Source organism: Orbicella franksi, chromosome 1, assembly GCF_964199315.1.
Source record: "Orbicella franksi chromosome 1, jaOrbFran1.1, whole genome shotgun sequence".
NCBI classification, from domain to species: Eukaryota; Metazoa; Cnidaria; class Anthozoa; order Scleractinia; family Merulinidae; genus Orbicella; species Orbicella franksi.
The window spans coordinates 5,374,858-5,489,979 of NC_138145.1; the positions used below are offsets into that span (position 1 = coordinate 5,374,858).

A 115,122-nucleotide genomic window follows, 5' to 3' on the forward strand; every position below is an offset into this window, starting at 1 on the left:
TCGCATTTTTATTGTGTTTAATATTTTATTCTATCCTGCTATTTTTCATTAGTATTGAAAAGTGCCATGGACAATTAGTGGAGTAAGGCGCTCTATGAATGAATTTTATTTTTTAATTTTTTAAATTTCAATTTTAATTGAATTTTAAAGGTGAAATTTAATTGTAATTTTATTGATTGGTCAACGGTCGTCCAAAGAAATATTACGTTGCATTCTTTCCTTAGGGATTAGTTACCTGGGAACAATTCAGTAAGAATTACTACTGGGCGTTCTTCCTCGGGAGAGAGGCCATACCAACTAAAAGAAACTAAAATTCATTCATGACGAAATTTAGATAACTATAGAATAAGAATGAATTTTCATTTACATCACTACGATACAATCAAGCACATTTTATGATTCTGAACTGATTCCGTATTTACTATTGGTCAAAGTTCATCTCCCTCTAAATGACATGCAAGTTGAGTTTCTCATCTTCCTCGACTTGATGAATTTAAAGCAAGTGCTGCACTGAAATTCTTCAGATCCCACAACAATTTCCACATTCCGTGCAGTTTTGCTTTTGGTTAATCCCTCCTTTCTTTGATCTTGTGTGGTAAAACTTTCAGATTGAACCGTTAAGGTAACAATTCTTGGTGTTTTTCTTTCTTTAATTTTCTCCATTATGCAGTAGTTTTTACCTCCTCGAACAGTGTTTGCCACCTGCGGGTAGTTAAGTTGTTGTAACTTAGTTTGCTAATAACAATAACACGTTTCAGCAAAGAAATGTCGCAATTTGCAAGTCAGCAAATGACACACAATTTCGATGTGAAAACTTGGAATTTTGTAAGTTAGTAAATCCCAAGAAAGGATAAACGGTGTCGTTCATAAGCTTGGTCGACGTTTTTGTACTTACTATGGCGTTCTCTTTATAAGGTCATTACATAACTTGGTGATTACTGGGCCCACTGAGCATGGGAACTACTCACCGGTCAATCACGTCAGTGACAGGTTGAAGAAAGGTCAGAAAGAGAACCAAGTTTTATAAATAGCTTAATCGTGGCAAGATGTTAGTACAAAAACAAAAACTCATCAGCCTACATTTTTGAAGCCCCTTGAACTTTCCACGTTTAACGAGCCTTGCGTGACTTGTCACACAACAGTGAACCTCTGTCAGTTTTGTGATGAGATTTATCTCGTTATGGCGTTTTAAACATTGTAGGAATGTTCATACGTAACACCAGTTATAACGAGAAAGGTGGATATAAACAGTGCACAAACTTTGTGATAAGTTTAGGGTCAATTTCCAAAAAAATTGCTGTCATGGGTGATGGATTGAAACTGCAATGAACACGTACAGCGGGTGCTGACATTCCCCCGTGCTCCGTGGGCGCTCGTTTAATTTATTCCGTTTTTTTTCGCGGGTCGAGCTTAGACTTGAATCAACTTGAAAGTATAATTGAGTTTGCAAGTCTATACTGGAAGGTAGGGTTATTCTTGTCTATTGTCGGATGTCTTTTGTCATCGTGCATTTAGGTTAAATATGTTGGGTTTTGGTCCGTTTGTGGTGTGCGATTTTTGAAAATGGCTTCTCTGCCGTGCATCGTCAGATCGTGGATTGTTTATGTGCTGTGATTTTCACAAATGCTTTTGTTTTCGTGGATTCCTTAAAATCAATTTCCTCTCTAGCCATAAGAATTGCTTATCCGCTGTCCAAAGTTGTAGTCAAACCCTCAAGGCCATTTACCACTTTGATGTCGGTCCCTCTTGCTCTCGTGTCGGAGCCTTCTTGAGATCGGCTGGTGGTTGAAGTCGTGACTGCTAGTGATCGTTTTGCATAGAAGTAAAGACCAGTGAAGCGTGGTGAAGAGACACAAGATTTTAATCTTCCATTTTTGGTATCAAATTTCGTTGTTCTTTGTGTTAGATGGTGAAAGTCGTTTTGCGAAACAGAAGATCAGAGTTTAACGCGTGTTTTATAATCCACAGACTGCAAGATGTTCATGATTTCTTTAAGACATCATGGATCATGTTCTAAGCAAACACACCCAAATTGTAAGGGAGGAACTCAAAAATCAGAGTGCCAGTGGCATGTGTCGTGCAGACGGTTTTTGTGTGTGATGAAATTTTTATGCAGATCAAACAACAAAACATGGTTCAGAGTGGTTTGAGTACACTATGAGATATTTCAGATTTGCCTTTTGGGAAATGCAAATTAAAAGAAAAAATGAATTAAATTTAGATAAATTTGTGAAATATGATATTTGCATTTTAATAGAACACAGGAAATTACTGCATTGTGATTGGTTGAGAGCAGGCAATTTTTGCATTAATTTTTTCTTTGCACTGTAGAACAAATTATGCATGTACAATCATAATTTATTTGGTCAGGTAATTAATGAGTAAAGCTGTGGGATGCTCCAGCAAATAAGGGTTTACACCTCTCATGACATTTGAAAATTCTTTCATGTTTTACATGGCTAAAGGCCTGTTTAATTTTTAGATTATGTTCAAATATAGCCCCCAATGTAAATCCCTACTGTTACTTGGATTTAAAAAATTGCCAGTTTAAATTATCATTGATGAGGTTTTCACATATGGGAAACAAATTTGAGAACCAAGCTTTTCACAGTGGTTACTAGCTGGCTAAGGTTCAGGCTATGATTTTAGCTGCCTACTGTTGTTTTTTGATGAGTTCTATAGTGCTATATATTTTCTGTGATTACCTCCAACATTGCCTGACAAAGAATTTCAAGGTATTTGTTTGAAATACGAGGAACCCCGAATAATGACAAAAGTGTGATTTAAATTTGCTGTATATTACCAGGGGTACCCATATTTCAAAAGATTTTTTTTTTCATGTTTTTGCATGGTGTACCTTCTGGGCAGATGAGAAAATATTAAAATAAATGGTAAAAGAAAACACTTAAATTTAATTAAGATATGGTATAAGCAACTTCACTGGAATTTGACCCCTCCCTTCTCAGAGTTGATGTGTCAGTTTAAAAGGAAAAGTGTCACTATTGCAAGTTTAATTCCATGTACAAAGGCTTCAAGCTGTTTTAATAGCAATATATATATTGACATCAATAGTAGAACTAGATGATTTAATAAATTAAATAAAGGAATACATGTTAATAAAGTACAGTTTGCACAGGCCTTGAAAAATATCCTTGAAAATTTACCATCTCCTTGAAAACTGGAAATTCAGATTTCTTTGAATTCTTACCAGCCATCGTTGAATTTTGTTGGCAAGTTTTGGAATATTTGAGACTAGAGGATAAAGAAAGCTATATTGGCAGTCAGGCCACATTAAAGAACCACTTTATTTTTCATGCAAAGAATTGATGGTTGCAATTTCTTACAGAAAACTAATGCTGGTGTGAAACTCTTGTAGTAGTTGTGCTGGCAAATCCATAGGTTTGACTTCTTTTGGTTTGAGAGTTTTCTGAATATCTTGTGCCACTGACTTTTACAAAACCTTTCCATTATTCGTACTAAATTCATTAACTTATGGTGCAAGAAGTAAAGATGTTACAAATATAGAGCATTTTTACCAGAGGACTTATACATATGATCTATGTCTTGATATACTACCACATTGTGTTGAGCTAACTTGAACAGAAATGTTCCACTACTGCTAATGAGCCTTTTACAACAGTTGGACCTGTAGCTTATAATTCCTAGAGTTTTAGCTACAGCTCTGTGAATTCAGAACTGGAAATAGCATGTTTTAAGTAGTGAGAACACAAGTTTTCAGGGCAATGACATGTAAGGTTGAGACTGAAACAATGATTTGAATATTTCAAAAATTAGATGGTTTTGTAAGGAAGCAAGGAAGCTTTGCCCTCCAGGAACCTTTTCTGTTATTAGTCACATACAAAAGGAAGCTGCCGACGTATAACTATTGGAGATCGAAAGAGGGGTGAAATATCAGGAAGAAGGGAAAATTCTACACTCTTAAACTGAAAGGCAAAGGCTTAGAACAGTTTGAAAACTTGCAAAATTACAAGGATTTGTATGGAAAACCACTGGAATGTGAATGGTGGGAAAAGTATTTTCTTCCCACACAAATTCTTCTTATTTCCAACGTCTATAAAAAAAACTCCATCATAAAGGATATCAGCATTTGCATGTAAGCTTATTTGTAAATGTTCTTTCCATTTCTGCATTACCAATGGCTATATCAGTGTGTTCTTGAGAAACATATTACATGGTCAACTGTTGCAAAAGACCTATTAAAACTGCATATCAAGTAGAACTAACACATGTTTGGAGTAAAACAGTTGATGCAATGACTTACCGTTAGTAAAAGATGAATTTACAGTTTGGTATCTCTTCATTTTGACATTTTTTATTGACCTTTGGTAATTTATGTTAATTTATTCAGAAACATATAATGGGCCTATCATCCCCCTTGTTAATAAACTGACAAAGTGTGGGTGGACTGTTGGTATTTTGTGCAATTTTTGTTCCCAAGATATACACTATAATAAACAATTTGATGAAATATGGGCTGCACATGTACATTCAAGGAGCCTGCCTCCCGAACACTTATGTGATAAATTACTCAGAACTTATCTCCTTTACATTTACTTTGTAAATTAAATCCCCTGCATCATATCTTTCCTTTCGTAATCAAATATAATATCTTATTTATTACTTTTTGTCAATTTTTCTCATTATCACTTGTACATTATATATAGTGTAGTTTTGCTTTTTGAATCCTTTTATGCAATGACCCAAGATTGAGAAACCTACAAAAACCATCCAACAATTTGGTGGGGTGTGCAAATAGTGCACCAGATGCAATGAACAAATGAACACTTTTATGGTAATTTTTCAGGGGCTGCAACCTAATGGATTGTCAAGACAACCATCGCTACCACCCTTACTCCCCTCCTGGAGATGCTCGGCAGGAGAGATATATTGGTAGGGAATGGCAAAGGCAAACTCATAGTCCTCCATATGCTGCTGCACGCAGGGGAGGAAGGAGAAGCAGGTACCCAACTGGTCGAAGAGGAACTGGAAATTTTCCACGATCTATCAACAGAGAAGAGGTGTATCGTAGTCATCCATCCCACAGACCAGTAAGATCTAGCGATGGACACATAGATCCAAGATATGATGGGCCACATCGAAGACCATCTCCACATTGGTACCAAGGTAGATCAATGCATTATGGCCCACCTCGCCCACCAACCCACTATTACTATCAAAGGAACATCAGGTTACGTTATAGAGAAGCTGGATATGGCCCCCCTGGGTCACTCAGGTTGCATCCGAAGAGTACAAGACCAACTGGTACACATCCTACAGGTCTTGTGGTCTTGTAGTATCTTTTCAAAAGAATACAGTGGCAGGGCTGAAAGTCACAGGCTCATTAATGTTCGTTTTACTCATTCAAGATTATTGATTTTTTTTATATTTTGGCACTCACAGAAAACAACAGAAAAGTTCTTAAATTATAACCAACTGGAGTCAAAGATTTTCTTTGCAACTGGTTGAGTAGCTGTATTACATGTACATGTATCTCCCAACAAGTTTATATCATTATAGTAATTGATCCATTTGTGGTAATTATTCCATCTGTGGTTCTCCTGTATCATTATTTTCATGTTTGTCTTGTTATATGTCCTTTAAATTGTTAACGCTCATTTGTTACATTGTAAGAACTGTTTTTGTGATAGAATTTAAGTGGTTTTGTTGTATCTCCAGTTCTTAAGTTACATGGCTAAGTACAGTCTGTGTAGAAAAGAAAAAGAAATAGTAGCAAGTATGTTTGTTAAGTTGTTCATTTGGTAGTCATAGATTGAGTGTGGTACAACATGTTTTTTCTTAATTTCAAATTTCTATTTTATTGTTTTTTTGTTACATTATTTTGGTTGTATTGGGTCTGTGCCTGTTTTCTGCCCTGTCATTGTGTTAACATTACACATCATGAAAAAACATGATGCATTCAGGTAGACCAGGATTAAAGGTAAAAATAATATTCTTGCAACCCTCCAACTATGAAGCAAAACGTAAATCCTCTAAAGCTCTTCTTTAACTGCTTTCCTGTTGTAAGTACACCTGTACATACATGGTAAATAGAGTAATGTAAGTGCTCTATACTTAGTTATGTATTGTGTAATCATATCAGTAATAAAACTCTTGTGTCTGTTTCATTCTTTGTGCTGCTGAATTCCTTAATTGGCAAATATTCTTATAGTTTTTAGTAAAGGTGTTTGATTAGTACACTGGAAAAATCTGTTTTGGATCAACATTTTACAACAACAAATTAAAACAAGCCAAGCAACGCAAATAATTTTGTGATTGTCTTTAACTTTATTAACTGAGTTTTTCTTTTATGGATCACGCAAGGAAGACTTTTGTTACAGCATATCCAAATTTGCTAACCAAATCGTGTTTCAGTGGCCACATAAGTTTTAAAGTCTTTCTCGTGCTTTCTTGTCAAATTCTTGACAAAAAGCCACAAACACATAGTGATGTTCTTCACCCAGCAACACTTTGAATGTGACTCTTTTCTTCCCAGAAATCACTTGATCTTGTGTCCTTTCGTGATTCAGTTACCAAATTTGAATATATGCTGTGAAAATAACTTTCCATGTACAGAATTTGATAATGTTTAAGAAAGTCACAATTATTTGTGTCACTTGGCTTTCTTGAAATTTTTGTTGTAAGATATCGATCCAGAACAGATTTGTCCAGTGTACTGAGTAAAATTCTGTTTCTGTTTAACAATTTGCAAAAGTGTCTGGAAATGAAATTGAAGCATTCCTGTCATTGAATCTTTAGGCTCGTCATTTTCAAATCCAAAATCTTTATCATCAAGCACGCCATCAGGAAGTCCTCACTTTACCAAGAACTCAATAACAAAGGTGTCAGATTCTTCACGCTCATCTCCAACAAGTACTAGTGTAACATGCAAACACGTGCATCCAAACTCAGCTGGCACTAGTGGTCAGCCTTCAGGGGACAAACAAATTACTTCTGATGTCAAGAATCCGTCAATCGTCAAAGTTGCACCATTTAGTCATCAGCCATCACCTAACTTTACAAAATCCTCTGTGACCTCAAGCTTATTGTCTGTGCCACTGAACAGCACTACTATCGAAACAAATTCTCAGGTCAAACCTGAAGGTCAAATGGTCTTGAACTTGCCCAGTAAAACAACTGGTTATCAAGAAAGCACTGGAAGTGATACTTGCCTGGCTCCAGAGGGTGGCTTAATGACAGTTTTTGCTCCCACTGCAGATGGTCAGATGCGACCCATTTGCACAACAATTTGTAGTTGTGAACTAAGGAAACGCTCTCTGAAATATGCTGACAAAGGAAAAACAAAGGGTGACTCTATTGTTATAGACTCTGATGAGGAAGAAGAGAAAAAGAATAATGTCGTTGTTGACTCTGTCAATAAACAAGGTATTGTGTGGCAGGGTAATATCCTTATTTGGTTGCAATTTGGGCCTAATGCTAACTTTGGTTTGAACAATAAAATCTGGTCTGTTGTTTAGATGTTTTACCAAATGGTAACAGTGATATACTATTTGTTCCGTGAAGATGTCTTCTGTTCAATAAAAGCAAGCTGTGACCTCTTTTGTTTTGTTTTTGTTTGATATCATGATAAAACAATCTTTGTTTTGTTTGTTATAGGTGATGAAAAACTTTCAGAAGGCAGTATTCCTGTTACAGATCAATCAAGTGTCAAGGACGAATCAGTACGTTCAACAGTCATAGAGTTCTAGGACGTTTGTTGACCCCTTTTCTGCAAGTTCTTTTCCAGTCTTTATGAGAAGAGAACATTTATTGATGAGTCCTTCTAACAGCAGTGAATTTTAAGAAAGGAAAAACATGGTACAGACAGCAACTGGAAAGCCAAAGTCAAGATTTGTTTTTGTTTCTTGTAGTTTTGGCTGTGGTTTTTTGAATGTTTATTAATAAGACGTAGCAGGTTTTTCCTTTCTCAATTAGCATACCTTTCATTTTGTCACAATCATTTTGTGGGATAGTATTCATTTGCCTTGTAACTCTTAAGTTTGAAGTCAATATCAATTAAATCAACTGTTTTTTTTCTTTTTCCTTTTTCAAATCAGTTATTGTATGTTGTAATGTGTTTTTTTTTTCCAGAGTTGCCAGGAATCACCAAGAAAAAGTATGAACAGAATTTGTGGTTTAATTTTACATTTTATTTCGCAATTCATTAAACTCTTTGGCTGTTTTTAGCTAATCTTTCAGTATTTTAACGTGAGTTTTAAGTTTTTAAGTCTTTTCTTACCACTGAAAAGATGAATCTTTATAGCTGGATTTCTCTTTGTTAGGAGCAAAAATGAGTACAGAAAATGTCTCGTTAACAAGGTAAGTCTCTCTAGATATGCTGTATGTAAAGTAATGTACAACACTAAGTGCTGAAAAAAAAAAGAGATTTAAAAAACATGTTCATTGTTTCTACCTATATAATAGTCACATCTAACCTTTTGTTATTACTGTGATGTCTGACATATACAGTGCAAGTGACTAAAAGATTGTCCTAAAACAAACAGTTGGTAAATAAAAGGTACATGCTGTAGATAACCTGTGTACATCTGGTATCTTTCAATGGTAGAACCACACTGTATAATACAAGATTCACTGTGGGAAATTAAATTTGTTTAGAAACACTGCTATTTCACAGTAACTACTCACTTATGTTTAATTCATGAATGGGCAAATTTACACTCAGCGGAGCCTTTCTCTTTTGCCATTGGTGTTTTCTTCTCCAATCAGCTTAGGGAAGAAAGAATATAGCTGAAATCACATGTCTGCTATTCAGTTAAACTGCATGTATTATTGTTGCACAAAGAACAATGTTGCCATGTTTTCAAATGGCTGAGTATTTTTCCTGTCATCAACAGCTCATCTCTAGGAGACCAATCTGCACCAGTTGTAGCTGCTGAAGCATCAAGTACATGTACTATTACAGAATCTGTTGCCGACACAGTTTCAAGGGTTGTGGATGGGTTGCGGCAGAGTCTTGGTGAGGGATGCAGCAGCAGTACGTCGTCGGACTCATTGTCCATAGTTAGTGCACATATTACAGGTATAATTAAACAATAACAGTCTGAGTGTGTTATGTCATTCCAACTGGCATGCATATATGTATATGGCTGTGTGGGTTTTGTGGTGAACAATACTTCAATTTTCCTTCTTGAGTTGTTACTTCTTTGGTTAATTAAAAGCTGTGTTATACCAGATACACATAAGTTAAATTTGTTATGAGAATTGTCTCAGCAAACTTAAGAACAGTCTTAAACTGGAAATTATTCAGCCATGACCTATACCTTCTGGAATGTTCCATTTTTCATGTGATTTAGAAACCTTGTAATAATACTAGACCATACTACATTTAATTCTTTCCGAACGTTTCTGGAATCTCGAGTTGTACTTGATTAAGAGCTTGAGTTTTGTCCATAGGAGAGCTCTGGAAACGTAATGAAGCTTAGTGCTGCGTAGTAATGTAATCTGAGTACTTACCGTGTGAATAAACCAGTTTGTCATTGTTACTGGCAATCCTGAGTTCTGTCAGGAGACAACCCTGCTCTGTGTCGAAACTTGTATCAGTTATACACAAACTTAGGCTGGTGGTGAGAATTTTTATCTCTGATACAACAAAGACAGGAACAGGCTAATTGCAATATATTGAAATTGTCACACGAGAACAAACGAATAAAGAATTTTTTTTTGTTGCAGTCTCTTAAAGCCTTGGCACCATGTTAGAATTTTAATATGTGGAAAATTGGCCTATTCTGAATATCAGTTACATTGCTAAATTGACTGCATTGTCTGAGATATGTAGAGTCAAGTTTGGTGGTGGTGGTTTTTTTTAATGAACCCCATTTGAACAGTACATTGGTTTATTGAGTACAGTGAAACCTGTATTTAGTGGACACCCTTGGGACCCTCACCAGTGTCCGCTTAATACAGGGTGTCCATTCGAAACAGGTTCTAGTACGTGTATGTTGTGCAATGATTGTGAATTATTAACTCTTTTGTAACACACTGTAAGATCAAACAAAGGAGAATGTCCAGTCAGTCATTGCATCAATCTGGAATAATCACTTAGCTTTAAAACGACATCGCTGAACAATGTTAAAGGAGTCTCGGGTAGACCTTTAGAAGTAAAAAGCTCTTGAAGTGTCCGCTTATTGCAGGTTTTGTGTACAAAATCGCTTAATATTGGTGTTGGCGTCCGCTTAACAGAGGTGTCCACTGAATGCAGGTTTATTTTACTGTAAATATGGGAGGAACATTTTGGAACTTAAGCTGGTGTCCACTTAATAGAGGGTGTCCACTTAATATGGGGTCGGCTTAATACAGGTTTCACTGTAATGTTGTACTAACTTCTTACTTGCAGATGAAGGCACAATCCTAAGAGATCCACAAATCCTGCATGGAATATTGAGTATATGTAAAGAAACATCTAGGTAAGTTACTAAGAAATTATTCCTGTTGTCTTGTGTTAAAAAGATTCTCTGGTTGGTTTGATGTACTGTTTTTGTATTTGTTCATTCATTTCTCCATTCATTGATTTATTCATTTCTAACATCATCATGTCTGTTCTAAATAACACATTTATTTAAGGTACATATTGTTAAAACTGGCCCTGACCCTGGGGGAAAGGAACTAGCCCTTCGCGGTTTCCCAAATATAATTAACAATAATTATTATTATTTGAGCCCACATTGGATACGAGGCCATAAGTAACAAATGAGGCGCATTTCTTAAGTAAATACATTTTTTTAAAATGCAACTGTTGGTTGGGGGTGGGGGTGGGGGGGGGGGGGGAAGACAGTGCACTGTTTACGTATTTGCGTATGCTCTCAGGTGGGTGGCTTGATGCTGTTATTGCCACGCTCTCTGAGTTTTTCAAATCAAAGCAGGATTTCTGACTCTTTGTCTGTTATGTCTGATTATCTTTAAATTCTTTTTTTCAGTCCGTGGAAGAAGTTTAAGACGTCTCCCAGGAATTTGTTTACAGCAGCAAAGGACTGCAATATTCAAAAAGTTCTTTCTCTGCTTGGTGAGTTCTATTTTCCAAGTAAACCACGTGAACATTTTGTAGTGATCCCAGCCAGAAGTCGATAAGCCCCCAACACGAAGTCAAAAACACTGTCTATTTCTCAGCGTGAACGGGGGCTAATCGACTTGGGGACTAAACGATTGGTAACCTCTTATTTCATTTCGTCTGTAATAACATTTTTTGGCTTAAACCACTTATCTTTTTCGCTGCCACGGAGGCATATATCTCGATGGATAAATGGTAAATAACGTCAATTTTCATAATTATTGACGCTCCAAAAGTATGCCAAAATGCAATGTGTTTTGGCAATTGCCAAAGTTAACGACTCTCCAATACCATGTTCCTAAATAACTACATTGACTTGTCATTAAAAAAAAGACCAAAATAGCGATTGGAAAAGTCTTCTAGATCCGTTTGTTTGTTTTAAAATGATTTTTTTTTGTCACTTTAAGTAATTGTTTTCTTGTCTGTTCTTTTTTTGCAGCTGAGGGATGTGATCCAAACCAGCAATTGTTGAAAGCGAAAGGAAAGACAGCTATGCATGCAGCTGCTGCAGGAGGCTATGTCGATATAATGGCTTGCTTGAGACTGGTAAATCAGTAGAATATTACAATTTAACTCCGATATAACAGGCAAATCAAGTTTGTAAAACCAGCTGTTTCTGAGGAATCGAATGGCAATAATTGCACACATGTGCGGTTATAACGACTTTTGATAACGACATCAGGACAAACAGGGACACAGATTTAAATTCCACGTACTTTCTTACACTAGACCCCTTACGAAAGAACATTGTCGCATTTTGTCAGAATTTCATTTTTGACACAAATTTGTTTTTCTTGTGATCGCTACAATCACTTCGTTCACGGAAAAAAAGTTCAGGTTTCCATATCTGATATGGTGCGATCATTGTGATCGCTACAGAAAAAGTTGAACGATCCTTACGATCTGGAGTTTCCATACGATCGCCTCGCTTCCCTTTACAGCGCTGTATTGAAGAATCTGTGCAAAGCATTCCTTGTGCAAAAACTGCACAGGCCACGTGGCGTGACAAGTAGCGGCGTCGATCACTCAGACATCGTATTTTTAAAGAAGGTCGTACGCCGCCCTCAGCTACGAGGTGAAAGACATTTTTTCTTCAACTAATTCAACTTTCTTTCGAAAAAATGCTCTCTCTTTTATGTGGATCTTCTGCTACGATTTTAGGACTTCTTACATCGTATTTTTTGACGGAGTCAAAGTTTTTTCTGTTTTTTCACGGATTAACCTGCGTAGCAAGCGTTTCCGTGGGGTTTGGAAGCAAAGAAAGACCGAGGAACGGTATTTTCGCTGTGCTCCCGAACCCCACAGAAACGCTTGCTACGCAGGCTATTCACGGATATACTGTTTTGATTTTCAGGCGGGATGTGACTTAAACCTTGTGGACTATGAAAATAGAACACCACTTGTAAGTATATGTAGATTCCGACATGTATTTGTTTGACGAGAAAGCGTGAAATATTTGTGATTGATCACTTAACTGAGTGATTAATTAATTCATTAATTAGATCTAATTGAGTAAGTAATTAATTTGTTACTTTCTCTGTTCTTCTATGTAACAATCCCTTGGCCTTTTGGATGATAGTTTGATGCAGTGAATAATCACAAAGTGAAAGCTGTAGAATACCTCATAGATTGCGGAGCAGCCCTTGGAATCAAGGTACAAGTTCAATGATGTTGTGACATTGAGTTACATGATGTTTGCGCTGGTCATTTGCTGCCCTGCCCTCCCCCCCCACCCCCCCCCCCCCCCCCAGTGAGCATAATGATAAGTGAGTGCAGGAATAATAAAAGTTTGTCCATTTTATTTAGTAATACTTTTCCATTCTTGTCGTCACAGGTCAATCTTGTTTCCCAACGGATTCTTGTCGTTTTGTCAACTGCTTTTGTTAAACCATTAGCACTGGTTTTCTGATAATTTTTCAGATATGTTTTTATTGTTTTGTTTCCTCATAAGCGAAAAGGTATTGTTTTGGCATCAATGTTGTGTTTTACGTACAATCAGAGTAACGTTCCTAAATAACTATGCAAAAATGTTTAACGCGGGCAAAAAACTGGTGAACACATACCGCTAAAATGATCGTCACGGACACAAAAGGAAATTAAAATGTAAAATATCAAGTTTTGATGACTGAACTGCTTCTAAACTGCTTCTAAACTGCAGGACATTAAAACAACGCAGTGTGGACAAATGCGAAGTGATTCCTTTCGGTGTAATATTGCAATGTAAACTTGTCATAGCATAGAAAATCCGCCAAAATTCAACTTCTGCCTCTTACGAAAATAGAATGACCTTGAATTGCTCGTTTATCGGTAATATTTTGCACAGCAAACCTGCGGTAAGGAGTTCTATGTATAACTGTAGTTATTATATGAGTGAGAAAATTTTTTTATTGTTACTGGCTTAGAACAGGCCAAATCATCCTTGATTTTTATCTTGCACTAACGCGCGCGCAGTCGTAATTTTTTTCAGTCATATGATAAATGATTGGTCGGATGGAAGCTCGAACAATTTAGGATTTACACTACTCGTGACATTTGAAAATTCATTCGAAATATCACTCACAGTGTAACTGCTTAATTGCACTCGCATTCATACCTACGGTTACCTAAAATCCAGGTTCAAATTTCTCAGCACGCCAATCATTGAGGAAACGAAACTCTATTTCGCCTTGTTGAACCTGCTACTGACGAGATACGTGCAATACATTTTTGCAGGACACTGGAGGTATGACTTGTTTTCATCTGGCCACCCGCCATGGGCACACTGATCTGATCAAACTGTTGCTCAAAACAGGAAAGTTCGGTATCGACCAAAAGGTATGTTAAGAGTTAAACCAAAAGGTATGTTACAAGTTTAATGATATACATGAAAAATTACTCGATTCTGATTGGCTGAGAACAATGCAGTTCAAGTTTAACACCAGTGCAAAAAGTGTAACACCGGTGCAAAAGGTGTAACACCAGTGCAAATTACACATCGCAGTTCTGAATTATGATTGGCTGAAAGGCAATAGGAAATTTTCTAAGCCGATGATATTACATAAAATGATAATGAAAATTTTGTGCTGAAACTTTGAAAAACGTTTTCTCGATTGACAAAAAAATGGTTCAAGAAAGATCTTCAGGCACTTCCTCCACGCGAATTTTCTCATGTTTATATTATTAATAAGTAATCATACGATTTTTCTCGCTCAATTTGGATTTAATTTGCACTTGTAAATTTTTCAAAAAGCTGAAATTAATTCCAAATTGAACTCGAAACCGTATGATTACCTATACAAACCAAAAGGTATATTAAAAGTTAAACCAAAAGGTAGTTAAAAGTTAAACCAAAAGGTGTGTTAAAAGTTAAACCAAAAGGTAGTTACAAGTTAAACCAAAAGGGGAAAAATAAGCGTCGATATAAAAAACCCTTTACTTCACAAAAATTGCAACTAAGCTAAGATTCCGTTAGGGGGATTGTTAGGCTCGATTACCAGCCGCTGTGCGGGAAAGGAGCCGGCACTCCTCCCCCAAACTCTTCTCGGGGAGGAACGTAGACCGGACACGAGGGAGCTGCGGAAATCGAGCCTAGGGGATTGTAAGCTAACACCAGACACAGCTGCAAACTATTTACGCAAATTTAGAAACTACACATTTTCATCATTTAGTGATCTTAATCCGGTCAACCGTTGTGACCACCAGCCCTCAAGTGGTTGGTCAGATGAAGTTCAGGGAATGGATTGATGGCAGTGGTGTGACTAGTATGCAGACCATATGCCTACATCTCCAATTGTTCGTTACAAAATAGAGAGGTGCCATTCACTTGAAAGTGAAAATAAACCTAGCCTATATATAACGTAACTGTGAGTACAGGTTTTTGTCATAGACAGTAATCTCAAAATGTGTACCACATTTTTGTTATCAGGACGATGGAGGCTGGACCCCCATCATGTGGGCAGCTGAGGATAAACAGTATGACGCCACTCAATTGTTGATTGAACAAGGAGCCAATGTTCATATTAGAGACGAAGTACGACTGGAGTGTTTTGTCCTTTTTTGTATAAATTCTGTTTTCTTAGATTCCGTAATGTCTTACTTACTATGGTTAACCGTTTGACTTTTCACGACACTTAGGAGCTTAACGTTGCCCTTCACTGGGCAGCCCTATCTGGTAATTTTGAAGTCTGCAAACTCCTCCTAGATGAGCATACTGACATCAACAGTCAAAATAAACGAATGGATACAGCACTGTAAGTAATCTACAGTCACAAGGATTTCTTTCGTCTCGTTTATGAAACATGTAACCATCTTCATCGTATATTTGTGTTTTTATCACTGTTTGTTTGAGAGGAACACATTAATAACGCAAAATGTGATGCGGAACCAAAGTGACGTGGCATACATTTTGACACAATTAGTGAACGCGAAATGAGCGCTTTAACAACTGATTGGACTACGGCACAAGTTTGTGAACCAGTTATACAGCTCAGCCGATATCTCAGTGAAAACTTTAGGAAGGAGCAAAGGCTGGTGAAGCTGTAAACTATGTTCAGCTTCTTTTGCGAGAGTCATAACCAGCCAACCTACTGCCATCGTAAGAAATTTGATTTCAATTCAGTTTTCGTCCTGGTTTTTAATGCTCGAGTTTGACAGTTTATTTTTGCCATTTCAGACACATTGCTGCAAGAGAAGATCGTTACGAATGTGTCCAGTGAGTACCGCGTTTTTTGTCGTGGTCACCAAACCCGTAGAGACTTACCCAGAGAACTAAAAACCTCTAATCTTGCTTTCTAATGAGAATCGTTAAATGCTAATGCGAAGAATATTGAAAAATACACGCGCCAAAGAGGGATTGTGGGTAAAAATCTTTTAGACATTACAAACCAGCATGTGCACAAAATGAAATCTGAAACGATGTTATACTTGGGTGGGTGTGCTCTTTACTGTTCCTCGCACTAGCTATTAATGATTATCATATTAGGTCATCATTTTTAGAGCGGTTTTCAGTTGTGTCGTAAAACCAAAACCAAAGTAATTACTCTAGCCAATCACAAAGGACGCACGCAATGCAGTGAACCAATCAAAACTCGAAGTAATTACATGTAGTTGACGCAAAGCGCGGGAAAACGCGTGCGAACGAGTCATGATTGGTTTTGGTTTTGGTTTTGCTTCTGATTGGATGAACAGTAGCGCGAATTTTTTAAGCCAATCGTGTTGCATAGTAGATGCGAAACCAATTACTTTACGACACTCAAATGAAAACCGCTCTAACAACTTTATTGTGAGCTCGGATTTCTTTTAGGTGATAGTTAATGAGGTCGAAGGCGGAATCAACTATAAACTCAGAAATCTCGAGCGAATAATCTAATTGTTTTAGTAAGATTCTAGCTAAATTTCCTTCAAATAACGATTTCCAATCCTTTCTCAACGAAGTATTAAACTTCATTCTTCATCAAAATCATGAAACTTGCAGTTGTGCACGCGCGCTCATCAGTTCGCTGAAACATTTTGAGCTTTTTAAGTCGCATGACGGTCAATGTCCTTTCCTTAGTGTTCTTGAGGACTGATTCGAGATATTTGTCTTTGTTTTTTTCCGGAAGATTTGAAAGTACAAGAGATTTCTTATATTGGGGTGAGGGAGGAAGATGCTCGCTAGTTATATCGGGAGACTTTCTGTATGAACAGAATGTTTCGTGATTATCTTTGGATTCTAGAGAGATTGCGAGACTGTGGTATCGTTGTTGTACTGTAGAGCAGACGCTATCATTAGTAAATGTTTCCTTTGCTCATCACTTACTCGTGCTCTCAAGCCTGGGTGCCTTATCTGTTACGGAGCTGTACTTATTGAGCCGCACAAAATGTTTGCAGGTTGTTCTTGGGTCGTGGAGCCAACATTCACATCAGAAACGAAGACGGTCAAACGCCTTTCGAGGTAGTACTGCTGTTTGTGTTTGATAAACTAACATTTATCCAGGGTTGTTACAGGTTAGGGAGAAGGTGAAAATAAACCGGCTGTTAATTTCATTTTTTTTCCCAACAAATCTGAAACTCTATTCATTGCGGAATTTGGCGCTTTTGCTCCCCCAAATGGTATGAAATTTTCGAGTGAAGCTGGTTTCATGGGTGATTCAATCTCTACATTTTTTCACATATCCATTGTGAATAACGTTTTTGTTATTCGCTAGGTCGCTGAACCAGATTCAAGAGGTAAACATTTGTTGAAGTCAAAGCTCGATCTGGAATTATGTCAGGAATCCATTAGGCCGCGCATTCTACATAGGTACAAAGAAATGTGTGAATTTGCTCTAAAATAGCCTTCCATCATTTTGGTTCTGTAATGGACCCTTTGTATGGTCACATGATACAGTCTCCTCCATGCTGGATTGAATAGTGCGACAAAGTCAAGCTTTACCTTTCTTCGTGTTTGATGTCTCAGAGCACTGGTTTTCATCACTGCGGATTTTGTACCATGTGAGCGGTTGATAGAAAGGGTCCATTTTATTATTAAATGTATATAATTTGTACTTTACCTCATTCTCTTGCTTGTTGCTTAGTAGTTTATTTACTTGTGTGTTTGCCATTGATTCAAAATTGTTATTGACGTATTATCGAGGTGTTTTCGTCTTTGAGCTCTATTTCCTCATGTAACGGTATTTATTTTGGCCACACAGTGATATTTCCCGTGGGCAGGAAAACGTTTCAATATCTTGCATAAACGAGGTGTGTATACTTAGAAATTATCTATTTATTTATTTATTTATTTATTTATTTACTTGGTAAATCTCAGTGTATTTTTAGCAACTGTAGAACCACCAGTAAAGAGTTATGGCCTGGAATAAGAGTACAGAGTGCGCAAACATTTTATGAGGCTATTCTGAGTACAGGAGGTGGTGGATGGAACATGGGAGGGAATATGTTTAACCAGATACTTTGAATTTCCGAATAAAATGCTTACGAAAACTTCACTAGTCTTTCTGCTCAATAGAATTGGTAAAACCTGTATTTTGCGGACACTCACGGACACCCCCAAATGTTGTCATGAGGAGCCTAATTCAGATTATCTCGAAAATTTTTATACAGACGAGGTCCGCAGGCTACAGCTAACTTTTATAGCTACATTTTTGTCACGTAAAGCAAGTCACCAACGCTTTTTTTTCGGTGTTGTAGTTTATCAAACTTCATTTCCACTGATATCTGATTTTAAAAATACTGTAGTTGTAGTCAGGCATAGTAATAAAATCTTAAAAGTTGTTGTCACTGACTCAAAAATCTTAAAAGAGACGTTTCGGCTAAAATACTATAACCTTCTTCAGTGATGAAATGAATGTTAATGGCGTCTAAATGTAAATGAGATGTTTATAAGAATGTGAGGAACTCGCTAGGGATTAATTTAGTATTTTGTAAATGTCTGGAATATGCGCGTGGTCATTAATTGAGTTCGGTTCCATCAAGACCTGTCAACTGGTGTCGTGTATAAAATCAATTGTAAAAACTGTGAAAAACTTTACATCGGTCAAACATCCAGAGCACTGAGATCCAGAACAAAAGAACATAAAAGAGCCGTCCTCACATGTGACAAGAACTCTCTTTTGGCGCAACACTGTATGAAAAACAACCACGAATTTGATTTTAATAATGTCAAGGTCATAGACCGCTGTCCCTTGTGGTCGCGTAGATTGTTCTTGGAAGCGTGGCATTCCATTCGCGAACCGAACTCAATTAATGACCACGCGCACATTCCAGGCATTTACAAAATGCTAAATTAATCCCTAGCGAGTTCCTCACATTCTTATAAACATCTCATTTACATTTAGACGCCATTAACATTCATTTCATCAGTGAAGAAGGTTATAGTATTTTAGCCGAAACGTCTATTTTAAGATTTTTAAGTCAGTGACAACAACTTTTAAGATTTTTTGATATCTGATTTACTCCTCTCCAACTCCTTGTTACCTTCGGCAAGTGATTTTGTCGCTCTTTTGAAAAAGCTTCTTTGTTGGCGTGAACGCTCACGTGAGCTTAGTTTCGACCAAGTCTCTAGTCTTCTCATGGCCGTGAACCATTCACGATAGAGCTTAAAAAAACTGTTTGTCTAAAGGTCTTTCTGATTGCACTTTGGTTTTGTGTTCACGCAGGTTGATGACGAGTCTTTCCCGGAATTTGTATTCATAAAGGAATGCTGCGAAATATATAACGGGACAATAAACTGGAGTGTTTCAAAATTTGAGGTAGTTTGAGATGAGAAAAATAAAAAGGGAAGATAGAAAAACAGTTTCTTTTGTTCCCTTAGATATCTTGAGCTGTAAACATCGTTTTTTTGCAGGGTTGTCAGTGTCAAAAAGACTGTCGCAGTGGCACAGCTTGCAGCTGTGCTCAAAGCAGTGAACGGCATAGTATTTGGTACAACGAGGTATGTCAACAGTCATCGAGTTCAGGTTTCACTTACTTCTTTCTCAAGTGGCTATTATTTGCATGTGTCCTTAATAGGCCAATTCCGATATATTAAAATTCTAACTTGGCTCTGAGGCTTAGGGGAATAAAACAAAAGAAATTAATTATTCATCCCTCATCCTCGATTTAATTTTTTTGTTTTATTCCCCTAAACCTCGGAGCCAAGTTAGAATTTTAATATATCGGAATTGGCCTATTAAAACTGACACAAATTAGTATTTTTTTTATTTGTTCACAGTCAAACCTCTTTGCAACGGCCACCTTGGGGACAGATGAAAGTAGCCGTTGTAGAGAGGTGGCCGTTATGGGGAGGTAGGGGTGTAATATGACGCTTGCTTTTTCGAGGGGTACAATATTTTACATTTAAAAAAATGATGACTGTGGCATATAAATACCTAACACAATAAAAATATGTCAATAAAACAGAAACCGAACAGGAACAGAGACCAACGACGCGCGGTACGGATCAAATTTCGTGACCTTTTACAATAGAACACGGGGTTTAGTAAACACCATTCGTCAGTCGTTGATTAACTGGGCGTTGTTGACAGGTTATTTTGGTAGTTTGGGACGCGCGTTAGTGGCCGTTGCTGTTGTAGAGAGGCTAAAATAAGAATGAGTGTATGGACCGTCCGCCGTTGTGGAGAGCTGGCCGTTAGTGGAGTTCAACTGTATTTCTTGTTCGGAGTGTTTCTATTGTTTTAAGGCTTTTTCATGGAAAACAAGAAGCAAAGGAATTCGCGACAAGTGTATCATGATCACTGAAGTAGTGTATACAGGTTGATTAAATACGCAGTCTTTTAACCATACGTTTTCCGTTCATTATAGGATGGTGTTTTAATGGGTGACATGCAGAAGTATGACAGACCTCTTCTTTTTGAGTGTAACAGAATGTGTAAGTGCTGGTCGTACTGCAGGAACAGAGTTGTTCAGAGAGGAATGCGGTATCCATTACAACTGTACAAAACCTACAGGAAAGGTTTGTTGATTTACTGCTCGACTGTTATCTTATCTCTGCTGTAAATTTGGCGAGCAGGGATGGCGGCGCACTGGCAGTGGTGAGAGCGCTCGCCTCCCACCACTGTGGCCCGGCTTGATTCCAACCCGGTGCCATAAGTGGGTTGAGTTTGTTGTTGGTTCTCGCCTTGCTCCGAGGGTTTTTTTACCGGGTTCTCCGGTTTTCCTCCCTCCACGAAAACCAACACTCCAAATTCCATTTCGACCAGGATAGAGAACCCACGGGAAAATCAGTTAAGGCTGAGGTGGCTTCCTCTCTAAATATTGTTTATTATTTATTTAATTATTTATTTATTTATCTTTTATTTATTTATTATTTAATCGAAATCGAACGATTTGGGGTTTGTGTTATATAGAACCAGCTTCAAAATAAGTTTTAAATACACTACGCATTTATTGTCAACAGGCAAATTCGATAATTCACTTCAGTGTGCGAAGTCATAAGTTGTTCTTGTAATATATAAAACACGAGAGACATTGTTTCATCGGGATATCCAAACACCGAGAAGAGAGTTGAAAATACGATGCGCAGCAGAGTATTTTTGACGAAATTCGAGTTGTTCGAGTGGCCCATGAAACACTGGAGTGTTTGATATATCTTCTCAATCGAAACAAAAATTGAAGAGTAAACGGAGAAGTAAGATCGTCAAAACCTATGGTAATTAAGACCGGGTATCGAAACCTCCTTCACGATTGTGATTTTCTTTGTTTTAGCTTGATGAATAAATAATGAGTTTGAGAAGTATCGTGCAAAGTTCACCTCGGTAATTGCCAGCACGTGTGTATTGTAGGTTGGGGTGTACGAAGTCTTGCAGAAATTCCAAAAGGAAGTTTTGTCTGTGAATACACGGGCGAGTTAATATCTGACACCGAAGCAGACGCTCGAGCCGATGACTCTTACCTGTTCGACTTGGACTGTAAGGTATGAACGAGGCCGCAGACAACTACCACACTGTCTTCCTGATGATGTGTCAGTATAGTATTAGCTGGAAGGGCAGGGGTGGCTGTTGTCTTTTTCCGTTCCTGCTGTTATTTGATTGGATCATGAAAAGGGTCAGTGATGGGGCAAAAATTGGCATTCGGTGGATTGCGAGATACCTGCTGCCCGATCTTCACTTTGTCGACGTTATTGGTTTGCTTTGTGCAAATGCGGGCTAAGAACAACAGAACTGGCAGGCCGAGCAACGCAGCAGCAACAAAAGCAAAACAAGGCTGGGTAAAGTTCAGTGAAAGTTATAGTAAACGGGCACCGGGCTCAATTAGTCCTAATTGGTCTCATATTTTCTGTAAAACAACCTTAATGTGGACACTTGAGTTGGTTAGTGAGTGTCCGCTAAATACAGCGGATTTTACTGTTTCTATTAGCTAGAAAGAATCGTGGAAATCGTACTTACTCTAGGAGTCCTGCAACTGTCAGTTGCATGGCTTAGTCTTTTTTTTCCGACGTCTTTATCTCTATTAATTAAAAAACAGTAACATACAAAATACAACATATAGCAGACAACGTTTGGGAACGATTCAAATTTAAGCAAGTGCTTGTCAAGTTTGAAACGTTTCTTGATTTTCCGAGGAGTCCGTTATCACAATGCAGGGACTAAGATCTCACGTTAGAGGGTGAATGATTAATCGCGTTGTTTGTTTATCTCAAGTTTTCCTTTTATTTGTAGGAAAGTGCCCAGGAGTTGTACTGCATTGATGCCAAGAATTACGGGAACATTAGCAGATTTATTAATCACTCCTGTGAACCAAACATCTTTCCCATACGCGTATTCATCCATCATAGAGTGAGTTCCGTGGCTGTGCGGTAATGTATAATAACGAGGTCGACCGCAATGTGCATCTGGGGTTAGTCAGTTAACAAATTAAACCATTGTCGATGTTTCTTTCCACCGTTCCGGGTAAAAATAGGCGGTCAATACACATTCCAAAGAAGTGCACTATGTTGTGACGTGTTGTGTACCTGGGGAACTGTTGAGGTTGAATCCTGTCTAATAGACTTTACTCACGTGACTCTTTCATAGAAGTCGTGAATACCAGAGGTACGTTTTAATTGGATAGCAACTGAGAAAAAAAGAGCCTCGATTGCTTCTACGAAGATTTGCCAAGAAGACATTTCTTCTCTTGATTGTTTAAAGTCAATTTTGAACTTTTTGTATTCCTTCGGTGTTTAAGTGTCTTGATTTTGTTTAATTGACTTTTAATATTTTAATTCAATGTTATTTGTTTTTGTAGCTTTTAGCTGTTTTCTTTTTTTTTTTTTCAGGACATTAGATTTCCGAGAATTGCTTTCTTTGCCACGAAGGAGATTAAAGTACACGACGAGGTTTGGTAAGCACAGATTAAGAAGAATGTACTCTCTTGGTCGTGTAACCACAACCAAGCATATATTGGCTACGTACTTTCAGTTTTGTTCTTTTTGAAAATTACAGTATTCGAAGTTCTCATTTCAGGAATTTTTTTTCCTGTAACTGTGTGGAAACAACTCACCCTGGGGGGTGATGTTGTAAGTACCTCCTAGGGGTTCTTTTCAAAATTTCCGACGAGCACCCCCGTCCTTTTTATGTGGGATTGCCCCTTCCCGGAACTCAGGAAAGTTATCATTTGCCAGTTTCGCTTTGAACAAATCCCAGTGTGCCTAGTATATAGGAATAGTCTAATGATCATGATTATGTTATGTCCACTATGCTGCATACAGTAATCTTGAACATTTCTTGTCTTTATAGTTTTAACTACGGAGACAGGTTCTGGTCAGTTAAAAAGAAGGAGTTTTACTGTGAATGTCGCACGCCAACCTGCAAGTATCGAAATCCTCACAGTTAACCTCTCCACAAGGCAGTGGTTCTCTTTTGTCTTTCTTTGTGTTCCTGTTTCCTCTGGTCATTCGCTACTTCAGTAACTGAAGAGAACAAACTCAAAAGTGTTTTTTTTCCACGTACGCTTTTTAACTGATATGACAATGTTGCGCTTTTGCTCCGTCGAGCATTCGCTATCTCACTGAGTGACGATGTTGTCATAGATATTCAGGTGCGAAAGTACTGGTTTCCTAAACTCCTGTACAATGTGACCTCAATATAATGAACAAACTCTGTTCGCCAAATTTCTTTTGTATTGTATATTTATATCGGTGCTTTTCCTCTTTCCGGTAATTCAACAAAGTCCCTAAGGCAATCATTCTATTTTGGAAAAGCTTAAAATGTGCACAGACACCAACCACGTTGATTTGTAAGCTGTTTGATCTGAAATATCGCCAGGTATTGGTGGAATCATTGCCACTAGGATGTTCCTTGACTTGTTTAGTCACTTGTTAGACTGACTCAGAAATTCTGACGATATAAGAGGCACTTTCTCGTGATATGTGCTGAAGGGTATATTTATACTCAATATCTTTAGAAATTAGTGCATTCCTGAGATTGTTCGTTACGACAGAGCTACTTTGTGCGAGGGTCTGTCTATAGTTAAAGGGACACAGTCAGTTGGCGTACATGCGCATTAGAAACCATTTCATAGCTAATTTGCATATCACAGCGACACGATCCATACTGTTTTTAACCAAATATGATAAAAATAATATCAATAACATGAGTAAAAGCATACTCAAAACGGTCAGCGCGGTCCCAAAGCTGACTGTGTCCCTTTAAGAGCCTTTTTAATCTCTTCCCTTTAACTTACATCTGCTATTATTGTAACGTTGGCGTTCATATGAAATTAAGGTATTATAATATATATTATGTATATTTTTAAATGATGCATATTTCATTCATCTCTTTGAATACATGTACACCTTGTATGTCAGTGTGTTGAGTAGGTTCCTGACTCTGTACTGTGCGTGACTGCATCGTTTCTAAATGAGTTCCCTGTTTCAAATACTTGCATTATCGCGCCAGGGAAACGTCAGAAACGAAGCTTGTTTTCTCGTTTTCCTGTTCTCAGAAATAATCTTACCAATCAGGTTTCTTATTTATCGCGTTTTGCGATTGAAGAAGTGTAGTTTAAAGGGAGGAACGAAAAGCTCAATTTAGATAAAAAATTCAACTTCGACAGAAACCAGAGATTGATTTTTTTATTGACTCAACTTTCAGTCTTTTAAAAGAACGCTTTCTATTTTAAGAAAAGTCTGATTCGAAAGTTTATTTATTCACTGGATTTAACCCTCATATCAGCAACAACCAACCATTTATTTTCTCAAGAGTGATCAAGAAATCAATTCTCCTTATAGTATCAGAGATAAATTAGAGAATTAAGAAGATCATTAAGCACAGGAAATGTTTTTCATGTATCATTCGCAGAACCGACTTTGAGCGAAATGTGTCTTAAGGGTCGAGTTTGAGAATAATGGGGTTAATGGTACTGTTGTGTACGAGAAGTTATATAATATGTCTATCTCAGAGATTATTTCTGTGCGTTTAGTGTACAAACGTACTTTTCTTTTGTTTTATCATCATTTAATATCATCTTTTATTTTTTTTACTTAAACCTTTCCTATCCATAATCGCAATTGGTTTAAGCTGATGGCGATGCACGAGATATTCCGCGAAAATTTTATCATCTCTATTTTGTAAACAAATTATCGCTGCTGTGTCGCGTGTTTTGTTTCTTTTTGTTGTACTTACTGTGTGCTTTTAGAATGAACATTTATACTGTAGTAGGTTGTGATTGTTATATTAGTCACTGAATTTCTTCGAAGGCTTTATTTGTACTTAGAAGACTGTTTTCTTTCAAGATCTGAGTGTGTTCAGAGTGCCTTGTCTCTTTCTGTTTATGCATATTTATAACCCCAACGCAGTACATGTTATTGAAATAAAATTCTTATTCGAGAAGTTTGAACTGGTTTTTGCTATGGTAACGGGTCGATCTACGATGTTAGACTCCGGACATTTTGTGTAAGAGGTATATGTTTAGCAGCACTAGTTTATTAAAGGCACTTGATCATTCTATAGACAATTCAAATTATTTGGTTTAAGTTCTTATTAAGATTAACTGTATTGAACAATGTCAATGGAAAACGAGTCTAAAATGCCCCATTTACACGTCAAGCTTATGCTTATCGCATGTATGAACACCCTTCTGCCTACGCCCTCCCTCGATTTACATTGTATACTTGAATGCAGCGTTTAAACTGGGTTTAACTTGTCAAGATAGATCAAGATACTGCCAAGAAAATCCTCAATCAGATATCTTTTAGTAGGACTACCTTCCAACCAGACAGTCGCGCTGTAAACCAAAGGCTATTATTTCTTCTCCCCAAAGTATTGGGTGAACACGTTTATATATAACATTTAATTTGACCAGCATTGTGAATATAATATTTCTAAATAGGAGTTTTCTTCCGAATCGAGACCCAGTCAGACTTTTTATGTGCCTTTTTTACACTTGGAGAATAAATATTTTGCGTATTTCTGACAATGACATTTTGGTTTAAAAGATTGAAACTACATTAATAATTGCTTTTTTGAACGTTGCTGCCTAAGTACTTCACATTTAAGGCAAACTTGTAACTCTACTTTTTAAATGTTTCGCGACAGACGGATATTTCATCGTGAATTTTTGTCGCAGCTTTCTCGGCTGTAATATCTTCCGTAGCCGAAATTTTCAAATGTCCTTCAAACAGTCGCGTGAAATTTAATCAAGACCCCTTTAGTAAGTCAATGGTCGTTAGAGATCGGCGTCAGTTTTGGTATGAAAGGCAAACACATCAAGTGTCAAGTCCTTAGGTTTTCTCTAAGTTGCATTAATATGCGAATAAAAGTGTAGAACAACGGAAGTCAAAAGCAATTATATTTACACCTCGAGAATATTCAGCTGCATTGAAAAACAAATATTCGGGTAAACCAAAAAACATTGGGATCTCGTTTAATTAAATTAGAGATTCATAACAGAGAACCCAGTTTTACTGTTTGAAGTCCACAGCACACGTATCACTTAAGTTGTATCTCTCAGACATCAAATTAACAACCCTAGACTTCGTCCTTTTACCAGGGTTAGCGGTTATTGTCATCATTGGATTAATACGAAACTCGCTCATCTTAATAGTTGTGAAGAAGAAGCGCTGCATGCATACTACAACAAACGTCTTCCTTGCCAATCTCGCTTTGGCCGATCTATTAACGTTGCTATGGTGCATTTCAGGCCTTGCACTAAAGGGATCCATCACACACCCGGGCGGTGTGCTGGGAGATGTCCTATGCAAATTCATAACCATGAATCACATGGCAGGAATATCACTTCTTGTCGCCGGGCTGACACTAACTCTTGTCTCTGTTGAACGGTATAATGCGCTTGTAAACCCTCTGAATGTGAACTTACGGCTCACTTTAGGAAATGTCAAGTATGCCATCGCTGTCATGTGGATATCTGGTTTCTTCTTTGTGTTGCCACTCTTCGTCGTAGAGTACTGGGACGGTACACGCCGTACCTGCGTAATGGCCTGGACGAAACCATAGTCAACCATTTATTTGTCATCTCTAACATTGGTGGTAACGGCAACGTTTATCGTCGTTTGCTTCTGTTATTTCAACATCATCAGAGGGTTATATTTTACAAAGCAAATCTGCGCAGAGAATTTATCATGTTCTTCTCGCGAGGACATCCAAGCCAAGCGTAAAATCGTCAAGCTTTTCATTACTATTACTGTTATCTTTATGGCATGCTTCTTTCCTTTTGTTATTGCTACAGTCTTAGACATTTCTACAAAAGCTGTGTTTTATAAAATTTCGCTATTTTTAGTCTACTGCAATTGTTGTGTAAATCCCATTTGCTACGTACTTCAAAGCACCAACTACAGAAGGGCATTCAAGGAAACTATCAGAAAGAGATCGACCACAAATCAAACAGACCAAGCAATATAACTATACTTTTAAAAAGGAGCTGTCAGCTAATTTAAACACAGATAACAGGACGTATAACGTGCTCAGGAGGTTTGGTAACATCAAATGGTACTCAGTCCGCTGAAGTGAACGGAACCATTAGGGAGAGAGAATAAACAGTGTGAATAATGAAAAAAGATTACAAGAGCGAACAAAATGCGAGATTAATACTTACATTTGAACAGCATTTATGGGAGGGTTAAAGGTTTCAACCCTTTATTTTGTACTTGCAGAGCGTTATTCGATAAACAATTTCTAATCAACAACGCTAGAACCATAATAGGAATGGTTGTGTAACCCGGCAAACTTCAAAGGAGAAAACAACTACGCCGATATTAATAAATGGAGGCTCTTGTTTTGTGCTCATACACTATGTACGTTAATTATTTAACCTAAACTGTTCTATCGGTTAGTTGCTTAGACAGAAGTAAACATCTGTTGTATGTTTTCCACAGTCAAAGTCAAAACAGCGAACAAAAACAAAACAAAGCACTTTGTCGGGATTCGTAACCATTCCCCTCTATCATAGGCTATGATGGAACTGAGTATTCATGTGGTCGTAGTGTAACTCTTCGCCGAGTTAGAAAAAAAATGATGACAGATAGGAAGTGGTTTACAAGATCAGATGCTCCGACTGCCAGGCTTCCTACATCGGTAAGACCTTATCTCGAGCCTTACTGAACACAAACAAACGACGAGAAATGATGATGCCAATGATTATACTTTTGAAGATCATCAACTGACAAATCATAGAATTGACTAGGCCTCTGCTCGATGCTTAACCTACAGTACAAAACATTTTCAACGACTGACTCTGGAAAGCTGGTACACTAACTTAGAACAAACTCCCCTCAACAGAGGTCGAGAACTACCGGCACCTTACAAACGACTTTTTCACGATAGAGGAGGTCAAGGCAAAACTGGAATGAAGTATATTTACTGGAAGTGTTCAGTTTAAGGTAATTCCTCTGAAATAAAAGTGACAATAGATTTTTGTTCAAACTTTGTCCACTGAATATTTATCATATGATAACTTCAATTTTGAAATAAAAAAAGGGGGTGCTCATGCTCATTAAGGAGCAGTGAGGCATTGAAAATGCCCCATTTTGGCATTATTTAATACTTATTATAAGAACGCATTCCCAGTAATTGTAACATTTTTGTGAGCCCGGGCTCATAAGAACGCGCATTAAACTAAAGTCAATATATTGTGTTGGACACAAATAAACGTTTTAAGTTTGATTCAGACAGAAAGCTAAATCCTTGGTTAAAAATTTGAACCAAATTTCTTGACGTGGTTACCGACTGCCAAATAGAAAAGACCACCGTGTATCTGCTATTTTTCTTATTTATTCAATTTTCAGCAATAGAAATTAGATCAGTCTTTTCTCACGCAAAGCTTATGATTAGTTGACTACAATGAGTGGAAAAAAAATTGGGGTGCCCGTGCTCGTTGGTGAGCTAGAGCCATTTTTCGGCTGACAGAGCACAATATCAAGGCAAATCCGTCATGTTTTCCATGTGCGCGTGCACGAGCGCGCGCTAATGACGCCATAAATTATGCGCAGTAAGGATGCGCAATGCAAATGTGAGGAATGACCTTAAACGCTAGCGAAGACATGATCCATTCAAGGGGTTTCCTATTTTAAACTGACTGCCGAGCTAACTGCACAACTGAGTTTCTGCGTTTGGTCGAACTCTCGTTGTGTTCAAGTCTGTTCAAGACTGAGAGACAAGCGAAAATTAACAAGCTTACGATTTTGTTCGAGAGTCTTCGGGGCCTTTTCAATTCCGTCCAGTCTCACTCACTTGTTGATCTACGAGCTGAGGTATTATCTTTACCGAAAGAAAAAAAATGAAAAGAATAGTTTACATTTATCATTAGGTTCAAGGTAACTTTTCATTAACTTTCACAACACGACACATTCGTACGGTTGTCAGTGAAATGCTGCTAAAAGAAATTGTGATTCATTGCCTTGATTTTCTAAAGAGGTTTCAAAATACAGTGTAGTGTCTTTTGTCATGCGTCACACATATGAAACATCATCCTCATAACCGGACACAAGGTTCTCTTTAATTTAAGTATTCCACAAGATACGACAGAAGCAAACAACCAAATGACACAACAGAGATCAAATGTAGTTAACAAGAGGATGGACATAAGTTTTGCTTATAGTTTTGATTGGCTTCACAATTTAATCTATCTCTACAATATAAGTACATTGCCAAGCAAACAGGTTATAAGAACAAAGAGGATCAACCCAATTGTTAAATGGATGACGATTGCTTTGCGGCTGATGAAGAAACGCGTACTTGTAGACACCGATGCTCAAACAGGAAATAGAAAAACATCACGTGAAAAACCTCCAGAACCTCCGACATCTATTTGCCCAAGAAATAAGACACTAATTTATTACGGCAGGAAAAATACGCAGTTTACAAAAGAGTGTTCTTTCTTCTTTGGTTTATTAAATTCACCAAGATACAAATAAATGCTAGTTTTCATGGTTAAGACGAATTTCATTGAATATTGATAACACCTAGAAATCTCAGTATTGATGAATTTTCTGCATTAACGAAATCATGCGTTTTTATGATTGTGGTATTTCAATCGACATAAACCATTTTTTTTTTTCATTTCCGTTAGGAGAAGTCATTAAGAGACAGCATTCATAAACTAGAAATAAGTGAACTTTGCAATTTAACTGTAGAGTAAACAATCAACCTAAGCGCAAGTGAAGTTTTTCGCTAATTTACCAATGGGTGTCATCAACGCTGAAACGACAGACAACTAAAACGAATGGCAATCAACCTTCCTGTGCACGACATGCTAATGAATTGAACTAAAATTGTTCGTCAGTGGTGTTTGTCGTCTGGCGATGGCAATGAAATCAGTAATCATTTCAGTTTAATTGATAGAGGCAAAATACAAGAAACCTGTTTCCAAGGTAAGTCTAAAATTGTTTTCTACTTGACCTGAGTCAAATAACATGCAATTTTTCTGAAGTCTGGGTGCCTTAAAGCAAAGAGAAATACAATGTTTGATTTAGTCGAACAGAACGAGCACTTCGTACCAGCCTCGAGGCAGGTGCCTGCAGTTTTCATATTAATAACACAATAATCGACAGCATAGAGCTAGAAGTTGAACGGAAACGGGACAGTTAGCAGTTGTCCGATGTTCTTATTACTTATTTTAGCTGTGGTTGAGGTTGAACGAGGATGGGCTAAATCAGGTTGAAATGGAAGAGGGAAGAATAAGATAAGTTTTGTTTATTCAAAAACTAGTTGTTGAGCAAGAAGTAGCTAGAAAGAAAGCAACAATAATAACAATTCTAAGTTCACAACAAGTGCATGTGATTATTTCGAGCCATGCTTGCCAAATGTCACAAAAGAGTATTTCGAATATCCCAGAAAAGGTACGGTAATTGTAACCCTAACCTTCGCATTTCATAGGGGGCGGTTTCTTGTGTCAATACTTTATCATGTTTCTTTTTTAATTTCATCCTACGTGTTGCCCTACATTTTTATTTAAATAAAATATATTTCGTAACTTTGATTAAGAGGTGCAGCTTTATTAGCGCTTTTGAAAAACTATTAATTAGAATCAAGTTTAATTTGTCACATATATTTTTTGCTGCACCTAGCTATAGATTATTATTCACTGTCGGAATATAAATACATATGAACTGATATGAAAAAGGCAATGTAAACAAGAGTTGCCAGTTGCTAGGTAAATTCTAAGTAACTCTAGTGAAATCAACATAGATACTGACAAGTTTAAGTGACGTAGATCACTCAGCCGTGAACTTGCATCAATGTGAAGTGACAGCTTCCACCGGATTTTTAATCTCGCTATACAAAGCAATGACAGATACAAAATTTCGCATTCGAAATCGTAATTTAAAAGTTCCTTGCCTTAAGTTACATATCTTTATTGCTTCACTTCGTTATCATTGATACAAAGGGTATTAAGTTATCGAAAATAGAGATCTGCCTTTTCCAACCGGATCGTCAATCTGTGAACCGTTAAGGTCCACTATTGTGCCTGTTGTGAGTATTTAAAGAGAGTTCAGTTAGGATAGGTAACTGAGAAAATCCCACGATGACTTGATAATACCCGAGAAAAAATTCAATCCTCTCGGTTAAATTTTCGGAAAATATCGGTTATTGCCGGTTTTTGGTACTCACTGAAACATCGGTCATATTCAGAGTTAGCAGCTAATGCTTTCAGCACATTGTTCGAAACATGAGCTCTCTCGATTAGCACTGGTTTGTGCCCTTAGAGCAAATGCCGAGTTGAAAATATTGTTTAAATAAATAATAATACAAAAACTACCCAGTCACGGGAGACAATTATCCACCAGCCAACTTCGGAAGCAATCGTCAGTCGGCTATTCTCGGAGGTAAAGGTCAACTTGAACTGAACGAACAATTATTGCATTCGACCTAGACCAATCAGAATTAAGCAATATCAGCACTTTGTATCACAAAACGGAAATAGAGAAAATAGGTTGTTAGACTGTAAAACGTTTTTTTCACCCACCTTGCTGGTGGGAAGACAGAAGTTAGAAACATCTGCCCGTGTAATTCCTCTAAGCCTGCTTAAAATAATCCATAATCTTAAATATTATATTTTAATTCCTCTTACCCCCACCGAAATCTATCCCAAATAATTCATAAAATGGTTTTGAAAGAAATTTAATAGGTTCACGGGGCCAGACACCTTAGTGCGCAATTTATGCTCTGACGAATGTTCTGACGTAGTTAAGGTTGGCTGTGATTGGTCAATTTCTGCGAAAATCCTTAAGGCCTCATTCTTTCAATACGAAAACTTGGCTTTCACAGCTACATGTGCATTCTATTTCCTTGAAGGATAAGAAACCAGTATTCACCAGGTGAGTGGGGTCTATGTTGAAACATATATCGTCGTGTCGAACGTTCAATCAAAGGGGTGGCGGCAGCTCAACAGTTGCTTCACACGTCGCAGTATTGTCGTGCAGAACTTAACTGCATTAAGTTCGACTCTAGCGCTAGGGTCGATAGCTGATTTAAACGTCGCACTATACCCGCGCGGAACTCAGTTCTAGTTCACTTCAATTTTGTTCGACATTTAGCTATTCTATCGAACTCAGTGGCAATTATATCTCAGCTCTATTCTCTTCCAGAAGTGGCGCTACATTCTGATTGGTGAAAAATCAAAATAAGAAGGTCATACATAGGCACTGAGTTCGACACAAATGCAGCTCGAATTTTGGAATCAAAGTCGCACCAAAGTCAATCTCCTGGGCGTTCTGGTATATATTGGGAATCAATTTGGCTATACTAAACGATCTCTTACTCAGTCTCACATTGCTATATTGTACAACTAAACGCGCACCTCAGTGTCACTTTTTATGTTATCTAAAATCGTTAATTGTTGAGCTGTAGGTGAGAGTTTTGATATCTTTGCAAAGTAGAATTTTAGTCATAACGATTTGCCTGTAAATGGCGATGTAAACACGAATAATGGAACCAATCAAAGGAATTTTCGGAGCTGTGTCAATTAATAACCCCAAAGATACTTCAATGTGAGCAATATTATGGCTCCGCATAAAATTCGTGCGCCAATGTGTTTATGGACTGTCTTGTCAGTTGAGGGCATAAAAGGATACTTCCGCCCTGAACGGAAATAAAACAAAATAAACTGTGATAACCATTAGGGAATTGAAGTTGACCCTTTCTGGCGGTATATCCTGAACAAAACAACTCGATGGCATGAACGACATCTCCTCGATCGCGCTCAATAGTTATAGGAATAGCTAGTCGTGAGGATATGTTCAGGTGCAATCTCAATGACATCAAGAGACGGATACACGTTTTTATGGTGTTTTAATAGCCTTGCTAGCTGAAAAATAATTTGATTCAGCAGAGATGCTGTGTTACTTTACTAGAAATCAATCCTTCATTTTGTTTTCGTTTCTGCTAATATTCTGCCATTTCGGCATGTAAGTCTAGATGCATTTATAAAAATTTAATGACACAATTCAAACGATAATGGTTTTTGGCAAACAGTCCACTTCAAAGACTCCAAGAAAGTTATTAACACAGCTTTATTGATATTACACAATATATTTGACCTTTCTTTACAATGCAGCTGAGATATCAGTTTGTTGTTGATATTCATTATCTTGACTGTCAACAGTGTTCCGCATTTTACTAATGAGGAAGGAGTAAGGTGGATATAAAGTATATATGTTCTTATTGCACGATTATCAGACTCTCAGGACCAGTCAGTTTATACCTCATGATTTCGCCTGCAACGATTTTCAAGTTGTAAGTGAACTAGTAAAAATAAACGCATATATTGCTTTACGAGGAAACGTGATACCTCAATAACTAAATGGCTAAAAAAAAAGAGGGCAATAAAATATGACAACTACAATATCGTAACCGTGAATGTGTTGACAAGTATTTTTGTCAGTTGTGGAAAAGGCCTCTATGCTACTTATATTCTGTGAAGTATCGTTTTGAGTCTACATAGCGAGATCATGGGATAGACTAATTGTTCTGTTTGGAATCTCAGGGACTTAAGAAGTTAAAACCAATAATGACCTCACTGATAGATCATCGTCTCTTACCAGTATGTAATTTTTGGTAGAACACATCGATCGATCAGACTGAAATTTTCTCTGGCATCCATCCAAGTACACATATCTTTGTGTCTTTTTCGAGTCTTCTAAAAATATCCCGTCCTCTTTCGAGTAAACTGGTTCCAAAAGTACCTTGGACCCCCTTGAAAGAAGCGGAAAATTTCACAGTCCTAAAGTGCGACCTCCAGTGAAGTTAAGGATTCCGAAAATAGCGAGTTGATTATCGGTATTCATGAATCGGAAGAACGCACAATCTTTGAACCACCATCTTGTGGAAACTGAGCGGGCCCCGTCCTCATTATAGCTATGCCGGAGAAGTTTTGAAAACGACGTTTTCCCTCCGAAAACGCATCCAATGTTTTCAGTCCACACTACGTATACGCCGGGGAAATTTGAAAACGCAACAATCACTGCCGGCAGAAAGGCTTGATTGGACCCTTGAGAGCTAGGGTTAATCACATGGTTATCAAGACGTCATCCGTTTTCAAAATGCTTTTTGATCAAACTAAAACGCAAAAGCCAGCGTTTTCAAATTCCTCCGGTTTTCGACCCGGATTAGATTGGACAGTAGGCCTAACAGTATAAATAAAACTGCGTTTTGACATTTTTCCTGTGTAGTGTGGACACGGCGAGAGACTGCCTCCAGATTGTAAAAGACGCACAAGGATCTCTTCAAATTTCTTTTTTAAAGCAAAAATTACGTAATAATTACCTCTGGGTGTTGATGTATGTTTGATATGTGCAAGTTTTTCTTATGTAAGCTCAGTCCATATATATTATGTGTGTTTTAACAAACCATAGAAACTAGCGACTTTCCGAAAGTGCAGCGTGATACTAGTCGCATGTTGCGGATGACTTCCGTTACTAGTATCATTACAGTGAATGACGGAAATACTGAACCATAAAACAAAATAATCAACAAAATTTCGTTACACAACGTTGGTCACTTTATCAAGCTTAGCTCATACTGTCTTGCTATATATCTGTTTCATTTTACAAAAATATCGCTGTTAGCATCCCCAAAACAAGAAAAAATATTCAGATTATACTGGGATTATAACGAACAAGTTTACTTTGTGACCGTTGCAGTGACCTCGACTCTCGTATTTACTCTGATATTCCGGTCAAACATGACCGCTGAAACGACACTCGTTATGGCCCCGAACTCATTAGTTTATTTTCCAGTAGTGAGTAATTAGTTATATACACGACAATGACTGCATAGAAAATCTAAAAAAGGGGCAGTCCTTGCACTTTCAATAACAATTTCCATTTGAAAAGACATTGTCGTTCTGGATCAAGGCGTCAAGTACACAAAAGATCTTGCAAAACTTTACCGACCCATAGTAAGAACTTCTTTTTTATTCGCCAATTTAGAGCCGGTGCTTAGCTTCCTAGTGACTAAACTCTCACCAGAAGAATTTTCTTTGTGTAAAAACTGACCGAGCCCACTTGGTTAATATTAACATAAGTATTATATCATTTTAGACTTGCACAATCCTTGGGATTTTCGCAACGTGATACCACTGGCCATGAAAATACTAGGGCTTTATTCACTGCTGCTGATGCATTGGAGTATGTACGAAACAGCGGAAACCTTTCCCTGTGGTGATGTTTGTGAGTGTTCAAGCAATCATGAAGGCATCGTAGCCAATTGTAGTCGGCGAAACCTGTCGCATCTACCGGCTCGACTGCCAGATGAGATTCAATATCTGTAAGTTTGAAGTTTGTATCTCTCTGATTAAGTTGAGCTAGTTCATCTCAGTATCAGTATTTCGTCTTGGGGTGCTGGGCTAAACAACTACATTGAACTTGTTGAAGCCTCTAGTTTATACTGCAGTGCACGTGAGAGACACCTTTATTTCTCCTTCGATTTTGCCCTTGATTATGGATTTATGAAGTGAAACATCAGAGAATGCCGTCAGGTTGTGTTACAGTTCTAGAGCGCAGTTCAGAGGTCCTGTATTACTCATGTGAACTATCATTGGAACTGCCTGCCGTTCAAAGTTTTCTTTTGAAATAATGAAAATATTTGGCTACTTCTGGAAGTAAATTTTGACGGGAATGGTTGGAGCAATCGAAATCTATCGATTCTTAAATTTGTTTAGTTGACGTTAGGTACCCACACAGACATTTAATCCTTTGTGTACTCAGTCTTTGTTCACTTCATTACTTCAATCTATTTTCTGTAGACGTCAAACTCTATAGATATATGAAATGTTAGATTGGAACAAGCGAAAAGGTTGAAGTCGAAGTTGATATGGGACATGTGGGTTACCTGCAGTAACACAGACAAATCGTCATTTCCGGAAAACACCCATGCTAACCGGAGGCTCAAGTACCGGCTTATATCAAGGACAAATTTACCTTTAAAACAATCGATCAAAGAATATCGTTACGATTCTTTTTCTGTCTACTGCTCTTGCTATGCTTTTGATATTTCCTTGGCAGGTAACAGCCATGTCAGAATCTATCGAGCCGTTTGCGAGAAGTCACGTAACGCTTCTCCAGTGGAATTATTGCGTGACAACCCCGAAGAAGCGATAAGTGCGATGTCTTGTCATGCCAAAATCCTGCACCCAGAGACGGTCCTATATTTTATTGTTTGTAGAATAAGCTACTTACGTCTTTATATATTGTTCATTATTTTCCAGAGATCTCTCGGGTAACACGATATCAACCTTATCACCTCCACAAATGTCACAAGTCGTGGATCTTCCAAGGAGTTTGTGCGTTTTGTAAGTCTACCAGCCTTGTTCAGATTTATAATTTACTGAACTGTTTAAATCCGCAGGACATCGCGGGGTGCTAGATGCCAAAATAGTTCCTTTCTCTTTCCCTTTGAGACTTGCATTCTCTGTAAGAATGGATTTCAAAAATTGTAGCAATGTTTGGTTCTTTGCTCTTTATTGAAAGATTAAAGCAATTTGCTCCTTCCAATTTATCACTGCACATATCTTAACTATACCCTCTGGAAACAGAAATATAACTATTGTTTTAATTTTTCCTTTTTTTTCCTCCAATGATTTTGAAGAGGGGAAGCATTTGATATTTTACATTACTATTTGGCTAGCTCCGTTGAGGGGGCAAGATGAATCAGATCCTACGCTGCTTTTGGCTACCAGAGATGGCAAGATAGCGCCATCTTGCCCTCTAGGGACTACCCGCTGCGTCCCGCAAGAAAAATTTCGCCGAAAGCCATACAATAAGTCCTTTATTGACCAAGCTTGTTCGGTCAAAATGGATGTTGGCCTCGTTCTTTTCCTGCTTGTTTATGGACCTCGACTCCGTCTCGGTCCATAAACACGCAAAAAAAAAAAAGAAGTTGGCCAATATCAAGCCATCTTGACCTCACTTTAGGTCAACAACCCATATTCATTTTACATTCATTTGAGTAACACAGCGTCAATACAAGAATTTATATGGGAATATAACGATCGTTCATAACAATTTGAAATGTAGAAAAGAAATTTAATATAAATGACTTACTTCGACTCTTTGGTGTGCTATTAGTCTTTTTAACAAAACGTTTGTTTCAACGTTTCTTAAAGGGGCTAGGTCACGCTATTTTAGGTAATTTTGTTAATTATGAGCTCTGAACGTCAAATTGGCAGAGCAACAGTCTTTCATTTGCAAAATCACGGCCACATAACTAATAATGATTTTCCAGCTGTGTACATGAAATTTTGATATAAACTGATATAAATTTGAAAAAAGGTGGATCGACGTTTTTCAAATTTACACAAATGCAATGCATTTTCGACCATTTTAATCTTCTCCAGTTTTGTCCATCCATGTGCCTTCTTGGCTTTCCTGTGTTTTGTTTGAGATCTTCTATAGTTTTGAGCCGTTTCTGTGATATGTTAGTTAATTCTATGACCATTTGATCAGTGCTGAAATTGTCTAAAATTGCGTGACCTAGCTCCTTTAAACCAATGTCAAACCCACATGAATCCTGGCTGTGATTTAGTATTTTCGTCTAAGTTGTTTATATTAATTTTTTGCCATATTTCGAATTGTTATAATTGATAGTTACATTCCCATACAAATTCTGTGTTATGCAACTGAGATTCATGGCTCCATGGAACTTGGCAGACTTATGATGTGGCTGACAAAATCTAGAGGATAACAAATTCGTCTTTAAAAAACTAAGCCCTTTATCACCGCCGAGTAGATTTTCAAACTTTTCAAGACAGTGATAAGTTTCTGTAATTACATTTAATGTTTTAGAGATTTGTCTGACAATCCATTGGAATGCGATGACAGTATTCTTAGGAACATGGCGGCGTCCATTACTGTGAAGTCGAGCTGCCGAGAGTTCAGTATTGAAGGAGGTGAGTGAAGGTTGAGTCCAAAAACTAGTACCCACGCCGTCCCCTCCGCCGGCTTATGACGTCACGACCATTAACAAAATGCCTTTTGGCGGGAACGTGCATTCTCACCGGTTGAATAGGGAGTTAAAGTAACCACGACGGCGACGCCGAGGACAACTTCGATTAAAAAATGACTTTATACTTTACCTCCGAATCTCGCGATACTCTAAAGTCATTTACTTTATCACTGACAAAACTTTCACGAAACTGAATCTGGGACATAGCGATAAACTTGAAATAAAATTTTAAAAAATTAGCCGTCGTACTTCACGTTCTCCAGACAATGCAGAATTTGGTCATTTCACGTTGTTGTTTTGCCGAGGACGGTAAAGAAATGTACCAAGAATTATAACGCACCTGCACAACCATTGTTCTCCTAATGAAATCTTTTGTTTAGCGACGTTGCCGTTGCCGCTGCCGTCGTGGTTTTCTTAAACTCCCTATTTTCCCGTTAGCATCCGAAGCTGAGGACAAAAATACACGTTTTTGAAATCAATAGGAAGTACTTGGTGCTTTCAATTTAACACAACTGTGTCATGGCAAACAAGACAGCAACGCCTAAGATGATGCCTGCTTTAAGTTTATTTACATTTTTAATTTAATGATTTGATCTAAAGCCATCTTCCGAAAATTCCCCTTTGTTATTATACTTTCCCTGGATCCATCCCTGTTAGTATGACATCCCTTCCTATTACTTTACATTTGTTGTAAAACGGAGTCGGGAAAGTTTTAGATAAACGCGAGATCAGAACGAGTCGGAAGTTTCCCAGCAAACACACACATGTTTGCTTTGTTTGTTTGCTGTTTTAGTTTCATCATCGTTATTATCTCGTCCATAGGAACAAGGATAAGACACCGTTCAAAAAGAGAACTGACAAGTAAGTTTATAGTTTAGCTGCATGGAAAAAAATAACACAAGAAAGAGTTGATTTAGTTCTAATTGCAATTGAAGCAATCACAGACGCCATTTAGATTTAGTTTTAGAATAAAATACTAAAGTTCTTTACTAGAAGTAATTCATGCGCTTAACTTGATAAAATTTTAATGACATTTTTTTTTCAACTTTCTGTTGGCCTTCTCATTGAAATGCCAGCGACAAGAAAAATAGAGGTTTCTTTACTGCAATGGCACACTTTGGAACTCTTTACAAATGTTTTATCGCAGGTTGTGAGCCAGGATCAATAAACTGTGGGAAACACATCTGTGGGGGCAATGTTTCCTGGCTGCCATTTTCGAACTACTGGGGGTGCTGTAAGGGTCAGATCCATGATCTGCGTGAGTCGTATTGTCCTGAGAAATCGACATACCGGCTGTGTAGCCATCCGATAGCCACTCAGTTTAAATGCAGAAATGGACATTGTATACCAACACCATGGCTGTGCAACAAAGTTAACGATTGCCAAGACGGAAGTGACGAACTTGGCTGTGATCTGTGTAACGGAACCAACTACTTCCGCTGTTGGAACGGAAGATGTGTTCCACAGTCCGCTGTCTGTGACGCGTATAACGACTGCGGCGACGGCAGTGATGAAACGTTCTGTCGAACGTTAGCTGGTGGATGGTGCACAACGAAGCAATACCGATGCGCCACAGACGCTTGCATTCCTGTTGAAGCAGTGTGTGATGGGAAGGCAGACTGTACCGATAAGTCAGACGAAATTGGATGCGGCAATAAAAGTGAGAAGATAACTTTTTGAGCTTTCTTCTGAGAATTTCACCGAACAGATATGAGTCTTGGAATTTTGTTGTTGCTTTTTTTGTCCTCTTGGTATAAACACAAGATATGGTAAGGGAGTCCCAACCCACGATTTCCCCTTAGTTAAGCTTCGTACTCAATCGAAATAACGAGCGAGAGCGGACAATTTGACAATTTGTTATTGTCAAAAACAAATTAACGTGTTTTTCATGCGTCTGTACTGTTATTAACAATGAATTTCGTCATAACATTGTCAAAGTAGCTGTGGATCCACTCGGTTATCGCCCGTGGTTCCAAAGCTTCTTTGACAATGTTATGACGAAATTCATGATCAATAACAGGACAGACGTATGAAAAAGTAATGTCAATTCGTTAAATCGAAGTTTTACAAATGATACGATTTCACTTTTTTTTCATTGTAGCTTGCGACAACGGATGGAAACAGTACATGTCTTATTGTTATCAGTACTCTAACCACCAGAGCAGATGGATCGATGCTAGAAAACGTTGCCAGAACATCGGTGCAGATCTCGCTAAAATCACAAGCCGAGATGTGCAGGATTTTGTGTTCCGCCTTAGATTAGATCAGAAGTCTTTTAACATCTGGATTGGTTTACAGCAGCAAGTAGTTGGAAACACAAAACCGTTTGTTTGGACAGATGGATCGCATCTTGGTAACTTTACTTTCTGGTCTGGAGATGAACCCCGGGAAGGCCAGAACATTTGTGTGGAAATGCTTCATAGTGATACTAATGGACGATGGGGGACTGGTGAATGCACAGCAACCACATCGAAACACAGCTCCTACGTGTGTCAAAAAGGTATGTTTAGCTGCCAAGAGACCCCGCCGATCGGGTCCTACGCCTAATCTTTCCCGTGTCTTCGGCTTGCTTGCAATTACGAAATAAATAAATAAACAAACAACAACAAAACAATATTGCTTAAGCCTCACTAAGTGATTTTGGACAAGTGGTAATGGCGCTGAACATTTAAAGATTCCATTCAAATATTTCAGGTTTAACAAAACAAAGTTATAAACTGAGAAGAAACCATAGAGGCGACCCACTTGAATAATTTACGAGCATGGCCCAAGAACTGAACTCTCGGCACTTTCTTTTTTGTCAAAAATTCGGGTAATTTTGATGTGTTTTCGTTTTAGAAGCAAAATATTTGCCGGACCTAGTTTTGAATTTATTTTCATATGCCCAACCTTAAGGTAATGAGGCAAGCCATAAACGAACAAACGAACGACGCATCGGCCTTTATTTCCGTTACTTCAGTTAATGGCAGAGTTAATACATTAAAGTTCAAGTCTTACAGTATTACAGGAAAGACAGATGAACGGACTGTGAAACTTACCTGTTTGCCTTGCAGCCGCAGTTTGCGGGACATTGGGAAATAACTGCAGTAGCGGTCACTTTGGTAAGCGCAAAACAGTGAAGTTTTCTTATACAGTGTAGCACATGATTAAAATGCAATAATACATTGTAGACCAATGTTTTCAGATTTAGTTCTCCATTCTGAAGCATCTCGACTACTCTATGACCGTCCTGGAAATATGTGTTTCCTTGTCAGTAGTTTTCTTTTTCCTCCCCTCTCTGCAAACTGAAGTAAATTTTGAACTTCGACTGAAATTCGGGTTCTGGGAGTAACAAATTTCTTAGTGACAACTTACATTATTTTTAGCAAATCCGATTTCTACACAACAAAGACAATGAAGAGATCGATTTTAAGTAACTGACAAATACAAGATGCTTTGGAAACTAAACAACCAAACGGTATTCCGATAAAAATACTAAATAAATAAATAAATAAATGAATGAATGAATGAATGAATGAATGAATGAACACCTTTCCTTATGTCATTTCTCTGAAAGAAAAACCAAGGATGACTTCCTTTCCAAGCGAAGATATCATCTCAGCTCCTTACGGCTCTAATGTGACAGTGGAGTGTAGAGCGGCTGGTTTTCCGAGGCCTTCCATCACGCTGGTTATTAATGGTGTGAGTATGTACACATCTGCTGCTGGACTTGCAGTCATGGCACCTTATGAAGCTATCCTGACATATGTTGTCAAAATGTCGTCTGACGTGGAATGTCACATTTCCAATAGATTGGGCAGCAGCTTTTCGAGAATGAGAATTAATCTAAAAGGTATTTCCTGTATTTTGTGTTGGTGATTTGTAACCGACTGCCAAACAACGAGTGGCGTGTAAATGAGTGGCGATGTCCCATTCCCTCTTCTTGACTCTTTCAAATCTCTCATTTGGATATGTGCAATTTACATTGTCCTTACTTAATACAGCGGCGCTGTAAATATTTATTATTATAATTTATTCTCGCATTTTGACTGGTTCTCACTTATAATCATTTGGAGGACAGACATATAGATGACGTCATTAACATTTGTTCTTGTTTCTTTGTTATATAAAACAGAAAGATTCCATGTCGCTGAGGAAGATTACAGAAGACGTCAAAGTGTGGTAACAACATCAATGAGACACTCGGCTATCGCCTTGTGTGCCACGTTTTTGTTCTTACCTTACCACATTTTGACGCCATCTGTGATCAATCACTGAATAGACGCACAGCAACATGGAATCTATTTGTTAATTCAACACTCTTATCAACTTGTCTTTTTAAAATAACTCATTCATGTTAGAAAGATTTCATTATCTTTTGCAGATGATGACTCAGTATACCTGAAGGCGGTTTTGAGACTACGTGACAAGACATTCACGCCTGATCTCAGTGATCTTTTATCTAACCGATCCAGGTCACTGGCAGCTCTTTTAGAAGGAGAGCTGATGCGTCTATATAAGGGAGTCCCTGACGTCAGAGATGTGAATGTTGTTGCCTTCAGGTGCGTCCGCTCTTCTTGTCATTTCAGTAATAATTACCTTGTTCAACTCCGTGATTGAAATTATTGTTATTGCTGTATGTTCCTTTTAGCGTTTATATAAGGCTTAAATGGCACAGCATGTATTGTCTTCAGTTTGGTAATTTTATCCAGTCTGCCATTTTTGCGCTTGACATAGTTGAGATTAGAAAATTAACCACTATAGCATGAGTCGGTCGAGCCCGATGAGGATTTATGATTTTTCTGCCGCCCCAAGTTCAGTTACTTTCACCCATCTTACTCGTAGAGCAACGATTTATCGTTTGGTCGATAAATCCACTGCTTTGGATAAAATGCTTTATGGTTTTGTGTCTGTCAACAATAGCAGGTACAAGAACAGTGTAATGAAGCTTACGACATGTTACAACTCTCATCTAATGAGAGAACAGGCCAAGTAGACTAAATTTTACTTTGTCCATTTCATTCCAAAAATCCTTTGATACCACGTTTGCTCCTCAAAACTTAGCTAAGCCAAACCCGGCATACTCAATTGATCAGTTCATATAATAGGGTCGGAAAACCATGCATTCCAATTAACAAGTTTAGATTATGAACTCGAAATTTCTCCGAGGTGACAGTAGGCCGGATAAGCAATTACCCTACGGACATCGAGAGCGAATAATCAATTTTCTTTTCGTGTAATTCTAACCATTCAGAAAATTTCCTTCAAGAAACAAAAACATTTTAAATTTCTCTACGTAGCATTAACTACTCCACCGACACATTAGCAAAATCGGGTGGACTAAATTGTCACTGGAAACTAGCAGTTGTGTTCGTGCACAACTGTCAATTTCCTCTCTTTCAGTCTTCTTGGGAATAGAATTATCCAGTGTTTCTAAATACTCATCGAAACATCAGAGAAACGAGAAAACGTTGTCATTATGTGGACGAGCTGCAGCCACTGTACACTAATGGCTGATAGTTTGCGATAGTCGGTGTAATGAACACTATATCGAGGCTTCTCTAATTACGTGAGTAATCTTAACTCTTTCTGATTCGCCAATTTGTTGCTTAGCAATGACGTCATCCGTTTTTACACGTGGACGTATATAGATAGTGTTAGCGACATATTCCCGCCAGTAGTTCAAGTTTCAGTTATCGTGCGTGCACAGTACGTGTTTTCAAGTAAATTAAGTTTTAAGCTACCCTTGACTATTTAGAGTGCAAGCGGGAACCGATGTGTAAGTACAAACTATTTTCTATGCTTGCTTTTTAGTATAAGTTTCAAGTTTTGACGTTTTTTACCTTAAGTACCTTTAGTCTCGGTTTTTTTGTACAACAGCCTATTGTACTAAGTCCAACACGTGGCAGAGCCCCAGTTTTCAAAGTTTTTATTTCATCTTGTTTCTAGCGATAGATCTTTATAGTTCACACTCCCCCTAGCTTAGGTTTCTATTTAGCAACTTTCCTATAAGAATCTCTGGTAATTCAGTTAAGTCCTTTCTTTGCTAGTAAATTCCCACATCGCTTTCAGTGGCGCTCACGCAAGCACGTTTTTATCGCATCGTACAATTTTATTGCTTTCAAGTTTTTAGAGTGTTGTCATTTATTGTATTAGGACAGTTAGCAGTATGCGTATCTGTTTGGGATCACTGATGATTTTAATTGTATCTTTACTGGGAAGTTTGACTGGAAGTATTGTCATATCGCAGTTATGATTGGAATGTTCGCTATTATTGTTTCGTGACTCTTGTCATCTTGTAATCTTCTATTATCTAGTAATTAGTTTATTCATTACATTATATTTCAGTTTACGTTCGATTATCGTCAATTAAATCACCGTCAATCACAGCTGATTTTCCGTGATCTCTGGCTTTATTCGATTAGTAAAGCATCTCCCACACACGCTAGTCTCATCGCGACAAGTTGTCTAGCAAGTGACAATTCAGCCTTTCAACAGTCGCTGTGAACCTGACGTTACAGTAAAACATCGAGGCTTGTTCTAAATTCGTCATCGGTATTTCGTGACAAACAATGAGCATCGCATCCGCACCTGAAGATCTGGCGTCGTTTCTTGACGAAGACACTGATGGAGACCGAGAAAATGTCGTGCCCATTGCCCAGTCAGAACTCAATGTCAAAATTTCAAAGCGAAAACAAAAGTTCTCAGAGAAGGGAAAGAGCTTTCTAAAGGAATTGAGAGCAAAAAGAAAAGAAACAGCTTTCCGAAATCTTAAAAGAAAATTAGATCACATTAAGAAACTACGTGAAGATCCCCAAACGGAATTAGAAGTTTTGGAAGTCGAACGCAATGAATTAGATTCTCTAAAAGATGTCTTTAATCAAGCGTGCTACACATACGAAAGTCTGCTGGATAGTCCCGCAGAAAAGGAAGAATCCTATCAGTGGTATGACGTTAGAGATCGAGAATTTACTGAACAAAGAATGAAGCTTTGTGAACAAATCCAGCGCCTTGAAAAAGGATCGCTTTTCACCAAATCTAGCGCCTCGTCGAGCCATAGATCAAAAGTAAGATCCAAGTCATCTAAAGGGTCGACTAGGTCCTCCTCGCGTTCCGTTTCACAAGCTAGAGCGGACGCCGCAGCAAAGGCAGCTAAAGTCAAAATAGAAATGGAATTTCTGGAAAAGGAAAATGAACTCAGGCGCATTCAACTAGAAAAGGAGTATGCGCTCGCAAAGGCAGAAGAAAGTGCGTTCAAAGAAATTCTAGATGAAGAATATAAATTAAACACGCAAACAAAACAGGAAATTAAACTCGAGGACAAAGAGATAAGCCCCCAACAACCAACAGCTGTCACGACAAGAATTGCAAAACAGGAAATGAACCCCAACAGCCCTCCTTTTCTGCCTAACACGATTCCAGACAACTTTGGCCAGCAACCAGCAAACAGTATACAGAACTTTGAACCATCATCTAGTATAAGTTTCGCCCTTAACCAACTGGTCAACCTTCAAGCCCAACAAACGCAATTAAGCTCAGCGCTAATCAATCAACAAAGGACCTTTCACCTCCCCGTTAAGGAGCCTCCGACATTTTCCGGCAACTCATTCGAATATCCGGCTTTCGTGACCGCATTTGATAGTATTATCGCCGCCAACGTCCCCGCTGATAAGGACAAATTGTTCTTCTTAGAAAAATACACGACCGGCAAGGCCAACGAGGTGGTTAAAGGTTTCCTAGCGACAAACTCTGAAACCGCATACAGCGAAGCCCGGAAACTGCTCGATCAGCGTTTTGGAAACCCTGTGGTGGTAGCCGAAGACTACAAAAGGAAACTTAGAGGTTGGCGACAGATCAGTGATGGCGATAGTAAGGGACTGGAGGAATTCTCTGACTTTTTGGTGCGCTGTGAAGAGGCTATGAAGACTATGAAATCTATGTCGGAGCTGGATTCTACTCAGATCCTACAGTCGATCTCCGCCAAGTTGCCGTCGTACTCGGGCGTCAAGTGGTGTAGGTCCGCTCATGAAACTCAGGTAAAGGGAAAGAGACTCGTGGGTTTCACGGACTTTGTCAAGTTTGTCAAACAAGAAGCCGAAGTAGCAAACGACCCGATCTTTTCTCCAGACGTACTTAAGAGAGAAAGGAAAAGGAACGGCCCGGTTAGAGACAACACCCGTGGCACAAGGTCGAGGTATCAAGGTGGAATCAATCCAAGTCAATCATTGGTCACTTCTACCACTCCAGTAGGCCATTCTGAACAGACACAATCAGCAGCCACATCGGGGCGCGAACAGTCCTGCCCAGCCTGCAATGGCAAACATACAATAGTGAAGTGCAGCAATTTCACCAAGGCTACTGCAGACAAGAGGTTGGATCTCATCATCGAGAAACGCCTATGCTTCAGATGCTTCAGAGCGGGTCACGTTTCCGCTGACTGCACATCCAAGCAAACCTGTGGTGAGTGCGGAAAGCGTCACAACACCTTGCTACACGGAGCGACTCTAAAGTCAAAGACACGCAGCGAGCAAACTCCGCCAAGCGCTCAGTCGTCACGCAATCCACCCCAACCCTTGCAACCAGGCCACGCTGCCGAGTCTGCTCACTCAAACGCTGCCAGCGTCTCCCACAGTTCTGTCGGTACATCGAACGCCATCATCATGTGTCGAATCGTGCCTGTAGTCCTGTACCATAAGGATAATCCCAGCAAAGAAATTAAAACGTACGCACTCTTGGATGACGCTAGTGACACGACGTTCGTGACAAATAAGGTAAAGAGCGAGCTTGGAGTTGAGGGAGTCGACACAAGTCTCAATTTAAGCACAATGCACGGCCGCAAAGTAATCCCTGTATCCCGTATCGACGGATTGATAGTGGAGCGCCCCGACAGACGCGCGCAGGTCGAACTCCCTAAGGCGTATGCAAGAGACATAATCCCATCCAGAAAGGACCAAATCCCAACCCCAGCAGCAGCAGACAAGTGGCAACACCTGAAGAAAATAAGGGACAAAATACCTCCGCTAGACGAAAACCTCGACGTTGGAATACTGATCGGATCCAACTGCCCGAAGGCGATTAAACCAAAGGAAGTGATAACTGGTAAAAGCGAAGATCCATACGCAGTCCGAACACTCCTTGGTTGGTGCATAGTCGGACCGGCCAATCTTTCAGAGACCCCCCTAGACGAAGACGGTGTAGCAACGTGCAACAGGATTATAGCACATGAGAACACGCCTGAAACAAGCCACGTTAGTTTCATCCTGGAAGACAAGACAAAGGAGGTTCTAAACCCCTGCTATGTAAATCAAATGTTTGAGATGGACTTTGCGGAAAATAAGCACATGGCTCAGCAAAGTCTCTCCAAGGAAGACAAGAGGTTTCTAAACATCGCAGAGACGCGCATACACAGACGTGACGACGGCCACTACGAACTTCCACTCCCGTTGAAGGAAAGCTTCAAAGGTCTCCCTAACAACAGAGATGACGCTGTCCGACGCATGTACCACCTCAAGAAACGGTTTACGTCGCCGAGTAACAAAGAATACAAAGAAGAGTACATGAAGTTCATGGGAGACATGATTGAAAACGGCTACGCCGAAAGGGTTCCGAGTGATGCTGAGGCGAAGTCCGGCATGACCTTTTACATTAATCATCACGGTACAAGACATCCGAAGAAAAAGAAGTTAAGAATAGCCTTTAATTGCAGCCAAGAATACAATGGGGAATCCCTGAACAAGAATCTGTTGCAAGGTCCTCTACTGACCAACAACCTTACTGGTGTCTTGTTGAGATTCCGACAAGAACCCGTTGCCGTGACATGTGACATTGAGGGCATGTTCCATCAAGTCCACGTCAATCCCGAGCACCGTGACCTGCTTCGCTTCCTCTGGTGGGAGGAGAATGATCTTTCTAAAGATCCCGTAGACTATCGCATGACAGTCCACCTGTTCGGCGCGACGTCATCACCAAGCTGCGCCAACTTTGCACTCAAGCAAACCGCGAATGACTTCGAGGGAGAATACGGTGACCAAGCAGCCAACTTCGTGCGAAACGATTTCTATGTGGATGACGGCTTGAAGTCAGTCGCTACAGCAGCGTCAGCAGTAGAATTGGTGAAAAATGTAAAAGCCATGTGCCACCAAGGAGGATTCAATCTTCACAAGTTCTTGTCCAACAGCAAAGAGGTAATCAAGAACATCCCCGAGAGTGACAGGGCAGAGGGAGTTAAAGAGATAGACCTAGACCTGGACGCACTTCCCTTAGAACGCACACTAGGAGTTCAATGGTGCGTCGAATCTGACAGCTTCGAATTCAGCGTCGTCCTGCAAGACAAACCATGCACGAGACGAGGTATCCTGTCGACCGTAAGCTCTATATATGACCCTATAGGTTTTGTAGCCCCCCTGATGCTTCAAGGAAAGTCAATACTGCAAGAGTTATGCAGTCTCCATTTGGACTGGGACGATCCAATACCAGAAGACACGAAGATGAGATGGGAGAAATGGAGAATGGAACTGATGAAACTACAGAGCGTCACGATTCCTCGGTGTTACAAGCCTAAAGATTTCGGTCAAGTCGTCAGAGCAGAGCTGCACCATTTCAGTGACGCAAGCGTCCGAGGCTATGGCCAGTGTAGCTATTTACGTCTCGTAGATGATGCAAACAAGGTCCACTGCGCTTTCGTGATGGGAAAATCGCGAGTAGCTCCTCTCAAACCTGTAACCATCCCGAGACTCGAGCTAACCGCCGCTGTTTGTTCCGTACGGATAAGTCAACAGATTCATCGTGAGCTAGAATACCGGATCGATGAGGACTTCTTCTGGACGGACAGCAAAGTTGTACTTGGGTACATAAGCAATGAAAGCAGACGTTTTCATGTATTCGTCTCTAACAGAGTACAAGAGATACAAGACAGTACCAATAGAAGCCAATGGCGGTATGTTGACACTAAACAGAACCCAGCAGACGAAGCGTCACGTGGAATGAAGACCGATGAGCTCCGAGATTCGCGGTGGATTCTGGGACCAGAGATGTTATGGAAGGAAGAAGGCGAATGGCTGAACGATGACGAACAAGAACATAACTTGAAGTACGACGACCCAGAGGTCAAGAAATCCGTCGCGATGGCATCATCTTTAGTCGATCAAAGAATGGCCACCCTAGAAGAGAGAATCGAGCGTTTTTCTGATTGGTACCGAGCCCGGCGAGCAGTAGCACTCTGTTCGAAGTACATCCAGAAACTAAGGAAACGCGTGAACAAAGAACCAAGCGAAGTGGCCCAAGTGTCAGCTGAAGATTTGGAGGAGGCCGGAAGGTCAATCATTCACGCCGCGCAGTCTAAGGCCTTTCAAGGCGAGTTTAAGTTACCTGCAAGGGAAGCAGAAGAACAGGGATCCTTCCCGAAGCAGAAAACTGCGAAGTTACGCAGTTCAATCAACAAGTTAGATCCGTTCATCGATGAATACGGAGTCCTACGCGTTGGCGGCCGCCTCAAGCATGCAGATCTCTCGGACAAGGTGAAGCATCCAGTAATCCTACCCAAAGGCAGCCACGTGACCAGCCTTATAATTAAGTACTACCACGAGCACAGCAAACACCAAGGCAAAGGAATAACGCTCAACGAGATTCGATCCCGCGGTTTTTGGATCATTGGAGGCTCGTCCGCTGTGAGCAACGTCATTGCTTCCTGTGTGACATGTAGGAAGCTGCGAGGTGCCGTTATTGAGCAGAAGATGTCTGACCTTCCCGAGGACCGACTAGAAAGCTGCCCACCCTTCACATATTGCGGCGCCGACTACTTTGGCCCATTCACGATTAAAGAAGGGCGCAAGGAACTAAAACGCTATGGAGTCCTATTCACTTGTATGTCGTCAAGAGCTATCCATCTGGAGACTGCAGCCTCACTGGACACAGACTCCTTCATAAACGCGTTGAGACGCTTCCTAAGTCGTAGGGGCCCCGTGAGACAGCTAAGAAGCGACAATGGAACAAATTTCGTAGGAGCTCGTCGAGAACTCAAAGAAGCTTTAGAAGAAATGAATGATAGCCGTATTAAGGAAGAACTCCTAAAGTCACAGTGTGACTGGATCAAATTCGAGATGAACGTTCCAGCCGCAAGCCACATGGGCGGAGTATGGGAGAGGCAAATAAGGACGGTGCGCTCAATCCTATCCTCACTTCTCTCTAACAATGGTACACAGCTGGATGATGAGTCCCTGAGGACGCTAATGTGCGAGGCGGAAGCGATAGTCAACAGCCGCCCCCTCACCACCAATCACCTTTCAGACCCAGATTCGCCAGAACCGCTAACCCCTAATCACTTGCTGACAATGAAATCTAAGGTTCTACTCTCACCACCCGGAAAATTCGAGCCAGCTGACATGTACACCCGCAAACGCTGGAGACGTGTGCAACACCTCGTCAACGAATTCTGGACCCGCTGGCGAAAAGAGTATTTACTAAGTCTTCAGGAACGACAGAAGTGGACGCGGCCTCGTCGAAATCTACGTGTCGGCGATGTCGTGATGGTTAAGGACACCAACCTTCCACGGAATGCATGGCAACCCGCCCGCGTCGCCACGGTCTACCCAAGCCAGGATGGTCAAGTCCGCAAAGTTCAAGTGGCTCTACCAGATGCCTGCCTGGACAAGAAAGGAAGGAGGTCAGGACCCATGCGGTATCTGGAGAGACCGGTACAGAAACTGGTACTTCTTGTGCCATCCCCTGAGTAAAGACCGGAGTAGTCCCGGCCGAGGAGCCTGCTGCCAACCATGAACTGTGACATTAATTTTCGTGATAAATATAGCTTATGAACATTGTAGACATTGAACATTAGTTAATTACATAAACAGTGATTAGTGAAATATCTGGATATTTCAGGGGAGCCATGTAATGAACACTATATCGAGGCTTCTCTAATTACGTGAGTAATCTTAACTCTTTCTGATTCGCCAATTTGTTGCTTAGCAATGACGTCATCCGTTTTTACACGTGGACGTATATAGATAGTGTTAGCGACATATTCCCGCCAGTAGTTCAAGTTTCAGTTATCGTGCGTGCACAGTACGTGTTTTCAAGTAAATTAAGTTTTAAGCTACCCTTGACTATTTAGAGTGCAAGCGGGAACCGATGTGTAAGTACAAACTATTTTCTATGCTTGCTTTTTAGTATAAGTTTCAAGTTTTGACGTTTTTTACCTTAAGTACCTTTAGTCTCGGTTTTTTTGTACAACAGCCTATTGTACTAAGTCCAACACGTGGCAGAGCCCCAGTTTTCAAAGTTTTTATTTCATCTTGTTTCTAGCGATAGATCTTTATAGTTCACACTCCCCCTAGCTTAGGTTTCTATTTAGCAACTTTCCTATAAGAATCTCTGGTAATTCAGTTAAGTCCTTTCTTTGCTAGTAAATTCCCACATCGCTTTCAGTGGCGCTCACGCAAGCACGTTTTTATCGCATCGTACAATTTTATTGCTTTCAAGTTTTTAGAGTGTTGTCATTTATTGTATTAGGACAGTTAGCAGTATGCGTATCTGTTTGGGATCACTGATGATTTTAATTGTATCTTTACTGGGAAGTTTGACTGGAAGTATTGTCATATCGCAGTTATGATTGGAATGTTCGCTATTATTGTTTCGTGACTCTTGTCATCTTGTAATCTTCTATTATCTAGTAATTAGTTTATTCATTACATTATATTTCAGTTTACGTTCGATTATCGTCAATTAAATCACCGTCAATCACAGCTGATTTTCCGTGATCTCTAGCTTTATTCGATTAGTAAAGCATCTCCCACACACGCTAGTCTCATCGCGACAAGTTGTCTAGCAAGTGACAATTCAGCCTTTCAACAGTCGCTGTGAACCTGACGTTACAGTCGGCAAATCAAATTGTACCATTTGCATTAGTACATTAGTGGAATTCTACTGATGTCTAGTATATACAACTTATTTTCAATAGAATTGCGACATCTTTGTCTTAGAAGCCTGTTGCTAGATCTGTTGGAAGTTTGGTTTCACATTAATTATTCACAATTTTTCTCTGACATACATTTCACCATTTACTAAAGGGAAGGAAGTGTTGTAGCAGATATTCTCATCCATACTGTTCAAGGAAGTTCGTCAGCTGTTAAAGACGTCCTCACAGAAGCTGTAAAATCAGAACAGTTTATGAAGAATGTAGCACTTGACTCATTTGGGGATATAAAAGGTGAGTAAAAGACGATAGCTCTACCTTGTTTCTCGGGTAGATAAAAATTAAATCTGTATTTTTTCTACACCGTTACCTTATTATGGTAAAAGAGCAGATCGTTCAAAATACAGAAACTTCCTGTCTTTGTCGGAATCTCAGTGACCTCTCTTGGCATGTTGATTAGATCAGGCTCGCAAAGCAAAACATGAGCGTTCAAAAAGAAAGAAGGTTGACCTTTTCCTTTTAACAGGCCTTTCCACCTTCGTTCTACCCTAAGGAACGAAACATGTCTACAACTAAGGTAAAAAAAGGTGGAAACCTTCGAACTTGTATTATTAGCGCTGAGAATCAGTAGAAGTAGTTAATTCAGTAATAGCACTGGAAGTAGTTGCAAATGGCAGTGCTTCGAAGAATAAAAGCCATTCAAGCCCCTAACACAGGTGACTCTTGGTACATCTTCGCATGAGCGAGTCGGTCGTGCTGTAACTGTCCAAGAGTTGTATTAAAAATTTAGTATCTTTTATTAATCTTTCTGCGGTCTCTTTTAATAGCCTGTCCGAAGGAATTTTTCAACGTGTCTTGGATTGGCACCATTGAAGGAGAATACGCCATACAGGATTGTCCCAGAGGAGCGGCAGGTAAGCCAACGGAGCGACGATACGGTAAAGTTTGCATTGGGCAAAGGGTCGCAAGGGTGTCTCATACGACTGGAGGTCATCTCTCATTTCCATAGCACGAAGCGATTAGATTTCTACTTTCCTCAGGATGGGATGCTAGTCCACCGCAGGGTTACACCCCAGCATTTATACACCTGAGTGGAGAGAGGCACTGCGAGAGTAAAATGTCTTTCCCGAGAACACAACACAACCAGACTGCCCGATCAAGAGTCCAGCGGGCTATCCGTTAGGCCACCACGGACGACATTAAAACCAAACAAACAAACAAACAAACAAACAAACAAACAAACCGTCAAATCAAGAAATGTTGGATTTTTTCCTTCTTATTCGATTCGTTACACTTCAGAGTGAAAAAAGCAGAAAACACCAGCAACGTGTATAACCTTGCCAGAGAAAATAGATATAAACACAGACCTGTATTATGCAGTATGATTTATAGCGATAATTGCTACTTGTTGTTTTTCTTTTTGTAGGCGCTGCTAAGCGAAAGTGTTTAGAGAATGGTGTATGGGGATATCCTGACTACGGAGGATGCACTAACAAAGAATTCAATCTACTGCAAGAAAAGGTTTGGCTGCATTACCATCTTTTTGTATTTGTGCTTTATAGAGGTTTGACTGTATTAATTAGCGTTTATCCTTTCGCTAGATGAATGGCCTGTTCAACTCATCCCGTCCCTCAAACGAAGAAATCTCCATGATTATTACTGAGCTCTCCTCTCTTACAAGGCCGAAGAAATATGATGCTGTGATGGCTGGAAATATCAAAATATCAACTCAAATATTACAAAGTGTTGTCGATTTCAACAAAAAGTTCTCCAATAGCCGTGAAGTTGTGTCATCAAACGTGGAGGCAAGTATATGGAATAAACTCGGTTGGCCCAAAAAACTTTAGTTTAGCCTTCAGGATTCTAACACCCTTGTACTTTGTAGATTATCGAGCGGGTTAGATGAATCAAATCCTGCATTGCGATTGGCTATCCGAGGGGGAAGATGGGATTATCTTGCCCGCTTGAGATTGCTCGACGTATCCTGGGCAAAAACTGCGTCCTGTACGCCAAACAATGAATCCTTTATTGACCAAACCTGGTCGATCAAGATGACTTTCACAGACATCGCTTGTTCTTTTTTTCTCCTGTTCATGGACCTAGCCTGAGAGTAGGCTCACGTTTGGGAAGCACACGTGCGCGTGAGCGGCGAAGCCGAGGCAGACTACTTCTTGGCTCGCGTGTGTGACTCAAGGGTGACTACGTCTCATGTACGTCCATATAAAACGGGCAAAAAAGAACTTGGAGAACATCCAGCGATCTCGAACTCCCGCCTGGTTTTCTTTAATACTAAAAACACGAAAACAGAGTGAAATACCGAAATGTTTGGAGTAAATTAGGTGATATCAGCTTTTTTGGTAATCGTCAGTTTTTCATTATGTGAATTCAATTCATGTGTAACAACCGCGAGATTGTACGTTTGCACGTCATCGTATACACAGCACAATAACCTTCGGCCTTACGAGTCTATTACACATAACTATTCTTGCCAGGCGTATTTTAATATTTTTGTTTTCTTTTATCAGGGATTTCTTCAGACTGTCAGCAACCTTTTTGATGAGAACAATTTAAGAGACTTTACTCAGCTTCAAAAGGTATACTTGGACTCTTTTTTGATCCTTTCAATTTTAGTATCCCCAGTTGACAATGTTTTGAAGTTCATTGTAAATTTAATTGTCGTAATTAGACAGACATTGATTCACGTTTACTGAGGTTGGCTAAAAATCCCGAAAGGATCGTAACAAATGGCCTGGCAGATAATCTGACGGATGCTATTGTTACTATTACTACCTATTCCGATTGGATTTTTACATATTTTACGGTACTAAGAAAAGATAAAGGGTAAGAGAGTATATTCCTAAGGTAATTCCCCTCAGGTTATGTTTAGACAACTTTCGGCTTCAGAAATCTAGGGAGGGTCTAGAAATAGCCAATCCTGTAATGCGAATTTTACTCACGCGGACAGCGTAGGCGGCTTTACACGCAATTTCACTCTTCAAGAAAACATTTACGCAACGCACAGGGTAACATTATCCATGTCTAAAAATAACTTGAGAGGATTGCCTTTAGAATAGGTCTTATACGAGGGATTAATTCCCTTACCCTTCTCCCTCTCTTAACTGCAATGTAATAGATAAGAACGGCATGATAATTACAGCGACCCAGTCATGTTAACGCAAGGACTGTCTATTAATTTAGTAGACACCAGTAGGACATCTTCATTAGATAGCAGCTACAATAAAGCTCATCCACCAAGGATTGCCTTCATTTGCATCTTCTTGAAGTCTGATTGTCACTTCTTGTTTCCAGACTGATAGCACTGCTACCGACTTAACCAAAATAACAGAAGACTATGGACTTCAAGCAGCTGCTGGACTAACGAAGGAAGATGATAAGCATATTTGGCTGCAAGATAACATAGGTACCTACACTTCTACAAGGAAACCCGAAAAGATCGCTTAAACATTAACTTGATATAGCGTAAATGCATAAGATTTGACTTTTCCGAGCATTTTTCGTGTACACCATCGTAACATGTAAAATGCTCGTAACATGATATGGTTTGTTGCACTTCTCTTTCCTACAGCAATGGAAGCAAAACTCGTCTCTAACAATGTCCAAGGTTCTCTGGTGTTTCCCAGCGATCAAGATGACACTCTATTGTCATCAATTTGGATAAAGAGTGGAAAACAGTACATAAAATTGCCTAAGGAATTGTTCAACAGAGAGAGCAGTCCATCCAGCAATGGTAAGACTTCGAACTTTCGATTTCCAGTCGTTACTGTTCCTTTTTTTTCTTTATTTCTTATATGACAGGCAAAAAAATCCTTCAATGTGATTGGCTGAGAGAAGGCCAATTTAACGTCAATTATTAATCTGCATTGCCGGGAAAATTAATATCGGCCAGCGTAATTTAGTCAGTCATATGATAAATAAGTAATCTCATGAAAGCCCGAGAAATTAAGGATTAACACTACTCGTGATATTTGCACTTGCCTTAAGACTTGGACAGTTTTGACAGGATTTTCAAATTTCACTCGTAGTTTTGATTCTTAATCGCATTCATGCGATGACCTATACTAATTCTGAAATAAACCTAACCTTTTTTTATTTCTCCAAATATCCAGGAACAAGAGTGACTAGCATTCTATTCAGAACATTAGCATCATTTTTGACACAAGAGAGGTACTACAAAGATCATTGTCATGTCTAACAAATCATATTTATGTAAAGATTATTTTAAGCTTTTTTGTGAATAAATCATTTTTTCTTCTCATTGCCTTCAGTGCATACGAGCAAGTTGGTAGGCAGTTCCAAATCGAGTCACGCATCATTTCAAGCTCAGTAAAGCCGCCTCCCGGTAAACTGGTTAAACCTGTTACTATTGTTTTTGGCGGTGTTAAGGTAATCAGTTTCTTTACTGGCTTAAGTCGTGATCGTTGAATAAAAAATTTAGTCTCAGAATAGATCAGAATACACTGCGTAAATTTTGTTAATGTCGAAAATTCCAAAATTCTAATAAAAGAGAGAAATCACTCGATAAAGCCCAAGTATATTACCCAAGTTTTTTTTAGACGTTTAAGCGAGGGCTATAACAATAAAGTGGGAGGCGCGGTTGCCTCATGGTTAGTGCGCTCTTTTCCGGATCAAGCGGTCCGGGTTTGAGCCCTGGCCGGGGACATTGCGTTGTGTTCTTGGGCAAGACACGTTACTCTCACAGTGCCTCTCTCCTCCCAGGTGTATAAATGGGTACCGGCGAACTTAATGCTGGGGGTAACCCTGCGATGGACTAGCATCCCATCCAGGGGGGAGTAGAAATACTCCTATGCTTCATGCTACAGAAACCGGGATAAGCTCCGGCCTGATGGGCCACTTGGCTCGTATGCAGACTTTACCTTATAACAATAAAGTATACAGTCAAGATACAGTTGGATGAATTTTTTCCTAAGACTTACTAGGGAACTTCATGGAAGATATTAGAAAGTCACCCCATTCGATGTTAGCCAAATATAGTAAGTCAAAGTGCATGCACGTCAAAAAGGCTTACATAAAAAAGGAAGTCAGGGAATCACTGAACAGTAAAATGTTGCCTTTTTTTCAACAGACGGATAATGGATCTGTGGTTTGTGTTTACTGGGATTATAATCTGTAAGTAATAACAGTTAAAATGTTGATGAAAAAAACATAAAGTTGAATTGTGGCTGCCAAATCTGCGTTGCAATAAGCCCTTTTTCCCCCAAGAAAGTGTAAACACTCAAGGGGATATAATATCCTAAACTGTGCGGTCGACCATTTTCGTATCCAACGCTTTGATCGCTGCCAAGAAAATGTCAAAATAAGACGCTTCGAGTGTTTGTGAGAACAACATTTTTACTATTTATTTTTTCAGAAATTCTCGAGGCGGGGGATGGTCCACAGATGGGTGTTGGCTTGCATCACGTAAAAACGAAACTGTAACTTGTGAGTGTGATCACTTGACGAACTTTGCGATTTTGATGGACACATCTGGGATATCCACTGTGAGTTGAGGCACATAGCATCTTAGAAGGCAGTAGTCTGAGTTATACAAAATAGTTATTTCTGCCTCATCCTTCCAGCTCAACAAGTCAGAACGTAACAATGGTTTTCGTAGCATGACGTGACTAGAGTATTATTGCGGGGAAGAGTAGGGTGAGGGGGCTTATTGTAAATCATATTGCAGATAGGGTACATTTAAGATGTTGTGGACTTGTTTAACGTTTTAGAGCTTTCAGCGACACCTTCTCACCAAACAGTTTTTTAAGAAGTAAGTGTGGTGGATGAATAACTTTGAAATTGAAAAGATACCTTGATACCATGATTTACTGCGGAGCACAAAATGCAGACACTGACTGGGTTCAAACCTCCCCCCGGACTCAAACCCCGTGCCTTTTAAAACCTCCATTATCTAAAACAAGAATTCAAAGAAGTATTATGGTACTTGGGAAGAACTTTCATAGGAATAATTCGGAACGCTATTTCCTCTCCATTGGTAATAATATTTGCTGATCAACTGGTTCACATATGAATTCTTCGCAGGAACACACAGGACACAGGAAAGCCTTGGAATATATCACACTGATCGGCTGTTCTCTTTCGCTGCTTGGAATTGTTATTACACTTATTCTTCACATGGTTTTATGGGGGTTAGTCGTCTGAGATAAACTTTGTATTTTTCTCAGTTTGACGTAGCGTGAAGTATTTGGTTTTCACGATGACAAGTTGTTGGTCTGTACCTATTATTTTGTTCTCGAGATATAACAAAAAAAGCCTCTTTAGAGCGAGTCATCAATAATTCTAAGAGATGTATTTTGCTCCACAAAACTTAAAAAATAACCACGAAGAAGTATCGTGAAAATAACTGCTAAAATCTTCAGTTTTTATCTTTTAAAATGCCCCATGAACACATCTGGATCAGTATGACTTGCATCTTTATTTGCACCGTTCAGTTATGTACAGTCAATTTACTAACCAGAGTCCTGTAATCATTGTAAATGTACCCGTTGTGTGCTTCATTGATGTACACATTATTTTTGTCTTACACGTAGAATTTTGAAGTCTCCAAAGACAGTGATTCACGTCAATTTGTGTCTCGCGCTTCTTACTGCGAATGTTCTTCTTTTGATTGGCTCAGTCGCCATAAAATACAAGGTAAGTTTCCATTCACTTGAATATAATTAACAGTTAAAGTTATCTGTTTAAAACTGGATATGATCAATGACTGTTAACAAAAGCCCGGATTCACGATGCTTCGAACATTAAAATAAAAATTTGCGGTGGAATGGGACTGGTGAAACATTGTAAACTTAAAAAGTAACGATGATCCGCTATTACCCATAATACGTTTCGGGTGGTGTGCGCTTTTTCGTTTCTCCGTTCTGTAAGGTTGTAGATAAAAGCGTTATTGAAGCGGAACACGACTCGAGATTCGACGACAAGAAGAAAAAGCAACCCTGAAACATCATGTCGACTATGTAGAATAAAATCACCCCACGGAAAATCGTTCCTGCCCTCGATAATGAGGTACAGAAACTCTTTAGGAGCTTCTGTTATGGCCCGACTTTACTTTGCCTTATATTCAGCGTTTTTTTTTTAATTTCTATTTTGTAGGTTCTTTGTACGGTTATCTCCAGTTCGCTGCACTTTTTCTTTCTAAGTGCCATGTTCTGGATGTTGGCTGAAGGATTACAGATTTATTCCTCTATTGTAAAAGTGTTTGGTGGTGAAAGGAAACTAAAGTTTTTCTACTTTCTTGGCTGGGGTAAGGTTTCTACTACCTGACGTTAAATGAATACACACGTCGATGGGGAGTCAGGGGAGTGGCTGATTCAAAAGTGACAAGATTTTAGATCGACTGAAACCTGAAAACCGTGTACTGATTTTGTTAAAAATTACTATTGAATTACACTGAAGTTAAAACAGAAGCATGATCATAAGCGATTCGAGCACAGAGGTTTTGATAAAGAGATAATTAGGATTTAAAGGTTTTAAACTGAAAAAGTCTATAAACAAATTCGGCTAAAAGCTAATTACAATTTTTCTCTCCAGCAAGTCACTTTTATTAAAATATCTTATTTTGTTTTGGGCGCATTTTGTGTTTGAGCAAAAGCGCCATTTTTACCAAAAATGCATTAAAATCACCCTGATAGTGCTCCTTTAAAAACTCTAAACTTTGTTTATTTAATTATAGTATTGCTTCTTCAATTGCAAAGCAGTGCTAAATTCACATAAAGTTTAAATTTAATAATTGAAAACAGTTACTTATTTCATAATCAACTTGTATATCTTTATTATTCACAGATGTTCATTTTCACTTGAAAGTGACTACTAAAGTAACTCAACTCGGGAGTGATAAATAATGTAGCAAGGAAAACTCTTATCGAATAAGCTTGGTCATAATCATGAATCAAAGATGTTTTAATATATTTTAAATAATTAACTCGTCGTTTATCTCGCAGGTGTCCCACTCATATTTGTAAGTATATGTTTAGCAATCACAAGAAGCAATGGATATGGAGGAGAAAAAACGTAAGTGGCATTCTATCGCAAACTACTGATGACAACTGATGAACGTAATTATGTATTCGCGGCATAAATCGTCGTAGCATTGATTTGTAATGTACATGCTGTGGTTCAATTTTGCCCTTGGTACAGTTAGATATCTCCCTTTGTTCTGGTGTATAGTAATATATATAATAATAATAATTAAAAAACAAAGGAAAAGACCAGATTGTACTGAGGGAAAAAGCGAACCACAGCAGTCACAGCATAGACATCAGATGTACTATAACAAATCTCCTCGAGCGTTCAGATCCAAGATGGAGGAAACCCTGATACAAGAGTGGTCCCCATTTTAGATTCCCTATATTAGGGCCCTAGTGAAGAAGTTTCCTACCCGCCCTCGAAAAAGCGCCTTCAGCTTTCAAGTTCGGACGTTTTCTGCTAAGTTGGTTCCATCTTTTATATTCATTCCCTTTTTTTTTTGTAGATGCTGGTTATCTATATCCTCTGGCCTGATTTGGACATTTATTGGTCCCTCTCTTACTATTGTGTTGGTAGGTTTTTCTATGTCAGTGTTTTATACGCCATCAAAATATTGCAAGGCAACATAACAGAATACAAAAACCTCTGTCTGTCAAAACTGTGTAGAGTGTGGCCTAAGCCAGAGATGTTTGTATGGAGCACAGTAACTACCTCCTCCCCGCTTCTCCCTCCTCCTCTTGGTATAGTGTGATAGCCCGCTCTATACCGGGGTTTAGGTATCTACAGTTTAAACCGGACGCGCTACATCGCTTGGACGCGAGACACTTCTAAAGGTGTACGGTAATCTTAATGTTACCAGTGACTAATTGTTAGTTTACTCTCTCTCATAGATAAACGGCATTATATCTGTACTGGTTTTACGAGCCATGATGACAAGTCACAAAATGATGGCTGCGGCAGACAAAGAAAAGATCAAGTAAGAAACAAACAGCAGCAGTAAATACGTTTGAACCGTTTGAATTCCGATAACCTGAAAGGACACCCTGATAAAAACTAAATCAAGGGTCTATCTATGCGAGTATCGTTGCAAAAAGAGTATAATTGTATGATTGATTAATTGATTGATAAGAAAATTGTATTGAAATCACACACAATTGTACCTGAGTGATTTTATATTACTACGAGGCTATACTTTGTGACTGAGTCCTTAAACTCAATGTTGCAATCCTGGTATAAACGATTTTTAGAGTGAATGGAAAAAACGTGGTTTTGAAATTAAATGGATGTGAATAATCGATAATAACTGGGTTTTCTTCAATAACGAATATCCTAAACTGCTATCCTCATAATAGAGGTAAATCCACAATCTCTAGAAAATATAACAGGACTAGAACGTTTAAAGAAGATTTCGTGACTAACAAAGCTACTCCTGTGTCCTGTACTTTATGTAACGTCTTTGTCACATACTCTTTTGGCTCTATTTGTTATATTAAAAAGTTAAGATGACCAATAAGGGCCGATTTTATATTTACCGAACAATAATTCAATAGGAATTCCTGTATCTACTCACAGCTCTGTCCTTTTTGCCATTTTAGGCGTGGTATAAAGTGTTCCATCGTACTCATTCCTCTACTTGGAATCACATGGGTGTTTGGTGTCCTGGCCTTTGATCAAGCTACAGTGGTCTTTCTTTATTTGTTTGCAATCTTAAACTCGCTTCAGGTTTGTTTATTCCAAACATCTTGATATCGATGACTTTTTTCAACAACACGCTTTCACCAGGCATTCTCTTGCTTGCATGCTCCAGTTTTATTAACCCACAATTCGGATTTGCTGAAGGAAATTAACAATCCCTCTTTTTATTTCCTTTGCAGGGCTTCTTTATATTTGTTTTCCACTGTATATTTGATCAACAGGTTTGTTACTTCATTGTTGGGTTTCAATTTAATACATAGTAGAACACTTTCCAAATTCTTGTAGAGATTCTCTCGTCACGGTCGAAGCCACACTTTTGTTCAGTTTAGATTTCGTTCTTTTCTCGGTCTTCACATCTAAAATGGCACAAATCAAGATGAGAATCTCAAACAATAAACAAAAAAATCAAAGGGGGGGGGGGAATATTTTGCTATTAGGTGAGAGACTTGCGTAAAACGCCCTTACGATATTACTTTTTCAACAATGTACCGACATGGCGGTGGTAATGGGTTTCATGCAGTTGCGGATCCAGACCTTGAGCTAAGATAGGAGGGGGGAGGGCCGGTTTTGTTTTGCTTGCCCTGTGGCTTTTCTTCCTTCTGTGATTTCTTTTTTTTGCCCACAATAAGGGGTAATAACGGATCTCTTATTCGTGAAGGTACTGAAACAGGGATGGCGCAGTGGTTAGAACGCTCGCCTTCTACCAATGTGGTCCGGGTTCGAATCAGTGACCCGGCGTGATAAGTGGGTTGAGTTTGTTGTTGGTTCTCGCCTTGCTCTGAGGATTTTTCTTCGGGCTCTCCTGTTTTTCTCCCTCCGCAAAATAAACTCTCTAAATTCCAATTCGATCTGGAAACAGTGGACAAAGAGCCTCTCCGAGGGATGTGCCACTGCAAATTCTCATTTCTTTCTTTCTTTCTTTCTTTCTTTCTTTCTTTCTTTCTTTCTTTCTTTCTCTCTCTCTCTCTCTCTTTTTCTTTCTTTCTTTCTGTCTGTCTGTCTGTCTGTCTGTCTCTCTTTCTTTCTTTATTTGTTTATTTATTTTATAATTCATTTCACTCTTAATTCGTGTCATTCGGATATAGTAACTCATTTTACGTTTTTAAGGTTCGGTCAGCGATTATTATGTGGAAAAGAAAACGTCAACGAACAAGCTATGCATCAGGGAAGGAAACAACTCAACAAAAGGTATTCACATTAGATAACGCTTTACCAGGTGATTCAGTGATGTGGAAAGTCTGTGACCGATAAACTTTTGGTAAACGAAGTTAGCTTGATATTGAATTAATTGCAGGTTACTGTTTTCAGGTCGAGTATCGCATGTTTCGACAACAGTTGACATAAATTTAGAAAATACTCTTCAAGAAAGCTCGGTAGAAACCGGAACCAGCACAAGCTGTTGACGTAATGATCACTGATGAAAGAAAATTTACATTTTCACGATCTAAAAACTTCCACTTGTGTTTCTATGAGGTGATAGTTGATGAGGCCGAAGAGCGGACGAACACTATCGCGTCATGTGATAAATTTAAACCAATAAGAATCGGAGAAAGTTTAGTGGTGAACTATAATGGCTGATATTGTGCGAGTAGCTCAGCCAATCAGATTGCAGCCTTTGTGTCATTACAATAGCAGAATTCTAGCTACTAAAACTCAATAAAGACATGTTTGGTTAGATAACAACATCTACCTTAAATTATTTGAAATCTTGGCATTACATCGAAAACTGAGCTTGACTATCTTGGTCAATCATATACCATTGAACAGCTCGTATCAAAAATCTATATTTTGTATATACTGTATATGAAAGAACCCCTGACCCTGTACACCCCAAATATTCATATTTTAAAGTGAATAAAAAAACCTATATTTTGGATATGGAAACAAAGCAAAAGAAGCGCCATTAATTTTAGTTTATTTTAAAAAATATCAGCTATTTTGCTTTTAACGGTATCTTGCACTGTCCATAAACATACCCGGGTAAGCGCCTACAGTATCCATTTAGATCAAGTTATCTTTTTGTGTCGCTTGATTTTAAAATGTTTACCTTTTTCGCTGTAGAGTAATCGAATCAGCAACAGCTTAACTACTGAGAGGTTACCAAGCCATGGCATTAAAATGTCTGATTTGACGAAGCAAGAAGATAAAGGATGTGGCGGACAAAATGGAAAGGTAAATGACACGTATAGATGTGGGTAACATTGTTATAACGCTTGGCCAAAATCCAGTCTTATTTAACAACAAATTATTTTGCTAAAACCCCGAGAATCTTCCTGTTGTTCCCATAAGAGTTATTTACCTTGGAGTAGTTTATAAAAGTAAAAATTATGGAACGAGCCACATTACCCATCATTTTGTACTGTTCAGTTCTACACATGTTCTTTGCCAAATACTTGGAAGGCAAATCATGCACGGGCTGTACATTTCAGTAGAAGGGGTAGCAAATCTATTTATACGGATATTGGTTTGAAATTTCAAATAATTCAAACACAAAACAAATCTTCTCGAAGCAGAAACCAAAAAAAATGTATTTCTGTATTAAGTATCACAAAATTGCTACCACATGGTTATGATGCTAAATTGCCGTCTCGTGAACTCATGTAGTCAAATTCTAAGCCACCAACTGTCGTGCAAGGTTCCACGGGGTTGTACTGTGTAGGACAGTGGACGGCTGTCAGTAGTTTAAATAAAATGGGCATGTCTACGATGATAGCTGACATTATTTTGTTTACCTTTCTTTCTATTCAGGGTCCAAGTGAATGGCAGATTAGTAAAGCAACTTAAATTTAATTTATAAACGGGACAGTTGTCGAGAAAAAAGAATTACAATTAAAAGGATCTCATATCATGACCTTTATACCCATTATCTTGTGGATGCTAGGAATGTTTCTGCTGAATGTTATGTACCAGCCAAAGGCTACGCGAAACTGGAAGTCATGAAGTTGTTCGTCTCGCAACAACGAAAGTAGGCTCGATTTCCGCCGCTCTCTCGAGTCCGGTCTACGTTCCTCCCAGAGAGGAGCGCGGGCTCCTTACCCGAACAGCGGCTAGTAATGGAGCCTACAACGAAAGTTGAGAATTTGTTTTCAAGAAATAGTTTATAGTTTTGAATCTTCTGCAATAAAGACGTTTTAAAAATGCTTAAAAGAATGTTGTTGAATAAGTATATTTAAGTAAATCTAGAATTAATTTAGAAGAAAACGTTTTCCAGCTGAGTCTCTTGACTTTTGTGAAGTTCTTAGATTGATGACTTCGCTGTTAATTTATTGATGTTGACTACACAGTCAAACACTTTGTTGATCTTATAAACATCAGTGAGGTAATAGCCGCTTAACTTTCATGTTTTCAGAAGGATTGTAAATACTGTAACATAATTGGAAAATAAATTATGAGAAACTGAGAACGCAGACTTTGTAATTTTCTTCTTTTTTACTGTCTTCTGTCTCATATTAATTTGAAGCTTTAGTGCAATCAAAATATCGTTGCCATAGTTAAACGTATCTTTAATGTCTGTTTTAAGTTTCAAGTGTGTATTTCCCCGATTTTTTGGTGTTATTAATAAGGTGAGAGCATTCACGGTATATATATCATATTAGATGTTTTGGTGTGTAATATCGCTGTATATTTTTACGAGTTGTGCCGTGTTTTGACGAGCCCGTAGGACGAGTCAAAATACAAACAACGAGTACAAACATAAAGCGATACTACACACCAAAACATCTGATAAGAGATTTATTATCCAACTGTTGTAGTCAATAAAGTAATCAGTCAAAGAGGGAGAGTGTGACAGTTTTGCGTGCGCGCGCCGACCTGTCCGGCAAACAGGTTTTCTACTGTACAAATAACTGTACAATATCGCTGTATATTTGTATGGTTATTTGGAAGGTATTCGCTGCAGTTGGATAATAATAAACAGTATAATGTCGATATCTCTTCACGATAGATCAATAGATTCTTCAAAATAGATCGATAGATACTTTCATTTAATCAGGGTTTCTCAGTTACTGTTTACAAAGTAAACAGATATCACAAAAGGCCCGCACAATGAAATGATGATAATAAAAAACAATAACGATAAAATATGTCTGATAAGTTTTAAAATAATAAGAAAGATAAGTTAGAAATAAGTTCAAAATAATAAGTTAAAAGTAATAAGAAATAATCTAGCCCCGGGAATCTTGCTAGCCAAATACAACTCTGAACATTACTCTAAAAAGCACACATAAACATTAGCTTTTATTTGGCACGAAAATATGCTATTTGTCCGCCAACATTATCTGTTCCGAAAAAACAAAACCCTGAGCTTCGACAAAAACAGAACGTCCTAGGAAAAATATCCGAGCATAAGTCGAATGGAGGCTAATGTGTTTGTTATACTTCGAATACTTTTTTGCAACATGCGAAGTCTATGAAAATTGAGGAATATCACTCGGACATTCCCCAGTTTTAGCTGATACATATTCAGTCACGTGACACGTTTAGACTACACGACGTGCTCGCGAAAATATCTGCTGGTAATAGACGATAAAAAGGGGTTGAAAAAGTATATCCAAGGGAAAGTGAGTGGCGCTCGAGATAACCGGGTTCGAGATAGCGAGGTTCTACTGTACTCATATGATGCCCGAGGAGGACTTGTGACAATGGCCAAGAGGTGGCTAGCGGCTTCAAGTTTTGGACCGTAGCTGATCATCATTTTGGAGCGAACCAATGCCCTAATGTTCAGCCTTGAATGTCTGTACTGAAGTGCGACAAAAAATAACAATAACACCCTGAGAAGATTTACTAGATTTCGCTTAACGTGGTCCGTTAAGGCTGATAACTCTCTAAACAAAATATTTGAAACCGTCATAGGGCCACCTTACTAATAATACCGAATCTTTTCGTAACGCAAAGACTTCTCGCTTTCAAAATTTTTAAATGGAGAATTTCTTGGATTTTTAGACTGATTTTGGTCATCTCATCTGACGGCTTCCAAGGTACTTAAGTTAACAACTTTTGCGGGATTAGAAAGTTCCCCAAACAACAAACAGGGATTCCTGGATTATCCCCACCCTTGTCGTGGCGCTTATAGTCACCGCCCCGGTGAGTCCTGGGATTTCTCAGCCTGTTTGTCAGCTGAGCGGCAGTGTTGAACAGAAAACACGTGTAGCGAATTCCGAGGCGTTCGTGTGCTGCTGCTGCTGCTGCTGCTGGGTGCTACTGGCTATTACTCTGGAGTATGAAAAGGTGAGACGAATGAAGTGTTTTGCTATGCTGGTGTTTTTTCATGTCTGTTTTTTTTTTTTTTGCAAAATGCGGCCGAGCGTGACTTCACTTCAGGCTTCTTGTTTGTTCGAAAGGCTTACGGTACTTTGCGAAACGAAACGAAACGAAACGGTACTTTGCGAAATGGTACTTTGCGAAACGGTACTTTGCGAAATGGTACTTTGCGAAACGAAAATATTGTAAAAATAATGAATGGGGCAAATAAACATTGATTGCAAAACAGGTGTAAGTCGATCCAGGTTTGCGTGATGCCTGACAGGAAATGAAGAGTCTTTTCTAATTTAAGCATGAAGTTATCCATAGAATAGAACAGTCGGTGCGGCATTTTAGTTGGGAAATTTGCGTAAACGGTAAGCAGCTCTTTTAATTAGCAAAACACAGATCTCTCAAACAGACACTTGGAAAACGAAACGTAGACCACTCGAAAATGCGTATAATCTTTGCAAAGAATTTCAAATTTCTTATAAACGCTACTAGAAATATGCTTTAGTGACGTGATAGCAAAAATTTATATTAGCGTCACAATAAAGGACGCAAGTAAGCAACATGTTCACGGTAAATTTCATATTTTGTCCCTCAAAAGCAAATTCATGGAGACTTAAAAGGATATCTTGCAACAGAAATGAGCCTGAACAATGCATAAACACATGGCAAACTACAGAGGTGTCAACCTCAACGAGTCGACATGCAGATAACAGCGGAAACCACGCAGACCTATGACCTATAAAAAAATTTGCCAGAGCACGATCTAACGGCTCAACTCCACTTAAAATTCCTCCTTATTGCACAACATGAAGTGCCCTTCATGAACACGAGTGAAGCGGCAAGAAAGGTCGAGTGACCGAACAGAGAACGGCAAATGTACAAATGTCACGAACCGTAGAAGTCGTGTAGGCTAGTCAACCCCATTTTACACTGAGTCATTTCTATTTTAAGCATGAAGCATGAATAGCGCATTTTCTTTGAAGTGCTGGAATTATCTTCGCAGAATTCAACATTCATAGTCCAGCGGGTCCCCTCCTTGACTGAAGGTCTGGATCCGCCGCTGGCGTTTGACCTTGTATCGTATATAATATATCGTATATCGTATATCACGCTACAAGGTAACGCAACTTTTGGGGAGTGTCTTGCTTGAAAGGTCTCTCCTGTTCCAAACTCCAATCGCACTCTTAAAGCCAACAAAAAACGCAAATTTCCCAGCTAAAATGCTGCACCGACTGTTACATTCTATGTAGAGATCTGCGGCAGGATAACTTCATGCTTAAATTAGAAATGACTCTTCATTTCCTGTCAGGTATCACATTTATCCGTCACGCAAACCTGACTTATACCTGACTTATACCTGACTTATACCTGACTTATTGACTTATCCCTGTTTTGTCTTTCCGCCTAGCTCATGAAAATTAAATGCGGACTTCACACTGAACTCGGACCCAAATTTTAATTTAGGCATAGCGAGGTAAAGCCAATAGCCAGTAGCGCAAAACTACGGCGAAAATATTGTGAAGCCATGTGAAGTGTTTGTTTCTTATGTGAACTCGTAATAGTCTCGACACCACATCGTCTCTCATCGTCTCTGTCTTTCACGGCCTATGTTTCGCAAAGTACCGTTTCGCAAAGTACCGTTTCGCAAAGTACCATTTCACAAAGTACCATTTCGTTTCGTTTCGTTTCGCAAAGTACTGTAAGCCTGTTCGAAAGTCTTCTTTCAAGTCTCTTTCTACGATGTTTAGGACTGCTTCGGTCTTAAAGTACCACATGAAAAGCGAACATTTTATTTGCGTCTCCTCAAATTATTTATGTGACCTTCAATTAGCCCTGAAATGAAAAAGTCGTTGACGCTTGCCGGAGCGGGTATAGAAGGGCAATGGTGAAGGTGAAGGTGAAGGGTAGAAAGCACATGTGAAAGGCTATCAAGTGTGAAGGTTGACAGCTAACTTGTTACAGGAAAGTTTTAACATTTACTTGGCAGTGTCGCTTTGTAACTGGGTCAGGGGTAGACTCCAGTTTGTGTGCTTCCTTTATCTGTTTTTTTTTTTTTTACGGTTACCGTATACCTTCATAGCACCTTTGGAGGTGTCTCGCGATCATCTCCAAGAGATGTAGCGCGACCTGTTTAAACTATAGATATCTAAACCCCTACATCAAATTAAAGGTTATAGAGCTAGCTGTCACAATAGGGAATTTGCTCGTTTGTCCTCAAATTTGGACAGTATGACACGTACCTAACAAAAAGGTGTCTGCGAATTTTTTATTTCCAAATATTTTATCTCCGAGAGCGATTTTTCATGGGTCAGTCCATATTTTTTTAATCCTACATGTATTGTAGAAATGTTCGGTAACTTTTCACTGAAATCCCAGACAACATATAGTGCTTTGGGTCCGGAAACTGAGGAACAAATTTAAAGAAGCGAAAAACAAACTTTGCTTTGACTTAAAGCTTTCAGAAGGTAATTTAGACACTTGCATTTGAGGTCATCAAAAACTTGACAAATTTCAAAATTCTTGGTATAGTTTGATAGCCAGCTCTATAAGCTTTAATCTGATATGGGGGTTTAGGTATCTACAGTTTAAACCGGACACACTACATCACTTGGATGTGAGACACCTCTGAAGGTATGCAGTAACCCTAAAATATGATCAAATACTAGATATTATTAATTGTTATTACTATATCTAATTATTTTGTTATTTGCATTTTAGATTAATTTCACAGGACAATTAAGAGCCCTGACTGTACATGGGTATGTATTATAATATTGTGTTATTTCACATTGGGGCAGATGCTGGGATAGGTAAGAATGCCTGCCATTTTCCGAGACCTATATTAATTCTTTGATCACCCCACAGTAAAAGTGGATTTTTATCCTATATTTAAGCTGCTGATTGTGTGAAATATCCATTTTAAACATGCAAAAGTGATTTTAAAACCTGTTGAAACTTGGATTTGATTGTGATTTTTACTCTATTTTACATTAGTTACTGAGGACTTCCCTGAAAACCACGCATTGTGATGAGAGCTTCCTCCATAAAAATTATTATTTATTATTATTATTATTATTAATAATGGTAATAGGACTGAGTGGAGTCCAATTCGGTCTGCAATCATACGAGTGATTAACAAAATCGGATGACTGCGAAGAGGGTGTCCGATTTGTTAATCACGAGTATGATTACAGACTGAATTGGACGACACGATGTCCTGTTACCAATTAATCAAAACTATGACAAAATTCGAGAAATGAACAAACCATCGATTGAGCGCTGAATGATTAAATGTCGTTACGAATGCTGAAAAACACAGCAGTTTACTCAACATAGTGCACCGCAACAGCATGTGCAAAATGACGCCTACTGTCCAGTTACAAACATGACGCGTACACTGTCCAATTAATGCTCAAAGTGGGCTGCTGATAGCCAATCACGTTTGAGAATTTTGTTATAGTTTTGATTATTATTATTATTATTATTATTGTAAGTAATAGTAATTGGACTGAATGGAGTACAATTCAGTACAATTGTTTGACATGAGGTCTAATTACTGATTAATTGTATCAATAACAAATTTCGGAATTAAAAATGTCTTTTCGGAAGTTCTTTTGAGCGAAAACGTCTGTAGCACTTTTCATAAGTTTTGAAAACTGTAGGAAACATTGTGAAGGAAGCCATTAAAGTGCGCATAATTGATGTCAAAATCACGAGGGTATCCAATTATAGGTATCCAGTTACAAAAAGTTCAAATTGGATACCCGTAATTGGACACCCACGGGATCGTGCGCTAATTAAGTGACAAATAGGCATGCGGAGAACCAATCATGATTGAGAATTTTGTTATAGCTATGATTATTATAATTATAATTATAATTATTATTATTATTATTATTATTATTATTATAAAAATTGTTTTGAACATATAAGTTTGACCAAAAATTAACTTTCACCTGTCTCAGGTATGCAAATGCCTGGCATTAAAATTATTGTTAAAAATGCCTTTTAAAAGTGTCCTAACTGTATATTCTTAAAACTTTGTTAAACAAAGATTGTAGGTCAAAAGCCTATCTATATCTAGTGTTTTTTCCTGGGTGGAGGGATTGGCAGGGTTACTGCCTTAAATGGGCTTTAAAGGTAGGAGTTTTGATAACCTGGGATCAGGCAGTTTTTTTGGCAAACAGGGGAAGAGGAAGAAAGAACGCCTGATACATTTACTTCATGAGTTGTCTGCTGCCCTTCATTGCTTACCTGTCAACAGCGATGTTATCTTCTGTCATGCTATAAATGTGAGCCAATCAGATTTTACTGGAAATTCATGTGATCGGTTGGAGGTGCGAAAGTGACAAAGCGCAATGTACATTCCATGCAAGAGGAATAGTGTGTTGAGATGTCTCTTAATTACGTTTAGAGACAAAACTCTCATTGAACAAATTGGTGTAACATCAGAATCTTTTTTATTAGGAGTATCTGAAAAGTGTGGGAATAAGCAAGTTAGGTTTTGACCATTTTGGTCTGAAATTAATAGGGTATGTTTGTCACTCTGGCTTGGCATTGGGTATTCTGTTTACAAGGAACTATCTTTTCCTCATCAACATTGGCAGAATTGTAACCCTTCTCAGATGTTTACGCAAATGGAAGGCAATTCTAATTTAATAATTGCTGCGGTCATACATATATTAGAGCTGTGTACAGATTTTAAAGAAATGAAATGGGGTATTGATTTTTTGCTCAGATAGTGAGGTTCAAAGTAATAAGGGTGTGATAATAAAGTGTGCATGTACAATTAACCAAGTGACAAGGCGTTCATGGAAAGGTTGTGACTGTTAAGGTCTTGACAGCATGTATACAGACGATAGATGTTAGCTGTTCCATTACATGGAAAATATTGGATTGGCAATAAAGCATTATGTTAGCTGATTTTATTGTTCAGTGCTCCTGGCTGGCTTAGTCATGAAAGTTACTCCAATTGATGGCTGTTCTGCTTATGTCCTGAGGACAGAGGGGGCGTGCCCAGATTTTTGTGTTGAAATTATAACCAGAGTCTTTCATTTGCTAGTGTACTGTGTTCATTGTGTTGTCCATAAGGAGAGAGGTTGCATGTCTTTTCACAGATATTTTTTCGCCCTTTTTTCTGAATTTTCTGAATCTGTCCTTGAAAACTGACACTGGAATGAGTTAACATTCTGTAGAAATAAAATGCAAAAAATAGAAAAAATGATTCAAATATGTAAATAATTGTGGGAAATAAGCTTCATGTAGCCCCTAACACAGTTACTCTCACAGTCAATGGTACAATTTTTTTTAAAATTATTCTTATTGTTATTGTTAATTTACAAACACAATATACTTTATTATTAGGAAAAACTAAACAAAATAAAGAGGAAAATAGTAATATTACAGCACAATACTTACTTACAGTACAGTATGATAGTTGAGACTACTTACATTGTACCTTGTTTAGTTTACATAGCTAAAACAATACAGTTTGTAAATGTCCAGTTTTTTGTTTTCTTTTAAAGTTTCAAACAAAAGGCAGTTCTACTAACGCTGAACTTGCTACATGTACAGTATGATAAGCATTTTACTGACCAAGAAAAACATGAACACTGTTTACAGTACATCGTTTACATGTACTTAGTGAATGAAAAAAACAAATAATATGTTGAATTTAATTAATTTTAATTTTTCTTTTAGAAGTATGAGAAAACTGTCAAAAGAGAGCTTTTTAATCATGTAGGCAGCTGCAGTGTATATAAAATTTTCAATTAGAAGCACTTAGTTCAAAGAATATCTATGTTCCGTTTTGTCAAAAACACCACATAAAATCATACCATTTGATAGTGTTAGTTGCTATTTCAGTTTATTTGTCCCCCAGTTTTGAAAGGTCTTCCAAAAGGCTATAACGGAAGAGCAGCGTAAGAGCATACGATCTAGGGGGTGTGTATCAGCTAAGCATTGAGGACATACACTGTTGTCAGACATTTTGGCTCTAAAAAGAGACATTTTAGTTGGGAGAATGTTGTGTATAATCGTATACTGAAACATTGATACTTTAACCTCATACTTGATCTGGAAAGGTAATTCGTACACTTCTGGGATGGTTTTGGGAGAGAAACCAGGTTTTAAGATCTTATTTTCAGCGGTAGGTGGTACGAAGAATTTCTTCAACAGCAAGTTGTACACATATTTGGTGGAAATGGTTTCTTCTTTTTGGTCACTTTCTGGGCATCACAAAGGAGGATTTTTAGATGCTAACCTTCAAGAAGTTGATATAGAATCAATAAGACAAAAGTAGGGGGTGAAGGGCATTTTGAGCTTAAACTTCTAACAAAAGGTTTTAAAGGACAGGAAGTTACCGTCTTCTTGAAGGAGATCTTGGATTTTTATTATATTTTGGTCAAACCAACCTTTGTAGAATACCGGTTTACCATTAATTAAAATTAATGGGACAATGTGAGATTAAGGTTACCCGGAAAGCCGTAGAAAAATTTCAAACCTTATGATTACAGAGCTGTTTTATTCACATATTCTTAGTACATGTGTATGAATAATAATAATGATAACGATAACGATAATGATAATAGTAATAGTAATAATAGTAATAATACTAATACTAATATTACTACTACTACTACTACTACTGCCACTGCCACTGCCACTGCCACTGCCACTGCCACTGCCACTGCCACTGCCACTGCCACTGCCACTGCCACTGCCACTGCCACTGCCACTGCCACTGCCACTGCCACTGCCACTGCCACTGCCACTGCCACTGCCACTGCCACTGCCACTGCCACTGCCACTGCCACTGCCACTGCCACTGCCACTGCCACTGCCACTGCCACTGCCACTGCCACTGCCACTGCCACTGCCACTGCCACTGCCACTGCCACTGCCACTGCCACTGCCACTGCCACTGCCACTGCCACTGCCACTGCCACTGCCACTGCTACTACTCTTACTGCTACTACTACTCTTACTACTACTACTACTCTTACTACTACTACTACTATGAAATAGGGGCTAGGAGACCGGATTTGGTGATCATTGAGAAGAGAGACAAGAGCTGTCAGATTAAAGATGTGGCAATTCCAGAGGATAATGGGGTGAGAGAGAAGGAAGATGAAAAAGTTGAATAGTATCAAGATCTAGCAAGAGAAGTTCGAAAAATGTGGGGTGTGAGGACAAAGGTTATTCCAGTGGTAGTGGGAGCATTGGGATCAATACCACTGAGATTGAAGGACAATCTGAGAGCCATTGAGGTGGGCATTCCTGCTGGACTGATCCAGAGATGTGCATTGTTGGGGTCGGCAAGAATTCTTAGAAAGGTGCTGGAGATGTAGAAAGAAGAGAAAAAGCAAACAAGGGGTGTTTCTTGGCTTCCCTAGGCAACTTGTTGTTGCCCGGAGCCAATGACGAAACCAGCTTCAATATCATCAATAGCTGTGCGAATCTTTAATAATAGTAATAATAATAATAACAACTAATAATAACAATAATAATTATAATAATAATGTTTATTACGGGAAGCTCTCTCACCTACCAGTGACATGCAGAGAAGCCCTTCATACAAGAAGTTTCAGGCATATACACTTCTCTGTATTTTAAGATACAGATTAACGAAAAATAACTCTGCGGGCCAGAAAAGTTACTGGGACTTTTCAGAAACGGGCCCCAGCTCTCTCTTAGAGGAAGTTAGAAAACAAAATTGATAAAAAATTAACATTTGTTAATAGTTAACACAGTTTATGTTTGATCATTTAGCAGAAAACAGTGGTGATGGGTTTGATTTGATTGAGCCATCGCTCATCCAACAGCTGAAAAAGATCTTAGATCAGTATCCAGATGACGGGCAGATTCTAAAGGTAAGTACATATATACATGAACTTGAACCTGTATATATGCTACTTGAACCTCCAGCTGGGGTCGAAGTTGAATTACAACTACTAATGTATCGTCAATAATAAATTAAATCCCCATATAGGACAAGAAGTTGAAATCCACAGTCTGGATTGAGCATCAGAAACTGGCACAGAATTTCTAAGGCATCACAAATTCTCCTTCTAAAGTTGTTTTCTTTCTAGCTATGACAGCTGCCTTACTCTCTTCCAACTTGTGGCCTGTGTCCCTAAGGTGTTTACCAACGGCAGAAAGTGTTGATCTAGTAGTGTAGGGCAAAGGGTCAGGCGGTTTCTCCAATATAGATCTTTTCACAATCAGCACACTTTAATTTGTAGAGGACGCTACACTTCTATCCATCAGTTGTGGGATCTTTAGGATGTGCAAGCCGTGATCTGAGGGTGTTGAAAGGTACATGGTAGGTGTTTATATGCTGCTTGCAGAATGTGCAAGAGATTTTCTCTGATACACCTTGCACTTAGGGGAGAGGGACACTTGGGATGCGTTGACCTGTACTCACTGGTCTCTGGCTCTCTCTCTTTTTTCTCTGGAATTTTGCACTTTCATACTTTGTAGTTGTTGTCATGAAAAATGCTTTTAATTAGAAAAGAAGACAACTTCAGAAGAAGAATTTGTGTGGCCTTGGAAATTCTGTGCCACTCCCTGATGCTCAATTGAGACCATGGAATTGAACTTCTGGCCCTATACAGGCCGCTCCCCCACCCAGTCTCCCATATACATGTAAAAAGGATGGGGGCAGGTGCTTCTTTTATCTTTTAGGGGTTAAAAAGGGGTTTTTAGTACCTCTTAGGGTGTTCAGCCTCAAAATGTCCACAGCAGAGGCTTTCATGGTACCTTATATATAGGGTATTGAGACAAAAAATAATGTGGCAGGAGACAATGTCTTGTTTTAGAATTGGTACCTCTAACGGGTAAAAACAATTCAAGCCATGCCTACCAAGCAGCATCTTGGTACCTCTTAGGGGCTCCTTTCAAAACTTATGAGCACCCCCTGTCGTTTTTATATGGGAGTCCTCCCACCACGCGGTTTTGGGACATGACTTGGCTCACCTAAGCTCACGTGACAAATAGATTCCCACCATTTCTCTTGAGAAAGATGCTGTGACAGCGTCAAAATCTTGTGATCACTAAAACATTGACTCCGCTTTGGTATCTCGTTTCCGATGTACAATTTTTTTTGAGTTTTTATGGGAAGTTAGTATATTAATGAAAAATAATATCCTTATACCAATCATATTTGACAGACCTAATGTAATTTTTGATCACGCTTTTGCTTGTTGGCAGGGTTGCCACAGGTCAGGGGAAAAAATTCCTCAAAGCTGGGGAAAAGCCTGGGAATTTTACTTTAAGGTCACTCAAAACAGTAATATTTCCATGCACTTCCGTGCGATCACCCGAGGGGTCGTAAGACAGCGCTCAAGATTTATAGTTTGCAAAACTCAAAACGAACATGGCGGCACAAGGCCTACTTTGGAAAATTTTGTTTCTGCCAAGTTTAGTAAGCTGTTTGCAGTATCAGTTATTTTTACCTTCAAAAACATCCATCCTTCAGGCAATTTTGAAGGAAAAACATTCTTTTAAACCGCTGTGCCGGAATGTAAATGAAAATTTTGATGTTGATGTTGCAATCAATCGTGCTGGCTATTAAGCTAAATCTACTGATCAGCGGACCGCCTTCATGCATGTGCAAGGGATGATCTTGCAAAGTTGCCAGATTTTAATTTGCGCATAAAACATGCGAAAAATTCCTTATCACCAAGCTAATATCTTAAAACTTGTTCTGGTGACCGTACTTTTTTAATGCAGAAAAAATATTCAACAGCAAAAGCAGAATGTACAGTATGTGCGAAAGTGTAAAACAAATTGTGGAGTGGAATTTCTCCAACTTGGTAATTTCCATTTTTTTTAATTTTAAGCAAATCCACTCCACAGAATTTTTTTATAATTTTCCCTGTTTCTTTTTCTGTGGCTAATAAAAAAAGTTTTTCAGAAAAAAAACATGGGGCCACCCGCTTAGTTTTTAAGATAGATGCAATCTATGGTAAAAAGTGGGCTAAGTTTGTTGCTCTGCAACAGAACAGTGCAACCTTAATGTATGAAACAGTACAGTTCCAAGCTTGAAAAATTGCACCTACATGAAGTTCTATAGCCTGCATCGCAGACAGTCTAAACTGCCGGTATAGTCCGTCTGCGCAACGCCTCCCAAAAGCTATAGTTCTGATATCCCGCAGTTTGTGTATCCATTTTTGATTGGCTAGTTTCTTACGCGCTTTCTGATTGGATAATTCTTGCAAATGCAATCACGCAACTATCACGTAATGCTAAAAATAACTTTGTGCGGGTTTCCCAAGTACATTTGTACGTTTGTACAGTGTTAAACGTCAAATCTACTTCGAGTTGGAAATAAGATGTCTGCAATTACAGGAGAAGGTTGGCAAAAAGCGTTCAAAGCCGCAAGAGAGCAGTTTGAAATCAACAGTGATAACACTGGGGTTGATCAAAGGCCTACACAACTCCTATCCACGTATAATAGCCGCATTGAAAGTTTTGCTCGAACTAGTATATCTTTAAGTATCTGCCCCTTTTGTATGGTACGATAGGGGGATCTTTGAATATTTCGCTAAGCAATAATCCTGTGTTTTTAGGACATTTCACCAGAGTAGAACCGTCAGAGGTCATAGGTCTGTGTGGTTTCCGCTGTTATCCGCGTGTAATTTGTAGATTTTGACACCTGTTTTGTGCCACGCGCTAGTGTTTTTTTGGTTCATTTGTACTGCAAGATATGTTTTAAGTTCTTTAAATATTAGCTCTGGGGGGACAAAGTTTGAAATATTCTGTAAACATGTTGGTTACTTGCATTTTGTATTATTACACTGAGCCGGGCTGTTTGATTAACTGTTGCAAGTTATGCTGCTTCTTATCACGGGTGTCATTTATCTTTGTCCAGCTTCGCCAGAGATAGCTGTAGTTTTCCTTGCCAAAAGCTATATGTTTGTCTTAGAGAGACTTTCTTATGTTTCTTGCATCAATTTCGTCGAGCGTTTTGTCCTTCCAGTTTGTTTGTTCTGGCACTGCAAATGTAGATGTTCACGTGCGTGTTGCATGTTGTTTATGATATTATGTGGTTTTGTTCAGGCGAAAGCTCTGAATTTAGGGGTTCTTCCTGTGATTGTTCATCCAGCTCCACGTTGTGGTCGTAATTGTTTTTATTTGCGATGTTGTCAGGTTTTCTGGAGACTGTTAATAGTCCCTATTTTGTTAGGAGGCTCGTAGCCTTGTCGTTCAGGCAATACGGCGGTTTCGATCCTTCGGGATCTCATCAGTTGCCGATAGCAGGGAATGATGGAGACCAATGCTCGGTAACACTCTGTACCTGGCGTTTTTTTTTTTGAGACATAACACTCTTTCGTTTCTCTTTTCAACGAGGTGACAGCATAAATTACAATAAACGGACGAATCAGACATAGCCTTTTCGATCTTTTGAAATGCAAAGCAAAGCTTTGTACAAAAGTACATACAATATACACACGACCATATTTATTTTTAGCATTGCGTTATGTATGTTGCAAGAATATGACTGATCACAAGGTGAGTAAGAAACTAGCCAATCAGAAATGGATACACAGATCTGTGTATCCATGGAGGATATCAGAACAAGCCTTTGGGAGCCGTTTCACAGACAGATTATATCGGGGATTTTGACACGTCCGGCTGCAACGCAGGCTAGCAGTTCTGTAACTTTAAAAAAAAAAAACAAAAAAAAAAAAAACAGAAAACAGTTTTGAGCCACCTTGAGGACGGTGCCTACTAATTGCAAAGGTTTTTGCACCAGGTTAAGACCACACTGAAAAAGTAGATCTTTGCAAGGGCTATCGGAATCCACAAAGAAAAATGGGGGTAGCCATGCATTTTTTCGAGATAATTAGCCTTGAATCTCGACAAAAATGCTGACATCAGCATTTTCCTGAAAAAAGAAGGAAAGGATATTTCTTCACAGATTTCCATAGAATTCGCCTTTACATACAGAAAAGCAAACACATTTAAAAAGATCTTTAAACTACACGGCAAATGGTAACAAAAAAAAAAATTTTCATATGTTTTTAATGACAAAATCGTTGCAAAAGCGCTTTTAGCATATCTGACAGCCTTCCTCTAATGCAGCTAAAATACAGTCTAAATACCTTTTGCTCACAACCAGAAACTAATCACGTGTTGAATAGACTTGCCACTTCCATTTCATAACATAAAATGTAGGGGTAACCACGCGTTTTTTAAAGTTATTGATCTTTTTTGAAAACGTTTACGGTGCCCGTTACATTTTTTCCTGTCACCTCCCCAGTAAGTAAGACATTTGCGTATCTCGCATTTGTTTTGCGCACGCATTACGCCATCTGCAGGTACATGTTTACGGTTGGATTTCAGTATAATTTTCGACAGATAACAGCTAGGTTTTCAGCTGGAAGACGTAAACAGTTAGTGGTTAGCGATATGCTGCTATTCCGTTGTTCCTGGTTTAAGTACAGGTTCATTAAACTTGATTTGGTCACAGTAGGAAAATTTTGCTTTCATGTTAGGCGTGTACGTGATAGCGTAGTTGATTGTGTCAATGTCAGCCCCAGCACGCGCGTGGAGCTAAACCATGGCTTGCGTGATGCGCAGAAAGTGTGCGCACTTACAAAAATGGGCACCGTCCTTATGTCTTGGAAAATTGACATTTTGAAGAAAGGTCAGGGGAAATTGAAATAATTTGACGTGAAACAGTTGAAACAGTTGGGTTGAAGATTTTCTTTAGTGAAGAATGAAAATTTGTTGAAAACTTTTCAGTCTTAATTGATAAAAGAAAGGGTGTAAGAGGATGCAACATGCTGCTACTTTGTTTGACATTGCATGGCCAGGGAAATTTTATGTTTATTGTGGAAAATATTGAATTTTGAAGTGGTGTCTGTGGCAACCATGGCTGGGGTTATGCTGTAACTAAAGGGATAGCCAATCAAAGTCAAAATATCAGTTGAAACAAAAACTGGAAAAAAAAGGAATGGACAGATTAGTGATTCCCATGATTTGTTTAACATTATTTTTATTATTTGTTCATGATTATAATCGTGATCATGATTATGATTATGATTATGATTATGATTATGATTATTATTATTGTTATTATTCCCTCAGGGATAAATAAACACGAAGTTCAACAGATTCCACTAGAACTTGTGAACTGTTTGCCTTACATGTAAATTAATGCTGCACTTAAGTTTCAAAGTTTTAAAAACTGACTTGGCTCATTCAGCAAAGATAATATTAATTTTGAATGTTATCAGATCAAGGAACAAATCATGTCTTTATGCAGCATGATCAATCAATGTAAAAAATAAACAGATTTTACGGCAAGAAGCCTAAAAGTTTCACTACCCTTTTATCATAATTTGCATTCTTTCATGCATTCAGGCTATCCAGTTAGAGGCTGAAGATGGCTGAATAGTATGAGCACACAGAAGAATGTTAATGAATTAAAAGTGGTTTCACTTTATTGAGCTCCTTGATCCACTTCCTAGGGAAGAAGTAAAAGCAACTGGTGCTTATACTCCATTCCCTTCTTGGGAAATCAGTGGTAAAATTCTTGCCTTAAGGAGTTTCCTCATAGGGCTCTGATTTTCCTTGGAAAATGTTTTACTGTATAGTGCAACAAGACTTTTTTTCCATTGTCAACAGATTGTGTATTTATGTACTGCTGCATGAAAATTTTAATTTATGGAAGTCATGTTAAATTTACAAGTGGCCAGCAGGCTAAGGAGGCCTTTAATTAAATTACTTGATTGTAGAGAGCCTCATCTGGTCTGCTCTGGTAGAAGATCACACTGCAGAATTTTAAACAAAAAGTAGAATGTACAGGCTAGAAGCTTTGCATACATTTAACAGCTACTTTAAACAGACTGCCTGTAACTGGACCAATACATGTAACTAGAGCCAAAATTTGACATTGCAAAATTAATGCAAGTAATGTATTCAAGTTCAAAGAAAGTTTGAAGTACATTTGCTGTAGTTTGTGCCCTCACCCCCACTTACTTACTTCATCCATGCCACTCATGTTGTAGGAACTTGTACAGAATGCAGAAGATGCAAGGGCCAGTGAAGTCAAGTTTCTTTATGACAAACACAGCTATGGAACAGCACACCTGTTTGATGAGGAGCTTGCTCAGTTTCAGGTTAAGTTCCAAGGCCAATTTACTTGTTGTCCTTTAGTTCTTTAGGTCTGTTATTAGTTCATTTGCATCACCTGTTCATTGAACATTGTCATCAAATGGAAATAAGATGTACAAAATGGAAGGCATTAACTCTAAATTGCAGAGTGGTTTGGGTTCAAGCCCTCATAGCTAGGGTAATTGTGTTAGGTTGGGTAAGATAATTAAGTCTCACAGTTTTCTTTCTACTTTGTTGGATCATCACACCCTTCTAGTTCTTGGGGTGAGTAAAAATTCTTCTAAAGGGGTGGGGGGTCACTCCCATAATAATGATAATGATAATGATCATGATCATGATCATGATCAACTTTATTTATTGAGGGTGGCACACGACAGTAATCACTGAAAAGCCAGTGGCCCTCATATAAATATTTACAGAATAAAAAAGATGACGTGTTAAAATTAAACATATAGAAACTGATTCTCAAATATGCAACAATTATATAAAAAACTGAGATATGAAATACACTAAAATATTAAAAAGCAAAGCATTGGATCAAGTCTAAGAATTAAAACAAGAAAATTAAAAAATTAAAATTTACATGATAAAGAGGTCCAATTCCTTATAACTGTCCATAAAATGTTTAAAAATGGAGTTTTTGAACCTTATATAGTTAGGTTGGTTTTTAATATGGGCAGGCACGTATAAGCTATGGAGGGATTTTTCAATCAACGTTGTGTGCTTTTCGTCTCTCGGACTTAAAGAACAAGATATGACAATAAACCTTTCTTGGAACATGGTTGATTTTTCCCCAGAAAGTATAACTGCAAAACTCTGCTGCCTATGTCTTCTTATCAGCGATGATAAATTATGTACGATAAATTATGTACAATAAATTATGTACAATAAAACACACAAGTCCCTTCTTCCATTGCAAGAGACTAAACAACAAGTTTGCTAACTGATCTATAATCTGAGGATACATGTAGATTGCTAAAGATGATATTTATTATTTGAAATGAACCACTTCCCTGTAAATCTCTTTTTATACCCCTCCCCCCCCCCTCTGGATTCTTTGCCTTGTTCTTTTTTCCACAAACAGTCATCTCGTTCACCTGAAGTTCTGTTAACCGTGTTAAAGGTTGCTCTTGTTTTCTTAAAATAGGGTCCAGCACTGTATGCCTACAACAATGCAGTCTTTACCAAAGACGACTGGAAGGGGATTCGTTTGGTTTCTTCTAGTCTCAAGGTGGAAGATCCAATGAAGGTTGGACAATTTGGTTTGGGCTTCAAGTCTGTATTTCATATGACAGGTTAGAAACATACATGTAGAACCCACCCAACGATGTGTAACTATCCCAAATATGTGTTTTACATCATAATTATTTGTACACGTACAGTTTATTGTTTGTTCTACAGGAGTCTAAAATGTAAGCGAATTTAAATAAAGGTAATGAATGTTTTTACGTTGTTTGCGGCCAGGAAATGTACGCATTTATAGAATGTTTTGTGCTGCATCATTAAATTTTTATCTTAGTTGTTAGCTGTACATGTATCTAGATTTGAAGCCCGACTTGGAGTTGGGAAATCCAATGACTTATTTATCTTCCACCTAAAAATGCATTGTGTCTTTTGTCTTCACTTTGAAAAGAGGAAAATAAAAATCCTGATTCTAAACAGCACATCTTGTCCTCCTCTAGACCGTTTTTTGTTGCCATGGCTTCCAAGTTAGCAATATTAAAGTGAAGTTTCAAGCCCTGGTCAAACGGCCCATGATAGTCGATGATAGTTGAAGCGTGCGCTTCCTTTTGACCACCAACTATCATGCACTATCATTGACTATCAACAACTATCATTCATTTTCAGCTTCAAATTCTTCATGATAGTCGCTGATAGTTTTTCTCGTTTGACCACGCGTATGATAGTTCATGATAGTTTTTCGGTCAGCTGTTTTGGTAATCACAGGTCTGATAGCGGTCAATATTGCCTTAAATGTTTCACAGTTCATGCGAAACATATCCTTGCAAGCGGCAGTGTCCTCCATTCGCAATTCTTTTACCAATTTCAACATCCCGCTTTCGTTTCTCCTTTTGATCCATTCCCTTGTCCGTTCTCTCCTCCACCAACGCTCTCCAGATTCATCGTCCACACATTCCTCCAACAAATCGATTACCAGTAAATAAGCTGCCACCCTTTTTCGTCGTGAAAAATTCATACTTTTACAAGTTTGTCTCGCTTGACGCCATTTTAGTGTTCACATTTTTACGTGGAAAGAGTCTGGAACTAGCTAGATAGATAGCTGCTCGTGTGACTTTGCTCGCGTGACTGCCGGTGAACTATCATCAAGTATGATATCACGAACGTCTTTGGCTGTTTGACCATGTGAATGATAGTTGGTGATAGTTGATGATAGTTTCGAGAGAATCAACTATCATCAACTATCGTGCGCCATTTGACCAGGGCTTTAAACCGAACTGTAAAAGTAACAATTGGAATCTCAGAGTTTTAAGTTCAATACTTAAATACTTTGTTAAATGCTAGCAGGGATACTAATCGTGCAAATGGGAGTTGCCTAAAATTTAACTAGGTTTGAACTGTGTGTTTTTATTATTTTGTTTCTTCAGTGTTTTGGCGTTTTCTTTCAGATTTGCCAAGTATTCTCAGCGATTCACAGATCGGAATTATTGACCCTCACGGAGTGTACTTTTCTGACCAACGACATAGACGAACAGGGAAATACTGGAACCTGAAGGAAGACCGTACAGCCATGGAAGACATTCAAGATCAGTTCCTTCCTTACAAAGGAGTATTTGACTGTATAGATGATGTGTTCTCGCAGGGATGTTACAGTGGGACACTGTTCCGTTTTCCACTGCGCACCAACCCTTCTGAGCTGTCACAGACCCTGTTCTTTGCTGAGAAGATGGACACACTGTTTAAGAGTTTTAAGGCCGACCCCCACTTGATGCTTTTGTTTCTCACCCATGTAGAATGCATTGAGCTTTACGTCAGAGAAGAATCGGAGTCTACACCTAGAAAAATCTTTCAAGTGAAGGTTGGTGACAAAAGCCTTTTGACAGTTCGGAATAAGAGGAAAGAGTTTCGTGAGAAGATTACCTCGGTAAAACTGAATTCAGAATCTGTCACGGTGACCTACCCGATCACCATAGAGATCATAAACGTCAACTCGCACGTTGCCGAAGAAGTCGAGCAACATTCCTTCCTTGTTACAAACTACTATTGTGGAGGAGACGTTTCTTCAAAGTTCAGAAAGTTAATGACAGACAAGGAACTTAACTATCTGCCTACAGTAGGGGTAGCCATGGCACTACCCACTGGTCTAAAGCAGCCCACACCTGAAATCCATGGCCATGTATTTTGCTTCCTACCATTGCCAGTACAAAAGATAACCCTGACAGGTTTGCCAGTGCATATTAATGGCTTCTTTGCTTTGAGTCAGAACAGACGTCACATTAAGTTGCCAAATGCACATCAGGTAGACGAGGAGAGCGCTGGTCGTGCGGTGCGTGACAAGGCCTTAATGTGGAACAATTGTCTCCTGGGGGAGGCCATACCCAGAGCGTATGCTAAGATGCTTATAGACGCCATTAACACTAGATGCTTTGATGCACCTCTGGCAGCCATCTACAAGTAAGTGTCTCTGTTCTTCACCTCATGTCCAAAAATGGTTAAAACCTCTTAGACTAACCGTCACTGCACAGCGACAAATATTTTTAATTGTGGTGCCTTTTGGAATAGAGTTTCTGTTGAGTAGCTTAAATAAGTGTTCAAATTTGCCTATTATTAAGTAAGTAAGTAAACACTTTATTTAGCGAGGGTAACACTAAACAGCTAAAAGCTAATAAACTCGTGGCCCTCAAATAATCAAAAAATGAAAATACAAATATCTAAAAACTATAACTATATATATGTAATAATCTATAAAAATGCGTATTAAAACACTTAAATCAATTCAAGCTAAATATGTCAGTCAGCATTTATAGTTTCATACAGTAAGCAATGACTTAAGTGGTATTTTTCTCTTTATTGTCAGAGCATGGCCAGATATAAGCCATATAGACCAAAAGTGGAAGGAGCTTGAGAAACCTTTGTTTCAACTGCTCATGACTGAGAAAGTTGTTCACACCCAAGCACAAAGTGGAAAGTGGCTAACAGTGAAGGATGTGATCTTTCATCGATTGCCAGAAGATGAACAGAAAGAGCTGCTTATGAGAGTCCTGCTTTCAGCTGATGTGCCAATTGTCACCGTACCCAGTCACGTGCTCAGTGCCATTGAGGCCTATGGGCCTGATATAGCAGAACTCACTCCTTATATGGTTAGACTTGTACTTAGGCAAGTGCCCTCGTGCTATTCAAGTCTACACAGGGAAGAGAAGCTGCTACTTCTTCGATGTTGTCTTAGTGATCGCCAATTCGCAGACCTTTATGGCTTGCAGCTTCTTCCACTTGCCAATGGGACATTTGCAAAATTTGGAAATCGTGCCAATACGATTTACATTGACTCGCCGAAACATCCACGAGCACTCTTCCCTGGCATTGGTCATCGACTTTTGGATAAACATATTGACGCAGACATTCTTCAAAACCTTGAAGCTGCAGCTTTACAAGGTATGTCCTGTAGCAAATCTAATTGCCTGACTTGTGAATCCCATGTAAGGTTTTACTCGAATTTGAAATATCACTTGGGTGTCATTGGCTTACGACTCAGAGTGTTACCCCTTAGTTGGCTCTAGATTACACCAATTCTGGGCGAAATACATCTCATTGTTAGGGCATTATTGTGCTACAATATCGCTGAGAAACCTCTTTCACGAAGTTACGGTGCCTTTTCTGTGAGTCCCAGCCCAATGAGATTTCAACATGTTTCTGTTCACATCAATCATTAATGACTGCTTGAGGTAGTGACGGTTGAGTTTTTGGATATCACGTTTTGTAAATACATGCATTATAAGCAATAGTTGATGCGTTTCACTGTCACTGTTCTGATGCTGCAATATTTATCAGTATTCTGGGGCCAATGTAATAGCTTTTGAATGTCACCTTTGCCAGCCAAATTAGTTTTGTATAATTTTAATTTGGCTTTTGAAGATATATATACTAACTTAACAAAAGCAATAATTTCCTAAGAAAATATAATTGTACTTTGTTGCTGGGAAAGTGAAACAAGCAGTCGCTTATTAACTTGAGAAAGGTAAGTTAACCACTATGTCGAATTGGTCAAGCAGGAGTTTCAAACCTTAGTCCTCTGTTACAGCAAATTGCGGAAGGGCTTAGCTTTGGCTACTAGAAACACCAGTTATAGGTTTCACAGAGTTTTTGATCAATATTTATTTTCTTATTTGTTACTTCTTTAGGATGCACTCGATTACGATTCCTTAATGAAGACGTCGCAGCTGCGTTTCTTTGGTATGGACTACCTGCTGACTGGAAAAGAGGCGAGACTGTTTTGTGGTATCCTGACGACAGTAACCGTGACCATCCTCCAAGAGAGTGGATAAAGGACTTGTGGAAATATCTGCAGGAACACTTTGCTACGACAGAAAGCATTCAGAGCCTTGGAAAACTACCCTTGATTCCACTCAGTATGTCTCAAACATCTGTATCTTTGACGCGACTTTGCCATCCCTCCAGAGTAGTTATCAAATGTTTTCATGATGATTGCCTTGATGACGCATTGACAGATGTCTTAAAGAAGCTTGGATTGATTGTCATGAGTGAATATCCCACTTTTATCAGCCAACATCCCGCTTTGCTGGGCTCGTTTCTGAATCCACCCTCCGTACAAGGTGTTTTGCAAGCAATGGTGGTTTCCTCTTCCAAGATGGCTGTTGGGAAGTTCATTGAAATTGTTCGAAGTGAAGTGTCACCAAAAGGGAAGCAACTTTTGAGATCTTTTCTTGCCAATGTCCGACAACTGTCTCCGGGGACTGAGGAGTTCCTTCTTTTACGTTCCCTTCCAGTCTTTGAGACGTTGTCAAAGAAGTTCGTTTCCACAGAGGAAGGTCTATGTGCAGCGCCTGATGAACATCTTCCAATCTTTCTACAACGTGAACTTATTGACATTTCTCAGAATGATTCCAAGACTTTGGCACATTTCTTAGAGGTCAGAGTCCTTAAACCCACTGATCTGCTATGCCAAGTGGTATTTCCAGACATGAAATTGGGAAAATATTCAGGAGAGCAGACTGACAAGCTGATGGCGTATGTGCTAGAGCGCCACGCAAATATCATTTATGGAAATGCTACTTTCAAGCAGAATTTGCAATCCTTATCATTTGTCTCCAAACACAGAGGGCGTGCTATGCCGTCAAACCTCTTTGATCCCAGGAGTGATATTCTGAAGAAAATATTTGTGAGCGAAGATGTATTCCCTGCCGGTGAACTCTACACCAACCCTGCTGTACTCGTCCTGTTGAAAGAACTTGGAATGAAAGGTGTTCACAATATCACTGGAAGCGATCTGTACCAAAGTGCTAAGCTGGTTTCCTTGCTTCCACTACTTGCAACTGCATTGCAGAAATCTAAAGCAATTTTACAGTATCTTGACGAAAATCCCCAGAAACTGCACGAACCCATCAATGGACAGCCACTGGGACAGCTACTAAAAGACATTAATTGGGTGTCAAGATTACAGCAGATGCCCCCTGGCTACCCTCCATCAGGTCCATGGTGGCAAAAGGGAGACAAAGAAAACAACTACTTTTTCAAGCCAGATGAAGTCAAAAGCTATCACCTAGTTAATCTGATTGGATCAGTTATGCCTGTTGTCGAGGTCGGGCCATCAATTGAAGTTTCCCAGTATTTTGGATGGCAAAACCAACCGGATATCGTTGATGTTGTGCAGCATTTGCAAACGGTAACCAGATGGTACTCCAAAGAAGAAAAACCGTTTTACATGGTGATGGTAGACTATATCTACTCGTTTCTGACCCACGTAGAGTCTTCTGCTGTGGAGCAAGCATTTGCCTTGGTTGAGCTAAATGAATGGGTTTGGAGTGGAGATGGCTTTGCATCGCCTAACCAGGTGCTTTCCGGTAAGCCATCTATTGATCTTGCACCCTACATGCATTCACTTCCCTCGGAGATGATGAAGCATTCAGATCTGTTTTACCGTTTTGGTATGAGGGAGCAAAGTGATCCAGCTGTTCTTGTGCAAGTCCTTGCCATGATCAAAGAGACGTACGACAACAGCATTGTCCAGTTCAGTTCTTTGGAGGTAAAACGTGACCTCCAGTTAACTGTCAACATCCTGAATGAGGTGGCGAATAAGCAGTTGCCTGCTGAGCTTCAAGCGAAGATTCTTCTTCCCATACATGTTGATGACAACTCCCGTGTTAGGCTTGAACAGGTTCAACACTGTGTGTATTGTGAGCGTGCATGGCTAAAGAAGGAAGGAGATTATGAAGATGTGGACTGTTTTTATGTCCACCCTATTGTTCCCAACAGTATTGCTGAATGCCTGGGTGTTCCAACCCTAACTAATCGAATGCTGGATCCCGATGAACTGTCCATAGGAGAAGATTTTGGACAAGACGAAAAACTCACTACTCGACTTAACAAACTTCTGGAGGGATACACTGATGGGTTTGCTGTACTCAAGGAGCTGATTCAAAATGCAGATGATGCCGGTGCCACTGAAGTTAGATTCCTGTATGATGAAAGAACCAACGAGGATGCTTTGACCTGTTTGATCAACGAGGGCATGAGGGGATGTCAAGGTCCTGCACTGTGGGTCTACAATGATGCTGAATTTAAGGATCAAGACTTTAAGAATATTACAAAGCTGAACGAGGCAACCAAAGTGGACGAAACTGAAAAGATTGGCAGATTTGGACTTGGCTTTAATGCAGTGTACAATCTGACTGATGTACCCATGCTGTTAAGTAAGAACTACTTTGTGATCTTGGATCCTCACACATCATACCTTGGGAAGGCATCATGCCTCGGGAAGCCAGGAATTAAGATCAACCTCAACAAAGATGTCAAGAACCTTCGTAAATTTGCCAACCAGTTCAAACCGTTCAATGGTATCTTTGGGTGCGATTTGCATCTAAACAAGAAGGACAACTCATTTGAGGGAACGCTTTTTCGATTTCCATTGAGAACGAAAGAGCAAGCTATAGAAAGTGAGATTAAGAAACTTTGTTATGACAAGCAGGAGATGCATACCCTTTTGCAAATGCTCCTACGCAAGGCGCATTATTTGCTTCTTTTCACACAGAATGTTTTGCGTGTTGGAATCTACAGTCTGCCGAGATTGTCGAGTCAAGATCCACAGCCATCATTAATGTTTGAAGTCTCCAAATCAATTCCACATGGAGGAATATTACGAGGATTGTCGTTTCCCGTCACGTTACCTGTCACTGCAGAGAAACTGGATGCAAGACTTCAGAGTTCTCTGAAGGAATTTAACTTTCTTCAAGCATCGTCGAAGGTGGCACGAGACTTAAGGGATCGAAGTACAGTTCCAGAAGACAACCCGAGTAAATTTCTCAAATCTTCATTCAGAGTAGACATTGATTGTTGTTTTACTGGGGTGGGTCTGAAGTTCTTCAATTCAGATGAGTGTTTTGGGGAAAAGCATGTCACATGGCTTGTCACGTCGTCGATGGGAAATGGGCAGGCAATGCAGTTTGCGAGGAATGATCATACTTGCATTCCCTCGGGAGGAGTGGCTGTTCAGTTAGTACCAAGCGGATGTAACCATTGTTTGCCGTTACCTGCTATGGGAAAAGGAGATGAATCTAATGAAGGTGGCATGATCTTCTGCTACCTTCCGCTTCCGATCTATAGTGGGCTACCTTTGCACATAAATGGAGCTTTTGCAGTAACTGCTAACAGGCGCCATTTGCAGGAAAAACTTGCAGATGACAAAAACTCCCATGGAGAAGACTGGAATAATGTGATTATGCAAGACACCATTTTGTCTGCATTTCTCTGTCTTCTTGAGGATTTGAAGTGCATAGCTCCTGATGACGCTTCATACAAGTTCCATTCATTATGGCCAAAGGCTGATGAGGTACACCGCGAATGCTGGCCTATCATGAACTCATTTTATACACAACTAGCCAGTGGAGATTATGCTCTTTTCTCAGATGGACACAAGTGGGCTCACATTCATCAAGTAGTTTTTCTTGATCCAGAGTTCCGCGTGGAGCCTCAAGTTGGACATACCTCATTGGCTGTTTTCTGTAGATTGGCAGTAGAAAACGAAGTGGTCATCGACCTTCCAGTTGATGTGTTCCAGTCTTTTATTGCTTGTGGTCTGGGGGATGTGATCAAGACCAGAATGTATAACAAGGGTCGATTTTTCCGTGAGCGTTTCTTCCCAAACATTTTGAAAGTTAGTCCAGACTTGAGAGATGTACTGATGCTACATGTTTTGGATAACAGCAGTGAAGAGTTTGATGAGCTGATAACGATGCATGCCTGCATTCCATCGTCACCACAAGGAGAGACTCTGAAAACTCCAGGCCAACTTGTAAACCCAAACCGGGGAGCAGCCTCTCTCTTTTGTGCTGCTGATGGAAGGTTCCCTTTTGGCACTAAGGATACCTTTTGCAATCCTCAACGACTCGCCAAACTAGAACAGCTAGGAATGGTATCTGATTGTCTTTCTTGGGAAGAGATTGTAGAAAGAGCTGAGAGCGTTGGCAGACTGAATGTAATTGACCGTAATGCAGCAGTCAGGCGTGTGGAAGCCTTACTTCCATTTATAGAGGCAACACTGAAGAGCAACGGTAAAGGTCTCTCAAGTTCCATTTGTGAACGCCTTCGGGAGGCTAAATTTCTTCCTCTTTTCCAGAAACCGAAGGGCTTTCCTCTTACCTGGAAAGGTGATGAATTTCAAAATAGAGAGAAGTTCCTGGTCTCCCCTAAAGATGTCTTTTTGAAGGAAAAGAAGTACGTAGTATGCTGCACTGAGCCGCTTGTTGGCCTAGATATGTCCAAAGAAGTGAAAGAATTGTTCAAGTTAGGAGACAAGGATGCCACTGTACGACATGTGATGAACCAACTTGAAGACGCAATGTCTACGAACATTGATTCCCTGAGCTGTGCAGATTTTGATGAGGTGAAACAAATTTGCACACAGGCGTATTCCTTTCTTCAGAACGCGATGACCACCTGTGGCCCTCGCGTTAAAGACGTCGTACGTGGCAGAAGATTCATTCTTATAGGGAGGAAGTTTCTCTCTGCAGACCGCGTGGCGTTGGAACTGAAGACAGACTGCGCACCATATCTTTATAAGCTTCCAGACCATTTAGCTGATGCCTACTGGAAATTGATGAATCTCGCCGGTGTTAGAGAGCAGTTTGAAGAGAGAGATTACATTTTGAGTCTTCAACAAGTAAAGAAACGATTTCAGGAAATGCCACTTGATCAGCCAAGCCTAGAGGTATCCGTTAATCTGGCACTTCAACTTGGAGAGACGTTAGGACAATCGAGGGGTGGTCCTTCAAGTCACCAGGGAACTGTTTTTCTTCCTGATTCTAGAGACATAATGCGACCACTAACTGAGCTTTGTATGAAGGACTGCCCATGGATGCCGGATGTTAGTGGTGTGCATTTTGTCAATGAGAGAATTTCTTGGACAACGTGTTACCAGTTAGGCGTTAAAACGCGAAGACAAGAAGCCTTGCAACACCATGAAGTCGGGATTCCCTTTGGACAAAGAGAGAAACTGACAAATCGTCTTAAACGGATTCTGACAGGGTACCCATGCGGGAAAGAGCTTTTAAAAGAGCTTATTCAAAATGCAGATGATGCGCAAGCAACTGAAATCTGTTTCATTAATGACCCACGTCACCATGCTGATGAAAGATTGTTCGAGGATAGTTGGAAGCCCCTACAGGGGCCTGCATTGTGCGTGTTCAACAACAGCCCATTTACATCTGCAGATATCAAAGGTGTACAGAATCTTGGCGAGGGTAGTAAGGGAGACGATAGCAACACCACTGGCCAGTATGGCGTCGGGTTTAATGCTGTCTACCATGTAACAGATGTACCATCCTTTAGGTCGAGTGGTGAAGAAATTGGGAATGTTTTGTGCGTGTTTGACCCGCATTGCAAGTATGTCCCAAATGCAAGTGATAAAGAACCAGGAAGAATGTTCAAAGACATCGAGATGCTGAAAAGAAAGTTTCCAGATGTCTTCCCTTGTTATCTAGAGGATCATTTCTCCATAGAAAATGCAACCATGTTCAGGTTCCCCCTAAGGTCGGAACAAATGGCTGAAGAATCCAAAATATCATCAGTCCCAGTAACGGCGAAGAAGTTAGACGTGATGATGGGAAACCTGAAGAAGGAATTGTTTGAGGTTCTCCTCTTCCTAAACAACGTGAAGAAAATAACTCTTTGCACGATCGATGAATCAAGTGGAAACATGATGAACAGTTACTCTGTGGAAATGCTAATATCCCAAACTGATGACGAGAAAAGGCAAGCATTTGCTGATTATATCAAAAAGTGTGGAAGTCAAGTTAAAGAAGACAACTTTCTTCCCACAAGCTTAGTTGTCGCGAAGTGTAGTTATGTCACGAGAATAAGAGACAACTGTGGAAAGGAGGAAAAATGGTTTATTGTCCAACAGGTTGGCTTTGAGAAGTCCTTGGAACAGAGTATTGTTGATGCATTCAAGGAGCACCAGTTATGCATGCTACCTCGTGGAGGTGTTGCCTGCCTTCTACAGAGTAACAAACCAAGTGAGCAAGTGAAAATTAAGAGGAAAGCATACTGCTTTCTCCCACTTCCATTTGAAACAGATTTGCCAGTTCACATCAATGGGCACTTTGCATTGGACCACGAGGCAAGACGACATCTATGGAGAGATGAAGATGGTGGCTATCGGAGTGACTGGAATAACGCGTTGTTGCGTGATGTTATTCCGTCATGTTATCTCACACTTCTGGACGAAGTGCGTGGCTTTCTTGAATTGCCAGTCATGAAGGATTATACTACACATCATAATCTTAATTGCGGCGAAGGTACCATCTTGAAAAGATTAGGTACCTATGAAGAGTATTTCCCAAGGTTTTCCGCTCAAGATCCACATTGTGAGACACTGGTAAAAGCGGTCTACAATGAAATGTGCAGCAAAGAGATGAGGCTGATTCCGTCAGTGAAAATGTTCGAAGAAAGTTCTGCAGCTAATCAGGAGGTCGATCTTAAAGTAACATGGTTTCCTCCGAATGGGGCTGGAAAGGATAAAACATACTTCAACGATTTCGAAAGAAAAGGTTGTTTTGCTGCATCACCCCAGAGAAGTGAAAGAGACAGTAATGAGGAGAACAAGACAATGAAGAAAAGTGTACCCAAGATTAAGCAGGAGTCAAGGCTTGAAAAAATTCTTCTCGAAACTGGCTTGAACCTTGTGGCCTTTTCAGAGAGCGTCTTCGACTCATTGAGAGAAGCTGGGGTGAGTGTTGACTCCATTTCGCCTTCTGCTGTTATGGCTTTCTTCAAGACTTTCAGTAGCCCCGATTCACTTTGCAAAATCAAAACGATTCCATGCCCTGTTGACAAGACGCCATTTAAGAATGCCGAAGGAGTGATTTGTGTCCTTAAGTACTGCAAAGACGCTGAGAAATTTGAGAAGAATCTAGAGGGAATGCCATTACTTCTAACTCAAGACAACTATTTGCACACATTTAGCACAACTGAGCCACAATGTTTGAGTTGCTATACAGATATTTTGCCAAATTCTCCGTCCATTTTTGTCCACGATGAAGTTCGTAAGAAAGTTTTTAAGGATGGGAAATATGCAAGGGTGCCTGTTTTCCGTCCCTTCGACACAGAAATTTTTGCATCGTACCTTCATGAATCCCTGCCTCAAGATTATCTTACTGAAGATCAGTACGTGGAATGGTGGCCAGATAACCCAGAGGGAAACTTACCAAGTCGAGACTGGATATGCAAGGTTTGGAGCTTTTTACAAGAGAATGGTAAAGCTGCTGTAAGCAAGTCGGATGAAAGTGCAGAGCCCAAAGCAGTCATCTGTTCACCTCTCTCATCACTGTCTAAATGGTGCATTCTGCCAGCAACTAAAAGAACCCAAATGGAAGGTAGAGAAATCCCTTGTTCGGCTAATCTGGAAAACATGCAAACAGTGTCAGAAGATGTCTTGGTGCCCTTAGGTAAAGCAGACTGTGTTCTTGATTTTGCCGAATACGGTATATCAAATCGAAAGTTGGTTGATGTTTTGAGACGTTTGGGCTTGCCGGAGCTTAATTCTGAGGTAATAACCAAGGAAAACTCTGGAACAGCATCCGTCACCCGAAAGGATTCGGTTAATTTTGCACGTAATCTTGTAGCCTCTCTAAAATCGCCAGCGTCGCTCCTCACCGCACTTGAACAGAAGCTGCCAAAGAATCTTCGCTCCCTTGAAGATGCATCACAGTCCATAGAGTTCCTTAAAGTCCTAGAGTACTTCAGTGATAACCGGCCAAGCCTCACCGATGTCGACAAAGAACCTTTACGTAACATGCCGTTTTACCCAACAGCCAGTGGTGCCATTGTGCGACTCAAGGGAAGGAAAGGATATATTCTGCCCAGTGAAATCCCAATGAATGAGCTTGATATTGTTGAATCCAGACTTGGCTGTTTGTTCTTAAAGTCTCATCCAAACCTGTCAGGCCTTTATGAATTCTTGGAAGTTGAACGTGTCTTTCCCGTGGAAGCGTATCTCAAGTTTATCTTGAAGTGTTTTCAGCATTTTAGTCAAGAGGGAAGGTTGGTTCACCTTACATATATCCGTCAACTGGTTTTTCGAACGAGTGGAGAGGAGAAGAAGACAGACGTGGATAAAGAAAGGCTGTTGGACAACTTGAAGAGGGTTGAATTCATTCCTACAAATGACGGCAGCATTATGTCAGCGTCCAGTTTCTATGACCCTCACGATGAGGTTTTCAAATTGCTGTTATCAGAAGACAAATTTCCACCAAAATCGTTCACCTCAGAAGAATGGCTGCCGTTTTTGAAAGAAATAGGCCTGGTTCACCAGCTGTCTCCAGACCTTTTCCGCAGATTTGCCACCCAAGTTGCTCATGAAGCTGCTACAGCGCGAACTGAGATTACAGAGGAAAAGTCTAAAGTTCTTGTCAAGCATCTTCTCTCTCGACAGAATGTGGTGAATGAGGGTCTCCTACGGGTTGTCTGCGACATTCCCTTTGTGGCTGGACATCCCCTGCGCCCACAGCTGCTAGAAATCTTTCCTCCATTTGCTAACAGGAAGGATAGTGAAACTCCCTTCATTTCCTATAAAGGAGCAGTTTGTGCCGCTTACGAGGATGTTACTTGGACAAAGGTATTTTTGCTTCCAAAATGGGCGGATCCTACATGTCATCGGGACAAGCTCGGTTGTCATGACGATACCCGCATAAACAACTACTGCAAGTTGTTTGTCGATCAACTTGGAATTGTGACGAAGCCATCAGTACATCTTGTTGTTGGTCACTGCATAACCATCTGTCACTATCTTCAAGGGAACAGCAAGGGAGAGAGCATTTCATCTGAGCGATGCCAAACAATAAGTGGAGTCATGAAACGTATTTACACATTTCTTCAGAGAAACGCAATCGAGAATGGTGTAGCGAAGAACCGGCTTCAAACAACACGCTGTATTTTGGTGGAAGGGGGCAAGAAATTAGTTTTCCCGAGTCAAGCGGTCCTCGAGCTTTATGAAGATCTTGAGATCAAACCATATCTCTACAGAGTGCCTCCAGAATTTGGCAAATTTCAACCATTGTTTGAATGCCTAGGCTGCACCAAGTCTGTAAGACCCACTCATTATGCAATGGTTTTGGAGATGTTACAGAAGAATTGCCAGAATGCCAAACTGCACCCAAACGAGGTTAGTCTGTGCTGCAAAGCGGTGAAAGGATTTTTTGAACGGATGCAGGAGCAGGTAGAAGAAGTGGCCGTTCTCTCCAAATTGTATCTACCAGCGGTGAGTTCAGGATACGGCGGCTGCCTAGATAGGCCACTAGCCACAGTCCCTGTCAGATTACAGAAATCGAAAGATCTGATATTCGTTGACGCACTTGCCTATGTGAATCGGATTCAGCGACTTGCCCAACCTTTGGTTCTGGACCTCAGTATGATGGACATCAGTTGTAAATCAGCTATGATCAACTATAAAGAGCTAATGATGAGATTGCCTCCAGGCCTACAGCCAAAAATGCTTTCCTCTGTGGTGAAAGAACGACTCATTATTCCAGAAAGTACTGAGATAGTGACGAGCGGAACTGTCAACGCTTTGAGACAGCAGCTTTCTTCTGCGCAGTTTGGTCGTGGGATTGCGAGACTAATTCAAGACGTTAACTCCGAGAACGAAGATTTCAATGAAGAAGTGATCGCAAATATGGAAAGTGATCTTCGTGGCATCGAGATCTGTGCTGTGAAAAATCTCAAAACGTCTCTTGTTTACAAAGGTGTACTCATTCCAGGAAGTGAAGCAGAAGTGCCATTCTTCCAGGAGAGGCTGTTAGTGTCTGGCAAGAAGATATGCAAAATGTATGTCAACGCCGTAAAAGAAGTGGACAAGCCCTTTTCGGCCATAACTTTAGTTTCCAATGTGATTGCAGAAATGTACGGAGGACTTCTCAGGAAGAGGGTGGTGCTAATTCCTGAGATGTTGCGTTGTCCTCTCAATGAGATTTGGTCCCTGTTGGATACAATGCATATTCGACAAGATGATACGTACAATGCAGCAGAAATGGATATCTATCCAGAGCCAGGTACCTTTATTCCAATTGAGGACCATCATTTGCTCAATGACGCCTTTGAGGAATTTGAACCTCAAGAATATGTGGGCTACGAGCTGGATGACCCAAGTCTGCACCTGAACGAAGGAGTTGCAACGTACATCTACGCTGTGATCATCGAAGAGGTAATGAATAAAGATTCCGTGCAATTGCCTACGAAGATGTACAGAATCAACATTGGACACAACAAAGAAGCAGTTGTGGTTGCTGCCGACCTGTACAAATTTCATCGAGTGAAAGAGATATCTGATCAGCACACTCCACGCTCAGGAAACGAAAACAGACAAGTGGTCTTCAATAAGATCTCTTACCTGTTGGAAGATGCATGGAGGCAAGAAGAGTTAAAACGAAGGCAAATAGTAAAAAGGCTTTACCTCCAGTGGCATCCAGACAAGAATTTAGGCAATGAACGATTGTGCACAGAGGTATTTCAGCACATACAAAGTGAGATTTCTAGACTGGGGAGTTCTTACGACAACTATTTTGTTTCCTGGGGTGCGCGTGCTAGAGAACATGGTTCGCGGCGGAAAGAATACAGGGAGCACTTCTCGCAGGAGTATGGATCTTGGGAATGTTCATCGAGTCCAAGGTCATGGCAGAGTGTTCCTCCAAGTTTCTGCAAGGGGAATTCGCAACCAGGAGAGGCCAGGCGCTGGTTTAGACAAGCTGAAGCCGACCTTGTGGCTGGTGCAGATGAAATTGCATTTAGCAGGCCTTCTTATGAGTGGGGATGTTTTATATGCCACCAGGTAACATTGTTTTCTTGGCTTAAAAAGCACACTTCTGGCTTATATTCTTGAGGTAATGTTTAATTTTAAACAGGCAGCGGGTGAAAGTCTCTGTGTTGTGATAGTTATTTGTGATTAAGGCGTGTATAAAGGTCTCGTGCCGTTTAAAATATCTTTCTCTATAATTTATAATTTATTTAATTTAATTTCATAGGCGGCGGAGAAGGCCTTGAAAGCCGCCCAGTATCAGGCAGACGCCAGCAAGATTAACGTTCACAACCTGGTCGAGAATTGCTTAGGTTTGAGTGACCCTGAGTTAATAGACTTGGCTAAGCAACTGGAACGTCTTGTGGGTGACTCAACACGTATGCGCTATCCGGACAGTATGTGTTACCCTCAGATCCCTCATGATGTGTACACGGCCCAGATGGCTCAAGAAGCGCTGACTATAGCCACGAAGATTGTAGATCGAGTGAGAGGCCGACTTACTTGAGGTGTGTGTCAATTCTCGCCGTTTTCCCTATAAGTTTTTGTCATCTGGGGTTTAGTCTTAAGTGTCTTTCTGGGCTAGGGTTTCATTTAGTTACTTCACAGCTAAGGGGAAACAGGAGGCCAACTTGTGGTAAGGTGAGGATTACCTCTGCCTACCCGGGAGAAATCTCGGGAGAATTTTTTTGGTTTGGTGGTTCATCGACCCTTGTTCCTTTTTTCTCATTACTTCCAAAGTTGTTTCTGACCTTAGCTTTAATTGACACTTTATCAATGGTCCTACAGGTACTGCCACATCGGAGACGCAAAACAAGAGTCGCACACAAATGTTCATGAACGCCAGATTTCTCCTGAGATTTGGTGAATGACTTCAGCATTACTTGAAGAGAAACAACCGGAATCTGATGAACACTTGTACATCAGTTGGTAGTTGTAGTCTTAGTCGAAGTTTGTTTTAGAGGGACTACTTCGTGAAGCGAAATCTTCAACCATTGTTTTGAAGTTCCTTACCATTTGAAGATAGCTCGTTACATTTAAAAAATTATTTTAATAGCGCCACAGCGCATTTACTAGTAAGAAGGAAAGCAATTCATATTTCTTCATTTACGAGTAGAGACGGTAGTTCATATCAGTGCAAGTGTAAGTTAAATTATCGTAATCATTGTAATAGAGGCCAATAACAGATAGCTAAGTTCTTGTGTCTTTTGCTGATCTATTTTGGAACGATTTTCCTTGGAAACAACTTGCGTAAGAAAATAAGAAATTGATAGTCTAGATAAGTTAAACTACAAGAAAGACATACTAGAACACCGCTGAAAACGTATTCTGATTGCTGCGTTCAGTCAGCAGACTTAATTTTTCCAGGGTAGATAGTAAACTTCAGCACAAGAACGTAAATGGTAGCCAGTCGAAGAAGGATAGAACCTAGAAATAGAAAAACTTGTTTTTCTTTCGTGCAACTTCTTCATTTGTAAGACAATACCACAAATCCAAAACAATCAAACGGGCATATTAAGGACTAAATGTTGGTTAGTTCGCTTTTTTGGTTTGTTAACAGAATCCTAAGTCAGTAGTTGCATGTTGTGCAACATTTGTTTTGCCCGTGGCTATTAAAAAGGCGATCAGTTCAGGTGGTCAGCGTTGGGAAGGTGTTTTAAATTAGAAATGGCGGACAGTGGCGATGCCTCATCATGCCTGAGTGATTCTGAAGATTTCAAAACTTTGGAGATACAAGATAAAGCTGACATTTCCCTACAAAGATCACAGGGCGTAGAGTGTAGTTTGTGATAAACAGCTTTTTTCTGTATACATTGTTAAGTCATAAGATTGACTGTTTTTAAAAGTAAGTTGTCGTGCTCAATAGACATGGTACAGTGAAAAATGGCTATAAATCTTTCCATGTTTGGGTAATTGGCAACTTCTTGTAGTTAATATTTTCATTTTAGCCTGGTCCAACAACTTTAAGCAACGTTTGAGCGACTATCTGCGTACAATTTTTTTAACAATTTGGAGCGTCTTTATGGACAGCCCTACTCCCGCATTCCGTTGAAATAGGAAAACGTAACATGATCACATGGGAGGTTTCTGTGGGATGCGAGCCATAGCGGTTGATTTTCCAAAACGTTGGGTGCTTTCCATTGAGCCGAAATTTCGAATATTTAGAAACGGGAAGAAATGGTATGGAAATTTCCTGGAAGTTTCCAGAATATCCGAAAATTGTTGATAAAAATTTCCGAGAGCGAAAAATTGAACGAAAACTCTGGGAGGAAAATCAAACGGAACGGAAATGCCTGGTACAAAAATCCGAAAATTTGAGTATACCCCGGGAACTTTGTCGTCTTTTCCCGAAATCCCGGAAAATGTTTTTGATTCAATTTTCAATTTTTCTTTGAATGGAAAGCGCCCACTGTTTAAACTTCGATGCTGAACGGATTTACTGTTATCAACAGCAAGACACCGCGTATGGATGATGCCTTTGAATTGTTTCTATCCTTAGCTATTGTGCGCTCCTATTTTCTGTTAAATAATGTGTTTTGGTGCAGTAACAATAACTAAACTGATTAATGTGGAAAACTTTTGAATTATTACGGTATTTAAATTATTGGACCAAAAACTAGAAGATTGCTTATCTTCAGTCTCATGAAGGAACCAACATAGTTCAACGTTTATCCAAGCCCTAGGTATGACAATGAATGGATTCGGCTGCCACTAAGATTTCTATACATTATGGGCATCTCAGCTTTAAACTTACGTAAATAATTTCGGAAAAAAATTAACAAGTAGAATTTCTGGAACTAACTTTCATCCCAGTCGCAAAAAGTTTGAATCACGTCGCTAAGTTGTGAAGTTTATAAACCTGCGATCGTTGTACTTAGTGATGACTGATTCTGCCGACGAGTTCCTGGAATTCCCTGTCCATACCTTTTGAATCATTTGTACATTTTCTTCTCTGGCCTTTTTGCTTTGAAAGATAAAAGTTTTAATCGCTTTGATGAGTGAATCCTTTCGAGTGCTGAGCTTACCGAGTAACCAATGTATTCATTCTTCCAGTCGCTGTGATTGGTTTACCTTATCATCTCATGAATGTTCTAGAACAAGCCACTTGACCCGCTCGAAAAGCTTGCAAATCAGTCATCTATTAATAGAACGATCCGTTATTTACAAGCTGCGTGGATTTATTGCGCCGGTTAACTCATAGAAAGTGTGTTCTACTGCTTAAATGCATCGTTCAAATTCTCTGGGAGTGAAGTGCGTGAGGTTTTCCTCTGTAGTCAATGGTGTTAGACAAACACACAGAAACAAGCATGTAAACCAAAAAGAGGAAGATTACCACAAACAATCAAAGACGGAAAACAAACAAAAGAAACATAAAGAGGGTGTCGTAGTTTCATTTTTTTGTTTTCTCATGTTGTAGAGTTCACCATATTTAAACGTAAATAATATTTACTGTTCATTAAAACTGCCCGTGATAAACTGAAAGCCGGGTTCTTCAGTAAAATTGAGAAAGCTACTAGCCCTTTGAAAAGGATTTTTAAAATGTGTTGCTCAGGTTTGCCAGAGTTAATACAGTATGACCTGAAGTAAAGACAAAATACAGCGTAAGAACCCGTTATCCTTTCTTGTGGAAAAACTGATTACACTTTTAAATATATTTCCGAGTGATACCCTCTCATGATCACAGCTACAAACTCTTACAAATGAAATGTCATGGAACTAACTAAAGCAAGCCGTTTTTTCTGTCGTGTTACTTTGCAGGTCTAAGAACATGTGATAGGATAATCTTTGGTAATGTTTTCTTTCAAGAACAAAAATGAAAGTTTAAGGCACTGATGGGGCACGTCATACAATCAAATTTTCTTCAGAATCAGGCAATTCCATAGCACTTGAACTTCCCCAATGTATGGTAGCCTTTCTCGTCCTCGCCTCCAGTATCTCCAAACCTCAGCTGCTTAACTGGAAGATGTGTCTTGTCAGTGAGAAGACCGCTGTCTTCACGCCATTCCGTATCATTGGCATCACATTCACAGTGGTCGTTGGGCTTTGCACACGAGTTGTCAATTCCGCATGCGCACTTATAACTGCCCGGTGGTGCTCCGCCCCAATAGTTCATGACAATAGAATCACGTGACACCCACCAGGCAGTATTTCCTCGAACATCAATGAGGCATGGCACTCGTACTTTATAAACTGCTCACAGAACAAAGAGACTGTGGTGAGACTTGCCAGCTGAGAAAGACTCGCTTTTGTGTATTGAATGTCACGTGAATATGATCCTGGATCTTCAAATCCGTCCACCAGCGTTCTGTTTTCGCTGTCGTGACTTATGACGGTCACGCCAACTCCATTCTTGTCCGTCATGTCACAGGTGACGTTATAAGGTGGCCCGTCTCCTTCATCATCAGGATCAATAACATAAGTTCCACTTTCTACCGTAAGATTCAGTATCTTTAAGTGGCTGCATGACTTTGGAAACGCTGGATGGAAATAATAACAGCTTAATGTATCTGTACTATACATAAAGAAACATTTGACAGAAACTTGCATCCATGGAACTTAGACTTCAACTGACTGAATTAATATACACTTTCTTTATGACAACAAACTTTTGGGCCTTAGAAACCTTTATTTAGAGCTCCATAATCATTGGACCTAAATAGGAGAAATTGAAACCCTCCTGAAGATTAGGCACCCATCAAGTGTCACTCAGCTAAAGCAACGAAATAATTTAATCTTGATATGATCACAGTTTACTTTACTATTGATGTGTGACGTCTCTCCTAAATACCGGCCAACTGGAACGTAGTCAGCAGTGTTATAACAGGGTATCAAAACTTTTGAACACTCGAGAAGAGATTTCTAGATACTGAAACATTTTCCGATAGAAACCCCTCTGGAACAATTAAAAAGCTAGGGATGTAAACAAAAGGTAATAACCATTTGTCTCCATATAGTGTAATGAATAATATATAGGTTTAGCCAAACCTAAGAGCGGAGCTCCTGATTGTAATATGTGAACCATAAAGAAAAACAAAAATTGTTTTCCTTGGATCAGAAACTCAACAAATGATTTGTTGCGAGCATGTAATTGTCCAGTGTGTGATTTCACTATTTTTCCCCAGTTAAAACGTAACAAGCTATACCCAACAAGGGTACCCAATTTTTTCCAAGATTGTACAAATTATGTATCCACCATATCAGGGACTTTCCAAGAGACGATTGTGCAAGGAATATCTCGAAAGAAATTCAACAACGCGCAAGTGATAAATTCGCACCGAAATTTTGCCTATGGACGTAACCCCTCCTTAACCCCCAGATTAATAACTTGGCTTGGGCCCGCGATCTAAACCTGAGCCCGTTAATATCAAAGATGTACCTATGGTAATTGTGTACTCTAAGCTCGCGAACGCGCGGTGCAAGTGGCGTAAAAGAGTTACTTTTTTTTCGTGAATTAAAAGCCCCTGGAGGAAGCAACTCTCAGTAGACTCTTAAAAGTTATGATAAGGTTAATCTAAAAAGTTTGTTTGGTGAAAAAAAAAAAAAATTTAGAATTTGCTGCACCTTAGGAAATGTGATATCAAGGCTACTTTTATCAAGGTTTGATTTTGATAGTCGATCAATGGCTTTGTTATTAGAACTACTTGGAACTGTTACCAGCAAGACAGCTAAACATCATGCAGTCTGTAATATATAGTAGCTAACGGCAAACGGCAGATTGGTGTTGATTCTGTATAACAACAACCAATTTAATTATAACATCGTCACGCAATAGAGCGGTTTTCATTTGAGTGTCGAAAATTAATTGGTTTTGCATCAACTACGCCACACGATTGGCTAAACAAACCCGCGCTAGTTCTTCATCCAATCAGAATTAAGACCAAAACCAATCGTGACTCGGTAGCATTCGTTTTCCAGCACTTTGAGTCCGCTACATGTAATTACTTCGAGCTTTGATTGGTTCACTAGTTTGTCTGTGTCCTTTGTGATTCGCTAGAATGATTACTTCGGTTTTGGTTTTACGACACTCGATTGTAAACCGCTCTAGCATGGTCTTATTCTGTTGTCGGCAATGATTGTAGCTTTTTTCGGTTTTGATATTCCACAAAACCACTTCCAAGGAATATCGATTTCAAAACTGACCCATTTAAACGAGAGACATTATTGAAGATAAACAGTGTTACCTAACTTGAGACTTGAAACAACCAGACACATGAAAAACTGTATAAATTTTGTAAGAGGCAATGAAATCTGCAGAAGTTTCCTTGTCACATTATCCTTCCCACCGTCTGAGAGCCTTTTAGTGACGAAAGGTCAGTTACAGAAAAAAAATTTGGCGCTTAATAAAAGACGTAAGTTTACCTCTTTGATCCGCGCAAGGAATCCGTTTCAAAACGGAAGAAACACTGTTTCACCTCAAAGTCTAATCTAATTAATTTGCGGCCGTCATTTCTTTGGTTTTCACACAGAAAACCACTTCAAATGAGTATCTCAGGATTGATTCCAAGGAACTTTTCAACTAGAAGACAGTGGTACTCAGTGAACAGAACTTAATTGAGACTTAATTCAAAAAATAAAAAAAAATTGCGCAAATTTGGACTTGATTTGGACTTTTCTCTTTTTTCGTGAACTGCACGTAATGCAAATGATATCGATGGGAACCTCGCGAATGCCATCACGGACGAAAGCCCCCTTACCATTCCAACTGTGCATTTTGAACACTCGTTCCCGTCTTAGATATCACCAAGTTGTGGAGTGGCTAAGACTCATTTCATTCGAAATTTCATGTAATGCGAAAAGCAAAGCCTTGATGGCATGTTAACGTATGCCATAGATTATGATTCTTCGGCTGATATCGAATCCTGAACTCTTTTATAACCCATCTGCAAAGACGTGGCTCAACCATAGTAAACGCAGCATCGTAAATGGCAGAATAAGGCCAATCGATACAAGAATACCTGTTCTGTTTGTAGAAAAACAAAGATGGCCGTTCTAAACTCGGGATGAAATCTTCACACACATGGTTCACCTTTACAAGCGGCAATTTGATTGGTTGTTAATAGTAGCCCCAATCTGATTGTTGTGACATACATACATATATCACTCATCCACTCATCCACTCATCCGCTCATAACATAGCCCAGACCCGTTGACTAAGAGGTGCTTTTTACAAAAAAATAAACTCAAAAATTCGATAACATACGAGTGAAGTGACTACTTGACAATCATAAAAATGAAATGACATTATCAAACCTTCTGTGTTCATATCACAGTAAGTCAAGATAGCCTCTCCAGAACCAGTGGCATCCAACCACGAGTTACCGCTGACCGCTTGTCCTCCTTCATTTGCTTTGATTTCCTTGCATGACTGAGCTGGAAGAGTGGGAATGGAACCAAGTTGCTCTGATGAGAGTAAAGAGACTTTTACTCAACAATGTAATCGTTCAGAGAGGGGATGGAGCCGATTGGCTCTGGTTAGAATGCAAAGAGTCTCCTTCAAGATAAAATTTAGACTTAAGGACGTTCGCGCTAATTGTTTCTGCGCATACTTACTGCGCACGCAAATTCAAAGGTCACGTCATGGATTTAAGCGCGCGGGCTAAGTAATAGAGTGAACAATTATAAAAAATGATAGGGCAGATGGCCATTGTTACAGCTTTTCCTGGATTTAACGATCTTGGACGTTCGGTGACCCCTATTTTTCTTTTGATGGATCATTTTCTCTACCGATTTTCTACGTTTAGCGAAAAAATGAAGAAAATCTACCGACTAGAAGTTTGAATATTGTGCAAAATGCACCATCGAATTCCGTTTTTTGTAGCTCTTCGTTAATCTGTGCGACGGTTTCAAATGCCTCTTAAAAGGGTTAAATTATTTTGAAAACGTTGGTGACATTTGGAATTATTTACGCAACAGGCCCACTTCTACAAGATATGACTACAAGATATGACTAAGATATGACTAAGATATGACTAAGATATGACTAAGATATGACTAAGATATGACTAAGATATGACTAAGATATGACTAAGATATGACTAAGATATGACTAAGATATGACTAAGATATGACTAAGATATGACTAAGATATGACTAAGATATGACTAAGATATGACTAAGATATGACTAAGATATGACTAAGATATGACTAAGATCGTTTGCCTCCGTTGACTAACCTTCGTTAGTATCACCCAACTAGTGGACTAATGCAAATCCTGCATTCTAATTGGTTACGCTACTAGAGGACTATTAGTAATAGTCCTCGAGTAGCGAAATCGGCGCAATCGAGCGTGATGCTTTCTTTCGTTTTATTCCCAAATAAATATTTCTTCAACTTCCATTTGCTAAGTTTATTATTGCCTTTTCTGTCCGACTAGTTGGGTGATACTAAAACAATTAGACCCTTCGCCCTTAAGGGCCACGGGTCAATAGCCCATTCGGCTTCGCCTCATGGGCTATTGACCCGTAGCCCTTGCGGGCTACGGGTCTAATTGTTAAATAGTTTTAACTACAAACCCCTGTAGACCATGCTGAATTACGTGCGCCGATTTTTAAAAATCAGGTTAATTTTCCACACGCTTTATCTCTGAAAGAAGTCGGTGACCCCCAATGTTTTTTGCATTTCTGACACAAGTAACTCGTTATCTGACTGCAGTGAAAATTTAAAAAAATCTATCGACTGGAAAATTTGCGCGCGAACGTCCTTTAATAACATCACAAATAATTCCTATTTCTAATCACAATAACTTTTACTTCTGTGTCCTCCACGCTTCATGTAGAATCGATCTGGATCTGAAACAAATTGGTCTGGTTTTGCCTCCTTGGTTCTGTTGTTCATCTCGCAGATGTTTGTCTTTATAACATAATTGTAGCTCTGGCATCTGTCTTCATAATGGCAATTCACTAAACATTCAAATGAAGATGGCGTCACTAAAGTCTTGAACGTGTAACCCTTCAAAGCTTTGCCGTAAATTGGTTGTTCCGCGGGACATTGTTCAGCGGTTTTACCCTGACACTTGTAGGATGATGCCAGGAAAAGTAACGTTGTCAACATCTGTTTTGGATTCATTGCAGCTAGAGAAAGAAAAAGATAATTGATTTGAGGTAAAAAGTTCATACCAAAGGGTCGCTTAGAATCGAGCAAAACACGTCTAAGGCGCTTCAGTTATTAAAGATTTTCTGCGAGAGCATACACCTCCATCGTAGATTCTAAAAATGTTCATTTCTTTCTGAAGAAAAATTTCAGTAAAACTTTAAAATTTGGCATTTCAGTGCTTCTGATAAGTTCAAAATTCATTCTTATAGGGGCGAGGTTAAGTTCTTATAACTCCCTAGAGGCTTTCGTAAGAATTGCCTTGTCTCTGATGAATGGCTAGTGGGACCGAGCAATTAAAAGTCAGAAACCGTTCCTTTTAGGGAAATGCTGTTTTATATTATTTCATTGTTTCGTTTCAATTCTCCGCTGGAGTAGATCACTATCCGGTTTCATAACCCGAATTTTTCGCGGTGGTTACAATAAGCGCGACGAACTATAGTTTTCTAATATTTAAATGTTTTAAAAATCAAAATTAAAGGTACTCAGTTATTTCAGTATAATATTATAAGGAATATGCTTGTTTTGCGTGCCTTACCGGTACCTATTAAAACAGCATGCAATCCAGATCCTGCAATCTCAGTATCAAACATAAGTGTGTGTTTGTGTAAGTGTGTTTGCTTTTTCGAAAACTATGGAACGAAACTGACACTGAAAAAAATTCAACAATGTAACAAAAATAAAAGACAGCACCAATTTTGTCTTCATTTTACGCGTTTGGAGACAAAACTAAAATTGCGTTCTGTGTATTAAGCATGCAGTGCATAATAGTTGTTTAATCCTATTTTTGTCGACACAAAAACCAATACTTGCTTTAATATCGATTTACGTCGTCACAGATGCGAACAAAACACACAAACGAAACAATCAAAAAACCCAAACAGAAAACATTTCAATATTCCCTTAGGTAATACAGTTTTCTCACCTACATCGAGTAGGGTATGTCTGCTGATCCAGGATTTAGGTATTTTCCTAACACAATTCACAAGAAGATGACGTGTTTTTTCGAAGCCACTAATCTAGTTTCTTTCTAATGAAATCATGACTTATTTAGCAAAAGAATGCTGACGACATTTATTGAATTAATTGAAAATAAGAAAAACATGACAGGGGTCCTTTCGCTAATTAAAAGCTGGCATCTTTTTCTCAAGCTCATTACTCGAGTATACTGAAGAAATAAAGAAATCATGATTTATTTAAGAGGAGAACTCCTAAAAAATCAATTGACAATCGATTTGTTTTGGTTTTATTCCGTTTCCTGGTTGCATGTTTAGCTGTGAATCGAAAAGAGAAAACTGATGAACTTCGGAAATAGTGTCAAGCTATTAAATGCCAGTTCATGACACTCTCAATAAGCGGTACACTCCTTTTTAAGCTAAAAAAGAAAAAATCAAACCAGGGTTTTCCACCAGCACATTCGTCAGCTATTCCTTGGATAAGCTGAGTTCATGTTTTGCATTTGTTTTCAAAGTATTCATAAAAGATCCCCTGCAATGTGTTGTCCAGGTAATATTGTTTTCCTTCTCGAGAAGAATTCTTTTCCACAACCATAAAAAGTTCGTCTTGCTGTTGTTAATCATATCAAAAGAAGAGAAGCTGATCGAATTTCGTGAATAGGACTTTTTTTATTGTTCAGTCAGCTCACTGACTGTATCGATCCACGGGTGACCTGCATCAACAGATGGAAAAATACTCTATGTGCGGAAGCGGAGGATAAGAGAAAACTTCACTAAATAATCTGGCTAAAAATGCACTATAAGACATACACCACCCTAGCGAATGTCGAAAACATTCGTAGTGATTCAGTCTTCCAGTTATTCTAACATTAATTATTCTTTTAAATAAGGGTCTCAAATTACTTAATTATCGTTTCAAAGTTGAAAGACATTAAAATAAACTGAAGTAGCCGGATTACAGAGTGTAGAAATAAAAAAAGCCCACGACATATCATTTTACACCAGTGTAATATTTACACCAACCAAAATATCTGAAGCGGGTTTTAATTGCACGAGTACAGAAACACGCTGAACAGAAACCATTGGAAGTCTGCGAATGCGGCATCCGCAAAGTCATATAGCGGAATTTGCAACCAAAATCAACTCAAATGAAATCAAATATATCTATTTTCGTTATTTTGATAACAGAGATATAAAAAATACAAAAACAAAAAGAGCAGAAAACAAATGTAGATTAAATCACGTTTAAAGAGATTAAATTTGAAATTTAAATATATAAGTTTTTAAGTACGTGTGCAGCAGCCAGAGTAGCAGAGGTTTCACGTTGGCTGCTGAATGTGCATGAATCTGATGTACTGAATCAAATACGAATTGATATTGCATCGAGTCAGGGACTGACGGGGTGTTGTTATCGATCAAAGAAAAATACGTTATTTCAGCAGGGCACCTTGTTCGAGAAAAACACGAACTCTATACAGACAGTTCTCATGCTTCGGCAACTGAAAGACATCGGCTCAGTTCAAATATTTTCCAGCCCTAGCTGTGGCAGTTGCCTTATTTTTCAAGATTAGTACCGGCAGTGGAGACTGTGGTATCAGGAGGCGATGAAGGCACCAACATTACATCTATCTTAGATAGTTTCAGCTAAGGATTCTAAAGTCAAAATTAAGTGCATATTGAAATGTTTTGGTAGTTTATTGAGCAGACACGCGGTTTACAGACTGCATGTTTATTCTTGATTGTAATACGAAAAAGTAAACAGGTACCTTAGGGTTGCAGAAACATTTAACCACGCCAACCAAATGTTGTAATTTGAGAATTGGAATCTTATATAAAATTGTTACGCCAAAAATACTAAAATACTAGCAAAAGATAAAGTGGAAATTACAATGAGTTACCCATTCAACGTGTGTGCCTTTACTTCTGCCGTAATATTCACAGTCCCGCTCTGTTGTCTTTAACTTTTCGGTGTCCATCTGCCGAGTTTCTCATTCTTTTCTCTTTGCGATAGCTAAACAGTCATCGAATGAAAACAAAGCTGCTTGAACACCGCACAAAATGTTATTTTCACACACCGTCATGTTTCAAGCTGCTTTAACCGAGTGGAAACTGTTCGACGTAACATATCAAACACAAAAGACCGTGTTTGACCACATTTCCAAACACCGAGAAGAGAGTTGAAATACCACTCGTAACGCAGCTAGTATTTTTGATGAACTTCAAGGTGTTTGGTACGGTGGTCAAACACTGTCTTGAGTGTTTGATATATCTTCTCAACTAAGGAGAACACGGAGAAATAAAATCGTAAAAATATATGCTAATTAAGATCTCATATCCAAAAACCGTCACGGTCATGATTCCCTTTGTTTAAAGGCGATGAATTATTAATGAGTCTGAGGAGAGGTCTTCTGACATTTCCAAATCAAAATGAATCACATAACATACTGCGTAGACTGTATTCACTGCAGGGAAGAGTTACGACTCCCTTCACAATTCCCTGCTGCGATTTATTTACCCTGTAAATCGTGAAAAGAAACCCGAAGACGTAATTGATTGTTTTTAACTGTGTCAGTTTCGTTCGATAGTTTGCGCTAAATAAAAGCACACAATTATGCTCGGTATTGACATTACAGGATCTGGATTGTTGTTTTAAATAATTAAGTACCGGTAAGGCACACAAAAGAAGCATATTCCTTATAATATTATACTGAAATAACTGAATACCTTTTGATTTTTCCTTAGACGTTAGAAAACCATACTTCGTGGCACTTATTATAACCTTTCCACGGTGAAAAATTCGGGTTATAGAACAGGGATAGTAATTTAGTCCAGCAGAGAATTGAAAAGAAAAAATGAAATAATATAACAAAGCATTTCCTTGAAAGAAACGGTTTCTGGCCTTTAATTGCTTGGCCCCACTAGAGTTCATTCATCAGAGATGAGGCAATTCTTACGAAAGCCTCTAGGGAGCTATGAGGACATGCCCTCGTCCCCACAAGAATGGATTTTGAACTTATAAGGAGCACATAAATGCCAAATTTTAAAGCTTTCCTGAAATATTTCTTCAGAAAAAATGAACATGTTTCGAATCTAAGTTGGAGGCGTATGCTCCCGCAGAAAACTTAAATAATTGAAGCACCTTAGACGTGTTTTGCTCGATTCTAAAAGACGGTTTGACCCTTTGGTGCAAAGGATTTATCTTAATTGAATCGTATTTTCCTTTCTCTAGCTGCAATGAATCCAAAACAGATGTCGGTCATGTTACTTTTTCTGGCATCATCCCATAAGTGTCAGGGTAGAACCGCTGAACAATGTCCCGCGGAACAACCAATTTACGGCAAAGCTTTGAAGGGTTACACGTTCAAGACTTTAGTGACGTCATCTTCATTTGGATGTTTAGTGGATTGCCATTATGAAGACAGATGCCAGAGCTACAATTATGTTATAAAGACAAATATCTGCGAGATGAACAACAGAACCAATGAGGCCAAACCAGACCAATTTGTTTCAGATCCAGATCGATTCTACATGAAGCGTGGAGCACACAGAAGTAAAGTTATAGTGATTATAAATATGAGTTATTTGTGATTCTATTAAAGCTGAACGATTATATTGTTGGGTAAAGTCTCTTTACTCTCATCAGAGCAACTCGGCTCCATTCCCACTCTTCCAGCTCAGTCATGCAAGGAAATCAAAGCAAACGAAGAAGGACAAGCGGTCAGCGGTAACTCGTGGTTGGATGCCGCTGGCTCTGGAGATGTTATCTTGGCTTACTGTGACATGAACACAGAAGGTTTGATAACATGTCATTTTATTATAATTTTGAAGTTGCGGGGCTGACTACTTGGCTATTTACACAACGCAGTCGAGGAGTTGAACTTAAATGGCTATTACCTTTTGCCTACATCCCTAGCTTTTTATTTTTCCAGAGTGGTTACTATCGGAAAATGTTTCAGTATTTAGAAATCTCTTCTCGAGCGTTTAAAAGTTTTGATACTGTCTGTTATAAGACCGCTGACCGCGTTCCAGTTAGGTATTTAGGAGAGACGTCACACATCAATAGTTAAGTAAACCGTGATCATACAGTTGAAGCTCTCCTTGCGACCACTCTCGTAAGCGACCAGCTCTATAGTCTACTAGTGCGACCATAGTTTGGGATTACCCCACTGGACATTTCCATTGTTGTTAAGCTCTTGTAAGCGACCACTCAGAGTCTTTTACACATAAATCAACACTTTAATAAAACTTCCCACGGCGCTGATGGTTATTTTGGTCTGAAAAATTGAACGTAAAGTTTAGCCGTATCTATATCAGATATAGAGACACTCATCAAACATTAATTTCTTTTGTTTTTTCTTTTTAAATTATTAATGAGTTTCTGAAGCTCTCGTAAGCGACCACCTTTTCTTGGTTTACCATGCGGTCGCTTACGAGAGCTCATTCTTATAAGCGACCTATGGCGAAAGTAATTTTGCTACACATGGCGCGCCATAAGCGACCAGGTCTAGTTACGACCAATTTTTCGAATTTCCGAGTTGGTCGCTTACGAGTGATCATATCGTGATTAAATTATTTTGTTGTTTCAGTTGAGTCACTTGATATGTGTGTAATCCTTAGATGGGTTTCATTTTCTTCTTTTTAGGTTCAATTATTATGGACCTCTATATAATAGTTTCCAAGGTGACCCAAACGTTTCCAGTCATGAAGAAAGTGTTACATGTATTTGAATAAGTCAGTTGAAGTTCTTCGGATGCATGATTCTATAAAATGCTTCTTTATGTATATTATGGGTATTATTAAGCTGTTTTTATTTCCGTCCAGCGTTACCAAAGTCATGCAGCCACTTAAACATACTGAACCCTAAGCAGAAAGTGGAACTTATCGATCCTGACGGTGAATGAGGCTTGCCTACTTTATATAACGTCACTTGTGACATGACGGACAAGGATGGGGTTGGCGTGACCGTCACAAGTCACGACAGCGAAAACAGAACGCTGGTGGACGGATGTGATGGTCTGGGGTGTTATTCACGTGACATTCAATACACGGAAGCGAGTCTTGTGCAGCTCGCAAGTCTCGCCAATGTCTGCACACACTGCGAACAATTTATCAAGTATGAGTGCTTTGGTTCATTGTTGTTTAAGGACAAGACTGGGGTGCAGCACAACCCGGTTGTGACAAGTGCGCATGCAGGATGAACGGCTCATGTGCAAAACCAGAACGACCTTGCAACTGTGATAAGAATGACGCTAAATGGCGAGAAGACAGCGGTCTCCTCACTGACAAGACACATCTTCCAGTTAAACAGCTCAGGTGTGGAGATACGCATCATGATAATAACAAGGACTTTGATGAACTTGGCTACCATACCCTGGTAAAGTTCAAGTGTTATGAAAATGTCTGACTGGACAGCGCTATAGATATAAGTTATTCACTGTCGTTTCCAAGAAGACAGTGACATCAAACTGCATAAAAAAGGCGCTTGGAGCGAGATATCTTAACGTGGGATTAGTTTCAGCTGAGTTTTAAATCAATAAAAGTAAGTAAAACACTTGATGCGTGTTTCATTTTTAGAATGGTTTCATTTTCTTCTATTTAATTACATGTAGGTCTCAGAAGTTTCCTGTCACAAAGAAGGCGTAATTTAAACCAGCCAGTTGAAGTCTAAATTCCGTGGATGCGTGATTCTGTAAAATTTTTCTTTATGTATATTAAGGATACATTAAGCTGTTATTATTTCCGCCCAGCGTTACCAAAGTCTTGCAGCCACTTAAAGATACTTAAGCTTACGGCAAAAGTGGAACTTATGTTATTGATCCTGACGGTGAAGGAGACTTGCCTCCTTTATATAACGTGACCTATGATATGACATATAGGAATGGAGTTGGCGTGAAGGTGCAGGATTGTATTCACGTTACATCCAATACAAGAGAGCGAGTCTTTCTCAGCTAGCGATTCATGCTACAGTCTCTTTGTTCTGCAAGCAGTTTAGAATGTATGAGTGCGGTGAGTCATTGATGTTCGAGGAAAATGTTTCCTGGTGGGTGTCATGTGATTCTATTGACATGAACTATAGGGGCGGAGCATCACCGCGTAGTGATAAGTGCGCATGCGGGATTGACAACTCGTGTGCAGTTCCCAAAGACCACTAACTGTGATGCCAATGATGAGGAATGGCGTGAAGACAGCGGTCTCCTCACTGACAAGACACATCTTCCAGTTAAGGAGCTGGTGTTTGGAGATACTGGAGGCGAGGAAGAAAAGTTGAATGCTATGGAATTGCCTGATTATGAAGTAGACTTGACGCTATGAGGTGTTCCCGCCAGTACCTTAAATATTCATTTTTGTTCTTGAAATAAAAAAAAAGCAAAAGCAAGTTACACTATTATTACATTTTCTTACACCTGCAAAGTAATGCGACAGTATATCTGATCACAGAAAAAACGACTTGCTTTAGCTGCCTGAAATTTCATGTTTTAGACTCAAAGTCATCCTCTCTCGTATAACTGATATATTTAAAAGTGTAATGTAATCAGTTTTTGAGTGGATGAAGGGTTCCTTTCCTGTATCTTCTCTTGGCTTTATGTCTTACTGTTTAAACTTTATTCGAATGTTTGTAAATTGGTGTCGTCAGGCAAACCTAAGCAACACATTAAATCCTTTTTAAGATGCTAGTAGCTTTTTCAATTTTTCAAAAGAACTCGGCTTTCAAACCTGCGACAGACGACATTTTGTTAAATTTGTAAATAGTTCATCACGAGCAGTTTTAATGCAAGTATTAACTACGTTTCAATGCTAATAACTGTGCAATGTAAAAAATATATTAAAAAACATGCTATGGCGTCATCTTGCTGTTTGTTTTGTTTGTTTTGTTTGTTTGTGTTAATCTAGTTTGTTTGAGAGAAACCTCACGCAGTTAACATCACCTCGCAGTTTCTACAAGTTAACCGGCGCAATAAATCCACGCGGCTTGTAAATAACGGATCGTTCATTTAATAGAAGAGTGATTTAAAAGCTTTTCGAGTGAGGCAAGTCGCTTGAACATTTATGAGATGATACGGTAAACCAATCACAGCGACTGGAAGATTAAATACACTGGTTACTCTGTAAGCTCCAACTGAAACTCGAAAGGATTCACTGATCAAGGGGATGAACACTTTACGACTAAAGTCATAAAGGGAAAGTAAAAAGGCCATAGAAGAAAATGTATCAATGATTTACAAGG

The 115,122-nt window shown here is 39.2% G+C and overlaps 5 protein-coding genes and 4 pseudogenes across 7 annotated transcripts; 8 read left to right on the forward strand and 1 right to left on the reverse strand.

Moving 5' to 3' along the window:
• Window positions 1-964: 964 nt before the first annotated feature.
• Window positions 965-25,347, forward strand: LOC145486712 (histone-lysine N-methyltransferase EHMT2-like). Of its 3 annotated transcripts, none has more exons than XM_081465422.1 (26): window positions 965-1,464; window positions 4,826-5,298; window positions 6,778-7,404; window positions 7,636-7,700; window positions 8,110-8,134; window positions 8,301-8,337; window positions 8,874-9,058; window positions 10,373-10,442; window positions 10,953-11,038; window positions 11,523-11,629; window positions 12,438-12,485; window positions 12,663-12,737; window positions 13,796-13,897; window positions 14,988-15,092; window positions 15,197-15,312; window positions 15,735-15,773; window positions 16,931-16,994; window positions 17,248-17,342; window positions 17,734-17,782; window positions 19,198-19,290; window positions 19,386-19,472; window positions 20,342-20,492; window positions 21,322-21,452; window positions 22,198-22,314; window positions 22,794-22,858; window positions 23,254-25,347. In XM_081465422.1, exons 2-26 carry the CDS (start codon window positions 4,839-4,841, stop codon window positions 23,348-23,350), a joined length of 3,096 nt encoding a protein of 1,031 aa, XP_081321548.1. In that variant the 5' UTR covers window positions 965-1,464; window positions 4,826-4,838; the 3' UTR covers window positions 23,351-25,347. The 3 variants fall into 3 exon arrangements, with proteins under 3 accessions (XP_081321548.1, XP_081321556.1, XP_081321564.1); XM_081465430.1 differs by having other exon boundaries at window positions 4,826-5,283; XM_081465438.1 differs by having other exon boundaries at window positions 4,826-5,145.
• A 1,056-nt stretch (window positions 25,348-26,403) lies between these two features.
• LOC145486918 (somatostatin receptor type 5-like) lies at window positions 26,404-27,758 on the forward strand (annotated as a pseudogene).
• A 2,411-nt stretch (window positions 27,759-30,169) lies between these two features.
• LOC145463072 (uncharacterized) lies at window positions 30,170-65,402 on the forward strand. Its single transcript, XM_081446816.1, has 32 exons — window positions 30,170-30,341; window positions 35,511-35,736; window positions 36,677-36,760; window positions 38,253-38,356; window positions 39,235-39,273; window positions 39,560-40,072; window positions 40,514-40,912; window positions 41,466-41,513; window positions 41,969-42,244; window positions 42,776-42,953; window positions 52,458-52,597; window positions 53,131-53,217; window positions 53,730-53,824; window positions 53,905-54,108; window positions 54,829-54,897; window positions 55,613-55,724; window positions 55,890-56,051; window positions 56,431-56,488; window positions 56,590-56,707; window positions 57,408-57,451; window positions 57,693-57,822; window positions 58,361-58,467; window positions 58,870-58,972; window positions 59,432-59,582; window positions 60,280-60,349; window positions 60,810-60,876; window positions 61,195-61,280; window positions 61,900-62,026; window positions 62,179-62,220; window positions 63,107-63,187; window positions 64,061-64,171; window positions 64,748-65,402. Exons 2-32 carry the CDS (start codon window positions 35,555-35,557, stop codon window positions 64,781-64,783), a joined length of 4,023 nt encoding a protein of 1,340 aa, XP_081302942.1. The 5' UTR covers window positions 30,170-30,341; window positions 35,511-35,554; the 3' UTR covers window positions 64,784-65,402.
• On the forward strand, window positions 43,932-52,140 carry LOC145462419 (uncharacterized). Its single transcript, XM_081445977.1, has 2 exons — window positions 43,932-44,170; window positions 44,740-52,140. Exon 2 carries the CDS (start codon window positions 44,964-44,966, stop codon window positions 51,120-51,122), a length of 6,159 nt encoding a protein of 2,052 aa, XP_081302103.1. The 5' UTR covers window positions 43,932-44,170; window positions 44,740-44,963; the 3' UTR covers window positions 51,123-52,140.
• A 9,601-nt stretch (window positions 65,403-75,003) lies between the features above and the next one.
• Window positions 75,004-87,451, forward strand: LOC145481674 (sacsin-like). Its single transcript, XM_081460554.1, has 9 exons — window positions 75,004-75,120; window positions 75,493-75,565; window positions 76,460-76,470; window positions 81,268-81,378; window positions 82,521-82,668; window positions 84,001-85,006; window positions 85,410-85,984; window positions 86,731-86,958; window positions 87,447-87,451. Exons 1-9 carry the CDS (start codon window positions 75,004-75,006, stop codon window positions 87,449-87,451), a joined length of 2,274 nt encoding a protein of 757 aa, XP_081316680.1.
• A 79-nt stretch (window positions 87,452-87,530) lies between these two features.
• LOC145474872 (sacsin-like) lies at window positions 87,531-98,811 on the forward strand. The gene is made up of 2 exons (XM_081455203.1): window positions 87,531-97,886; window positions 98,080-98,811. The coding sequence occupies exons 1-2, from the start codon at window positions 87,531-87,533 to the stop codon at window positions 98,356-98,358; spliced, it is 10,635 nt and encodes a 3,544-aa protein (XP_081311329.1). The 3' UTR covers window positions 98,359-98,811.
• Window positions 98,812-101,525: 2,714 nt separating this feature from the next.
• LOC145472232 (neurexin-4-like) lies at window positions 101,526-102,277 on the reverse strand (annotated as a pseudogene).
• A 10,370-nt stretch (window positions 102,278-112,647) lies between these two features.
• On the forward strand, window positions 112,648-113,301 carry LOC145482536 (contactin-associated protein 1-like; annotated as a pseudogene).
• A 273-nt stretch (window positions 113,302-113,574) lies between these two features.
• On the forward strand, window positions 113,575-114,606 carry LOC145470272 (contactin-associated protein-like 2; annotated as a pseudogene).
• Window positions 114,607-115,122: the final 516 nt, after the last annotated feature.

Excerpts from the sequence above, each read along its gene's own strand:
- LOC145486712 (XM_081465422.1), top strand. The coding sequence starts at position 4,839 with ATGGATTGTCAAGACAACCATCGCTACCACCCTTACTCCCCTCCTGGA. Across the intron at positions 11,630-12,437 it reads TAATGGCTTGCTTGAGACTG|GCGGGATGTGACTTAAACCT; the intron begins GTAAATCAGTAG and ends TTTGATTTTCAG. Across the intron at positions 15,774-16,930 it reads GATCGTTACGAATGTGTCCA|GTTGTTCTTGGGTCGTGGAG; the intron begins GTGAGTACCGCG and ends AAATGTTTGCAG.
- LOC145463072 (XM_081446816.1), top strand. The coding sequence starts at position 35,555 with ATGAAAATACTAGGGCTTTATTCACTGCTGCTGATGCATTGGAGTATG. Across the intron at positions 54,109-54,828 it reads TTGTGTCATCAAACGTGGAG|GGATTTCTTCAGACTGTCAG; the intron begins GCAAGTATATGG and ends TTCTTTTATCAG. Across the intron at positions 54,898-55,612 it reads ACTTTACTCAGCTTCAAAAG|ACTGATAGCACTGCTACCGA; the intron begins GTATACTTGGAC and ends TCTTGTTTCCAG.
- LOC145462419 (XM_081445977.1), top strand. The coding sequence starts at position 44,964 with ATGAGCATCGCATCCGCACCTGAAGATCTGGCGTCGTTTCTTGACGAA.
- LOC145481674 (XM_081460554.1), top strand. The coding sequence starts at position 75,004 with ATGTTTGATCATTTAGCAGAAAACAGTGGTGATGGGTTTGATTTGATT. Across the intron at positions 82,669-84,000 it reads GTCTGTATTTCATATGACAG|ATTTGCCAAGTATTCTCAGC; the intron begins GTTAGAAACATA and ends GTTTTCTTTCAG. Across the intron at positions 85,985-86,730 it reads TGAAGCTGCAGCTTTACAAG|GATGCACTCGATTACGATTC; the intron begins GTATGTCCTGTA and ends TTACTTCTTTAG.
- LOC145474872 (XM_081455203.1), top strand. The coding sequence starts at position 87,531 with ATGAAATTGGGAAAATATTCAGGAGAGCAGACTGACAAGCTGATGGCG. Across the intron at positions 97,887-98,079 it reads GATGTTTTATATGCCACCAG|GCGGCGGAGAAGGCCTTGAA; the intron begins GTAACATTGTTT and ends TTAATTTCATAG.